General features: G+C 49.3%; 12 protein-coding genes across 19 annotated transcripts; 3 read left to right on the top strand and 9 right to left on the bottom strand.

Annotated features, from left to right (window-relative positions):
- Positions 1-38403: 38403 nt before the first annotated feature.
- LOC117855604 (THO complex subunit 7B-like) lies at positions 38404-43896 on the bottom strand. Its single transcript, XM_034737991.1, has 2 exons — positions 43744-43896; positions 38404-38724 (listed from the first exon to the last, which is right to left on the bottom strand). The coding sequence occupies exons 1-2, from the start codon at positions 43894-43896 to the stop codon at positions 38404-38406; spliced, it is 474 nt and encodes a 157-aa protein (XP_034593882.1).
- Positions 43897-51368: 7472 nt separating this feature from the next.
- Positions 51369-52190, bottom strand: LOC140221668 (uncharacterized). The gene is made up of 2 exons (XM_072291401.1): positions 51789-52190; positions 51369-51512 (listed from the first exon to the last, which is right to left on the bottom strand). The coding sequence occupies exons 1-2, from the start codon at positions 52188-52190 to the stop codon at positions 51369-51371; spliced, it is 546 nt and encodes a 181-aa protein (XP_072147502.1).
- A 4984-nt stretch (positions 52191-57174) lies between these two features.
- On the top strand, positions 57175-62369 carry LOC117860601 (uncharacterized). Of its 3 annotated transcripts, none has more exons than XM_034743943.2 (12): positions 57175-57491; positions 57584-57673; positions 58640-58694; positions 58782-58920; positions 59118-59236; positions 59359-59450; positions 59589-59708; positions 59801-59950; positions 60288-60347; positions 60440-60529; positions 60657-61691; positions 61808-62369. In XM_034743943.2, the coding sequence occupies exons 1-12, from the start codon at positions 57255-57257 to the stop codon at positions 62114-62116; spliced, it is 2496 nt and encodes an 831-aa protein (XP_034599834.1). In that variant the 5' UTR covers positions 57175-57254; the 3' UTR covers positions 62117-62369. The 3 variants fall into 3 exon arrangements, with proteins under 3 accessions (XP_034599834.1, XP_034599825.1, XP_034599841.1); XM_034743934.2 differs by having other exon boundaries at positions 59583-59708; XM_034743950.2 differs by having other exon boundaries at positions 57433-57491; positions 57584-58478; positions 59583-59708.
- A 1468-nt stretch (positions 62370-63837) lies between these two features.
- LOC117860643 (uncharacterized) lies at positions 63838-66761 on the top strand. Its single transcript, XM_034744013.2, has 2 exons — positions 63838-64888; positions 66300-66761. The coding sequence occupies exon 1, from the start codon at positions 63945-63947 to the stop codon at positions 64878-64880; it is 936 nt and encodes a 311-aa protein (XP_034599904.1). The 5' UTR covers positions 63838-63944; the 3' UTR covers positions 64881-64888; positions 66300-66761.
- A 192-nt stretch (positions 66762-66953) lies between these two features.
- On the bottom strand, positions 66954-70098 carry LOC117860636 (transcription termination factor MTERF5, chloroplastic). The gene is made up of 4 exons (XM_034744002.2): positions 69678-70098; positions 68700-68749; positions 68380-68601; positions 66954-68297 (listed from the first exon to the last, which is right to left on the bottom strand). The coding sequence occupies exons 1-4, from the start codon at positions 69785-69787 to the stop codon at positions 67225-67227; spliced, it is 1455 nt and encodes a 484-aa protein (XP_034599893.1). The 5' UTR covers positions 69788-70098; the 3' UTR covers positions 66954-67224.
- A 141-nt stretch (positions 70099-70239) lies between these two features.
- On the bottom strand, positions 70240-72887 carry LOC117860652 (protein phosphatase inhibitor 2). Of its 4 annotated transcripts, none has more exons than XM_034744024.2 (5): positions 72774-72887; positions 71902-71969; positions 71715-71830; positions 71429-71590; positions 70240-70788 (listed from the first exon to the last, which is right to left on the bottom strand). In XM_034744024.2, the coding sequence occupies exons 2-5, from the start codon at positions 71928-71930 to the stop codon at positions 70664-70666; spliced, it is 432 nt and encodes a 143-aa protein (XP_034599915.1). In that variant the 5' UTR covers positions 71931-71969; positions 72774-72887; the 3' UTR covers positions 70240-70663. The 4 variants fall into 4 exon arrangements, with proteins under 4 accessions (XP_034599915.1, XP_034599929.1, XP_034599937.1 ...); XM_034744038.2 differs by having other exon boundaries at positions 71902-71944; positions 72774-72878; XM_034744046.2 differs by lacking the exon at positions 72774-72887 and adding an exon at positions 72531-72767 and having other exon boundaries at positions 71902-71944.
- A 557-nt stretch (positions 72888-73444) lies between these two features.
- Positions 73445-80268, bottom strand: LOC117860621 (cyclin-dependent kinase G-1). Of its 3 annotated transcripts, XR_004641531.2 has the most exons (10): positions 78499-80268; positions 78283-78411; positions 78038-78173; positions 77863-77951; positions 77650-77761; positions 77449-77555; positions 77188-77355; positions 76717-76791; positions 75571-75691; positions 73445-75484 (listed from the first exon to the last, which is right to left on the bottom strand). XR_004641531.2 is itself a non-coding variant. In XM_034743979.2 (7 exons), exons 1-7 carry the CDS (start codon positions 79908-79910, stop codon positions 77262-77264), a joined length of 2079 nt encoding a protein of 692 aa, XP_034599870.1. In that variant the 5' UTR covers positions 79911-80268; the 3' UTR covers positions 76837-77261. The 3 variants fall into 3 exon arrangements, 1 of the variants encoding a protein (XP_034599870.1); XR_004641530.2 differs by having other exon boundaries at positions 75571-76791; XM_034743979.2 differs by lacking the exons at positions 73445-75484; positions 75571-75691; positions 76717-76791 and having other exon boundaries at positions 76837-77355.
- Positions 80269-81998: 1730 nt separating this feature from the next.
- Positions 81999-83992, bottom strand: LOC117845286 (uncharacterized). The gene is made up of 3 exons (XM_034726264.2): positions 82972-83992; positions 82710-82791; positions 81999-82581 (listed from the first exon to the last, which is right to left on the bottom strand). The coding sequence occupies exons 1-3, from the start codon at positions 83658-83660 to the stop codon at positions 82366-82368; spliced, it is 987 nt and encodes a 328-aa protein (XP_034582155.1). The 5' UTR covers positions 83661-83992; the 3' UTR covers positions 81999-82365.
- A 3811-nt stretch (positions 83993-87803) lies between these two features.
- On the top strand, positions 87804-92561 carry LOC117860579 (transcription factor GTE11). Its single transcript, XM_034743904.2, has 9 exons — positions 87804-89097; positions 89190-89327; positions 89845-89912; positions 90823-90892; positions 90985-91044; positions 91139-91251; positions 91341-91383; positions 91478-91599; positions 91679-92561. The coding sequence occupies exons 1-9, from the start codon at positions 87804-87806 to the stop codon at positions 91940-91942; spliced, it is 2172 nt and encodes a 723-aa protein (XP_034599795.1). The 3' UTR covers positions 91943-92561.
- Positions 92562-92734: 173 nt separating this feature from the next.
- LOC117860592 (uncharacterized) lies at positions 92735-97944 on the bottom strand. Its single transcript, XM_034743923.2, has 3 exons — positions 97464-97944; positions 96391-97226; positions 92735-94373 (listed from the first exon to the last, which is right to left on the bottom strand). The coding sequence occupies exons 2-3, from the start codon at positions 97114-97116 to the stop codon at positions 92943-92945; spliced, it is 2157 nt and encodes a 718-aa protein (XP_034599814.1). The 5' UTR covers positions 97117-97226; positions 97464-97944; the 3' UTR covers positions 92735-92942.
- A 3646-nt stretch (positions 97945-101590) lies between these two features.
- LOC117860561 (pentatricopeptide repeat-containing protein At3g04130, mitochondrial) lies at positions 101591-103614 on the bottom strand. The gene has a single exon (XM_034743881.2). The coding sequence runs from the start codon at positions 103436-103438 to the stop codon at positions 101921-101923; it is 1518 nt and encodes a 505-aa protein (XP_034599772.1). The 5' UTR covers positions 103439-103614; the 3' UTR covers positions 101591-101920.
- Positions 103615-104762: 1148 nt separating this feature from the next.
- Positions 104763-107826, bottom strand: LOC117860570 (glyceraldehyde-3-phosphate dehydrogenase 3, cytosolic). Its single transcript, XM_034743892.2, has 12 exons — positions 107690-107826; positions 107541-107564; positions 107351-107451; positions 106557-106672; positions 106377-106476; positions 106139-106285; positions 105991-106051; positions 105821-105918; positions 105513-105655; positions 105325-105408; positions 105124-105213; positions 104763-105024 (listed from the first exon to the last, which is right to left on the bottom strand). Exons 1-12 carry the CDS (start codon positions 107691-107693, stop codon positions 104979-104981), a joined length of 1014 nt encoding a protein of 337 aa, XP_034599783.1. The 5' UTR covers positions 107694-107826; the 3' UTR covers positions 104763-104978.
- Positions 107827-134912: the final 27086 nt, after the last annotated feature.

The raw sequence follows: 134912 nt of genomic DNA, 5'->3' as shown, positions 1-134912 counted from the left end.
AAAATGTGTATAGAGTAATTACTAAATTAAAGACAATCACACTTGGATAAGAATAAGTACATATATGTACGAGTATTGTGTTAGAATATTAAATAAATGAGTGAATAGTAGGTAGACAAATTTAATTATTAGAAAGGGATCTAATTTTTGAAAACTTTACAATACAACAGCTCTTAAATTATTGACCCGTGCTGGAGCACGGGTTGATGGACTAGTAACTTTAAACCTATTAGGCATCTAGCACTACCATTGTAGCGCATCAATCTTCCTCCATGAATATTATTCAACATTTTCTTACACTTGATTCAACAATCTGTTAACTATATGTTGTAACAACTCTGCCTTAATTAAATGTACTTAAACTAAAAGAAGTCATTAGTCACTAAGCAAAAGAGGTGAAATGTCCTTTTTGACCCTAAAAGAGCTCTTTTGGAGTTAAATATAAAACTTAAGTTTTTATATACAAACGCGTCGATCCACAGGAGCAAGCGATCCACTGGAACATCCGGGTGCTGGTGGAGACCACCGCCGTTTAGCAGGCGGGAAGCTCCGCGCCATGACAGCGCCATGCGGCTTCTTGCCCAACCGGAGCACTAGGGCCGCATCAGCCGAACCGCTCCATTCGTTTACCCTCGCAGCCTCATCGTGTAGGGCAGAGCGCCGCGGCCGCACCACAACCCGACCCAGTACCGGCTCCACGTCGTTAGCCTGTGCACGAGCGGATCAAGCCGAACCGTGACGTATGCAGCTTCATCCACGCACGACGCCTAGCTCGGCACGACGCCGACGTCCATCAGATGGCGGCGAGGGTGGCTAACGCAGACCGCGATCGGTCCAACGAGGAGCATGAAAAGGTGCACCCCAGGTGTGGTGGCCGACCGAGCGATCGGAGCAGCAAACGAAGCTCCAACCTGGAAGAACCAGGGCCTCGGGCTTTCGGTCGCCGCATCCGGAAGGTGCTCTTCCTGCAGCGTTTTTGACCGCTCACCAACATCTCCAAGTACACTGGGGAGACGAAGCTCGATGTATGGCTCGAGGACTTCCGGCTTGCCTGCCGAGCTGGAGGAGCAAACGATGATTACTTGATCATCCAGTACCTCCCCATCTGCGTAGGGGAGTTTGTTCGAGCGTGGCTCGAATTCCTTACGCCCAACAACATTCGTGACTGGGCGAAACTCAAGAAGGTCTTTGTCGGGAACTTCTAGGGGACCTAGGTCTACCCTGGGAACTCCTGGGACCTCAAGAGTTGCAAGCAAGAGTCGAACGAGTCCCTGCGGGATTACATCCGCAGATTCTCAAAGCAGTGCAAGTCCCTCCCTAACGTTGTTGGCGCGTTCATCTCAGGGACAACATGCAAGTCCCTAGTTCACAAGCTCGGCTATGTGAAGCCCAAGACCACCCGCGAGCTGCTCGATATCGCCACCAACCACGCCTTCGTCAAGGAGGCGGTCGGGGAAGTCTTCAACACCGGTTGGGACAAGGGCAAAGCCAAGTGCAAGGATCGGGATGAGGGCTCCTCCACCCAGTGGGGTAAGAAAAACAAGAAGGATCGACGCTGCCCAACTGACCCAGCCTTGGTCGCCGCGGCCGACCGATCGGGTAAGCAAGCCCAGCAGGGCTAGAGCGATCACTTCAAAAAGCTCATGGAGAGCCCCTGCACCAAGCACACCTTCCCCGTCAAGCACTTGTACAAGGACTACGAGCTTCTGAAGCATTTCATGCGGCAAGCCAGCAAGCCAGGGAAGGGAAAGGCAAGAAGGATGCAGCCAAGAAGGGAGGCGCCCCAAGCAATGAAGGAGAAGGCTTCCCCGACCCCGAAGCCTGCCTGATGATCTTCGAGGGGGTCCGACGTCGACCACTCCAAGTGTCAGCGCAAGGTGCGCTACCGACAGGTATGCACCGTCGACTCATCTGTCCCTACTTTCCTGCGCTGGTCGAACTACCCGATCACATTCGACTAGAAGGACCATCCGCCTTGCATCCCTCGACTGGGTTGGTACCGGCTCCACGTCGTTAGCCTGTGCACGAGCGGATCGGGCCGAACCGTGACGTACGCAGCTTCATCCACGCGTGAAGCGTCCCCACATAAGTAGAGACTAAATGTGATCCAATTATCAGTCCCAGGAAGCTGATAACACATTTATTCAACAGATAGTTCAGAAACCGTACAGCTCACGAAGGAGCGGGTGGGCAAGCCACACCCAAAGTAAAACTAAAGCGATAACAATACAAATCCAAGTTGCAGTCCAGTCGGACTCCGGGCTGCAATCGGAACTATGCGTTAGCGGAAGCATCCTGCAAAAGGGCCAACACCGCAGGCAGCGTTGGGTGCAGACGCAACCTCCTACTCGAAGTCCGGGTCCTCCTCTGAAGCAGCGAAATAGGGGTGAGTACAAGGTACTCAACAAGTCCAACCCCATCCATGGAGGGGGATACAACAAGAATATGCACAGGGTACAACAAGGATATGGTTAAGGTTCATTTGCAATAAAGCTAGATTTTGGACACATGCAGGGGTTTATTTCAAAGAATTTTCGCAAGGCATTTTGTTTAGTAACCGAAACATTAAGTGGGGTTGATCCTACACAAAGGATCCAAGTTTTATCGCTACCGGACTCCCCGTCCGCCGTAGTGCTCGGCACAACTGCTGGACACTTCCAAAATCCAACACACGCCATAAAAACCAACCATCTCCAAATGCTAGTTATGTGACCAAGCCGTAACTCGTCCAATGCCATGGACACGGCTACCCGGATAGGTTTTAACTCTGCAGAGGTTGTACACTTTTCCCACAAGTAGGGTACCGCAACACGATCACCTTAGTGACGGTGCAGATCCTAACAAAGCCATTACCCACCTTAGCCAAAACTGACTAGTCAACACAGGAGCACCCAAGGGGTTAACGGCCTATCCACGAGGCCGGAACCGGGACCTAAGTCACCAAGAGCTTACTCCTTTGCCATGGGCTCCCGTTGCTCACCAGCACACCTGAAGCCTAGCAATTTAGCTAGTGGGGTTTATGCTAAGCCGTTGCCCATACAACGGTCGAGTGGTTGCACGATGGTTGAATTAGGTAAGATGACACATCAACTCGGTCCTTAGCCATGACAAGATGGATATCTCCCGACCTTGCTCAACCACTAAGGTACGAGCCTAACAATCTGGCATTTCACACAAGAAACACCCATCCATCTCGCCCATACACCACTTCTCTTTACACCCAAAAACCCATCTCCTCAGTTGAACACACTCACACATTTATTTTTTGAATAAACAAGTGTGGTTATGATTGAATATGAGTAACGAGTTCCTAAGCATTCTAGCAGTATTTATCATCTAAATAGAGCAACTCATATTTAGAGACAAATATAGGTCAACAAGGAATAATCATAACAGTCAAGGGGTGGCTATCCAACCATGTCTTGCAATAAAACAATATGCATTTTATAAAACAGGCCAATAGGTTGTGTTTGAAAAACTAGGTATTAAATATGCATCAAAGCGTGAGATTGGACTTGCCGTTCTCAAAGCCCTCCGGGAGCTCCTGCTCGCGGTACTGGTCCTCGGGCTCGGGCTCGCGGTCGAACTCCTCCTCGTGCTCCTCCTCGGGTACTCCGCAATCTACGACACACACAAATGAGCACACAATAAATAAAAAGGAAATAAGATTTTACCCGTCGAGCTCCGAACAGAGAATGTGAACGGAAAATAGGTAATAGAGGTATTTTCATGAAATTTGGATGTGCCTCAGCGAAAATATATGAGAGGAGGCCGGGGTCAAATTTGGGATCAATTGGAGGAAGTTTGGCACATGAAATGACGAGCTAAAGGAGTGTTAGGGGCTTAAAACAAGGTTTTAGGACTAAACTGCGAGAACCAGGGACCTATTTGTAATTTTTTTGGAAGGTGGAAGGGCGTATTCGCGAAACTTCTTTGAGAGAGGTGGGAGGGCTGGTTTGTAATTAGAGGAAAGGAGGGGATTAGATCGAAATTGAAGGGGATTCTCCCCTTCTTCTTTTTCGAGCACGGGTACAGGGAGGTAGGAGGCAACCCGGCGGTGGGCTGGCCAGTCAAGCTCGCCGGCGGTGAGACCAAGCGGCGGGGGAGGTAGAGGAGACCGAGGGGACTCCGTTTTGACCCTCACCTTGGGGATTCAGCGATGGGAAGCGAGGGGGTCGGCGTTGGAAAAAAGGGCGGTGGGCGGAGCTCTGGTGGCGGCGCACGGGGTCGATGGAGAAGGGGGGGCGAGCTAGGAGGCGAGGTGAGGTGGTGGCAGGGGCGGTCGGCCTTGGCCCTCTTTTATAGGTGACGGGAGGGGCGGGCGGAGGTCGGAGGTGATGATGGCGGCCGGACTTCGGGCCAGTGGCGTGCCGGAGTGGACGTCCTCGTGGATGGCGTGGTGGCTCGGTTGACGAGGAGCACAGGGAGTCCATCGAGGTGATGGCCGGCGTGACGTGTGGTGGGACGGCGGCGATCGGCGGCCGGCGACGCGGCGCGTGCGGCTAGGTGCTAGGCGCCAAAGGCCGGGCGTGTGGTGCGCAGGCGGGCGCGGGCGAGCGGGCGGGCGCCGGAGCGAGCGCTGGCGCATGCGCTCGGGCGGGCGCGTGCGACGAGCAGCGGCCGGGCGCGGGGCGGCGAGCGGAGTGCGGGCGGTCTGGTGCGGGCAAGCGGCGTGCTATGGTGGAGCGGCGGCAAGAGCCTGCACGGGCGCTTGGGCGAGCGGGTGCGTGCGAGGGGCTAGGGGTGCGCTAGCGCTGGCGCGTGCGCTGGTAGGTCCGAGGTCAGGTGCCGGAGGTGACTGAGGGGGCAGGCGCACAGGTCCCGACGCCAGGTGCAGTGCTGGCCGCGGTAGAGGATAAGTGTTGTGCGTGTGGGAGTCAGGGAACGCTGCATGCAGTGACCAAACAGGGCCAGGTGCAGGCACGTGTGCCAAGGAGAAGCAAGCACTCGGCCAGTAAAAAGGAAAGAGAAGCCTGCATGCGGAGCTAAGCGGTGCATGCGGCCAGCACCAGGTTCCAAGGGAAAGAAAATAAAATAAAAAAAATGGTGCATGCATGCATGCATGCATGCGTAAGAAAAAATTGAGGTGCTGCTGGTGCGAGAAGCATGCATGCATGCGTAGGAAAAAAATAAGGTGCTGCTGGTGCGAGAAGGAAAAAGGAAGAAAAGAAAGAGAAGGAAAAAGAAAGAAAGAAAGAAGGAAAAGAAGGGAAAGAAGGAAAAAGAAATAGATGGCGGCCATTGCGGAAATGGTCGCGGGCACGCGCGGCGGTCTTCCGACCGGCACGCGGTGAAATTTGCGGGGAACGGAAAACGAGGGTTGACGACATCGGGTGCCGGGACGGCGGGTCCGACGGGAAGGAAAGGATTTTTCGGGAGCTCAACCGTCGGAAAATTTTGGAATACATTTTTAACGAGTGATTTAAATTGGTAATTTTTACGGGCGTTACAACGCGCGACGCCTAGCTCGAACAACGCCGACGTCCATCAGATGGCGGCGAGGGTGGCTGACGCAGACCGCGACCGGTCCGATGAGGAGCACGAGAAGGTGCACCCCAGGTGTGGTGGCCGACCGAGCGACCGGAGCAGCAAATGAAGCTCTAACCTGGAAGAACCAGGGCCTCCGGCTTTCGGTCGCCGCATCCAGAAGGTGCCCTTCCCGCAGCGTTTCCAACCGCCCACCAACATCGCCAAGTACACTGGGGAGACGAAGCTCGATGTATGGCTCGAGGACTTCCGACTTGCCTGCCGAGCTGGAGGAGCAGACCATGAATACTTCATCATCCAGTACCTCCCCATCTGCGTAGGGGAGTTTGTTCAAGCGTGGCTCGAATTCCTTCCGCCCAACAGCATTCGTGACATGGCGAAACTCAAGAAGGTCTTTGTCGGGAACTTCTAGGGGACCTAGGTCTGCCCTGGGAACTCCTGGGACCTCAAGAGTTGCAAGCAAGAGTCCAACGAGTCCCTGCGGGATTACATCCACAGATTCTTGAAGCAGTGCAACTCCCTCCCTGACGTTGTCGGCGCGTTCCTCCCAGGGATAATATGCAAGTCCCTAGTTCACAAGCTCCCACCATTGACTCATCTGTCCCTACTTTCCTACGCTGGTCGAACTACCCGATCACATTCGACTAGAGGGACCATCCGCCTTGCATCCCTCGATTGGGTTGGTACCCGCTGGTCGTCAACCCCATCGTCAACAAGAAGCGCCTCACCCGGGTGCTCATGGGCGGGGAGCAGCGGCCTCAACATCTTGTATGTTGAGACCCTGGACGCCATGCACATCCCACGGTCCGAGTTCCAACTGGTGAGCACGCCCTTCCACGGCATAATCCCGGGGATGTAGGCATACCTGCTCGGGTAGATCGACCTGTCCGTCACATTTGGTGACCGTGCCAACTTTCGCACGGAGGTCCTAACTTTCGAGGTGGTGGACTTCCCTAGGTGCTACCACGTCATCATGGGACGGCCATGTTACACCAGGTTCATGGCAATCCCCAACTACACCTACCACAAGCTGAAGATGCTGGGACCGCACGGCACAATCACAATGGGTAGCACCTTCTCGCACGCCTACACATGCAAACACGAGTGCTGCTGAGCTCCCAAAGCTTGGGAAGGAGCTAGCACCAGCGATGCCCGACTACAATGAGCCAACCTCCATGAGCGCCTTCAGTCCGATCGAAGAGACCAAGTGTGGCGGAACCACCTCGGGTTAGCCTGATTAAGCCGGGTTAAGCCGCCTAACATGCGACACCACTGCCTAAACCGAGTTAACACGAAGTGCCGTCGGATTTCATCCGATTTAACCACTTTAAACAGGATCAAGTTCAGCAGACCCACACGAAGGTGAGCGGTTACAGAGAATACAACAAGTCCACTGGGTTAAGCATTCTTACTTAATTAGTTCGGCCATGAAATTAACATCAGAGTTTCATAAAAAGAACAACAGAGGAAAACGCTAGCAGAAGACTTCGTCGGGGTCGGACGTCCGGGCGAGGCCAGCCAGAACATCACTGAATCCTCTCCTCGCCGTCCGAGGAGGGGTCCCACTCGACCGTCCAGCCTGGCGGAAGCTGGGGCGGCCAAGCACCAACAAGGGAGGGGTCGGAAGCTGCAACTTCACCTGAAAAACAGGAGCCACAACAAGGCTGAGCTACTAAGCTCAACAAGACTTAACCGGGGAGGAGCCAGCTACTCTTCCAACTAGACATGCACGGCTTCTTGGCTGAGGGGTTTGATTTGCCAAAAGCGCTAAGTAACCTACTTTCAAGTTTTAGCTCCGGTTCTATATTTATTTACCAGTCTAGGTTGTGCAACCTATAAACAAACATCGAGCCAAACAAGTGTATAGATAGAAACAACAACATTGCCATCATCAGATTCCTCATTTACTCAGGGTGACATAGCGATCAAGTAATCTCAAACTGTGAGAGGCAGACGAATCGATTCGAGTTCTTTAACCATGCATGGTGAACCTAGCCCCACGACATCCGCGCACCCGGAGGTCGCTTCCTGTGTCGGCCTTCCCCATCGATCCCCTAACCCGTGTCGGGCCCATTTCCTTTGGTGCAAGGTTCCACAGACCCGGCCTCTGCCGTTCTGTGACCACACATTGCCACCACGTGCAACAACCAGCAGGGGAAACTCCGTTCCAAGAACAATGGGGCGACCGCTCACGTCTAGGTTCAATCAGGTACTAGGCTTCCTCATCCCATACTAAGTATGAGGCTAGTACTTTCAAACACTTGATCACGAACACCACCACTGTCGGGCCTTAGCAAGTTTTCATAGACAGACGGGGCAACCATCCAACCACCAAAATGTTACCAAACCCTGCCCCGTCCATCGTCCTTATAGTTGTAACAGGAGAGTAAACATGCAACTCCTACAACTCGCGAGTGACAGGAGATCACTCGGCTTTTACCGTTTCCTATTTAAGCAATGCAGCTACTCGGTCCAACAGCTAGTGCTCATATCAAGGGTTACTAAATCATGCATCTAGGGTTTCACACAACTCCTAAACGTAAATGCACAAGCATGCTATTCGGAAGGCATGTGCAAGTCTGGCAAGACACGTAGGAATTTCATGCAACCGGGGCTTGCCTGCAAACAAGGAAGGCTGGAACTGCTCGGCTTCGGGGGCGTCTTCGACTTCAGCGGGCGGGAACTCGGCTACCGCTTCTTCTTCGGGCGCCGGGTGCAGCTCGTAGAAGCCGTCGGCGAGATGCAGCTCTACACGAATGCAATGCAAGGGTTAGCTTATCGTTTTGATTGACAGCAACACTGGCTCTCCTGAGCCCAGAAACTTGCGACAAAGAGCAGGAGTTGGAGACTGTTTGAGAGAGCTGATGATGATCAACAGGTAAGGGTAGGAAGAAACGAGTGGTCTGATCCTTGAACTAGAGGATGTGATAACTGGGATCCTCAGACGTAGGCGCTGAAGGGTTCCCACGTTTTACACATACACCCTCGAGTTGAAGAAAAAGATCACAGCCAAGCCCTCGGGCGAGGCGGACAAGGGTCGGCGAACAAACAGGGTCGGACGAGACGGAACTGGGGTCGGGCGGATAGGAGGGGTCGGGCGAAGCGGACTTAGGGTCGGCACTCACCTTCTTCCTGAAAGGAAAGCTTGGGGTCGGAAGAGGCTAACTTGGGCGCGGAACTAAAGCTTTGAGCGGGAACTAAGGCCGGCGGTGCTCCGGCGGCGATGCTTCTTGCAGATCGCAAGAGAGCTCTTGCGCAGCACAAGGGAGCAAGCTGCGGGGTGACTTGGATGAACTGAGAAGGAACTGGGAGAAGAACTTCTCAAGATTGGGCGGATGGTGCTAGGAGCTTGAGCAGGGAGCTAGAGGAAACTAAGGGCAACAAAGGCGGAGGGAACTCCGGCGACGGGGGCATTCCTTTTATAGCTGCGGGAGCAGAGGAACGGAAACGTCGCGGGGAGAGAGAAGGGAAGCGGCGCGAAGGCCGGGGAGAAGCAATGGAGTGCTCTGCCGTGGCGGCGATTGAGCAAACCGGGCGGTGCAACAGAACTCCGGGGGTGACGCCAGCGATCATTGCGCTACTCCGTCAGGGCGGCGTAGGCGCGGGTAGACCGGTAGTTGGGATTTGGCGGAAAGAGGGCGTCGCCGTGCGGAAGAGGTGATAGAAGCGACCGGTTAAACGGCGCTAGAATTGAGGGCGCACAGGTGGGAGAACAAGCGAACGTGGCGCGGGGGAGAGCGCGGAACAACAGATTGTCGGGCGGCGTCTGACAGGGCGGGGAAAGGAACTGTCGCGGCCGCGGTCGGGGTTGGTGGTGGGGGAATCGTCGTGTAGCGACGACCGGGCGGCGCAACTGTGGCTGGAAAGGACGGAAAAGACGGGCGACATCGGTCTCCGGGGCAGAGATCTGTTATCGTGATGATGGGCGCGGGGAGCGAGGATCTGCAGAAAGGGGTGCAGAGGGCTTCCGCTGCTATTGGGGAAAAAGGGCGCGGGAACCCACTCGGTCGCTTGCCAGAGACAAAACTGAGCGGTGGCGTCGGAGAAGGCGAGCCACGCGGCAGGAAGGCTCTGAGGCGGCCATGCAACTCGAGTGCGGCTGATGCGGGGGATCTGGAAAAGATCTCGCGGATCCACCGGGGAAAAGATCGGACGGTGAGGAAGATTTGACCGGATCCGACGGATGGCTGAACTCGCCAGGGTCGGGAAAAAGGAACGAAGCGGTAGGGGTCGGGTCTCAGGGGTCGGAACTGGTGGAAAACTGAGCACTTAAGTGCGATTAACAGAACAACTGACGGAGGTTAAGGGCTGAGATCAAACCTAACTGGGAAGATTAGGGGTCGGTCGTTACAACCTACCCCTCTTAAAAAGAATCTCGTCCCGAGATTCAAGATCAAGGGTGTGCTGTTCTTACCTCCTTGATGGGATAGAAAACCTGGAAAACGCTTGTTTAGATATTCTTCCGTTTCCCATGTTGCTTCATCTTCGGTGTGATTTCTCCAGAGGATCTTGTACATCTTTACCATTTGGCGTCGGGTGTGCCTCTCTTTATGGTCAAGAACTCGATCTGGGTACTCGGTGTATGTCAGGTCAGGTTCCACTTGAAGCTGTTCTTGTTCTAGGATTTCTGTTGGAACTCGGACACATTTCTTCAACTGAGACACATGGAAAACATTATGTATGGCTGACAGCTGCTCTGGAAGTTGGATCCTGTAAGCGACGGGTCCACATATCTCCACAATCTCATAAGGGCCGATGTAACGGGGAGCTAACTTGCCCTTTACTCCAAACCGTTGCACTCCTTTGGTCGGGGAGACTCTAAGGTACACATGGTCGCCAAGGTTGAACTGCAGGGGTCTTCTCCGTTGGTCGGAGTAACTCTTCTGCCGAGATTGGGCAGCCCTGAGATTTGCCTGAATTACTCTTACTTGCTCTTCAGCCTCTGCCACTAAGTCAGGGCCATAAACCTGTCTTTCTCCTGGTTGGGACCAGTTCAAGGGTGTTCGGCATCTTCGGCCGTACAGGGCCTCAAACGGTGCCATCTTCAAACTGGCCTGGTAGCTGTTATTGTAGGAGAACTCTGCTAAGGGCAGGCACTTATCCCAGTTCTTGTCATAGTGAATGACACAAGCTCTTAACATGTCTTCAAGGATCTGGTTGACTCTCTCGGTTTGGCCATCGGTTTGGGGATGGTATGTTGAGCTTCGAATGAGCTTGGTGCCCATAGATGCTTGTAGTTGCTCCCAAAATCGTGCCACAAACTGAACTCCTCTGTCTGAAACTATGGTCTTGGGTACACCGTGTAGAGAAACGATACGATCAAGGTATAACTCTGCATATTGCCTGACTGTGTAGGTGGTACGAACAGGCAAGAAGTGTGCGGTCTTGGTCAGACGGTCTACTATAACCCAGATAGAATCGTACCGTTGAGTTGTAAGGGGTAACCCAACTATGAAATCCATGCTGATGTCTTCCCATTTCCAAGAGGGAATAGGTAGCGGCTGCAAGGTTCCTGCTACCTTCAAGTGACTGGCCTTGACACGTCGACAAGTGTCGCATTCTGAAACATAACGAGCTATCTCCGGTTTCATCCCACTCCACCAAAAGGTTTGACGAAGATCATGGTACATCTTGTTGCTACCAGGGTGGATGGAGAACTTGGAAAGATGAGCTTCATCTAGGATCTGCTTTCTTAACTCGGGGTCGGCGGGCACTACTAGTCGATTTCCATAGTACACACCTCCCGTTTGGTCCTGCCGGAAAAGTTTATACCCTTCGTCTTTTACCGAGACCTTATTGATGATCCGTTTCACTTCTTCGTCCTTAGCTTGTGCTGACCGAATCCGGTCCTCCAAAACTGAGTCAAGGACGATGTGATCAAGGGTTCCAGGGGGAACAAACTCTAGACTTAGCTTTCCCATCTCGTGACACAAGGTGTCGGTGAAGGCTGCTGCCAACAAGCAGTTGCAACGAGGTTTTCGACTGAGGGCATCGGCCACCACATTGGCCTTGCCAGGATGATAGTGCACGTCCAAGTCATAATCCTTTATTAACTCCAGCCATCTTCTCTGACGCATATTGAGGTCGGCTTGCGTGAAGATGTACTTGAGGCTCTTGTGGTCGGTGTAGATGTTGCAGTGAGCTCCCATTAAGTAGTGCCTCCATATCTTCAAGGCATGTATTACTGCTGCCAACTCAAGGTCATGGGTCGGGTAGTTCAGCTCATGAGGTCGCAATGCACGTGAGGCATAGGCAATGACTCGGTTGTCTTGCATAAGAACACACCCGAGTCCAGTGCCGGAGGCGTCACAGTATACGTCATACGGCCTAGAGGGGTCGGGTTGAGCCAAAACTGGGGCGGTGGTTAACAAGTGCTTCAGGGTTTGGAAGGCTTCTTCACACTTGGTGTCCCACACAAACTTGATCTCTTTCTTCAGCAACTCGGTCATCGGCTTAGCTATCTTGGAGAAATCCGGTATGAAACGCCGATAGTAACCTGCAAGTCCAAGGAAACTCCTGATCTGGTGTACTGAGGTAGGAGACTTCCATTCCATGACTTCTTGTACCTTGCTGGGATCCACGGCAATACCGTCCTTGGAGATAGTGTGTCCCAAAAACTTGACACTATCCAACCAAAACTCATACTTGGAGAACTTTGCATACAGCTGGTGATCTCTCAGTCGCTGAAGAACTATGTGAAGATGGTTGGCATGCTCTTCTTTGTCCTTGGAGTACACTAGGATATCATCAATGAACACCACTACAAACTTGTCCAGTTCGGGCATGAACACCGAGTTCATAAGGTACATGAAGTAAGCGGGTGCATTGGTGAGTCCAAAGGACATGACTAGGTACTCATACAATCCATATCGGGTAGAGAAAGCTGTCTTGGGTACGTCGCAAGGTCGAATCTTGATTTGGTGATAGCCAGAACGAAGATCGATCTTGGAGAACACCTTTGCTCCGGCTAACTGGTCAAACAAGACATCAATGCGGGGCAGTGGGTACTTATTCTTGACTGTTACCGCATTGAGGGGTCGGTAATCCACACACATCCGTAAACTGCCGTCTTTCTTCTTCACGAACAGGGCGGGGCATCCCCAAGATGACGTACTGGGTCGAATGAAACCCTTTTCCAACAGATCATGCAGCTGGGTCTTCAACTCTGCTAACTCAGCGGGTGGCATCCGATAGGGTCTCTTAGATATCGGAGCTGTGCCAGGAACTAACTCTATAGAAAACTCCACTTCTCTGTCAGGTGGCATGCCTGGTAAGTCCTCTGGAAACACATCTGGGTACTCACAGATAACAGGGAGGTCTTCTATACGGGTTCCCAAGAGAGAAAAAGCACAAGGGTTCAAGGACTCAGGATGGGTCAAGGATAGGGTAGCACTGCCATGAGAGGGCGAGCTGACGAAAAGAGATCGGGCTGAGGTATCTAAAACAACATGATGTCGAGCCATCCAATCCATGCCAAGGATGACGTCTAGGCCTTCGAGGTCAAGGATGATAAGGTTTTCCTTGAAGAGGGTGGGGCCTAGCTGGAGAGGTACAAGAATAACGACCTGATCCGACGTTATCCTTCCTCCAGGAGTGGCGATCACATAGGGTTCCTTAGTGTGACCTACACTTAGCCCACATCTTTCCCTTGCCTTACTCCCGATAAAGCTATGGGAGGCTCCCGAATCAAACAACACCACAACAGCTTGATTTAAAACAAGAAAAGTACCCGTCATCACTGACGCACCTTCGGGAAGTTCAGCCAAGCTGGTGTAGTTGAGTCGGCCTTGTCGGACTTGTACCTTGGGCCTTCTTCCTCGGGCTGCCATGGGGTTCTGGCCTTGCTGCTGAGTCTTGCTCCTGGGGCAGTCCCTTGCAAAATGCCCCTCATTACCGCAGGTAAAACATCTGTTACTCGCTGCCGGACGAGGTGGCGTTGGTAGGGTCGGCCGGGGTACTTGTGGTTGGAAGCCTGGAGAACTGGGCATTGTTGCCGGCGGGGGTCGGGCGATCCATTTCCCTGACTGTTGGGGTCGGCCAGGGGCTTGTGGAGGGATCATCCGAAACCTTCGGGCTGGCGGACTCGGAAGAGCCACAGAGGCTTTCCTCTTCTGGTCGGCCCTGAGAGCTTGCATGCAATCCTCCTGGGAGATGGCCAGATTGACCAACTCGTTGTAGGTGTCCACCCGGATGGGGTTCAGCCTCTCCCTGAGCTCCAAGCTCAATCCTCGGCGGAATCTGTCCCGCTTCTTCTCATCGGTATCCGCATGATACCCCGCATAACGGCACAGGTCGTTGAACGCCTGGGCGTAGTGCAGCACATCCCTAGTTCCCTGGGTGAGGGCCAGAAACTCGTTGAGCTTTCGCTCCAGGAGACCTTCAGGAATGTGATGCGCCTTGAACGCCGTCTTAAACTCGCCCCAGCTGACTACGTGGTCAGCAGGTAGCATGGCGTGGTAGTGGTCCCACCAAAGCCGTGCGGAACCACGCAGCTGCTGAGCTGCGAACCGCGCCTTATTGTTGTCGGGGCATGGAGCGGTAAGGAGCTCGAACTTGGATTCGATCGTCCGAACCCATGCATCAGCGTCGAGCGGTTCCTGGGTCTTTTGGAACAGCGGGGGCTGTGTTCCCAAAAAGTCCTCATATCTTGCGACACGCTGCTGCTGTGCTCTGCCGCCATGTGGCTGTTGTTGTCCTTGTACCAAATGCCTGAGCAGCTCGGTTTGAGTTGCTAGGATTGCCTCCAAGGGCGATGGTGGCGGGGGCGGGGGAAGATCCTGGCGCTGGTCACTGCTGCTGGGCATAGTTCCAGACCTCGTGCGGTGCGCCATCTGCAAGAGTTAACGCCCCATTAATCTCATGACCTTAGGTGTATTCCAACGAATGGGAACGTATGAATTAAATCCTTTGATGCAACTCTTGCCAAAGGTGCATCACACGTCCTTATAGAGGAAGCACATTCCTCCCATTTCATCACAGATAGCCCCTACTTGCCCTGGTACTCCACCTCAGGTAACCACACCACATACAGACTCCTAGGGTCGGGTCCACTCGAACCAAGGGGTCGGATACGGTCCGCACTCTCAGAGGGTCGGACAAGGCGGTGACGGTCTTAAGGGTCGGCCAACTGAACAGGCTCCCCGAAAAACAACACAGGGTCGGCACCACTTACTTAACCTTGGCATTCACATCATACGAAAGGATAGAACTGTACACTGCACTGGATTGACTTTATACACAACGTCGTTTCAACTCAGGAAGTACTCAACTCAAGGCTAACCTATTACAACCTTTCCAAAACTAGGCTGCCGAGGAGTACAACAAAAGAAAGAAGGTTCCCTGAGAACCCTTAAACTACCACTGGACGCTATGAGTCGGAGAAGGGGCGCCATCTTCTTCTATGTCCATGCTGGACGCTCCCTCGTCTTCCTCAGGGTCCTCCTGAGCTTCAAGTTGCATGTTGAGGGCATGCATGTCTTCAAGCTCAGCTTGGTGTTCCTCTAGGTGGGCATTGGCAACGGCCAATTCCATTTCCACCTCCATTTTCTCCTCCGAGAGCTCGATCATACCGTCCACAAGGTCAGCAACTTCTCCTTCTAGCTCGGAGATCCGGTCTTGCATGTCGTGGATCTGGATTCCACGTTGGATCAGTTGGTAGGTTTGGCCTACCAGATCTCTTCTAGCTGCTTGGAGGTACACGTGGGTGTCCGTAGCAGTCCGAGCAAAGAGTGTCATGGCCCTTCCTTGGAGCTCGATCAGCCGGTAGAACGCAGCCATGCATCTGACGTTGGTGGAGATAGTGAGCATGGCGCAGGTAGCGGCCAACACCTCAAGATTGCCGATACGGTCCAGCCAGGCCGGGTCCATCCGACTTCTGACAGGAAAAAGACCGATCGGGTCCAGGGTGATCTCCACGGGGTGGAACTGACAGAACTGCGTGAGCAACTGGAGAGCGGCGGATTCCCACGTATCTTCCGGAGAAAGACCGTAGGCTATGATGCCCAGAGAGGTCCAGTCGGGCCGCACAAAAGGGGGTGGCACCAGTGCTTGCACCTGGCACGTCTGGATGCCCTGCTCCACATACAGCCGCCCAGAGTATAGGGGTGGGGACTGATATCCAAACCATCTCAACGTATCCCACAAGATCGCGGGAAACCCCTCGAAATGTAGGCAGGTTGATTGGAAGGTACCGTCCGCTCCAAACACCACATGTCCGGGAGCAGCCATCTGGAACCAGAAAACCGAAGCTATGTGAGATAACTCCAAAGATCAGGGGTCGGATAGAGAAGCAGAAGGGCTTAACCGAAAGCAACTAAGAGGAGCTAGAAATCCTTAGAAGGAACTCTGTCGGACAGGGTTGCTGTTGAGAAGGAACATTACCGATTTCTGTATGACGCATGCACGGCCTACCATATTCTTAACCAAAGACAACTGCCCGAACCTTGGGTCTTACGCGGTCAGCGCTGGTGACAAGGCAACAATACGTCTCTCCCTATATTATCTAGTCAGTTCTAGCAACGTCTTAACGAACGCGGTTAGCAACCTGCAGAAAGCACACACCCGAACCTTTCGTGCCAGCACCCACGAAAGCGTTCCCAAACATTACCGTCCACTATAGGAACGTCACCCATGCGTTTAAGGCTGCATGGACAGCACTCAACTGTGGAAATAGGTTCCTTCCGAATAGAACCATATAACCCTTCGCATACTCGCGATGCGGCATCGGCACACGTATAACAAACGTGGCGAAACAACCGTGCCAATAGGTTCGTTGGAATCGAACCATATCAACCCTCGTATGGATCACATACGGAACCTGCGCACGTATGATAGACGTGGGCGAAAACAACCGCGAAGATAGGGTCCCTTGAATGGAACTCCCTATCAACCCTCGCATGCTCGCGATGCGGAACTCGGCTCACGTATAACAGACGTGGCGAAGTGCTGGAGGAGTTAGCAACATAACCAGATACTTATTTAGTCACCTAAAACAACCCCAAAATCCCCTAGGGCCTCTCGCACTAAGTCATCCTTAACGTTTGTACGAGATTTTTGAAAAGTTCTTGCAACTTTTACATTTTCAAGAAGTGTTTAGGGCTCATTGGGTTCTCTGATATGCTGAACTCGGCTCTGGTACCAGCTGTGGCGGAACCACCTCGGGTTAGCCTGATTAAGCAGGGTTAAGCCGCCTAACATGCGACACCACTGCCTAAACCGAGTTAACATGAAGTACCGTCGGATTTCATCCGATTTAACCACTTTAAACAGGATCAAGTTCAGCAGACCCACACGAAGGTGAGCGGTTACAGAGAATACAACAAGTCCACTGGGTTAAGCATTCTTACTTAATTAGTTCGGCCATGAAATTAACATCAGAGTTTCATAAAAAGAACAACAGAGGAAAACGCTAGCGGAAGACTTCGTCGGGGTCGGACGTCCGGGCGAGGCCAGCCAGAACATCACTGAATCCTCTCCTCGCCGTCCGAGGAGGGGTCCCACTCGACCGTCCAGCCTGGCGGAAGCTGGGGCGGCCAAGCACCAACAAGGGAGGGGTCGGAAGCTGCAACTTCACCTGAAAAACAGGAGCCACAACAAGGCTGAGCTACTAAGCTCAACAAGACTTAACCGGGGAGGAGCCAGCTACTCTTCCAACTAGACATGCACGGCTTCTTGGCTGAGGGGTTTGATTTGCCAAAAGCGCTAAGTAACCTACTTTCAAGTTTTAGCTCCGGTTCTATATTTATTTACCAGTCTAGGTTGTGCAACCTATCATAAACAAACATCGAGCCAAACAAGTGTATAGATAGAAACAACAACATTGCCATCATCAGATTCCTCATTTACTCAGGGTGACATAGTGATCAAGTAATCTCAAACTGTGAGAGGAAGACGAATCGATTCGAGTTCTTTAACCATGCATGGTGAACCTAGCCCCACGACATCCGCGCACCCGGAGGTCGCTTCCTGTGTCGGCCTTCCCCATCGATCCCCTAACCCGTGTCGGGCCCATTTCCTTTGGTGCAAGGTTCCACAGACCCGGCCTCTGCCGTTCTGTGACCACACATTGCCACCACGTGCGACAACCAGCAGGGGAAACTCCGTTCCAAGAACAATGGGGCGACCGCTCACGTCTAGGTTCAATCAGGTACTAGGCTTCCTCATCCCATACTAAGTATGAGGCTAGTACTTTCAAACACTTGATCACGAACACCACCACTGTCGGGCCTTAGCAAGTTTTCATAGACAGACGGGGCAACCATCCAACCACCAAAATGTTACCAAACCCTGCCCCGTCCATCGTCCTTATAGTTGTAACAGGAGAGTAAACATGCAACTCCTACAACTCGCGAGTGACAGGAGATCACTCGGCTTTTACCATTTCCTATTTAAGCAATGCAGCTACTCGGTCCAACAGCTAGTGCTCATATCAAGGGTTACTAAATCATGCATCTAGGGTTTCACACAACTCCTAAACGTAAATGCACAAGCATGCTATTCGGAAGGCATGTGCAAGTCTGGCAAGACACGTAGGAATTTCATGCAACCGGGGCTTGCCTGCAAACAAGGAAGGCTGGAACTGCTCGGCTTCGGGGGCGTCTTCGACTTCAGCGGGCGGGAACTCGGCTACCGCTTCTTCTTCGGGCGCCGGGTGCAGCTCGTAGAAGCCGTCGGCGAGATGCAGCTCTACACGAATGCAATGCAAGGGTTAGCTTATCGTTTTGATTGACAGCAACACTGGCTCTCCTGAGCCCAGAAACTTGCGACAAAGAGCAGGAGTTGGAGACTGTTTGAGAGAGCTGATGATGATCAACAGGTAAGGGTAGGAAGAAACGAGTGGTCTGATCCTTGAACTAGAGGATGTGATAACTGGGATCCTCAGACGTAGGCGCTGAAGGGTTCCCACGTTTTACACATACACCCTCGAGTTGAAGAAAAAGATCACAGCAAGCCCTCGGGCGAGGCGGACAAGGGTCGGCGAACAAACAGGGTCGGACGAGACGGAACTGGGGTCGGGCGGATAGGAGGGGTCGGGCGAAGCGAACTTAGGGTCGGCACTCACCTTCTTCCTGAAAGGAAAGCTTGGGGTCGGAAGAGGCTAACTTGGGCGCGGAACTAAAGCTTTGAGCGGGAACTAAGGCCGGCGGTGCTCCGGCGGCGATGCTTCTTGCAGATCGCAAGAGAGCTCTTGCGCAGCACAAGGGAGCAAGCTGCGGGGTGACTTGGATGAATTGAGAAGGAACTGGGAGAAGAACTTCTCAAGATTGGGCGGATGGTGCTAGGAGCTTGAGCAGGGAGCTAGAGGAAACTAAGGGCAACAAAGGCGGAGCGAACTCCGGCGACGGGGGCATTCCTTTTATAGCTGCGGGAGCAGAGGAACGGAAACGTCGCGGGGAGAGAGAAGGGAAGCGGCGCGAAGGCCGGGGAGAAGCAATGGAGTGCTCTGCTGTGGCGGCGATTGAGCAAACCGGGCGGTGCAACAGAACTCCGGGGGTGACGCCAGCGATCATTGCGCTACTCCGTCAGGGCGGCGTAGGCGCGGGTAGACCGGTAGTTGGGATTTGGCGGAAAGCGGGCGTCGCCGTGCGGAAGAGGTGATAGAAGGGACCGGTTAAACGGCGCTAGAATCGAGGGCGCACAGGTGGGAGAACAAGCGAACGCGGCGCGGGGGAGAGCGCGGAACAACAGATTGTCGGGCGGCGTCTGACAGGGCGGGGAAAGGAACTGTCGCGGCCGCGGTCGGGGTTGGCGGTGGGGGAATCGTCGTGTAGCGACGACCGGGCGGCGCAACTGTGGCTGGAAAGGACGGAAAAGACGGGCGACATCGGTCTCTGGGGCAGAGATCTGTTATCGTGATGATGGGCGCGGGGAGCGAGGATCTGCAGAAAGGGGTGCAGAGGGCTTCCGCTGCTATTGGGGAAAAAGGGCGCGGGAACCCACTCGGTCGCTTGCCAGAGACAAAACTGAGCGGTGGCGTCGGAGATGGCGAGCCACGCGGCAGGAAGGCTCTGAGGCGGCCATGCAACTCGAGTGCGGCTGATGCGGGGGATCTGGAAAAGATCTCGCGGATCCACCGGGGAAAAGATCGGACGGTGAGGAAGATTTGACCGGATCCGACGGATGGTTGAACTCGCCAGGGTCGGGAAAAAGGAACGAAGCGGTAGGGGTCGGGTCTCAGGGGTCGGAACTGGCGGAAAACTGAGCACTTAAGTGCGATTAACAGAACAACTGACGGAGGTTAAGGGCTGAGATCAAACCTAACTGGGAAGATTAGGGGTCGGTCGTTACACCAAGGCGGTGGAGATTGACCCCAGTGATGCGACCAAGACAGTGCGGGTTCGGACAAAGCTCTCGGCTAAATAGGAAAGCGAGCTCGTTGACTTCCTGCGTGCCAACCGGGACGTCTTCATATGAAAGCCTGCTGACATGCCGAACATCCCGAGGGAGGTCATCGAGCACGCACTACGCATTGCACCGGGCTCGAAGCTCGTCAAGCAACGCCTGCGCTGCTTTGACAATGAAAAGCATAGGGCTATAGGCGAGGAGATCACCAAACTCCTAGCGGCCGGTTTCATCAAGGAGGTGTACTGTGGCGGAATCGCCCAACTTAAACTGGTTTAAATGCGCCTAATCGCTGTTGGAAAAGCAATTATCCGAAACACACTTAAAACAGCATAAGTCCGGTAGTCCGTCGAGTGTCCCTAGGACTCCTCGAAGGATCCATGATGTCTCTCATAGCCATACACCGGGATCACTTCCACGATGGGAAAGCACCAACAAACATTACATTTTTATATACATACCGGGGTAAAAATTATTACAGACCATAGTTTGAAGCAAACTTAATAGTGCAGGTTAGAGCGGTTCTAAGAGTTTAAAACATAAACCGGTCTAGGAGAAAGATACACATCTAATTTTTATTTCTAGGGTATTACGAGACTCTTAAAAATACCCTAGTGCTTTGGGGCTTCTTCTTCGGCGGACTCCTGTTGTGGCTCTGAAATGGCAACGTGGGAAAAACCGTGAGTACAGGGTACTCAGCAAGACTAACCCGACTAACCCATATAATAGCTTTTTTTGTTGGAACTGCATGAAAGCTGTTTAGTGTACTGGCTAACTCACATTTTTGCCAAAAGAGCTTACTAAAAGTGAAACCTTAACTTTGTCTTTTAGTTCAATTGAGTTATTACCTAACCAGTCTAGATGATGAAAAAGAAATACTATTGCAAACAGTAGGAAATTAAGTCACACAACAAATTAATTTTGACAGACATTGCATTCATGAGATTACACTACGATGCTTAACAGTGATCAAGTGCATTCATAACCGAGAATTGCGGCGATACGGATCAATTTACATCCTGCAGGAGAGCACCCTGATCACCAGCTATGTACGACTGTCCGGGTCATACATAACGACCTTTCGATTAGCATACCCAAAGATTGGGAATAAGACTACTCGAACCTAGGGATGCACCCCCACATGGGACCCCACGTCTGGCCCGATCTCCATGTGAGTTTTAGGCTACGCCCTGCCAATCTCTAGCACGTCAAGCACGGGTACGAAATATTCCGATCAAAGAGTCTACTAACCTACCGGGCTTTGCTAGTCCCATAGCCAGTAAGCAACCAGGTGACATTCACTTGATCAAAGGTTAAGACAACGATCGGGCCTTAACCAACTTAATCTAGCAGCTAGAACTAACATCTCTAGCTTCTGTCGGCTTTCCAAATTTCCAAGCTAACTTTCCATATCTAGCATGTATGACCCAACAATTTACCTTAAGGTTCGGTAACCAAGTTACTTTAAATATCTAAGCATTGCTAAGCATGGGTTAATTACTAATTATTGAACAAGTGGCAAAGATGTCCTTAAAACAAGGCAGGATCATGCACAAGAATAGGTTTCAATCAATTCCTAGACTTAATGCATTCATCTGAAAAATAACCAGTAATTGGACCCATGAAATAATACTTTCAAATAGATAGGTATAGATGCACCGGGGCTTGCCTTCATCTGTAAAAATGTTAGCGTTGTCCGACGGACTGGCTTCACAGGGGATCAATTCAACGATCTCCTCAAGTTTTGAAGGTCCTTCTGATAATTCCAAGAATTCCCCTTCAGGTGCTTCGGTGTCTATGAGATAGTACATGCAGGGGTTAGTGATGCAATTTTTGAATACAAGACTATACAACTTTCTTTCATGATAAAGTTGCAAGCCAACAAGTGACTACACAATTTATCATGATAAAGTTGCAAGCCAACACACAAAATACCCGAAAAGATTAACCCACCATTTTTATTTCCTTTACTAATCCTACCGTAAGCCCTTTCTTTTATTTTTAGAAAAAAATTACAAATATTTTCTAATCTCAAATCTATTTCCTATGGATTAGTAATAATTTGTGAATATGAAAACATTACTCCATATTTCATGCATTTAATAAAGGTTAAGTATTTATTTGAATACCTTAATGAAAAGGCATTAAACAAATACCTAAATTTTATTATTTTCCTATGGTATAAGAACTTTAATGCATAAAGGAAAATAAAACAATCCTAACAAAATTGGTTTCACTAATTTTGGATACTCCTAGAAATTTCTGTGATTTAAATAGTGAAAAATGAATTTACAATAATTATCTAATAAAAGGAAAACCTAAGATTTATCCTAAAATCCTGGCCTAACTTTTCTCACCCGCTCCCTCTCTACCCTCTCTCACTCGCGTTGGGCCCACGGCACTGGTCCATTTTCTCCCCCCTTCCCTTCTTATTCTTCTGCCGGCCCACCGGCCCACCTGCTCCTCTTCTTTTTCTTCCTCCGGCGCCCGGCCTGCTAAACCGGCCCAACCTCCCTCTCCTTCTACTGACACGCGGGCCCCTCAGCGCCTGCACCTTCTTCTTCCTCACACCAAAATAGAGCGCGGCAGGAGGCGGCGCGGCTCGACATTGCACGATGCTGAGGAGGTGGTCCGCAGGTGTTAGGGGTGCCAGTTCTATGCTCGATAGACTCACGTGCCAGCGCAGGAGCTACAAACTATCCCCATCACCTGGCCATTCACGATTTGGGGCCTCGACATGGTCGGGGCCCTCAAAAAGGCCCCAGGCAGTTTCACCGGCTCAAGTCATGCATCTTTGACCGGCTCAAGAAGCACGCCGGCCGATGAATTGCGGAGCTCCCAGTGGTCCTCTGGAGCCTGAGGACCACCTCGAGCCGGTCCACAAGGTTCACTCCCTTCTTCTTGATGTACGGAGCTGAAGCGGTGTTGCCATCCGACCTCGACTATGACACCCCAAGGGTAAAAGCTTTCGACCTGGACTGAGCCGCGGAAGCTCAACAGGACGCGATCGACCTACTCGAGGAGGCATGAGAGACTGTCCTCATCCGCTCCGCTCGTTACAAGCAAACCCTCTGCAGATACCACAACAGAAAGATTCAAGGAAGAACTCTCGAAGATTCAAGGAAGATACCTCTTGCACTACTTTTCTCTGAATCTTACTCCAAACATAGCCACTTACTGCTGTTTTCTAACTTAAGAAAAATGCAGTTTCCGTAGGTGGGCCGAAAATGGCCAGAGTGCTAACTTTGAGCCTCAATTTAAATTTGATCCCTTTACTATTCCTGATCAACAACACCCTACTAATCTTGTCCATAGATCATATTTCATTGTTGTTCAGATACCTTTGTCCATTTACCTTGAAAATTTGGCAGAAATCAATTTCCAAGTTGCATACTGGTATTGTTTTATGAAGTTCCTGTTTTCGGACAGTGAATAGTACTCACTTGATTTTGATTTTCAATGACATTTCTTGAGGAGTTTAGGGCTTGATTTAATGTCCAATTTCATTCCCTTGAGTTCTAAACTTCCTCAAGCCTCAACTTCATATTTTTGCTACATTTTTTCCAAATTTAAATCTCCAAATTGCAAATTTTGGCTAAATTCGACTCAAATTTGACTTTGAGTCAAATTTCTTTCTTTTTTCTCCAAACATCATTACCACTTCTCATTGGTATCTTTAGGGTGTTATTAACACGAGGTGTTACAGCCTCTTCCCCTTAGCAGAATCTCGTCCCGAGATTCGAGATGTTAAACTCTCAATTTGGAGAATGGAAAGGAAACTGCGTCAGACCAACAATTTTTCTCTTTTCTGTATAAAGGAAGTGAGGTGGTTGTTCAGTGCTTAACTGTTTATCTAATCTCAACAATTTCAAATAACTCGGGATACTTGGATTCTAATTCTTCTGCCTGTTCCCAAGTAGCTTCATCTGGAGTATGATTTTTCCATTGCACCTTGTAAAACGTGATACTTCGGGTTCGCGTATCTCTTGTCTTTTGATCTAGAATTTTAATAGGCCTCTCCTCATAGGTCAGGTCTGGTTCTAGCTCAACTTCCGGGTCTTCTAAAATTTCTTCTGGAACTCTCAGGCATTTCTTCAGCTATGATACATGAAATACATCATGTATAGAGGCAAGTTGGTCTAGCAATGAAAGCTTGTACGCTACCGGACCCTTTCGTTCCAGAATCTCATAAGGACCAATATACCTTGGAGCTAGTTTACCCTTTACTCCAAAACGTTGCACTCCTTTCATCGGAGATACCTTCAGATACACGAAGTCCCCAACATGAAACTCTAAAGACCGTCTTCTTTTATCTGAATAACTTTTTTGTCGGGTCTGGGCTATTTCAAGGTGTTTGCAAATTTTTCAGACCTTTTCTTTAGTTTCCATAACCAAATCCGACCCCAAATGTGTCCTTTCTCCTACTTCTAACCAATTCAAGGGTGTTCGGCACCTTCGACCATACAAAGCTTTGAAAGGTGCCATCTTAATACTAGCTTGATAGCTATTATTATAGGAGAACTCAGCTAGGGGCAAGCATTCGTCCCATAGCTTTGAGAAAGTAAGGACACAAGCTCTTAACATGTCTTCCAAGATTTGGTTGACTCTTTCTATTTGTCCCCCAGTTTGAGGATGATAGGCAGAGCTTCTAATTAGAGTAGTTCCCGTATCTTTATGCAGTTGTTCCCAAAACCTGGAAACAAACTGAGAGACTCGATCGGAAATAAGTGTCTTTGGTACCCCATGCAGGGATACAATCCGAGCCATATAGATCTTTGCATAGGTTGATACTGGATATGTAGTCTTGATGGGAACAAAATGGGCTGACTTAGTAAGTCGGTCAACAATAACCCATAGGAATCATGCCCTTTTGAAGTAGTAGGCAACCTGACTACGAAGTCCATGGAAATATCTTCCCACTTCCAAACAGGAATTGCCGAAGGCTGAAGCAAACCAGCAGATTTTTGAAGGATCGGTTTAACTCTTCAGCAGGTATCGCATTCGGCTACATATCTTGCAATCTCTAGCTTCATCATGGCCCACCAAAATCTCTGCTTCAAATCTTGATACATTTTGTTGCTTCCGGGATGAATAGCGAACTTGGACAGGTGTGCTTCATCCAGAATCATCTTCCTTAAATTTTCATCCTTGGGAACTACAATCCTCTTCTTGAAATACAGTCCTCCATCCTTTTCTTGAGTGAATCCAGAAATTTTTCCTTCTGTTTTCTATTTTTGAAGCATCTTTACCCATGGATCCTCCTTCTGGGCTATTATAATTCTTTCTTTTAGAGTGTCTTGTAAGATAATGTTCTGGAGAGTACCTTGCATCACTATTTCCAAACATAAATCTTCTAACTCTTCACGCAAGGTTTTAAAGCTAGATTGATTAGTGGTGCGGTGGCATTAGGCCTTCCTGCTTAAAGCATCGGCCACCACATTAGCCTTACCTGGATGGTAATGGATTTCTAACTTATAATCTTTAATTAGTTCCAGCCACTATCTCTGCCTCATATTCAAGTCCATTTGAGTGAAGATGTACTTTAAGCTCTTGTGGTCTGTAAATATACAACAGTCACTACCTAGAAGGTAGTGTCGCCATATCTTTAATGCATGAACTACAGCGGCAAGCTCCAAATCATGGGTAGGGTAATGTTCTTCATGTCGCTTTAGTTGTCGAGAAGCATAGGCAATAACTCTACCATCTTGCATAAGAACACATCCTATCCCGATTCCTGAGGCATCACAGTACACGTCAAAGGATTTCTCCAAATCAGGTTGAGCCAGTACTGGTGTTGTAGTTAGTAGCTTCTTCAATATTTGGAATGATTCTTCGCATTCGGAGCTCCATTCAAATTTCACTTCTTTCTTTAATAATTCAGTGATTGGCTTGGAGATTTTTGAGAAGTTGGGAATGAACCTACGGTAATACCCAGCCATCCCTAGGAAACTTCTCACTTCATGCATAGATGTTGGTGGCTTCCAATCCAATATGTCCTTGACCTTTCCGGGATCCACTTCAATTCCTTTTTCGGACAAAATGTGCCCAAGGAATGGAACTTTCTTCAACCAAAATTCACATTTACTAAATTTGGCATATAACTGGTATTCCCGGAGTCTATTTAGAACAATACGCAGATCCTGCGCATGTTCCTCCTCATTTTTAGAAAAGACTAGGATATCATCAATAAAGACTACCACAAATTTGTCTAACTCTGGCATGAATACTGAATTCATGAGGTACATAAAATGCGCTAGGGCATTTGTCAATCCGAAGGACATCACCAAATATTCATACAACCCATATCTGGTTGAAAAGGCTGTCTTAGGTATGTCTTCGGGTTTTATTTTAATCTGATGATATCCTGACCGAAGGTCAATTTTAGAAAAGACCTTGGCTCCAGCTAACTGGTCGAACAACAAGTCAATCCGTGGCAACGGATACTTGTTCTTAATGGTTACCGCATTCAAAGGATGGTAATCCACACATAACCTCAATGTACCATCTTTATTTTTAACAAAAAGTGCTGGGCAGCCCCACGGCGAAGTACTAGGCTGAACAAAACCTTTATCTAGTAATTCTTGGAGTTGAACTTTTAATTCTGCTAACTCCTTAGGTGGCATTCGGTATGGTCTTCTGGAAATGGGGGCAGTGCCAGGTTCTAGCTCAATAGTAAACTCTACCGCTCTATCAGGCGGTAACCCAGGAAGATCTTCAGGAAATACGTCTACAAACTCATTAACCACAGGAATAGATTCTAGAGTCACTGCTCTAGTATTTTTAACCATCTGGTCTAGACAAGGACGAGCGGGTAATTGGAGTTTAAAAGGGTGTCCTCGGGTATCCCTTATACTAACGATTCGGTTATCCACATCAATTTCAACTTTATGTTCTTTCATCCAATTTACCCCCAAAATGATATCTATTCCTTGATCTTCCAAAATTAAAGATAAGCACCCACCTTATTTCCTTCTAAATTCAGAATCACATCGCGAGCTACTTGATTTGTATTTTGAGTAGCTCCAGTGGCTTGGATAGCATATTTGGTGTCTAAGGTGTGTACTTCTAGTTGGTGCTGCTTAACAAATTCTCTACTTATGAAAGTATGTGATGCACCCGAATCAAATAGAACCATGGCAGGGTAGTCATTTACAAGGAACGTACCTGCCAGAATAGGCTCGCCCTCTGGAATCTCTTCTACATTCATATAATGTGCTTGCCCAGTCTTGGTGTTCAGAAACTTGCGCCGAACAAATTTTTGTCCAACGCCTTGGCCAGAGGTTTGAGCTTTCATGTTCACATTTCCCCCAACCTTGGGAAAACGACAATCCCGGGCAAAGTGTCCCGGCTTCCCATAGTTAAAACTAACTTGCGTGTTCCCTAGGGAAGTAGGACTGCGAAACCCAGAAGGCGAAGCACTTACAGGGTGAGGAATATTTGTAGGATTTCTTACATTCCAGGGCTGAAGTGGTCTCTGTTGGAAAGAAGGTCGATATGCAGGTCGAGGAGGACCTCGATATACAACCTTCATTCTTTGAGGGGCATTCCCGAATGTCCCAAAGGAAGTATTATTTCTTTTCAAGGATTCTTCTTTCTTCAAGGCTTCATCTAGCATTTTCATCTTCTCCTCCGCGGTAATGGCCACGTTTACCGCAGAACTATAGTCGGCAAAGGTGCAGGTAGACAGCTTCTCCTGCATCCGTGCGTTGAGTCCCCGGAGGTAACAGTCCCTCTTCTTGGACTCCGTGTTAACGTGTTCTGGAGCATACTGAGCTAAGTGATCAAATTCATTTGTATATTCCAGAATACTACGACTCCCCTGCTGAAGCCTCAGAAACTGCTGCAGCTTCATTCGCAGAATCCCCTCCGGTACCAACTGCGTACGAAATGCTTCCTTAAACTTTTCCCAAGTGATCTCCCTTCCAACAGGTTGTCTTGCCAAGTAACTAGTCCACCAGGTTCCGGCAGGACCCTGGAGTTGGAGTCCGGCAAATTCGCCCTGAGCTCGAGGCCCGTCAAGCAACGCCTGCGCTGCATTGACAATGAAAGGCGTAGGGCTATAGGCGAGGAGATCACCAAACTCCTAGCGGTCGGTTTCATCAAGGAGGTGTACTATGGCGGAACCGTCCAACTTAAACTAGTTTAAATGCGCCTAATCGCTGTCAGAACAGCAATTATCCGAAACGCACTTAAAACAGCATAAGTCCGGTAGTCCATCGAGTGTCCCTAGGACTCCTCGAAGGATCCATGACATGTCTCATAGCCATACACCGGGATCGCTTCCACGATGGGAAAGCACCAACAAACATTACATTTTTACATACATACTGGGGTACGAATTATTACAGACCATAGTTTGAAGCAAACTTAATAGTGCAGGTTAGAGCGGTTCTAAGAGTTTAAAACATAAACTGGTCCAGGAGAAAGATACACATCTAAGTTTTTTTTCTAGGGTATTACGAGACTCTTAAAAAATACCCTAGTGCTTCGGGGCTTCTTCTTCGGCGGACACCTGTTGTGGCTCTGAAATAGCAACGAGGGAAAAACCCTGAGTACAGGGTACTCAGCAAGACTAACCCGACTAACCCATATAATACCTTTTTTGTTGGAACTGCATGAAAGTTGTTTAGTGTATTGGCTGACTCACATTTTTGCCAAAAGAGCTTACTAAAAGTGAAACCTTAACTTTGTCTTTTAATTCAATTGAGTTATCACGTAACCAGTCTAGATGATGAAAAAGAAATACTATTGCAAATAGTAGGAAATTAAGTCATACAACAAATTAATTTGGACAGACATTGCATTCATGAGATTACACTACGATGCTTAATAGTGATCAAGTGCATTCATAACCAAGAATTGCAGTGATCCGGATCAATTTACATCCTGCAAGAGAGCACCCTGATCACCAGCTATGTACGACTGTCCGGGTCATACATAACGACCTTTCGATTAGCATACCCAAAGATTGGGAATAAGACTACCCGAACCCAGGGACGCACCCCCACATGGGACCCCACATCTGGCCCGATCTCCATATGAGTTTCAGGATACGCTCCTGCCAATCTCCAGCACGTCAAGCACGGGTACGAAATATTCCCGATCAGAGAGTCTACTAACCTACCGGGCTTTGTTGGTCCCATACCCAGTAATCAACCAGGTGACATTCACTTGATCAAAGGTTAAGACAACGATCAGGCCTTAACCAACTTAATCTAGCAGATAGAATTAACATCTCTAGCTTCTGTCGGCTTCCCAAATTTCCAAGCTAACTTTCCATATCTAGCATGTATGACCCAACAATTTACCTTAAGGTTCGGTAACCAAGTTACTTTAAATATCTAAGCATTGCTAAGCATGGGTTAATTACTAATTATTGAACAAGTGGCAAAGATGTCCTTAAAACAAGGCAGGATCATGCACAAGAATAGGTTTCAATCAATTCCTAGACTTAATGCATTCATCTGAAAAATAACCAGTAATTGGACCCATGAAATAATACTTTCAAATAGATAGGTATAGATGCACCGGGGCTTGCCTTCATCTGTAAAAATGTTAGCGTTGTCCAACGGACTGGCTTCACAGGAGATCAATTCAACGATCTCCTCAAATTCCGAAGGTCCTTCAGATAATTCCAAGAATTTCCCTCCAGGTGCTTCGGTGTCTATGATATAGTACATGCAGGGGTTAGTGATGCAATTTTTGAATACAAGACTATACAACTTTCTTTCATGATAAAGTTGCAAGCCAACAAGTGACTACACAATTTATCATGATAAAGTTGCAAGCCAACACACAAAATACCCGAAAATATTAACCCACCATTTTTATTTCCTTTACTAATCCTACCTTAAGCCCTTTCTTTTATTTTAGAAAACATTATAAATATTTTCTAATCTCAAATCTAATTCCTATGGATTAGTAATAATTTGTGAATATGAAAACATTATTCCATATTTCATGCATTTAATAAAGGTTAAGTATTTATTTAAATACCTTAATGAAAAGGAATTAAACAAATACCTAAATTTTATTATTTTTTCTAAGGTATAAGAATTTTAATGCATAAAGGAAAATAAAAAAATCCTAACAAAATTGGTTTCACTAATTTTGGACACTCATAGAAATTTCTGTGATTTAAATAATGAAAAATGAATTTACACTAATTAACGAGAACGGGCGGGACTAGTTCCCCAACACGATTACAAATAAACTTAAAATTGTTCAGTCGGGGCTCACAGAAAAACTAACTACTTATATTCTATTGCTCCCCCTCGGTCGGGTCGGTTGGCAGCGCGGGTGGCAAGGACGAAGACTCCATAGCTGTAGTCGGGTCGACCCTCGGATCAGTCGCGGTCAGGTCAGCGCCCTGCTCCATCCCAGTCTCCACCGCTACAATAGGGCTGACGATGCTCTCCCAACTCGTGCGTGTGGCCACCCACACGTGATGGGCCTCCATTACCCACTGCGCGGTGATGTTTGCGGCGACAACCCGCGCGCACAAGGCCAAGTTCTGACCTAGCATCTGGATTCCCTCCGTGCTCCAACCGTCGGCATACCCTCTACAGACCGCATCGAAGTCCAGAGTGGGGTAGTGCGTCGCCACCAACATCAGCACCCCCGATGCCCCGTGGAACACACTGTCGGAGATGAGTGTCTGGACCATGTCTGGAATACTTGTGAGCAGAATGGTAGGTGTGCTGGTACTCAGGACCGACCCGAACACCTTGGTGACCACCACCTATGCCACGTCGCGAAGTTGGTTCAGCTTACCCTCGATGGTGGCGTGCTCCTCCAGGGACCGGGCCAACGCCTCCGCGTTTCGACTGACCGCCGCCTAGGTCATCCTCAACTCCGCCTCCAGGATTGCACAAGAGACCAATTCAGCAAAAGGTCAAAAGAAAATAGGTACGACCCCGGCTTGAACTCACGAGACAACGGGACTTACTCCTTCACAGCAACGACTGCGACGTGGCCCTCCTCCGACTGCTGCAGCTCTTGACGCAGAAGGGCAATGCTCTCACCCAGCTCTTGACTGACGCTCTCAAGGATAGCGAGCCCCTCATCCTACTGGTTCACCCTCTCCTACAGCCGAACAGCCTCCTGCTTGGCATGCGCTCGAGACGCTTGCTTTGTCCCCGACCTGCCGTGATGCCGCCGCATCTCACTCCTGCCGAACATGTTCTTCCTAGAGGAACTGGGATTTGCGAGCCGACAGCGCTGCCAAGTTCTGCAGGATAAGAGTGCGCGCGTTAAGGCGACCTCGCAACGCCAAGAAATAAGAAATGAAGCCAGGATCAGCCTAACTTGGTGGCACAGGGCAAGTCAATTGACACGACCTCGTGAGCAGCCTTAGACCTTGCCAGGATCTCCTCCAGCCTCTCCACGACATGGGCGAGGTCAGACTGCACCGGCAGTCCATTCCGCTCGAGCAGGCCTCAGAGCCCATCCTGTTCCTTGTCGCTGTAACATCCCTAGTTTTGGTAGACTTTTAAAAAGGCTAATTAGAGTGCTTAAGAATACAAATTTGCACTTAAGTTTTAAACTTGTCATTTGGTTGAATTACAATTGCACTCAACTCATGAAATGTTACCAAGGGGGCAAATTTGAACCAAACCAAGCCAAACAAAGGGCTAAGTATGAAAAACACTCAAACTAGGTTGGAAATGTGGCAAACATATCCAAAAATTCAAAAAGGCAAATTTGAATTAAAATTGCAAACACTTAAATGACCAAAAATGCCCTAAAAAGCACTAATTAGGGGGTAGTAGATAAATTCAAATTTCATATAACAACGTGACTTTTTTCCAATATAAAAGTTGTAGAAATTTTCAAAACAAACAACTTTTGTTATTTGAGTTTTTCCTGGTTTGAAGTGGAAAAGGTTGAAAATGGGGATAAAGTTCAGAGAATTTTCAAACTTAACTCAAATTCTAGCTAACTCTTTTGAACCGGCGTTCTGTCAAACTCTTCAAGCTTTTATCTCTTTGTCCAGCAAAGTTTTGGGTGTGAGGCCTTTGTATTTTTTTTTTGTTTAAACTTAGGAAAATAACTTTTGTTTTTGGGTTTTGCCAAGTTTGAATTCAAAAATGTGAGAAACTTCACCCAAAACCAGCACCAGCGCAGCCCTACACGCACGCCATGCGCGCCAATGCGCGGTGACCACGCACGGCGTGCTCACCGGCGCCACGCCGCGCCATCGCGTTCACGCAGGTGCGAATGCCAATGATGGCCACCAATGGGACAACACGGTCCGACCGCTCGCCCAACCCCCAGTGCGCACCATCTTTTCCTCTGGCCGCGCATCTTTCCCGACCAATGGCCGCACTGCGCCCACGCGCGTGCCCCCGCCACACTGCGCACGCCACCGCCACGTCGCCACGCCTCACCAGCTCCGCTGCTTTGTAGTGCCCGACAGCGACAAGACGTCTCGCGCGCCCCTCGCCCAGTCGTTGCACGCGACAAAGAGGATCCCAGCTTCACCGGATCATCACCCGCCAGTCATCAAAGCTTTCCCAAGTACGCTAGCACCATTGCCGGCCAACCACCGAGCCGCAAGCTCTACGCCAGTCACCGGCCACCCTGAAGTGCTCCCCCAGTCGCTAGCCAGCACCAGAGCGTCCTTAGCCTCACCCCTTCGCCCCCCCACCGGCTATAAAATGCTTCACTCCCTCCCCTCGTCGGCGCACACGCAAGCCTTCCCCACACCAGAGCCCCGTCGCGCACCTCGCCATGGAGTGTTGCCCTCCGACCATCCCCGCCGCCCGCTGAGCCCACCAGTGCACCACCCGCGAGGCCCTGCAGCCTTCAGAGCCTGCCTCCGGCCTTCTTCACCATCACCGGCGCCGGACGCCGCTCCCCACCGCCACGCTCGGAGCACCATCGTGGACCGCTGCCGTCGAGCCACCTCCGCCCGAGCTCCTTTCGGCAAAAACCCTCACAGTGAGCCCCTAAAATATGAAACCAACTTTGTTAGACTCTGGATTTTAAATAGTTTCACAGAAAAATAGTTTTGGACATGTCACTGTTGTAGATTTTCCTCTAGGATTTATTTTGTGTTTAAGCCTTTAAATACCCTATGAATCACATAAAAATGCTAAAAATGCAAATCCACCTTTGTTAGTTCACTTATGATGTGCTTGTTCTAGATATGAATTTTGTAGTACTAGACTAGATGATAAACATACTGATTTGAGTCACACATTGAAATGCTAGGTTTGATCTTGTCTTTTGCTTTATAAATGGAAGAAAATGTGAAACCACTTTTGTTGAGTTCCTGACACCAGTGCTTCCCTAGGAAAAATATTAATCTCTGTTTGAAACATGATGAAGCTTGCTTAAACTTTTCTGCAAAGCTAAATACAACTAATATATGGAAAATAGATAAATCATGGAAAATAGATGTCGGTGTCCTCCTCTATGCTATACACCGGTGGTTATAGATAGAAGATGGATTGTGAGGACTCTGACTCGGTGGGAACATCATCCTAGCCCAGGAGAGCTCCCGTCGATCAGCACTCGGTTCGGAATCGAATCGAGTAGACGACGACCAGGAATCGGAGTCGCCTGCTGCTACAAGGATCGGAGTCGGAGTATCCAGATGGATCGGTGATGTGTTCCTTTTCCGATCCGATCCGGTCCTCAATCACCGCCTCCGATCCGGCCTCCGCCGGCAGCCTATGTATAGTAGTGGTAAGCAAATCAAAGGGATACATTCGCAGATCGATCGATCGCATTGCTTTGCTTTCTGCTCCACTCCAGCGATAGACCCGTCCGACCGGGCGTCTTCAGTTCTTCTCTCCCCCGATCCTCGCCGATGGACATTGCGCAAGGCCAAGGTTACCCGCTGGAGATAATAATTATTACTGATGATAGTAGCCCGATGCCCACCGACGACGACATTCCCGCATGGGTGCATTGGCCGGAATTTTATCCCCGGAGGGCGAGCTCGGAAGCCCCCCGCAGCAGCAAGCGCGCTCGCGTCGCCGCCACCGAGGATGCCATCCTGGGCCTGCAGGAGGTGACGGGTCGCTCGGGGGACGAGTGCGCCGTCTGCCTGCAGGACTTCCGCGCCGAGGAGACGCTCAGGGCGATGCCCTGCTCCCACGCCTTCCACCAACACTGCATCTCCCAGTGGCTCCGCCGCAACGCCGTCTGCCCTCTCTGCCGCCACGAGCTGACCGCTACTCCCACGCCGGAGGAGAAAGAGGAGGACGGCGGCGGCGGCACTCCGACGCCCGAGGAGGACAGGGAGGAGGAGCGGGAGCGCGACGGGAGACCTTTCGCTATTTTTTCTGCCTTCTAGAGAAGACAGGAGAGGAGAGATGAATGTTGTATAATCGAAAGATCATCTTTCTGTTGAAAGCCTGAAATTCGTGCTTGTACGAGTATCATATTCTCTTCAATTAACATTCTTCTCCATGCTGGATCTTCTTGTTGCTAAAAATACATAACCATTTGATATATTTGTCATCCGATTGTAATGCTATACTGATCTGCAGTTTGCAATGCTAGCAAGTTCTGAACGGCAAATGTTTAGGATGCCAGATGCCGATGCCTTTTCCTTCTTTTATAATCAGAAAAGGGGCTCACTGGATCACAGGCGAAGTTGCAACTGTCTCCAGATTGCTGCAAGCACAAAAACTGGTTTCGTCCGGCACAAAACGCCAGGCACCCATGCCCGAGAATACAGACAGTTTCAAATCCAAACACTAAAACGAAGCCTCGCAGCTACCACCAACTGCCCGACCTCCCACGGGTAATACAGAGAAAATCAGACAAAATAGTAAAGAGAAACAACTATATGTTGCTTCAGATTTTGAGTGTTTTAGACTTGGCTCGTATCTCTCAAGTTAAATGCGGATGCTGCTTGCTCATCAGCCGCGATGGAGCCCTAGAGGACGGCAGTGGAGGCGGCGACGAGACGAAGGGGCTCTCTAAGTCAACTCATATCTAATTGTCCACATGATACCACATAGAATCCTAGGTGAACATTCTAGAATTTTTTTAAAATTCTTTCAGAAAAGCTAAACATCTAGCAATCAATTTGGCAATCGCATCATCATAGCCATTGGATCTATTATATTTTCAAAAAAATACCTACTCTGCCATTACGAAAGTAGCCTAACGTAACCCCCTAAATTTATATCTAAATATTTCCACCTCTACCATTATACAAAACAAACTAAATTAACATCCTAGTATTCACTTATGCCATTATAAAAATTAATTAAAATAACTCTATAAACTACATCTACATTGCCTACCACTAACATTATAACTAAAATCTTTACCTATTATTAAAACGACCAGCAATTTTCGTCCGTCGTGGTTATTTTTCAAAAAAGTCCCTCAACTTTCAAGGAATCAACCCGCAGTCCATATTCTAAAGAGAGGAATGACTCGGGTGGAAAAAGGAGGGAAGGGAGGGGGTTAAAGAGAAAAATGCTTCTCTTTCTCCAAAACAGAGAGGCGTAGGAGGGGATCGGGCGCGAGCGGCGGCTGGAGCGGGGCGCCCCGCCACTGCTCTTGCGCGCAGCCTCGGCGGCATTGCCGGCGCGTGCGCGGCGTCCAGGAAGAGGTCGCCGCCGCGGAGCTGTAAGCCGGCGAGCTCCCCGTCCGTCGTCGGTGATGCCGGCGCCGGTGATGCCGGCGCCGATGAAGATGCAGGGGCTGTAGAGGACGAAGGCGTCGATGCCGGATGCCGGAGTGGGGCGCCGCGACCTCCGCTCCACGGCCACGACGGCGCCGCCGTCGCTTCCAGGAGGTCCTCCGCCTCCATCTCCGGGAAGCCTGCGCGGCGGCGGGAAACCGAGGGGGTCCCGCACGAGGAAGCCGGCTGAAAAGCTGAAATGGCTGATTTGTTGTGAGAGGAAAACACTGTTCGGTGGCTGATAAGCTGGCTGAATAAGCAGCGAACAGGGCGATATTCTCTTCAATTAACATTCTTCTCCATGCTGGATCTTCTTGTTGCTAAAAATACATAACCATTTGATATATTTGTCATCCGATTGTAATGCTATACTGATCTGCAGTTTGCAATGCTAGCAAGTTCTGAACGACAAATGTTTAGGATGCCAGATGCCGATGCCTTTTCCTTCTTTTATAATCAGAAAAGGGGCTCACTGGATCACAGGCGAAGTTGCAACTGTCTCCAGATTGCTGCAGGCACAAAAACTGGTTTCGTCCGGCACAAAACGCCAGGCACCCATGCCTGAGAATACAGACAGTTTCAAATCCAAACACTAAAATGAAGCCTCGCAGCTACCACCAACTGCCCGACCTCCCACGGGTAATACAGAGAAAATCAGACAAAATAGTAAAGAGAAACAACCATATGTTGCTTCCGATTTTGAGTGTTTTAGACTTGGCTCGGATCTCTCAAGTTAAATGCGGATGCTACTTGCTCATCAGCCGCGATGGAGCCCTAGAGGACGGCAGTGGAGGCGGCGACGAGACGAAGGGGCTCCTGTGCAGCTTCTGCAAACTAAGTCAACTCATATCTAATTGTCCACGTGATACCACATAGAATCCTAGGTGAACATTTTATAAAAGTTTTTTAAAAATTCTTTCAGAAAAGCTAAACATCTAGCAATCAATTTGGCAATCACATCATCATAGCCATTGGATCTATTATATTTTCAAAAAAATACCTACTCTGCCATTACGAAAGCAGCCTGACGTAACCCCCTAAATTTATATCTAAATATTTCCACCTCTGCCATTATACAAAACAAACTAAATTAATATCCTAGTATTCACTTATGCCATTATAAAAATTAATTAAAATAACTCTATAAACTACATCTACATTGCCTACCACTAGCATTATAACTAAAATTAAAGTAAACCTTGAAATTTGTATCTAAATTACCCACATATGTAATTATTAAAAATAACATGAGGTAAGCTTAAACTTGAATTCAAATAACCCTTCATAAAAATATACCACAAGATACACCAATATATGATTCTAAATTGTCTATTTCTTACATTGATAGTATAGAAAATAATAATTAAGGTATATACGCGTGATGTGTGTCATTGTTTATAAATATACAGAGGAAATGATAAGAACATAGATTTTCATATTAAAAATATAGCTCAAATTTAGATCCATTAAACATATTCAAGCGCATATATGCAATGCAAAGTGGAAAAAAAATAAAGATTATAAATATGGATAAAGTATTATAGACTAATTACTAACTAATGTCTATCACAATTGGGTGAAGATACTAAATATATATCTATTTAAGTATTTTTGTTAGAATATTTAACAAATGGGAGAGATATCAAGCTAACATTTTTTATTGTTAGCAATGTACCCTCATTTTTTCAATTTAAGAATCCGCAATAATTCTCACGAGACACGCTAGGAAAAAAATAAACCTTCAAGATTCAAACAAAAATAAAAAATATCCATAAATCAATCCTATAGACTTTAATAATTACATCCATTAGCCTATTGAGTTTCCTAAAAAATAGACAACACGATCATTATTAAAATATTTTCAAGAAAACCCACTAAAATTATATCTAAATTATTAACCTTTGCAATTATAAAAAGAATCTAAAGTAACCCCGTAATATTCAACTAAATTATCCATACATGTCATTATAAAAATAATTTAAAATATTCTTCTAGATACACCAATATATGATTCTAAATTGTCTATTTCTTACATTGGTAGTATGGAAAATAATAATTAAGGTATATACGCGTGATGTGTGTCATTGTTTATATATATACAGAGGAAATGATAAGAACATAGATTTTCATATTAAAAATACTAGGAAATATGCCCGTGCGTTGCACGGGAGGAAAAAAACACTATACACCCTAATACACATGGCACAAAACTTGGGTTTTAAATTGATGGTGCTGTTTGTCAATTTTCAATTAGGTCTTTGCCAAATTGAATTACTAAATTATTGAATATAATTTTTTCTCCCCGCATGGTGCATGGTCATGTCCCATGTCAAGCGAGCCTTGCTGCTTCACGGTGGCCTGCGCATGCGCTGTTGAGTCGACACGCTCACCACACCGGGTGAATATTACCGAAGGACCCACCACCAGCGACGGGTGGAAGACATGGGTCGAGCAGCTGTAGCGCCTGCTCGATCCACTGCCCTTGGGAGTGTTTGTTTTCCATTCTAGCTGATTTCTGCCAAAATAATCGAGCAAACTCCACCAAAATGGTCAGACGACGTCAACTATATTTGTCAATTATTAGTAAATATATGCTATATGAATATGTAAAGGAGGTTTCCAACAAGAGAACTGCACGAGAATTATGATTTAAAAGGAAAATAATTGTACATTTTCTATTTTTATAAGACACATGACTGATGCCAGTCCAATGAGAGAGAGGCAAGTAGATAATCAAATGTTCACGCGGAATTAGGTGATCACTCATGTAAAACACAAAAATCAATCATATAATCCTAAAATTCACTAATCTTCATACTTGTGATACTATATTAATTGAGTTGTATTTCTATGTGACGCTATTAGTCTATTATATATAGAGAGAAAACAGAACCTGAAAGAAAAAAAAGACATTAGGCATAAACTCACCACATGTAGACGAAGGGCAAATTGCTTCTTACTTGCAAGATCTGTCGCTCAATCTCAACCTGCAACTCATTAAAGCTCTCCTTCTCCCTAATGTTTGCATCAACAACAGCCTTGCTTTTCAGAAGAGGCAGTTCAAAGGTGTTAATTTCCTGTAGGAAGGCTTTGTACAGTCTCTCGCAGTCACTTGTGTTATCTGCATCCTTCTCAATCTCAGTGGCAAAGGACATGAACTTCTTCTGAAGCTTCTTTAGTGGTGGTTCACCCCTGGTAGTAGTTGTCCTAGTCAGAAGCCTGTGCTTAATGATCGCATCGTCCTCCTGTGGTCCAAATGCAAAATGTGCAGACATTTATTCACCCCTTCCAGCAACCTTCCTCCCTTTGGCAAGCATTTCACAATGCGGGATCCAATAACTGAAACCAGCATATAGGTTGTTTTATTCACGAATCACGATATAACAAACTATATACAACTACAAATTTGAAAGCCTACATAGATACATGCATTACCCATAAAACTGACAATACAGCCTATACATGAATATTTGTTCTGCTAAGCTGTAGTATAAATGCAACAGAGGGAGGGGGAGAGTGTGAATCAAAGCAGAGCCTAATCAAAAGAAGCAGGGTCATCATAATTAACGGAATGGATCAAATGACTACTAACAGTAAAAGAGCAAGTTTCTACAGCAAACTGCCATATATAATCTAACAGTACAGGCTATTCACTGTATTTTTCTATTTGCCTATGCAAAATTTTCAGTAACAAAGAAATAACATTTTCTTAACAATTAAATTTTAGCACATCAGGCTCAGAAATGGTTAATTAAGGTGAGACAAATGTTATCCAAATACATAATGTGGAGAAGTTACATGGGTATGGATGCACACAACTCAGTCAGAAACAACGAAATATAAACTGTATAGCAAGAACTACTCGCTAAAGCTTCTGTCACTTCTTGTTGTTACGAGATTACCAGTGTCTACAGATCACACGATGGCACAACAACACAAGATGCAAAAACATTGAGCAGCCTAAAATTCTCCAAATATAAACTGTATAGCAAGAACTACTCGCTAAAGCTTCTGTCACTTCTTGTTGCTACGAGATTACCAGTGTCTACAGATCACACGATGGCACAACAGCACAAGATGCAAAAACATTGAGCAAACTAAAATTCACCATTATGACCAGCTCAAACAACACCAGATAAACAACCATAAAGGAGGAATCTCTGCTAAATAATGCAACTCGTCTAACAGAAGAATCACTGCAAAACAAGTACCTTGTACTTATACCACAGATAAACCAAGAAATGTATCACATTCAGTATCGCATAGAATTATCACATTCAGTGTCGATAATTTTTGCAGACCAAATCGAAGCTATTGGAAGAATCTAACTGGGTGGGATCCGAATGCAAATAGCTTATATTAGGGTTTGGGGTGCTCCGTTTCGCACAGCAGGAAAGGAAGTGAAGGGGAGGGCATACCTGGGGGGTGGTCATCGCCGGAAAAGGGCCCTGCGAAGACCGAATAGCACCGCCGCTCACCCAGTAGTCGCCGCCAGGAAAAGAAGACTAAGATAGGAGAGAGACTGAGAGAAGGGAACAGGGGAGAGAAAAAGAGATGAGGGGGGAAGAGTGAACCGTGAACGCACAGCTGTCGGTGTTTTAGACCGGCAACCCACCTAGGGGGTACCCTAGGTGGTCTTTTGTACGGTAAGGATCGTCGAGAATCAAGGAATCAATGGTGACGCAAGAAACACGATTTAAACAGGTTCGGGCCGCTAAATCACGTAATACCCTACGTCCTGTGTGTTGGTTTGTATTTGATGAACTGGAGCTTCTTTGAAGCTGTGAAGACTTGTTGTATGGGACTAGGTGCTTGAGTAGTCGCAGCAATTTCCACGGCTTTCGTGTCACATTCGTAGGATCGCCGTAGATCTCCTCGTAGCGTGAGTTCTCCCTTGGGGCCTGGCATTTTGAGTACCAGGTAAACATAATGTGTATGGCCATGAACTTGGCGAGTGCTGGCCGTCCGAGTATAGCATGGTAAGATGTCTCGAAGTCTGCGACTTCGAATCTGATATACTCGGTACGGTAATGTTCTTTAGTTCCGAAGGTGACTGGAAAGACAACTTGTCCTAGTGGTATAGCCGCGTTTCCAGGCACGATGCCGTAGAAAGGTGAATCCGTTGGAGTAAGCATTTCAGTAACGTCGAGGCACATCTTCCTCAATGTCTTGGTGAAAATAATGTTGAGGCCGCTTCCGCCATCGATGAGTACTTTGGTTAACTTTGAGCCTGCCACAACTGGATCTAGGACTAGTGGGAAACGGCCTGGTTCTAAGAATTTGGTCCATTGATCTTTTCTGCTGAAAGAAATTGGAACTTCTGACCATTTTAACAGTGTAGGATCCGTTGGTTTGATGGCCATGATCTCCCTGAGTACGAGTTTGTTCGCTCGCTTGGATGCAGTGCCTGGGATACCGCCGAAAATGACGTTGACAGTTTTTGAGGCTGTCTGGAAGTCGCCTTCGTCGTTTTCGTCATTGCGGGTTTTGTTCTTGCCCTTATCTCTTCTCTTGGTGCATTCTTCAGGCAGTGGTGGTGCGGGTAAGTCTTGCATGACTTGGCACATGCTGTAGCAGTCTATCGCCGAGTGCTTGCTAGTCGGGTGCCATAGGCACTGCTTTTTGAGTAGTTCAGTGAAAGTTGGCCCTTCATCGTTTCTGCGGGGTTCCTTTTTCCCGGAGTTGGTCATGGCGGCAACAGTGTTGTCGAGCTTCCTTTTGCGATTGTGATTACTCGAATAAGTGTTCCGATTGTCATTATGCCGAGTTCGGTCTGGGTCATTGTTGTGGTTGTTGTCACGTCCACGGTTACTGTGGGAGCCGAACCATTTTCGCTCTTTGTCTTCTTCATCCGCCCACTGTTGCACCATGACTTTGAGTTCTTTGACATCAGCTGGTCGTCAACGACCGAAGTCTTGGTATGTTCTTCAATCGTAGAGTCCATTCTGGAAGTACTCAATGACGTCTATTTTGGAGATGTCAACTATGGTAGCCTTCTTTTCGAAGAACCGTCGCAGATAGTCGCGTAGGGTCTCGCCTTCTTTTTGCTTAATTTGACTTAAGTTGCTCTTGTTGCCTGGTCTAGCCATGGAGCCGGCGAAGTTGTTGGTGAAAGCCTTTGTCAAGTCTGCCCAAGAGTCAATGGACTTGGGTTTGAGTGACTCAAGCCAGGTCAGTGGCGCAGATTCCATGCATATGGGGAAGTGGATAACTTTGGTGTCGTTATTGCCCCCGGCTGCTTGGACGGCTAGCGAGTAGCATCGTAGCCATTGAATTGGGTCTTGCTTGCCATCATACTTGGTGATTCCGGTTGGCTTGAACTTATCGGGTAATTTTGTTTTCATTACCCGGTTTGTGAAAGCAGGAAAATGGTTGTAGCTGTCAACTTCTCGTTCGCGCCGACTATTGAGAATTTCTCGCAGATCGCTGAAGTTGGACATTTCGTGGTTCTTCCGAGTAGGGAGGATGCTTTTAACCGAGTTGGTGCAGCTGACCTCACCAACATCCTTATGTCGAGCAGGGGCCTTATGCTTGCTTGGACCTTGGCTGTGTTGTCGAGGTTGGTTGACTGCATTGTCATTTCTTGGGGCGGTGTTATTGTCTGCGGCTCCCCTGCTACCTTCTTGATGAGCTGTGATGCGAGGAACAGATGGGATTGGTGATTCTTTGTCGAGTATCTTGTAAGCTTGCACCGCGAGTTGTGCGATCAGTCCGTTGCTGCGCTGCACGAGTTGAGCTGTGGCTGCGTTATCCTTATCCTGAGGCATCAATGTTGTTAAAAAGTTGATTGAGGCGATAGCCGCGAGTGGAGTATTGTGCTCCTGGGCCTGGACTGCGTTCAAAGCCCTTTCAAGATTTGTAATGGGAATGTTTGTAGCCATTGACTGTCGTTGCTCAGCTCGAGTAGCGTTGCGCGTCCTTCTTTGGTTGCGCTGCTTGGAGATTTCATCGTGAGGGGCGTCAGCTGTAGACTCATCTTCGGAGATGTTGTCGATTTGTGCTAATCGCCTAGGGGTTTTGTTCTAGCTGGTACCCAGGTTGTTATTCTGAGTAATAACAAGTATCTCTCTGTCCGGGTAGTAGCTTCCAGAGCTTGATGTTTGCAATTTCTGTGGAACTTTCCTCGCGGTTGGAAGTAAGCGGAACGCCTTCTTGATATGGGAGGTTGTCTATATGGCCGACAAGGCGCGAGTCATAGTCATGGTCAAGGAGAGACGGTCGTAGTCCCGGCCAATGGACGAATCTGCCTTGTGATGTTGAAGTTATTACCAATCCTTGGGCTAGACCAGATAATGGTATCTCTAGCAGATAGGATGAGTCGGAGTCGACGTCTTCATCATGCCCGAGTTTGAATCGGGTTCGAGTAAGAAAGCCTTGGTGAACTTTGGTTGCGTTGCGGAGTCCGTGCGGGAACCGCTCTGAAATCAAAACCGACTCGGGCACTGGCTGGAATCGACTAATCCGATGCGAGTCCGATTCCAACTTCTAGGGTCGGTTGAGCCCGACCCTTTGGAGCGTGAACTCCGCCTTGCCTAACCCCGAGCCTTGGGGTCGAGTGTGCCTGACCCTTGAGCAGAGGGTTGGAGTAGTCTGAGGCGAAGTTGAGTCCGACGCGTAGTCGAACTTGATTTCGTCAATTTTGAAATCTTGATTTTTTTCTAATCAGATTTTCTGGTTTCTTCACCTGAGCGTCGACGATCTGGCGCTGGAACAAACCCGAGCCGTCGGCGATGCAAAACCAGGATCCGAAAATGAAGGTGGCGCCAGCTTCGATGAAGAAAACGGGCCTGATGATGATCTTTGCCATTGAGTTCGCGCTGAGAAACTCGACGAGTGCCCCTACCTGGCGCGCCAACTGTCGGTGTTTTAGACCGGCAACCCGCCTAGGGGGTACCCTAGGTGGTCTTTTGTGCAGTAAGGATCGTCGAGAATCAAGGAATCAATGGTGACGCAACGAACACGATTTAAACAGGTTCGGGCCGCTAAATCGCGTAATACCCTACGTCCTGTGTGTTGGTTTGTATTTGATGAACTGGAGTTGTTCTTGTGTCCTTGAGGGGGGTCCCTGCCCGCCCTTATATACACGGGAGGGCAGGGTTACAAGTCTGAGTCCTAGTCGTGTACTATTATAGAGTTCTACTCGGTAATGGCTCGAGTAGTTTTCCATAAATATACTTGACTAGTCCGAGTAGGATACGCCCATCCTTGTTCTGATCTTGTCCGAGTACGTCCCTTAGTGGGCTGTCCAAGGCCTACTCGTGTACCTGGGGTGTATGCCCGACACCAGCAGGCACGCGCTTCACCGTGCGGGTGGCCGCGGTGCTGATGCCGGCGCCCGGCGAGGGGATGCCCTTGCAGAAGCGGTTGCCGCAGGAGAGGGCGCCCTTGTGGAGGCAGGAGTAGGTGTCGACGGCCATCGTCTAGCCCCGAAGCTCCTCCACCTTGATGGGCACCATGATCGACTTCAGCTGTGGAAGCAACCCCTGGATCCCCATTGCGCCGCCGCCGCCACCGCCTCCCCCTCCCTCAGTCCCTCCCCTTCGCCTCTCTCTCGCCCTCACCGCACCGACGCCGCTTGGTCAGTTGACTTCCTTGGACCTCGCCCTCGTCGCCGCCGAGTCGCCCCTTGCACTCGCCCTAGCCAGCGCCCTAGCCCTCGCCGTGCACAGGGGCAGCGCGGGGCAGCGGCAGGGCACCCCGCTTCGGCCGCCGCCTACGCCCAATCCCCTCCTGCGCCTCTCTGTTGTGGAGAAAGGGGAAGTCTTTTCTCCTTGACCCCCTCCCTTCCCTCTTTTTTCCACCCGAGCCCCCAATCTGTTAGCATTTGGACTGCGGGTTTATTACTGAAAAATTGAGGGGATTTTTCAAAAAATGACCATGGCGGTTGAAGGATTGAAAGAAACATCCTCTCTTTAATATTAGGTATAGATATAGATATAGATAGCTTAAATTTAGATCCATAAAACATATTCAATCGCATATATGCAATGCAAAGTGGAAAAAATAAAGATTATAAATGTGGATAAAGCATTATAGACTAATTACTAACTAATGTCTATCACAATCGGGTGAAGATACTAAATATATATCTATTTAAGTATTTTACTAGAATATTTAACAAATGAGAGATATCAAGCTAATATTTTTTATAGTTAGCTATGTACCCTCATTTTTTCAATTGAAGAATCCGCAATAATTCTCACGAGACACGCTAGGAAAAAAATAAACCTTCAAGATTCAAACAAAAATAAAAAATATCCATAAATCAATCCTATAGACTTTAATAATTACATCGATTAGCCTATTAAGTTTCCTAAAAAATAGACAACACGATCATTAAAAATATTTTCAAGAAAACCCACTAAAATTATATCTAAATTATCAACCTTTGCAATTATAAAAACAAATCTAAAGTAACCCCGTAATATTCAACTAAAGTATCCATTCATGTCATTATAAAAATAATTTAAAGTATTCTTCTAGATTTGTACTAAATTATCCCCGTGTGTCGTTATTAAAACTAACCTAAATTAACAACTAAATCTTAATCAAATTATATGCATATTTCATCATATAGAAATATCGAAAAGTAAATCAATATATGATTCTAAATTATCTATTTTTATCATTATTAGTATAGAAATACTATGTTAAGTTTACGCATGATGGGTGCCATCATATACACCCTTTATACATGTACAGGAGCAAGCAATGGAAAATATTGATTTTTATGTTAAACACAATATATGGAGTTGCAATGCAAAGTGAAAAGGTACTAACGTTGATGAAAATGTGTATAGAGTAATTACCAAATTAAAGACAATCACACTTGGATAAGAATAAGTACATATTTGTACGAGTATTGTGTTAGAATATTAAATAAATGAGTGAATCGTAGGTAGACAAATTTAATTATTAGAAAGGGATCTAATTTTTAAAAACTTTATAATACAACAGCTCTTAAATTATTGACCCGTGCTGGAGCACGGGTTGATGGACTAGTAACTTTAAACCGATTAGGCATCTAGCACAACCATTGCAGCGCATCAATATTCCTCCATGAATACTATTCAACATTTTCTTACACTTGATTCAGCAATCTATTAACTATATGTCAACATTTCAAATAGGCTAACTCAACATTGCACGGAGATCGGATATTTTTTTGGGCTCTTTTTTTTAAGTATCCCCCTCCCCCCACCTCACCCTGATTTTCCCACGTGCGATACATGCTTCAACATTTTCTTATAACTACTTTCAACAATCTGCGAATCCTAATTCAACATTTCTAATAGGCTAATTCAATGTTTCACGAGGGTCGGGTATTTATTTCCGATTAGCTTTTTCAAGGATGAGGTGTTTATTTTATGGTATGATTGCTCCCCCACCTTATCTTAGCCATCAATCTACTATAGCATAGATCTCAAATACTGGAAATCATGTAACAAAAAAAATTATGAAAGTTATATAGGTTTCAAGGGCAAAGCTTCCCGCCTGTGTGCGAAGTGGGCTTCATCTCATGTAGGAAGAGAAAATTAAAGGATCGAACTCAGTAATGATCAAACTCGAATGCTATATGTTTTTTTTCTAATAATAGATAGGACTTAATAATAGATAGGACTGAGTTGAATTGTGAATGAAATATGAGGATCATAATCCATTACCATCCTTAGCAGCTAGTCAATTTGAAAAAAAGAGTGCAATGTAATAGCTACTCCCTCTATTATAAATTCTAGGTCGTTTTGGTTTTTATATGTTCATAGATATTATTATGCATCTAGACATATACTATATTTAGCTGCATAAAAATATCTATGCACCTAGAATGTCAAAACGACCTACAATTTGGAATGGAGAGAGTAATGATTTAGCTCAGTTACCTAGCGCACCACACATACTGTGGTTTGGGGTCATGCACCTGGCGTGTGTCAAGGAAAATGATTGTACTGTCGGGGATAGATCCCAGTACCCGCAAGGAAGAAGAAGACAGACTCCTACTAGGATTCCTCTGTAATCCTACTAGGACTCATACTTTGTAATCTGACTAGGACTCCTTATAACTGACTTGTAATCCTGCCCCCTGAGTATATAAAGGAGGGTAGGGGACCTAGATCAGCAGCTTAGACCAACAGAGCTTAGCTCAGAACCATCATCAATAGCTAACAACCATGCTACACAACACCCAAGCGCAGGGCGCAATATACAACACCCCAAATAGAACTTAGGATATTTATCTACTTTAGAGGTTTGAACCTGTATAAATTTGTGTCTTGTGTCTTCACTTTTACCATCGAGTTTCAAGTCCAACGATTTCCCCACCAACCAATCTACTACCTCGGTGTCAGATTTATAAGCCCGGCAGTCCAACAGGGGGTTAACCAAATGGTTGATTTGTAGATGGAGGGGATTGTGAAACCAAGAACTCGAAGGTGATAGCCAGAACACAAGGGACTCAAGGGTTTTGGACAGATTTGGACCTCCGAAAAGTAATACCCTACATCTTGTATGTTGGTGCTTGTATTGCTCGAGAGTTGATGTGGGATTGTTGGGATACCCTCGGGGGTTGCCCTTGGCCACCTTATATAGGCTGACAACCTAGGGTTACAAGTCGGTTTGAATCTAATCTACTCCATAGTTACATGGAAGGTAATCTGAGTCGGACTACAATACGTGTCCAACAATATCCGGGCTGATTTGAATCGTCCAGCCTCCTTGACTTGTGCTCCAAGTATCTTCATATCCTCGGCCCGCACACCCTGGTCGGGCGGGCCCACTTGTCAATTCTGGCCAGTATCCTGGTCAGTGGGGACCCATGGGGTACCCATATCCCTCAAGCCCCTGAGCGATGTGTAGGCGAACAAGAACTTGAGGTTATCACAGCGAAGCTTAAAATGTGGTCGGTTGAAGCTGCGATGGCATCATGGTGACAGAGAGGCTGCACAATCCTCAAAGAAGAAAATCCGAGCGAATGCAGAGCCATCGCACAGAGCGAAGTTGAGTGCCGAGTTGATGGATGTTGGGCATCCAACAGGTCAAAGCGAAGGATATAGAGATCGCCACAAGATGCACTCCATAGGAGTAGCCCCCGAGCATTGAAGCGATTAGTATAATCAGTCCAATGGTCCAAAAAGAAGAAAAAATTGATCCCAATAGTAGGTCCAAGTGCCTGAACAAAAGGATTAGCAAAGCTACGGAGGCATAACGACCAGAAGTAGGCGACCAACCCCCAAAAATGAGGACTAGCGGAGCCACGGAGGCACGCCGACCTAAAATAGGTGCCTAGCCCCTTAGGACGAGGACCGACAGAGCCGCGAACGCACGCCAACCTAAAATAGGTGCCCATCCCCCGACAATGAGGACTGGTGGACCGCAAAGGCATGCCGACCTTAAATAGGTGCCCAGCCCCTAAGGACGTGGATTGACGGAGCCACGTTGACCTCAAATAGGTGCCATGCCCCCAAGGACGAGGAGGACGAGGACTGACGAAGCCGCAGAGGACACCGTTGAAAGCACAACGGAAAACCCACAGACACCGTCCCGCGTGTGCCGTGGTAATGGAAAACCCGCAGATTACGTCCGATGTGTGTGCCGCAATAACGGGAAGCCCGCAAATTCCGTTACTAGGTTATGCCGTCACGCCCCTCAAAAGCGCAAGGGGAACAGAGCCGTTTCATTTCCATCTGTAACACTCACAGCATCACTGCCACAGTCCACTAAGTGCATCGCTACCGTGCTCGCAAACCCTAGGCCGCACCTCCGCGATTCCCAGTCTGCTCACACGTACTTCGCTGCCGCCGCCGAGCCATCACGCCACCATATGCGCATCAAAACCCTAGCGTCCATCAGATCGAAATCGCAAAGCTTAGAAACTGAAGAAATGGTGCAAGTGAACATTCCAGATCCCTCATTGAAGTCAGTGATGACAGAGGAGCATATCCAGGTGATCGTCGACCGGGGTCTCCTCGGGTCCAAGGCTCTGCTAGACTAGAAGCCAACCGCCAGCCAAGATTTCCTGATGGAGAACAAGACAGAGACGGTGGTCTTCGCATCGTTCTTCAAGCGCGGATTTTGGATCCCATGTGGAGACTTATTCAGGGGTCTGCCGCATTACTACAAGATCAAGCTGGTACATCTAAACCCCAACTCCATTCTTGACATTGCAGTTTTTATCCATCTGTGCGAGGCATATTTGGGCATCCCCCCGCACTTCGATCTCTGGAGGTACTTGCATCAGTTGAAACTCGTGTCAACCAAGGGAAAGACATCATGAGTGATTGGGGTTTGTGGTTTTTCTCTGCGGCTGAAAAAAGTCCAGGAGTACTTCGACCTCCAGTTGAAGGATTCCAACAAGGGCTGGCACAAAGAGTGGTTCACAGTCGCCAACCAGCAGCCTGAGCTGCCGCCGCATACTAGATACAGGCCAGTGGTCATGCTCGAGTGGTCGAACTAGCCGACCTCGAAAGAGCAGGTGCAGGTGCAAGTGAATCAGTTGCTGGTGAAGATCGCCGACTTGAAGGCGCGTGGTTGACAGCCGGAGTGGTCAGCATAAACTTTCGTCGAAGACTAACGCAACCAATCAAGCACCGAGTGCACCCCGCGTATGAGTACACAGGGCCGCAGGACCCAACCTGGGAGGTCCAACGTAAGGTGCCCAAGGATGAAATCGTCAATCGGGTGTTCGAGTTCTTTGGGGGCATTATCAAAAACAAGAGCTGATTTCAATGTTGATTTACTTCCAAAGCTGGCCGACCAGTATCAAGATGTGGTCGAGACAATGACTTGGATCTGTAAGATAAAAACTATGTGGTGTATTAAACCATAAGACAGGATATGTGATGCAATTGACTTAATCGTATGCGGAGAGAAAAAGAGGCTCCATCCCTCCCTTGGTGTATACGGTAGGACAATGTGTACCCAAGGCCTGTAGCCGCTAAGCACCTAGCCTTGCCTCACCACCGTCCTGCTGAGAGAGGATCTCGAGCCTGTAGGAGGGGTGAATTTAAGGTTTTCTACGTTTCGCGAGGTAGAACGTTAACCACAGGAGTTAGTCGTATTGCCTTGAGAGGGGGAGGAGAAGGATGTGAGTGAATTTAAGGTTGTCTACGTTTCGCGAGCTAGAACGTCAACCACACGAGTTAGTCATATTGCCTTGAGAGGGAGAGGAGAAGGATGTGAGACCCGGAGTCGGTGTCTGGGGAAAGCCCCCGAGCTTAAGAGCAAGTGGTCTATCGAACAGGTCAGACAACCCCCGAGCGTCAGGAATAGCTCCGACATAGGAACAATAAGGCAGTAGGTACGCAAAGAACCTTAGAGATTTTATTTACCCAATAAATAAGGGAAAATAGAGTACATAGCTTTTAGATCTAAGGGTACAAACACCATAGATACTCGATGTTCCACGGATTGGGGACGCCTGAGCCGTACGCCCATTGGAGTCGATAGGTGCCTGGCTGGATGACTTCTTTGATGATGAAGGGGCCTCCCAGGGGGCAGCTAGCTTGTGCATGTCCTTGGTAGACTGAATCCAGCGAAGCACCAAATCACCAATGTTGAAGGAGAGTTCTTTGACATTCTGATCATGGTAGCGTCGTATCTGCTGCTCGTGGCACGCATGCTAGATGAGGGCTGCCATGCGATGCTCTTGGAGGTTGTCGATGTCGACCTGCCGACTTGTTTCTGCCTTGCCCTCCTCGTAGTACTGGATGCATGGGGCGCCAAAAGCCACGTCGGATGGCAGGACGACTTTCGAGCCATATACCATGAAGAAAGGGGTGTAGCCAGTAGCCCGGCTCTTTTGTGTTCGTAGGTCCCAGATGACATGGGGTAGCTCACGTAGCCACTTGGTGGCGTACTTGGACGCGTTGTTGAACATGCGGACTTGAGGGACTGGAGAACCATCCCATTTGCACATTCGACCTGACCGTTGCAACGCAGGTGCGCTACTGAGGAGTAGTACACATCGATGAGGTTGTCTTGGCAAAAGTCCCAGAACTCGGAGCTTGTGAACTGCTTGCCAAGGTCAGTGATGATCCTGTTTGGCACTCCAAAGCGGTGTGTGATTTCCTCCATGAATTGAGCAGCTTTAGACGACTCAATGCTAGTGACAGCCTTGACCTCAATCCACTTGGTGAATTTGTCAACTGCCACGAAGATATGGGTGTAGCCGCCCGGAGCAGCCTTGAAGGATCTGACCATATCCAACCTCCAGCATGCGAAGGGCCATGATGGTGGGATGGTGCGTAGGGTCTGGGCTGGTAGATGTTGCTGCTTGGTGAAAAATTGGCACCCTTTGCACATTTGTACGAGCTCCTTTGCATCGGCTACTGCTATTGGCCAATAGAAACCAGAGCAGAATGCCTTGGCAACCAAAGTGCCCGAGGCGGTGTGGTTCTTGCATGTTCTCGAGTGGATCTCATGTAGGAGGTCGAGGCCCTCACTGCACAGAATGCACTTCATCAAGATGCCTGTGGATGCGACTTTCCTATAGAGCTCCTTAACAATGACGACATAGTTTGCACTTTGTCGAGCTAATTTTTCATGTTCTATCTTATCCTCTGGCGCCATCTGATCAGTGATCAAGGCAATAAATAGGGCGCGCCATTCTTCTTCTGCCTCAATCATCATGACGTCAATAGGAGTCGAGGCCTCAACGCTGCCATTGACTTATTCCGAGTCCAGAACATTGATGGATGGTTTCCGAAGATCTTGTACAAAGACGCTGGCTGGAACCTGTGCACACTTGGAGCCGAGCTTGGACAGGCATCGGCGGCGACATTGTGGTCTCTGGGGACATGGTGGAACTCAAGACCATCAAAGCGGGCCTCAGGTTGTGGATTTCCATGCAGTAAGCATCCATGGACTTCTTGGTGCAGTCCCAGTTCTTGTTGACCTACTCGATGACGACCTTGGAGTCGCTGTACGCAAGGATACGCTTGATCCTGAGGGAGACGTCAATGCGGAGGACGTGGATGAGAGCTTTGTACTTGGCACCATTGTTGGTGACCTTGTAGTAGATCTGGAGCACGTACTTGAGCTGCTCACCTTCGGGGGATATGAAGAGGACCCCCGCACCAGCTCCTTCGAGGTTGAGGGTACCATCAAAGTACATAGTCCAGTGTTTTGGCCTCTCTAGGGAGGGTGACTTCTGGATCTCTATCCACTCAGCCATGAAGTCAGCCAGGATCTGCAACTTGATCACATGACGCGGGCAAAAAATGAGGTCGAACTTGTCGAGCGCCACGGACCACTTGACAACTCGGCCGTTGACATCCCTGTTGTGGAGGATTTCAACGATAGGGTACGAGGATACCATGCAGATTTTGTGCACCTGGAAATAGTGGCGCAGCTTTTTTGATGAGAACAAAACTGCGTAGAGCAATTTCTGAACCTGTGTGTATCGGATCTTGGAGTCGTTGAGGACCTCACTAACGTAGTACACCGGTTGCTGCACCATGTGGGCATAGCCGGGATCTTCACGCTCGACAACTAGCACGGTGCTGACAACATGCGTCGTTGCAGAGATGTAGAGGTAAAGCGTTTCTTGGTCGGCCGGGGCCGTCATGACGGGTGGAGTGGTGAGGAAAGCTTTGAGCTGTTCGAGTTCCTTGCTGGTCTCGTCATCCCACTCAAATTTGTCCACCTTTTTGAGCAGCTTGAAGAAGGCCAGACCCTTTTCTCTGAGTTTGTTGATGAAGCGGCTGAGGACCGCCATTATGCCTATAAGCTTCATGACGTCTTTCTTGTTGGATGGTTTTGCCATGTTTTTTATCATGTCCACCTTGATGGGATTGGCTTCAATGCTGCAATGTCTGACCATGAAGCCCAGGAGCTTTCCAGCTGGGACACCGAAGACACACTTGCCCGGGTTGAGTTTACAGCGATACGCCCGGAGGCTGTTGAAGGTTTCTGCGAGGTCAGCTATGAACCTCTCCTCATATTTTGTCTTGAAAACCACAGCGTCAACATAGGCCTCAACGTTCTTGTGTAGCTGTGTCGCGAGGCAACCCTGGATTGCCTTCTGGTTGGTGGCGCCAGTTTTTTTCAACCTGAAGGTCATGGTGTTGTAGCAGTAGATACCGAAGGGTGTTATGAATGTTGTCCTGTCCTGGTCCGCAGGACTAAGGGCAATCTGACGATAGCCTGAGTAGCCGTCAAGGAAGTAGAGCAAGATGCTCCCAGCCGTAGAGTCTACGACCTGGTCGATGCGCTAAAGAGGGAAGGGGTCCTTAGGGTAGTGTTTGTTCAAGTTTGAGTAATTGATACACATTCTCCATTCACTGGTTTTCTTTTTTACAAGGATTGGATTTGCTAACCAGCTGAGATGCTTACATTCACGGATGAATCTGGTGGCTAAGAGCTTATTTAATTCTACCCTAATGGCCTCCTTGTGATCTTGGGCGAAGCTTTTGCTTGACCGGTCGTGTAGTCTTGCTCAAGTCCAAGGAGTGCTTAGTCAGCTCCCACAGGACACCGGGCATATCGGATGGCTTCCATGTAAATATGTCTGAGTTTTCCCGAAAAAACTGGTGAGTGCAAGTTCCTGTTTCTCAAAGAGGTCGAACCCTATGAGGGTCGTCTTGGTCCGGTCTTCTAGGTTGAGGCAGATCTTCTTGACCTTGGAATCGGACTGCAGCGCCGTGGTCGTCAGCTCAGTCTCTGGGATCGTGAGCTGGTCTCTGTCCACTTTCTGTGCCTCGGCGAGCATGGCGGTGGCCTTGGCCGAGTAGTCTAGCGCTTCAGCGAGCTACACCACCTCCTTGAGCAGAACACGTCTCAATTGGTGATAGCCTCGGATCTTCTATCACGCAGCACGCATGCACAAGATAAAAAGATCTCAAACGTGCAAACAGTAGTGCCAATACGCATACACGAGACACAAAGATCTCACACTCGCAATGGCAATGGCTAAATAGGGACTAAGAGCCTAAACATAACATGCTAACTATTCGTGAAAAATATAGCCGAAACAAAAGCATGACACACAATATTTATATTTATCACTAAATAAATTTCAGTAGTTTCACATTCTACAAATATGCTACATAATGTATGCATCTCTTTTCTTTCAGGTCAAGCTTTAACGACGACTCTCTAGGATGCTCAGCGTACCTCCAGTGGCTCAGCTAGTTCTCAAACTCAGGAGCTAAGTGCCAATTGCTACTCGGAATATCTCCATTGGGTCATCTAGCTTCCAAGCTCGAGGGTTAAAGTTCCAATTACTCCTCAGAATACCTCTGGTAGCTCCACTAGCTCTCAAACTCGGGGGGGAGGAGTTAAGCACCAATAACTACTCGATGTGGCTCCTACGGCTCACCTGGCGCATAAGCTCGGGGGTTGGACACCGCAAAACTACTCGGATGATGACTTGCACCCTTGGATTGATTATTTAATCATTACAAGGCTGATAAGATATATCCAACAGATTTTTTCAAGATGAAAGAAAAAGATTCAAGATTTTATTCACCCTCAACCTGATTCTTTGATTCAACCTAAGGCTCGGGGCTACTCCATATGGAGTGCGACTTCCGCCGCACTCTATATCAGCAAAGATGAAATCAAGACTATAAAGGGCTTGAGCACACCATAGCCTTATGACAGCTTTGAGGAACTTTGAAGATTCAGCCAGACAAGTACTCGAAGAGCAACAAAACTACTCGGCGAGGATCTGAAAAGTACTCGAAGGCTACTGCATTCGACTATGAAGCACTTGTCGGGGATAGATTCTCAGTACCCGCAAGGAATAAAGAAGACGGACTACTACTAAGATTCCTCTGTAATCCTACTAGGACTCATACATTGTAATCCTATTAGGACTCCTCCTTATAACCAACTAGTAATCCTACCCCCTGAGTATATAAAGGAGGGCAGGGGTACCTAGATCAGCAGTTTAGACCAATAGAACTAAGCTCAGAACCATCGTCAATAGCCAACAACTAGGCTACACAACACCCAAGCATAGGGTGCAATATACAACACCCCAAACGGGACGTAGGGTATTACGCTACTTTGGCGTCCCAAACCTGTATAAATTCGTGTCTTGTGTCTTCGCTTTTACCTTCGAGTTACAAGTCCGGCGATCCCCCACCAACCAATCTACTACCTTTGGGATACCCCTCAGTAGGTTGCTAGGTATAAACACCAACATGTACATCTGTGTTGATATGTGTTGCCTAGTTAATAGAAAACAAATCATGATCCACGTAAATAGATTTGATCGTATATTGTGTTCCTCATCTACCTGTCATAGATCGGCGTTGGGTGTACCGGCCATCCGGGAACCTGCTGGGATGTTTTCTTGAAGGCCTCGGGCACCGGTCACTAGGCAGCAGGCAGCAGCGTCCGTGTGTGCCGAAGGGACGGCCACCGGCCACCGGCCAGTGTCCTGTGTGGTCGTGCGAATGCGAGGACGTGTGGCGCGCGTGTACCGGTCCGGCCACAAAAGGTTCAAGACCAGTTGAGGTAAACTGGTTTGAGGCGCGGGAAACCTAGCTTGTTTGGTTTGAGGTGCGGGAATCTAGCTTGTTTGGTGTTTGGTTTGAGGAGCGGCTCCGTCCAAGACTAGTTGCTTCTTCACAAAGATCATTTTCCCTAGGTTCGGAGGGTCCCAGACGAGGTCATTCGATAGAATTTGAGGAGACATTGTTTTTGGCACTAAAATTGGACCAACAGACGAAAACACTCGAATGTGCGGTGTGCAGAGGGGTTCCTTGCTGCTCCTCTACACAGGCTGGTCAGACCGGTATGATGGCCAATCAGACCGGTTTCGCCAGTGAGCTCGGCGAAGGAACCAACAAACATCCGCCCAGGAGGGACCTTATCGGGGCAGGCGCACCCTGGATTGCCTAGACTCGGCAGACCAGCTAGAGCGCCTCCTTATGCCATGGGGATGGAAGAAGAACAGCACGTGGGGTTGGAAAAGGAGGGGAAAGATGAAAAGCAATGGATTGATTTGTGATCGATTGGATACCCTCAATCAGCCGTGGCCCTTTGTATTTATAGGATGGGGAGGTCTTGCCCTGTTAGGAGTCGAAACCCTAACAAATTCCATGTCAAAATACATCTCCTAACTTGGACTACACAGACCAAACCGGTCTGACCACCCAAACCGGTCTGACCGGTTTTCCTAGGTGCAGATCTTCTAGAGGTCATAACTCTCTCATCCAAATTCCAAATCGGACTTTTACGTATGCATTTTGATCTACTCAATGAGAATTACGCAATGGTAAAGTTCAATTTGCATTTTCAAAACCGGTGGGGAGATCGGTTCAGAGACCTGACCAGTCAATTTTAACCATCAACAACTTTATTGCATATTACTGCCTGCGGCATGGATAGCTTGGTGACGGATTGGTCGATACCATGCCACAAACCAAACGACGTGATTAGGCTCGGAGTTTGGATCGGATGGTTCCGGATGGTACGACGATGCAAACAAACATGATGCTAAGTTCATCATCTACGACTAATGAGAAAATCAAAGGTACCACGTGGCACGGGCCAGCCGGACACATGGAGCGCTAACAAGCGCCAGTTGCGTGAGAAATCAAAGATTCCATCTCCTTTTACAGAAGTTCAAAATCATTTTAAATCGATGAATGAACCTAGATCTTTTAATGCAAAGTTTATTTTACATTTCGTATGCTAGCTACACGCAGAGCAGCTCTCGCCTTGGAGTCTCCTACAGCAGCTCACTCATCAATAGGCCGAGGATAAAATATGTGAACGTTGAATTCACAAAGTTTTTTTTCTACGATGGAGAAAATTTAATATAGGCATATAGCCAAATAAATTGGTTGCAAATTTTCTCGACAATTTAGTTGGCCGTGAATATTCCTAGTATATCTCCCACACTATGCAATCGTACATTATGCAACAATCAAATTATATAACCTATGATATATTTCTTTAATTCATAAAGCAATATTTTCTTTTCGTATAATTCCAAATTCTTTATAATTACTTCTAACAAATTATATAAAAATATAAAACCATGCTAAAATTAAAACTAAAATGTGACACAAAGTCCTTGTATTTATGGATGGAATTTTTCAAGTAGCTCTAGCTTGATGAACGTGCATGATGCATGGATATATTTTTCAGATTAGAGTGCTGAACTGCTGATAGATGCTTGAGTATCAGTAGATACAATTTACAGAGTATATGTACTCCTAATACTATGTCTGTATAGATAGACTATTATATGAGTAGGCTATTTGTTGACTACTCACTCCATCTCAAAACATAGCTCCGTTTAGGTTTGCACTCAATCAAATATTTTCAACCTTGATCAACAATATTTCTAAAAATGATTTATTCATACAGAAAAGGTTACATATTATTGTAGTTGTTTCCACTATGAATTTAGTAACATCAATTCTACGTTGTCAATCTTTATGAAATTTCCGCTTATATGGGGTTATTGACTGTTCTCATCTCATGTCATATTGCTCCGCAGAATGCTAGACATTCGCCGCAAGGGTGATTTTGTAGCTACTGCATTATTTTACTGTCTTGAAAGTGCTAAACACACTTAGTTCAAAAAAAAAAGCGCTAAACACAACACAACAAGATACTCCCCCACTTTGGGCCCACGTTGAACGGAACCGCCCAAGTTTTGGGCCCACCCCGCGGCCAGTAAAACACTTCCTTCCCCCTCCAACTTCGTCCATTTCTCAATTTCCTTTCGAAAAAAAAAAACCACGTCGGCTCGGCTTCTTTGCCTTTTCCGGAAAGCGCAAGTGCGCAACGAACCCCGGGCCCCGCCCGCCCGCCCGCCATGCCGGCGACTCGCCGGAGCGCCACCGCCGCGGGGATGCCGGGCGGCGATGGAAGCGACGGAGGGAAATGCGGTGGGGAGGAAGGCTCCGGCAGGAGCAAGGGCCCGCCGGCCTCGCCGAACAAGCGCGGGAAGGTGTCCCTCGGCGGCAATGGAAGCGACGGGGGGGATGATAGCCCCGGCAGGATCAAGCGGCCTTCGGCCTCCCCTCTGGCCTCGCCGAACAAGCGCGGGAAGGTGAGCTCGAGCTCCTCATCCTCCTCCGCCCGCAGCGGGATTCCTGTTTTTGAACGCGATTGGGCCTGATGTTGATTTGTTGGATGATGGAGGCGGAGGCGTCCGAGCCGAAGGAGAACGCTCTAGCCGCGGCGAAGAGGAACAGTTCGGGGCGCTCAGAGGGGAAGGAGATGGGGAAGTCGGTGGGTGGCTCGGTTTATTGATGGTTCTTCCTGGTGGCTGGGTTTATTGATGGTTCTTGGGGTTGCGCTTTCTCCAGTTTCTTCAATGTTTCTGGCGTTCGGTTCTTAGGAACTCCTCCCTGTTTGAGGGAAATTAGGATGTACAAGTACAATACAGTACCTGTAATAGTTCTTGGGGATTAAGAATTTGTACTTGGGAATTGGGGCTGCTCTGATGTTTGCATGTCTATTCGGTTACAAGTGGAATTCCTTGACGTTCAGCAATTTTTGCAGTAGCAATTACTTCTTTGGTAGCAATAGGTGTTTTGTAAGCATGCCACTTTTGGTTGATGGTTTGCTTTAACCGGTTTTTGTAGTTTAAAGATGCAACTCTCGGCTGAAAATACTGATAGTGTAAATGCAGATTACTCTTTGTTCTCGATGCTTGCGGTTTACTTTGCGTCTGTTCATTGATAGTTTCTCCCGCGCACCACTTAAGGATTTTGATTTTGTTTATGTCTGTTCATGATCGCTTTTGTGCAACCATAATGGTTCTTAGATCATGGCCTGACACAGTTCTTTAAATCATCAGTTATGATTCATCATGAGGCACCCAGTCGAAAGGAAGTGTTGGTAGCTCAAGATTTCTTGGTGTCCAGATCACAAGCTTTTTCTTGTAATAAACTAATAATATTGGACACAACATTTTCATGGCACTTCTGTGTATATCCAGTGTGAATGAACCTGTAAGTTGGTTGGTAGTCATGGTTCAGACTTCAGACACCTCATGTTCCTATTCATGGCGATGAAATTTCTGTTGGCAGAGGTGAGAACTGTCACATATGTTTGAATGACCAAGCTGTTAGTGGAGATTTATGCCTGTTGCGGCATCTTGAGGTCTTTTAATGCTTCTGCATTGTTAGAACTTAGTTGCATTGTTATGTTTTTTGGCTTCTATCATAAACAGTGTGTTGTTTCTTATTCCAGGGAGGAACACATTTTAAATATGCTGACAAAGATAACCAAGGAGTAAAAGAATCTGGTAAGTTTACAATTTATAAGGTAACTTCAGTTCTGATATTGTAGGGTCAATTTTATCTGAGATTGGCTTGGCTGGTGAATTTTGAAGCTCTTGGAAATCAGTGCGATCCTATTAAAGGCAGTATACCTCTGAGCGTTTGGCAAGCCTTTAAGGATGGGCTGAAACAAGGCATTCTTAACCCTGATGATATTGAAGTAACCCTTGATAGTTCCCCATATTATGTCAGGTAATATGCTAGTTATGGATAATGATATGGATTTGCTTTAAGATATATCTTATTATCTCGATATTTCTCCCAAAATACTAGGTGCAAGCAATCTGTACTTTTTTGTAGCTTTGGTGCTAAAGTAACCCTTGCATTATATTTTTTCTTTTTGTTATATATCACCTTCTTTCATATCAATCTGTGCTCATCTCTTGCAGTGGCACTGCAAACGAAATACTTTTATCATCTGCTCTCATGCATATGGAAAAGGAGTTCCGGAATCGCTTTGAAAAAATCTCATCCCTAAATCGGCGAATTCTAATATCCGGTCCATCAGGTTTTTCTATCATTTTTTTGTTTTGTTTTATATTACTGTGATAAAGTAATGTCCTGGAGTTGTGTTGAACTGTTATGCCTGCCTTCTGTATATCTAACTATTTTGCACAAACATGCTTCTAGGTTCCGAACTGTATCAGGAAGCATTGGTGAAGGCACTTGCAAAGCATTTTGATGCTAGACTTCTCATACTTGACTCTCTTGTGCTTGGTGGTGTAAGTTATACATTAGTTCCCTCACTGATATGCACAATCAGAAATTTTACCATACTTTTCCATGGTTCAATGTGTTAGCAGAAATATGTAAAAAATTTACTAAAAGATAATTCTATGCGTATGTCTTCAAAGTTTCAGGATTCCCTAAAGGAGTTAAGGAAGGATGATGCACCGACAGGAGCTGACATTGTTGGACTATCCAACAAAAACACTTTCGGAGAAGTTTTTTATGCTGCTTTAGGAAACCTGATTATTGAGGTAATTGCTGTTATAGTAGGTGATCAGCATCACTATGGTTTATATTCTTTCTGCCTTAAGCAATCTTGTTTTTTGGATTCATTGCCTTTCAGGTCATTTCAGAAGAAAGCTGCTGCAGTAAATTGATTGTATTACTCAAGGACGCACATATGTTGTTGACAGAGTATAGAGAATGGCTGAGAAGAGAACTTCCAATTTGTGTTCTGATTATTGGATGCCAAACTCAGGGAGACAAAGATCAGGTATACTTGCACTCCTTTGACGAAACAAAATGAAATGTCAAACACTACTTGTTAAGACTTAAGACAATGGATAACAAAGAATACTCGAGGCAGAGTTGGAGAAAATTATTATTTAGTTGTGCTCTGAAAGGTTATTTTTCCTTGGATGATTCTTTCTGTTAAAGATGTTAATATAGTGCTCTGGACTTCTTTGTAGTCACATCCTGTTTTTGTGGGTTCATAAAGTTTCATAACACGCACCAACTAGGGATTTTAGGGCTGTTGTAGTCTTATCGATCAGTGGTACTGTTAATATCACTTTATATTTGATCCATGCTTGATGTTTCCAAAAATGCAGGAAGCATCTGGAAGTCAGCCTAAACTTTTCCCTCACAAAATTTGCATCGAACTTCCACAGGTAATGTGATCCCAATGCAGGTAGTATACTTTGTCTAATCTGGAGGGTTCTTTTTTTCCCCCACTTCGTAATGTATGTTTTGTTTTTGGCAGAACAAAGAGCAGCTATCAGATGTAAGGAAACAACTAGAACATGATATTCAAATCCTCAAAACTAAAGCCATTGTTGCTAATATCGATGAGGTGAGCTGCAATTAGAGCATTTCCTAAAACAACATATCGTAGATAGGAAAAACATTAATCTTATACTGTATATTGGAAGTGTATGTAAACTAGTATGTGGCTCTAATATAGAATGCCTTGCTTGCAGGGTTGCTCGGCGGAGCGTATGCGTGCCATCCAGGCTGTCTTCCCAGCAGCCCCGGACGTGATGGTCCTTTACCCTAATCAATTCCTGGACCTATGGGCGTGCGGGCAAGCCGTGGAGGAGCCGTGGGCTGAGGTGTGGAGGCGGCTCCCGCTGGTGCTGCACGACGTGCAGCTGTCAGAGGCCGTGCAGATAAATCTGCAGGCGGAGCACTACGACGACATCGTCATCAAGCGGCATGACTTCAGCGAGACCATCAGCAAGGTGCTCAGGAAGCACCCAGGCCCAATCAAGTGCGTCCGCCTTGATAGCACCGCCTGCCCCGGGCCTGGCCTCCTAAGCGAGTGGGTGGATATGCTGTCAGCAAAGGCTGTGCAAGAGCTGGTGCTGGTCAACCTGACCTGGCCCATGGAGCAGCTGGAGTTCCCACTACACCGCCTTTGCAGCCAGAGACTGGTGACCCTGGCGCTTGGGTTCTTCGGGTTGACGGTGCTCGGCCTCGACTTGTGCTATACCCTCTTATCTCTGGAGCAGCTAATCTTGGTGGGATGCCGCTTCTCAGGACAAGCTCTCTCCGCAGTACTCTACTATCTGACACGCCTGAGCAGCCTCACCATCGGGAGCTGCGACATCACGGCCGGATGCGGCCATCAAGGCCTGGAGATCGAGTCCCGGACTTTGACTAGGCTGCACCTGTGCAAGTGCACTGCAAGTGCCGTCACCATCGTCAACGCCCCAGCGCTGCAAGTGCTCATCACGGGGGTTACCTCAGCCCCAGCACCTGGAAGAAGGGAGACCCTGGTGCTCATTAACCTGAGGTCCGCTGACGAGCTGCAGACACTTGAACACCTTGGTCTCCACCTCCATAGACTCCAGATTACCAGCGACGCCACTGTCAAGTTGAAGCACCGGCCGGTCGTCTCACTGCCCGCTCTCAAGACTCTCAGCATTGGGATACAGGTCTGCATGCCACACCACGCATCCATCCTGGTGGATTTGCTCGGTAGCCTGCCCCGCCTCCAAAAGCTGACTCTCTGGGTAATCGACCTTCCCGCCATCTTTGATTTCTTTCTGATTTACCGATTTGTATCTATCTACTGATCGATCATCTCTGACAACCACGGGCGATTGATTTGATTTGATTTGATCTGCAGCGGGTCGATGATCTCCCTACCAGTGGTGATGACGAAACCTGCAGAAAAGCGTGGTCCCTCGACTGTGCGCCGCCCTGCATCACCCACTGCCTGGAGAACCTCGTCGTTCAAGAGTACAGAGGAGGCGGCGGGGAGGTTGCTTTCGTCCGGCGTGTGCTGTCGATCGGCTGCAGCCTCGTGTCGGTCACGCTCTGCCTGCACCAGACAGTCCCACTGGAGGTCGCCACCACACCATTCGGCGGATGCCTGGTCGCCTCAAACGGCTGTAAGATAGTAGTCAGGCGCGCCACACATGGGGTGTACGAGTAAACAACTGCTTTGTCTCATCTTGTTTTTGATTTGGTTGCTGATGCCCTTGGTGTTCTACTGGACAAAGCATCTGTAAGGGGGAATCTAAGAGTTCTTAGTGAGCTGATTCCATGGGGGCATCCAAAACGCTGATGAGCGATGACACAGTAATCATGTTAGATGGTTCTGATCGCTCAATCTGAAATTGATCCTATGTTGTTTTGCATGGTTGTCAGGATTAGAAATCATTTTCCATAGGAGTGGAGCTTCTGCCTGCACCTATATTTTTGAGAAAATGAGGAAAAGGCTAGAACCATGGTAGGGCAAGCACCTCTCCTCAGGAGGGAAGTCAACTCTATTAAATAGTTGTTTCAGTAGCCTTCCTATATACAGCATGGGTTTTATCTTCTTACTGGAGGAGCTCACAATAAAATGAGCACCATTAGAGGATACTTTTTCTTGGAAAGGGGCTGAAGGTAAGTTCAAATATCATATGGCCGAATGGGAGATGATAGCCTGTCCTAAAGACCAGGGAGGTCTTGGCATTAACAGTACCAAGGTGATGAATAACTGCTTGCTGGTGAAGTGGATATGGGAAATAACAAAAGGTGTTTCACAGTTTTGGCAGGGGCTACATGGTGAAACACCCCTTCAAGTGGGGAGCAACTGTTTTGGGAGGATAATTCGATTGGTGACATCCCTCTGAAATATCAATTCAACTCTTTGTACAGGGTGTCCTCCAATCCAAAAGTTGTGGTTGCAGATTGTTTTGACATGGAGAATGGCATATTGATTTCAGAAGAACATTTAATGAGGCTGATTTGCATGAATGGAATATCCTGCCTGATCTGCTGCAAGGGGTGCAGCTAGATCCTTGGCGTAATTGATTGGGATGCTGTAGGAATATGGAAATGCAAACTGCCACTTAAGATTAGAATCTTCCTCTGGCAGATGTACCACAACAAACAACCTACAGTCGCAGTCCTGAAGAAGAGGGAGCCATCTCTGATCTCTGCTGTCTCTGTGGCCGGACAGACTGAAGAAAATTTGGCTTCCGATGAAGATCAACTCATGGAAAAGCTTTGGCACGTTCATGTTTGCAGGTATGGCATGGGCACTTTGGACGACACGGAACAAGATAGCGATGGACAAAAAGTTTGTGAATAAGCCTGCTGAAGTTTTGTTTCTTGGCATGTCGTTTCTGCAGAAATGGAGGCCGTTGCTCAAAAAACTTTGAATTTTACCAGCAAACCAAGCAGGCTCGATGGACCAGGCCATGGGGAAGATGTCGGATTGGATGAACAAGCTCTCCCTGCTTCAGACGTCTGTGTGCTCTAGGCCTCTGTTTGGTGTAATACCTAGCCTGAGCTAGTTGTTCTGGAATTTTTGGATCGGCTAGCTGTTCGCTTCAGCCGTTTAATTCTGTATAAAAACTTCACATGCTTTCAATATAAGCAGAGAGTTTCTCCTTAAAAAAAAGTGTTGCCTCATGATTGTGCTCAAATTTTGACGAAGATTTCGAGTTTTCGACGACGAGGACTCCAATTTGAGTTCCTCCATAATAGTCCATGCTTCATACTCCCATCTCCATGGATCGTGGAGGGCTCAAATTTCTCAGCTCGATCGATGTATCCGTACTCCGTACCTATCCATCGATCTGGACCGTTGGATCCCCATCGGACGACGGTTCACCCAAGCCGCTCGTAAAACAGGCTCTCTTTCGCTCCCTCGTCGAGCCCAATCCCCCAAATCCCAATCGAACCCGCCCTCCCCTCGCCCCAAACCCTCGCCCAGCTCGCCGCCGCCGCCGCCGCCGCCGCCGGCCGCCGTCTCCGCCCGACCGGCCGCCATGGCTCGTAACGAGGAGAAGGCGCAGTCCATGCTTAACCGCTTCATCACGATGAAGCAGGAGGAGAAGCGCAAGCCCCGGGAGCGGCGGCCCTACCTCGCCTCCGAGTGCCGCGACCTCGCCGACGCCGAGCGCTGGCGCTCCGAGATCCTCCGCGAGATCGGCGCCAAGGTCGCCGAGATCCAGAACGAGGGCCTCGGGGAGCACCGCCTCCGCGACCTCAACGACGAGATCAACAAGCTCCTCCGCGAGCGCGGCCACTGGGAGCGCCGCATCGTCGAGCTCGGCGGCCGCGACTACTCCCGCAGCTCCAACGCGCCGCTCATGACCGACCTCGACGGCAACATCGTCGCCGTCCCCAACCCCTCCGGCCGTGGGCCCGGGTACCGCTACTTCGGCGCCGCCAGGAAGCTCCCCGGCGTGCGGGAGCTCTTCGACAAGCCGCCTGAGACGCGAAAGCGCCGCACCCGATACGAGATCCACAAGCGCATCAACGCCGGGTACTACGGGTACTATGACGACGAGGACGGCGTGCTGGAGCGGCTTGAGGCCCCTGCCGAGAAGCGCATGCGGGAGGAGGTCGTTTCAGAGTGGCACCGCGTGGAGCGTGTGCGACGCGAGGCTATGAAGGGGGTTGTGAGCGGCGAGGTGGCTGCTGCAGGTGGGCGCAGTGGGGAGGCTGCTAGGGAGGTGCTGTTTGAGGGGGTGGAGGAAGAGGTTGAAGAGGAGAGGAAGCGTGAGGAAGAACAGAGGGAGAGGGAGAAAGGGGAAGAGGCTGGGAGGGAATTTGTCGCACATGTGCCACTACCTGATGAGAAGGAGATTGAGCGCATGGTCGTAGAGAGGAAGAAGAAGGAGCTGCTTAGCAAGTATGCAAGCGATACCCTTCAGGTCGAGCAAGAGGAGGCCAAGGAGATGCTCAATGTGCGACGCTAGAAAAGATGGTCTGTTCTTGATTTCCATATCCCCATTGAAAATTTTTACCTGCTGTAGTGATCTTGACTTTAAGTACTGTAGGCATGTGTTCAGTATGCTTTAGAATTAAGAGGATGAGTGTTCTTGTTTTTGCTACCCATTAAATTATTTGTGCCATTACTGTCGGTGTTGTCTTGCTGCAAAGAATTCATATGATGACGCATTGCCACTCCTTACATTTTTTTTAAATCCATTGCTTGCATTGCATTAGTAATATTTTCTGGGTGTTAAAAGAAGTTCAGCTACATATCACCCCTACTTCACTAACCCAGCCAGCTGTACCCATACCCAATACTCCAATACTCCAATGCTTCCTCTGTATGACGTCGTGTATTGTCGTACCCATATCCTGTATTGGTGATGAGTAGGGGTGTTCAGTATTGCAGTATAACAATGTGTTTCTGGATGTTATGTTGTGTTCACTTTTGCAGTATAGTCACAAGGTGTTTCTGGATTAAACGATGCGTTCAGGATTGCAGTATAGATGTCGGAAGCCCTCAACCTTTACTGCTTGAGTAGAAATTTGATGCATTGTTTTGGTCATTGCTGTCTGTGTTGCTCAATCTGTGATGCTGCCACTAATTTGTTGTGTTCATGTAACTTCCTGAGATCAGGTGAAATTTGGTGTCAGGGCTCCATACAAGCTGTTAAATAAGCTGTTTTTTTTTGTGTGCTTGTGGGGTAGCAACAGCATCTAAAACTCTAAATCATATACCTTTGACCAAATTAGCAATTAAGAAGTTATGTTTTTCATGTTACTGTACCTAATGTTCTTTTGTATTTTGATTAGTTCTGTAAGCATTGCGAAGCACTTGCCCTTCATGCAAAAAATGGTTAATTCCATGTATGTTTTGTGCTGACTCTTGAAATAATAAAACACCATTCAATCAGAAATTAAACATGGCTGGCTGGGTGAGCGGCCCTGCAAGTATTTTTCTTTCCTGATAAATCAGTGTATCTGCCTTGTGCTCTGGTTCATTGAATAGATTGTGTTTGCTCAAGCAAGTGAGATTTGTGAAATGGTGTAAGACCGCATTTAAAGCAATCTGAACAATTTTCTGTGAGATCTGCGTATCTGTCCTGATTAATTGTATCATCTGCAGTCGTGTGAACTAATTAGCTCCTAAACAGTGTATATTTAAAATCAGAGGGAATATGAGATACTGTTCTGATTTGTTTCTACTATGAAACTGAAACACCTTTCCATGGTGTGTTATGGAGTGCGATCTTGCTTGCATGTCTGCTTCTCTAGTTAGCTCCTTTTCTAGTTTCTTTATGATGCATCAGTGAAACTGTTTGATCTTTACTGCCTTTTATATTTGTGTATTTAGTATAAAGAGTCACTGCCTCACAGCCTCAAACCCGGTTCCTTTTAACCAGGTTGGCCCATTGCCTCATTGGTGGATTCTTCATGGTTTGAAGCTGAGCACTGAAGTGCACTAAGGAACAACGTTTCAGTGGCTTGGCATCGATGCTAACCTGGAAGATATCTGGTGTAAAAGGAAAGAGGTTTGCTTGAATTTGCATCGGTCTGTTTAATCAGCCTGGGTGACGACTGGTGCCTGGTGGCAAGTTGATGAAGGCTAAACACCGGTGGTAGGAGCGCCGTTGATGTGAGGCTGTGAGCACAGTGCGGTGTAACTGTTATTATCATGTACTTAAACCAGTGGCTGCGCTGATTGATCTTTAGAATTTCCGTGTACAAGCGAATCGGATGCTATCATCTACAGTAACTGTTTTCGCCCGGTTGTGCACATCGTATGCAGATGCACTCTCTGGAAGCATCATAGAAAAATTCAGTGAAACAAGGGAATCTGATGTTATCATATTATTTCAGTCTCATCTCGTGTATCAGGCTAATCAGCTCCGGCATTAATACATAGCCCATTGTGTGGCAGTACTGCTCAAGTGCTCGTGCAACTGTGTTTTGGCCTTTGGGAGGTACGCTGGTACGGTTGAATGCTAACGGGCAAATTCAGGAACAACATGTAAAACAAGCTACAATGCCACGACGAGCGCTATTAATTACATAACTGAGCATCAATTAGTCTGATTGAATTGAATCATAACGACCGCAACTGGCATTTCTTAGTTCACCCCCTTGCAAACTAGGATCCTAAATCACCCTACAGACTACAGTCATACATAAAAAATTTCAATTTCAAATTTTGAGCATCCATCAAGACCACACAAAGAAGCTACTTCCCTGAAAAACTAATGCCACGCTCATCCAATAAAACATGCTGCAGTGGCGATAGTTATCGAATGAGATCTAAAATTGTGCTCATATGAAATTATCGGCTTTTCAAACTCTAGTCTTCTTCTTTTCTAGAATTTCCTCAAACCTGGTGTCTGAGACTGACAGCATCTGGTTCAAGATCAACCTCACCCCAGAACCAGTCATCTGAGCATATCGTGGCTTTATCCGTTGCTCCAAGCTGTATCCAAAGTATTGTGGAAATTTCACGAGCTCACTCCTCGGGTACTCCATCGTTAGGAAGAACTCATATTTTGGGAGTAAGTTTTGCTCCAAGCTTAATGTGTGAATAATTCCAAATCTGTTCGCCATAATGCCAATTTCCTCTATGCTGAACTCCCTCTCAAGGAAGAATTCCGTGATTGGCTTCAGCTTTGCCTCGACATTCAGACCAAAAGCCTGTGGGCTCTTCTGAATAAGAGATGCAGCATCTGCACCAATCGACCGGAAATACTCAGCAGTAGGCCTGAGATTGTCATCGACACTGTAGCTCATGATATGAGGGCATCGTGTCAGGATCTTGCCAATGTTTTTCTTGGAAACTCCTAGCTCAGTAAGGAAGCTCACAGTTGTCTCCACCTTGTTCCTGCTATACGTGAGAACAGCAGGGAACCGGGTAATAACCTTGCTCCATTGAGCTCTGTTGACACCAATGTTTTCCAAATAAACCATCATCGGTTTAAGATTATCTGACATGCTGATCCCACAGAGCTGAGGCCTCTTCTTTATGATTCCCGGTATGCTAGACCTTGGCACACCAAGGTCTAGCAAAAGCTCCACCAGGGGTTTTATCTTGCGTTCCACATTGTAATATGCAAATGCTGGGAACTTGCGCACGATATTCTTGATCTCCTCATGATCCATACCAAGGTCTAGTAGGTAGAGCACTAGCTCAGGGAGGGCTCCCCCCGAGGTTGGTGTGCTTATTCTAGCAACTGCCTTCTGTTTATTTGAGCTCGTGGGTGTAAGTACCATAGAAGAAGACAAGGCTTCCCTTTCCATAGAAAAAGGATCAGCGAAGTTCTCCACCACCTCGACCAAACTATCGCCATGTTCTCTATCAAGAGCTTCTAGATATGGAAGGAGGGCATCTCTGATCTCAGGTGTGCTCAGCTCTCTTCCTGAAAAATAAATATGCTGTCAAAAGTTCAGAACCAATAAGAAGACATATGTATACAGAAAAGTGTAACAAAAAGTTGCAACCTTCAGCATATCGAGATCTGTAAGCAATCTGGAGCTTTGACACCAGGTGCTCAATGAAACCATCTGACTTGTTGACGATCCGTGCAGCTAACGTACTTCTCAAACCCTTCTGTCTCAAGAACAATGACAGAACAGCTTTTGCCTCCTCTCTTTCTGCAGCAAGCAACCTTGACCGAACCGATGCAGGGCTTTGAGGAGCAGCTACCCATAGTTCATCAGTATCTGCATCGCAGAGTAATTGTGTATGCTACAAAGTTAAATTGTGTGTACCGCATACTTATATGTAGAAGAATCATTAAAGGGTGAAGAGGAAATCTCACATGACTGTGCATTGCAAATTGGAAGCTGTCGACACACTAGAGTCCAAGCCCTGAATGAACAGAACGCAGAAATCAGTACAATTGAGCCAACAATTAGTGGAGCACATGATAGAGTGTAGGAAGATTATTGAGGAAAATAAAACAATGCTGTTCTCTTCCAAAGGCCTTGCTTATATTTAGGGGCGGAGCTAGGGCTGAAACCATGGTGGTGCACACGATTTATATAGACATAGAATACAGGTAAAATTTTATATGGTGGAAAACTGAAAATTCCTGGTAAAATTTTTCATCATGGTGTTGCCTGTGAACCACCAACCACCCTGGGGCGGTACTACTTTGCCCCATAGGCCAGACACCAAGCAGTACATTCAGAAGCAAACAATGCCAGGTGATTTATCACAACCAATTTTGATCCCCCAGAGAATTACCACAGCGTCGATGTGACCATATCTCATGGGTTTCAGAAAATTCATGGTGTATCCTAAGATGAGTGCTTTTGGAATGGCCACTAGAAATTTGACTCTAAACCTGTTTGGTTTCAGGAGGCAAAAAAAACGGGGGGGGGGGGGGGGGGGGGGGGGGGGGGGGGGGGGGGAGCGGAAATTCAGCTGCAACTATCCATTCTCCAAAATAGAACACAGAGTAGCAGACCATGGCGTAGCTAGGATAGGAGTTCAGGAGATACGGAGTGAATATTAAGCTTTGCATAACTCGTAAGTTGCAGTCAGGTTTGGAATTAGGGGTTAATTTCTGTTGCCGTACTTTTAGATGATGACTATACTAATTCAACTTCGTATGAGCTATAACTATAGGGATCCCATAACTATAAGCCTGCGAAATTCTTGGAACATCGAAATGCTGGGGAAAAATCGGCGAAATGGCACATGCCAAAGGTGTAGATGCTCAGCCCCTACACTAGCAGCCTAGTACACTCTACGGGGTACGGAGGACGAAGTTGAAAACGGTAGAGGAGCCTACTTGCATGAGGAGGAGCTCAGCAGGCTGAGCCGCCATGGCTGAAGCTTCCGGCCGCGGAGGCCCGTGGCCGGGCGGAGATCGAGGGGAGGGGGCGCCTCCAAGCAGGCCATCGCCCGGACTGGGACGACGAAGCACCGCAGCCGCGGGAGTGAAGCAGAGGTTGGATGAGGGTGACGTTGCTTTCCGCCCCGTTCTATCCTGTTGTTTCCCAGATAGACCCCTCAACTGCCACCAATTTAACACTTGCCCCCTTCTAGACGCTACGATGATCGATGATGGTTCCGAAAGATGCTTTATATTCTTAGATTAGAATCTTATAAGGAAAGATGAATTCCACGTGAATCGGTACAGAATCGTTAGAATTTCCGCCGTCCCAAGTGTGTCTAGAATTTTGTCATTGCGGGTGAGTGAATTGTTTCGCTCCCAGCAACCAGAATCTGCTCAAGTTGACACGCCAAGAGACGACAGGCCACGGCTCAACAAACGGACTTGCTTGATGCTCGTCTACGGCCCGTTTGTGTTCAGCATGCAGATTGTAGATCTGCAAGGTGAAACAAACAAGTCCCAAATTGTAATCAGATTGTAACAACAATCCATAGTTCGAATTATTACAATCTAACAATCTACCAGCTGCAACTCTGAATTTTTGCAAGCTAAAACAATGACCGCCTACATCTGACCGGTCATTCGTCACAAAAATTCGCATGCAGCTTACCACGTTCCAGCTTGCGGTCCGTAAGACCGACTACAGAAATACTCTCAAAGTCTTAGCTGCAAAGATTGAGTCATGGCTTACACTTCCGAACTAGTGCCAAGGAAGAGAACAGTATAGCTCTGTGCAGGAAACGGTGAAAACAGTTGTGCATGGTTAATACATCTAGTAGTCCTGAAGTACTCGAAACCTCAAACTTTTCCAAGCTTCCAACTGTCTCATGATGCTGAAGATCTTCTAATCACAGTTCCGCGTTCGGACCGGGACAGAACTGTCACTCCTTCCTGTTGTCTGGTTCACTTTCATCTTCATCTGCATCATCAGTCATGGTTCCCTTCTGAAGCAGCTCCTTCATCTTATGGTATTCATCGTAGTGAACCTTCCGGTGCTCCTCAAAAGCTACAAAGGGACATGAGTTGTTAGTTCTACCTTGCTCCGAACACAAAATAGTCAAAAGGAAAAATATATGGGACAAATTTCTCCATTTGTGATAATCAAAGTTAGCCGAACCATTGTTAGTTACCCACAAAAAGCGCTAATTTGTCATGTTAAACCAAACTGGCTTCACATCTTCTCACCATGCAGTTAATTGTTGAAAATCAGTGGTTTAGAAGAAGTCATGACTGAAGTGAAGAGAAAACCGAGCATGCTGAAAAGAATTTGATATACCATACACAGCAAGTAGATCATGATAGGTGATGTTTCTATGTACTAATACCTTCTGAATCCAAATGTAAATAAGTCGAAGAACTGCACTACAGCCTACAGGTAGGTAAAACTGATTCACAGATAAAAAATCGTCACAGGAGATTTAAGAACCTATGTTATCTCCTTTAGTGTGTCACTTTGTTGGATTTATGGCAAAATAAAAGGGAGGTTAGAAGATAAACTGTATCATGCCAATGGAACCATAAGGAGTTAGCACAAGCAGTGGATGATAGTAAGAAGAGCAATTAATTATCCATGAGCAATTAGTTGTCCATTTTTGCATTAGAGTGGATAACAGAATTTCGTCAAAGAGAGATGTCAGATTAACAACCTGTGCTTTGTTTTATGGCTTCTTCATTGTCACATGATTCCCAACTATTTCTGTCGAAAATCTTTCCACTGGAAACAGCTTCAGCTAGAGCAGTCTTGATGGCATCAGCATGAGCAGATTTATCCACTGGCTCTTCACTTAGTTGTAATGGTGACACAGGCCCTGCCCATCAGAGTGGATAATCAAATTCATGTTATCTGAGAATCGTTGGTGGCTGTATTTACAGAAAAGCAGGAATCTGGATTCGGTGTGCACTGTGCAAGGCCAAGATGACCAGATTACATACCTTCATCCTCATCAATCATAGGGTGGTAAGGTGTCTTGGGCTCGGTGATCTTCTCTCTTTCTGGTTTGTTTGACTCGATGTCATTCAAGTTCTCTTCATCCCATTTGACACGACCCCTGAAACAGAACGATTATGGCACTTTGCTGGGCAAATATTTACATTGAACAGAAATCGAGATGGCACTAACCCTGCCTTCTTGGGTTCTTTAGCTTTCATTGCGTGCCAACAAACTGCAAGTCAACTCAAGAAAACAGCCTGAGAATTTGCAATAGGTCACCAGGTAAGCATCCACAAAGAGAAGTCAATCTAATATCCTCGGTATCATGGGATGGTCAAGGTTCCCCATGAAACATCATCCTGAACATCACTATTTGCCAAAAGCTACGTAACTCCACATCAACCAAAAGATAAATCATAAAATAGAAAATTATAATATAGGATGGGGTCGAACTGTGAACTCCTAACTGAAGGAGTCACAGTTAAATCGGCATAAGACATCAACCATACCAAACAGTGTTCGGTCAAGGGCACATCTGATTTCCATACTAAATACTGCCATCGATAAAACATGAACACAACAATTAGGCACCGATTTTTTTTATACTGTTAAATATTATGCAGCAATTAAGCACGCTTTAGGGTATAATTGATGCAAACAAAAGTAACAAAAAAGGCAACAGCAGGAAGGAAGAATATCCCCAATACACCACGGACAAAGGGGATCGCACCCCATCTGCCCCGCTTGCAGAAATAGCTACTCAAATCGGACCAAACCCCACTGAAACGCGAATGAGGATCAAAGCCGCGGAGACGCACCGTGAGACACGCCGCCCGCCGCGTGACGGGTGACCTAGCTAGGATGGACAATAAGGATGAAACGCATGGCAGCACCGAATTCCAAGGAGAAGAGCATCAACCCCGCCACGCAACGCCCCCTAAATTCGTCCGGCGGAGGACGACGACCGCAAGAGGGATCGATCCGCCTATGCGCGCGCCCCGATTGGGAGGACACCCCGTGAGGGGAAAGAGTGGGAAGGTCGGGAGGAGGTGGAAGAGTACCTTGCCAGCCCGCGCTAGTGGAGGAATGGGCGGAATCGCCGAGCACCAGGCAATACCGGTGGGTGTAGGCGAGACGGTGGCCGGGGCTGTTTCTGGAAAGCGCTGTACCCGGGAAGTGGGCCCGGTCAAATCATGCGCCGGTGCTGGGCCCACATGGGTCCGTTGTCTGCGAGACCAATGCATACAAGAGAGAAGATCAGGAGGCCATGGAATATTGGAGATCACGCTTTCTGGTTCTGGCACTGCTGACTGGGAGGTTTGCATTTCGAATATCCAAAGAAACCCTAGGCAACAATTAATCAATCGTATACACATATCATATCGTGGACTCTGAGAAGTCTTAACACGTCCGTTTCTCGCCGTAAAGCGGATATGTTGAATTACAGCACTATACCGCATAACGTCGGCAATATTTAAAGAATCATACGCTGTTTACAAACTGCGGAAATTCTCCATGCATGCTTCAACGTATGGTTTCAAAACTCAGCTATATTCAATGCCCAGCACGTCCACTGCAGGAGGTTCTCCGGGCAAAATCGTAGTGTCAACTCGCATAAAAGAGAAATATTCTACCTCCTTTTCAAATCCACATCCGTTTCAAATTGTAGGTCGTTGCTTTTCAAATTGTAGGTCGTTGCTTTTCTAGAACATAAATTATATTTAGATGCATCTAGAGACAAAAAAACACCTTACAACCATCGTGGTTTGAAAATCTTTACACAGCATTAATCATAATAATTAGCTCGACCAGAAATATCTACAGAGATCTCTCCGCCAAGGTTTATTCCTAGACAAATCCAAGAGAGGCTAATAAACTCCAGCATCTGTTAAACCAAGCTCGACCCGTCGGATGGATGTATCATGAGGTTCCTGGGTCAGCGCACAAAGGACTTGCCTCTCCAGACTCTGATCGTTGGCTTTTAAGCATTTGCACTCCCACAAAACAAATGAGCAACATACAAGGGTTAAAACAAGTTCATGAGCCACAAATAATACCAAAACGAGAACAATTCGCTTAAGACAGAATTTATTAAGCTCCCACAGGAGTAGTATTCAAAGAGATACAACAAAACCTTTAGAAATCACGTCTTCTGTTAGGAAAATTTTTAAGACTTAAGCACAAATCATAATACAGTTGAAAGTATACTTAAAGGACATACAAGGGGACGAACTTAAGGACAACATGAGGACTAGGTTGAATTACCCGATGATGATATGCCACCATGATATAGGAGTGGCCTTTAACAATTTAATGAACAGCTTACATCTCATGGTAAGTATCTTTTCAATAAATCAAATATAAGATTCTAAATTGAAATAGTGATTAGTAATCAACGTAGCTATCTATTATTAGCCCTCTCTGCCAGTCCTTGATCTGACCTGAATGTGCCTTCACCATGTGTGGTAAGGAAATGGAGATGGCAATTGGCCACCATGGAACATTGGAGATCTATACCATTTATTTGAAGTTTTAAACAAGCTTGATGGACACAATGGACTGCCACAAATAAAGCTTCTTAAACATTCTGCGGTTCAGACATTAGATCTTGCTAATTACATTATAATTCCCGACAACTACAATGCACTTAATAATAATTGCAACTGCAATGCACTGAACTATTAACGATAGAAAAATGGTAGTATCACAGAGTCCTAAGTTTTCAGGCAACCAAGAAGTTGGGTTTCAGGCAAACATGATCTCACAGAACATCACAAAAGCTAGTAACAGAGATTGGTAACTTGTTATAATCATTACCACAATTATATAGGAGTATCATCTTTGTTGGTGCTTATTGAATTTTATCTCCACTTTACTCCAACCTGCTTGAGACTAATAAGCTTTGTTGTTTTTTTACTGTCATTATTGTTGCCGGTAGAGGAAACTCAAAGTTGGTTGTCATGTTCATGCATACGGGAAGTAATTTTTTTTCAGTCCTGGATCTAGTTTATCCTGTGTACAAGTAGAACTACCAGGACAAAATTTTAGATGTCACCAACTCACAACGCAAGATTCAGCCACAGTAAGCAATTACGCAAGGGCAGCAGATTATTTAACAAACCCCGATAAAGAAACAGAAAAATTAGGATGGTATATCAAGAGTAACAAAGACCTGTACATTTTCAACAATGGCATGCAGCTCACTAAGGTCAGTAAAAAACATTCATGTACTTCACAGGCTATTCAATTATAGCATTGACTCAACTGAGAAACATTAACAAAGCACTAGCCAAAAAAACAAGACAGTGATCATGCATTAGTAGCAAATATACCTATACAACAGTAAACCCACATTAGGAAGGTCAAACAACCTTGCAAGAGAAAATCTTAAGCAATCAACATTCCACTACAGAATCAACCTAGGAAAATAAAACATTACCCTACAACTGGAAAAGTTATTTATGATCAAAATGTAAGGCAAAAACATATTTCTCCTTTTTTTTGAACTACCTCCATAACTATTCCAAGCAATAATAAGAATAGAAGCATGACTGAAAACCGTGGACAAGTGCAAAGTGTTGAGATGGTGAGCATAGTCTTAATGCAGAGTATGTCCTTGGCTCCTTGTGAATAAAAGTACCAAACCAATAACATTCATCATGCCACAAATCACAGAATAATAGAAGGGTGATGATGAGCACAAAACAAAACTGGAGTGGAAGGATGCAGAGATCACGGGTTACCAAAGTAGTCAAAATAGCTGACCTGAACTCTGCCAAGCAAAGAACAGGAGAAGATTAACAAATAATTTAGCATATAAAGCACGAATGTACATATAAGATAGGATAGTAGACTGACCCCACAGATTCACAAAGACAGATGAGACCTTTGAAGGCCCAGACACAAAGATAAGTCAGTTTAGGTATACCAGTCTGACATCAACGAGAGCTTCCTGTCTTGATACAGCCACAGCTTTAAGCTGCAGACGTGTCACATAATGTTTAAAGTGAGTTAAGTAAACTCTCTACCTTGGAAACAGAAAATCTTCAGGATCAGGTCTAACAGAACAAATATCCTATTCCCAAACAATGGCTAGATCTAGTTTGACAAATTCAAGCAAAGATGCCAACCACATATGCAGTAGTGTCTCACAAGAGATGGCTTAAGCTGAAGCAATAATAGGTTACAATAGATAAACTCGCTGAAACGAATATATTAGCACATGTGCAAGGATTATCAGGCCAAGATACAATGTTAAGAAGAACTCAGCGTCTTCAATTATCCAGCACCTAAGAAACTGAGAAGGCTTATCTAACACCAAATGCATAGCTGAAAATCACAGCATGGACCATCACTAAGAAAAATTCTGCAATTTTTTATTGTAATAGTGTAGATAAGCTTTTAGAACTGAACATTAGAAAACTATGGCATATTTAGAAGAATGTTCCAAGTCAAAAAATATAAAACAAAGAATGTCTGTTTTTTTTAGGAGCCAGTAGCTCCAAACATCGTAGTTACATCACTGTGTGTTCAACAAAGCAACCAACAAAAGATATAGATCTATGTTTCCACATTCTGAAGCCATTTAGGCTACTGCATAAGGCTGAAGGAACTCATACATTTAAAACCAAGGTTCTCCATTGCCATTCCCAGACAATGCTACATACATAGAAATCTTTCTACAGTGATCCAAACTGTCTGATGTCATTATTAATTTGTGAAACAGGAAATTCCCCTCTAAGCTAAACATTTGCACCCTTGAAAATGAAGAACCTAACAGGAAATTCCCCTCTAAGGTAAACAGTTACATGACCAGGCGCGCCAGGAACCAAGCTAACAACTTAAAAGCAGTACCAGAGGACATCATAGCAGTCATTAATCATTACTCTATTCAGTACAAAGCAGTCTTCAATAAAATTAAAATAGGAAATGAAAGAGGCAGATCCATCGCATTTATTACACAATAGCACGTCAGTAGGAGAAATAGGCTCCTTAGCATTTTACCTTACAAGTTGCAATAAGAGTGCACCAATTTCCTTGCAAAATCAAAAGGCACCCTCCCGATCACTTCGTTCAACTCTTGCAAACAAAATGGAAAGATCAAAAGAAATTGAACTACTTGAATAGAGCAAAAATTAAATAGGATCTCATTAATATCTCATTGATTACTGATTACAAGGAAACAATTGATAATACTTTACAAAGAAGTTTCAAAGGTGAAACTGGTGCACCCAATAGGCCAGACCTATAGATGAAACTGAAACTCAAGTGAACTGGATCTGTGGCAATTATAATGATGGTGGATTAGAATGTGACCAGATTTCTGTGAGAGAGCTAACCCTGCCATTTGAACAATAGCTGCATGGAACTTAAGGAAATATCTTATTCCCCCTTGAAACTGTGCCTGCTATAGAACAGAATCAACTTTCACACACACCAAGTAGACTGGTTACTTCATGTCCAGTGAGACCTCACCTTGGAACATGTTTACTCACAATTATTCACAGTGAAAACTGGTTTTCTGCAGCAAGCCAAAATCTGGTGTCAGATCAGCCAAAAAGGCCACGATCTCCTGTGCTCCCTTGTTCTTTCATCTGTTGCTCCACCAGGGGATCAGGGCTCTTCTTGTATTTCTTGATCCTCCTGCACACCAAGTATGCGATACATAGCCACATTAGTCAAAATTCAGTTTATGCGGTTAGTATTAGAAATCCAAATGAGCAAGTAGATCAGTACCTGTCTTGTTCATTCAGAGCAGGAAATGTTGGCATGAAATCCTTTGTTTTGGGCAGAGGAACCTCACGGAACCACTCATGGTTCAAGGCATCGTCTGCAGATATGCGCTGTATAAAAGAAACAAGTACATTAAGCTGCATGCAAAATGAGCATAGAAAAGTCAGGTAGTGCAATAGAGAACATATATTGATATATATTTACCTTCTCAGGGTCATATGTCAGCAACCTAGTTAGCAGTTCAAATCCAGCTTCTGACAATGTCAGCCCTCCTGTGAAGGATACAGGTGGAAACCTCTCCCTCAATCTATTGTACCTGAGGTGGCATATCAAAAGTAAGACACTAAGACTTTACATGATATGAACGTGCATTTCAGAACACAAAAACAGCAGCAGTAAGAAATGGTAGAGACTTACGGTTGCTTTACAAATTTGCCTTTGGCACCGGGCAATTTGGAATAACCAGGCCATCGCTCCTCATTGGGTGTGCCAAGTATTCTAAATATCTACAATATAAGTTAATTTGCCATTAGATTTCACAAACGCAGCTATAAAAACAAAATAGAGTAGACCTATTTTATAAATGATATACCTTATCAAGTTGACCTATCTCATTTTTCCCAGTGAAGAGTGGCTCTTTTGACAAGAGTTCTGCCATTATGCAACCCAATGACCACATATCAATAGCAGTAGAATACTCCTTTGCTCCTAAAAGTAGTTCTGGAGCCCTGCAATCATAAGGAGTAAATAATGAGACAACATTGGACTAGTGGTAACGTAAATTATCCTCGTGATATGAAAACACTTAGAGAAATTTTATGCTGGCTGATAACTTACCTGTACCACAAAGTTACAACTGGTTGAGTGTAAGGCTTTAGCGGGCTGCCATATTGACGGGAGAGTCCAAAATCACATATTTTCACCTCACCACGGTTATTCAAGAGGATATTTGATGTCTTGAGATCCCTACAAAGCAACATGACATTATTATATGAAAAGGCATTCACAATTGTGCAAGATGAGGAAGAAAAAGAATCAGTAGTTTGTCACTACCTGTGAAGTACCCAATTGTCATGAAGATACTTCACGCCCTCTAGCAGCTGAAGCATCAAACATTTTACCTCACTTTGGGTATATGGTTGCTTCATCGTCTCCATGACACCCTTCAGGTCATGCTCCATGTACTCCATCACCATGAAAGTATCATCATCATGACCACCAACAACTACTTCCTTGACATCCACAATTGATGGGTGGTCAAAAGATAAAAGGATATTTATTTCCCTAAGAGAAGTCAATGGAAAACCTTCCCGTTCCTTATCCATCTTTACCTTCTTCAATGCAACAATCTCACCAGTTTTCTTGTCCCTCACCCTAAATACAACTCCATATGTACCCTCATTGATTGTGTTGAGCCTCTCGAACTCATCAATACTCCTACAGCTCTGAAGCATGTTAAAGCACCTGCGTGGCGGCTGTACAGCCTCAGGTGTTCTAGACCTGCGTGCATCACTCCCAGAATCAACATCCAGTGAACAACCAGCAGAAGCATCAATACCATCCTCCTCAACATCCATGCAGTCACCCCCATCAACCTCAATATTCCAGTTTTCACTGCAGACAGAGTTAGACGAACATGAGGAACTCCCTCTTGTTTTAACCCGCAGTGCTTCTCCAAGCTCTGGGCTTGTAACTTTCTTTGTAGATCTCAGCGCAGACAAGTTACCAGGAGACACACTTCTCTTCTTTTTGGGCACAGTCGCCTCTTCCTCGTCCTGATCAGCGTCTGCCCATCTTGAAGTCAAAATGTTTCTCGTTGTTGGGCAGTCCTCTTCCCCCTCCATAACCCCATTCTTCTCATGTTCATGAGACCATTCGGCCTCATGTGTAACCACTGAAACACCCAAATTCATTGTTGGGCACCTACCAACCGCGTCCATAGGACTCTCATCTGATAAAGGAGGCGGCGAAGGCAGAGGGAGCTCCGCCACTGAGGTGTCTATCCCTCTCCTGCTCCTGAAACCATCTATTGCCTGCAGCTCAGAAACATTCTCATCCGGGATTACAGGTGAGTGCTTCCTCTTCTTACTTGGTAGCACCACACTGCCGTCTTTGCAGACTCCCAGAACACCATCCTCCCTCGGCGCCCTGGCCTTCAGTGGGCGCCCACCGGACTCCTCCGAGCCGCTGCCGCTCGAGACCTCGCCAGGCTCCCTATCCTCCTCCCTTCTTGACGGTCGGCTCCTCGGTGGCGGATACGGCGAGTGGTGGTGGCGGTGCCGGTTGGAGACCTCGCGGCCCCCGCTGCGGCCAGCGTCACGGCGACGGTCAGAGTCACGGTCGCGGCTCGGGTGGCGGTGGTGGTGGTGGTGATACTCCTTGCTCCTTCTGGAGCGCTCCAGGTCGAGCTCCCGCCCCCTCGCCACTTCGTGGCTCCTGTAGCCTGCGTGTCGCGCCGCGGCCATGGGCGCAGGCGCAAGCAGGGATCCCTCAAAACCGAGCGAATCAAGTGGATCGCCAAAATTGACGGCGAAATTGGCAGCCGAACCCTAGATCCCCGAACTACAACCGCGAACCCTAGAAAAAAAATTCGGGCGCGCTAGGGTAGAATTGGCGGTAGGACAAGACCTCACAACGATCAGATCGGAGAATTGGGAGAACCGGGGCTCGGATTTGAGCGATTTTGCCTGCGCCGCGCGAAAGCTTTATCGGAAAGGCGGCGACGCGCGGACGCGGAGAGGAATCAGGTGGGTTGGACTTGGGGCGATGGAGGCGGCTCGGTGACGCGAATAATGGAGAGGGGGGAACTGGGAAGGCAAAGCTTGAGTTGTCCACTCCTTCGTGCGGCTTCGTGGAGATACCGCGTCGAACTCGGGCGGGGCGCGGAGCAGCGATGCCGATGACAGGTGGGGTCTGATGTACGTACTGAGGCGGATCCAAGTTGTCAGTGGGTTTTGGGCAGGTCACGGTAACGTCCGACGCCTTTGGCGGGAGCGCGTGGTCAGAAGCTTCCTCGCCGACTTGAGGGTGGGGCACGGTGTCAGTGGCTACCGGTTTGACAAGAATAATGGCATGTCGGTTTTAAGCAGATTTTCCTTACCCGAATGCATGGAATGGCAACGACCTCTCGGAAGAAATTGTATGGAATAGGAACTATGACAAGGCATAGCACAGTGGCTTTGCATCAAGTCTGTCGATCACATATATGAATGCATATTGTCGTATGGCTTCACAAGAAAATAAATAGTTTCATCATTTCAGCTTATTTCGTTTACAAAATAGAAGTATAAGTAGCCCAAGATTGAGGTGCAAAACAATTTGTATTGAGATGCCCACCCGGCCACCCCTACGCGATGTAGTTAGGTGTGAAGAGCTTGGCAAGGAAAGAAATCCGGACGGTAAGAGACAAATGTGGCAACGCAAACATGCAACACTAGTTCGATGTCGGCTGTAACTATTCAAGCATGAGGTTATGAGGTCTCAAGCAAAAAAAATGATGCTATAATGAATAAAAAATGCAATTGTAAAAGTGAAGAAAAGCGCTATCGATGTCACGGAGGTGAAGGGTAAGATGAGACGTATGTGGCAATTTGGCAAACGACTAACAACAATAGCTTAAGGCACACTCTAACTATATTGATAAAAATACCAAGGTATCAAGAAGAAATTTAGCCGGGGGGCGCCAAACATGACTTTCTAAGAGGAATGGAGTGCCCCTAGTGGAAGGATGCAACCCTTTAGAAAAAAGAAAGGAAGAAAGAAAGAAAAAAAAGAGGTGTAGAATGCAAGCACCATAGATATAGCCATGCATTGAATTTGAAAGCAATTGTCAGAGGAAAAATGCAAACAATGATCTAAAGCGTGTGACATTTAATAAATGTACAAGTACCAAAATCACATTTAAGTTATTGGTTGCATCCAAATGAGGCCAACAAGGTCTCCAGCCAAACACCGGTGTATATCGACTTAGCAATTTTTCATGGTTGAAGTTTTGCACGATGTAAGCCAACCCCGGTTTGAGTGAAGGAGAGATCGAGACTTAACAGTTATGGCTTGAGCAAAGTGATATATAATTAGTGGTTGGAAGTTGAACTTTCTTAATCAAGGATCTCATGGAGATATGAAAAGAGAGAATATTGGAGAATATGAGAACAACAGTACACGCACTACCATTTTCTTGAAAAAGGAATTAAAACAAATCCCTCGTCCGGTGGATAATTCCATCAAACCTGATGCGCTCAGTACCTGCTCGTCATTACTCGTGGAAGATTCGTAGGAAAAGCCCAGCACATAGTTTTATGTCTAAGAACCTTTCCACCATAGTCATTCCGTTGAAACTTTGCTGATGATTTGAGAAGTATCAAAATACTAATTAAGGGAAAGAAATGAAGCGTGGCAGAAAACAAAAGGTAAACATTTTACGACTAAGAGCATTTACGTCTATCACTCCTTTTTCAGTCAGCTGAAAGAAGAGCTGAGAGGTAAACATCTGTTTGAATGCGTTAAGAGTACTAACAATTACCGCTCCTTCCAGTCAAAATGAAACCGTGAAGAAGATTTAAAATGCATCTTTTTTTTTCTTTATTGACTTTTGCAGATAAAATACCGCCTTCAACTCTGTGCCGTGCATCACAACCCGCACGGTCGAAACAGGACGCGAGTAAACGCCCCGACCATGTCGTCGACTCTCTGAACACCACCCGTATCGACACTGCCACACCCCACGCCGCACGCACCCTCCAGTCTGTAGTCATAGCCACCACCAGACAACAAAAACACACACGTGCATCCACCACTGCTCGGCCACGTATCAACAACGCCCGGATCCGGAAATATACCGCGCACGAGCGATGTCCCAAGTCCCAAACCCGCAAGCGACCCCGGCGCCCCCGGCACGTGCCCGGCCTCGCGCGTTCAGGTTCAGCTGCACAGCAGCGGCAGCTTGAGCGAGAACCCGGAGGAGGACGGCAGGTGCCCGGTCCGCCGCAGCACGTCCGCCCTGTCCCCGACCCGCGCGGCGCGCCGGCTCAGCTTGGCCTCCGCCGCCGCGCGCTTCTCCCTGGCCGCCGCCTGCGCCGAGGCCAGCTTGCTCGCCGTCTTCTCCCGCGCCCGCAGCTTCATCCTCTCCGCCTTGGCCTGCCACAGCAAAACCAAGCCAGCCATTCTCATTGTCCGAAGTTCAACGTTTAGGGCTGCTTCTCTGGTGTTCGGCAGGTCCAATGGTTATCTGCAGGATGATTGATGGAGCTGAAACGTGGTCGTACCTCGGCCATCTTCATCTCCAGCTCGGCCTTCTGCCGCCGCCGGTTCTCCCAGGCCTGTATCTTCATCTCCTCGCGCCGGTACCTGTGAAAAGGAAGTGACGTCGTCAGCACGCACAGTACTACAAGCTCCGAAAAGGTCTTCCTGGCGTGTCGGCGCGATGACTCGGTGGTGAGTACACATGGCTCGGCAACGTGCGGAGGAGAAAGAGAAAGCACCGCATTGCTAGTAGTAGCGGACAAGGAGGGATGGGCCGGCGGTCACCTTGCCATGTGCTTGGCGCGCTCGGCCGCGTCCCACGCCGTGGCCGGCGACACGGCCGCCGGCGCGCCGGCCGCCGCAGCTTCCTTCCGCTCCTCGGCGCCGGCGCCGGCGCCATCGCAGGCCGCGGCCGCCGCTTGGCCCGGTGGCGATCCGCCGCTCGTCGCGTCCGGCCGGCGCCGCGACGCGTGGGATTCGCTCGAGCGCCTTGTCGTGGACGGCGCCGGTGACGGCTCGGCCGCCAGGGTGGCGCGAGGCGTGTTGGCCCTGGACGCCTCCTTGCTCCCGGCCGGCGTCATCTCCGTGCCGATGTCCCGCAGCGAGAGGCTCCTTGGCGGCTGCTGCCCGTACGCCAGCACGGAGTCCATCCTCTTGGTCTCCGCCCCGGCCTCCGCCTCCCCGTCCTCCCGCGCCGCCGCGGGCACGGCAGCGGCGGCGGCGTCCGAGGTGCTCCACGAGTGCCTCCCCTTCTGCGACGCGGACGGCAGCAGCAGCCGGTCGTCGGCGCAGGAGCTCCGGCGCCGGTCGTCGTCGGGCGCCTGGGAGGAGGAGGAGGAGGCGGAGAGCCACCGCTGCGCGTCGTCCCACTTGGACGGCCTCGGCTTTGCCCTCACGTAGCAGGCCAGCAGCCCCCTTCCCCCGCTGCCCGCGTCGTAGCTTCGGTTCATCATCCCCGGAGACGATCTCCTCATCTCCAAGAACTGCACACGACGAACAAGGACACAGAGAACGGCGATCCACTGGATGGCAGAGACAGGAAGTGGTCTGAACTGGAAGGACAGCAAAAGATGGCAGCAAGCTGAGGTAAGCTCGGAGATGCAGGGACCAGGGGGGCGGGAATAAGAAGAGGTTGCCAAGACGTACGACACGAGATAGCTGGATGACACGAGAGAGCGAGGGGTGCACTGAATGGAGCGATGGCGACGGCGTGCAGTGACTGCGCGTCACGTCTGCTCTGCGGCGGGACGGGGAGCCAGAGCCACCAGAAAATGCCCGGAGGCCGGAGGCGGGGGCTCATGATTGGCCTCGGCACTGTGCCACGCGCGGCGCACAGCGGCACACCGTGCTCCCTCCGGCCAGCTCGGCGACGCGCGGCTGGCCGGACGGGCACCCCGGCACATGACCGCTTCTCGGGGGGTCAAAGCGGCCTCGCCCCCCAAATCCGGGCGACCAAGCACGCACGCACGGCATCACCATCGCCATCAGCGTCAGCGAGCTGCGAGCTGCAGGGGCACAGAAAAGGTTGGCGTCCAGAAAACATGCCACCGCCGGACCTGGGACCCCTGTTTCGCGGCGCGCTGCGCGGTGGCGCACGAGCGGAGCTGAGCCTCCCCCGGCACTTTGAGATTCGGGGCGGCGCCTGCAGCGGTTTTGTTCGTAGCCGGGCGTCATGGGGCTCTCGAGATAGAACCGCGTGCGCGTAAGGAGCGAGCACGTGGTTTTGTTCCCCTCCGGCGTGCTAGGATCCAAGGCGACGGCCATGTGCGCGGGGAGCGGTAGGTCGCGGATCCGCCGTGCCCCGGCCTGCCGGCATGCCTAGATTTGTTCGGTTGTTTGATCATTGATGGTCCATCGGCTTTGCATTTCCGTTTTAGGAGATGGTATTATGTCATTCTCAGTGCATGATTTTATCGCACAATTACTAAGAGTGCTATGTCAGATTTTCAATGAAATGTAACACTCTCAACGCATAATTTCATTGCACAGTTTCAAATAGACTAAGGGTCTGTTTGGATACCTTGTGTTAAAGTTTAATAAGTGTTAAAGTTTTAATAGTCTCAAATGGAGTGATTGGGATATTTGGATGGTGTTAAACTTTAACACTTTTGGTGGGAAATGACTCCATTGCCCCCTCATTTATGGCCGGCGGAGAGAGAGGGAGAGAGAAAGGGGGGCAATGGTGGAAAAAAGTGGAGAGGGGACCACTTTTAACAAGTTTAACAACTTTTAACACCCCCTTGAGGTGTTTATGAAATTGGGGTGTTAAACTTTAACACATCCCTTTTAACACATGTGTTTGGGAGGCAATGTGATAAAAATGTGTTAAAAGTGGGATGTTACTATCCAACAGGGCTTAAATCATTTAATTTTTACGTTGTTCTATAATCAAATGTGTCTTGTCATGAAACCATAACATGCTCAGTACAAGTTTTATTGAATTTCATAGGACTTGGTAACTGTGACAAGTAGGTTTCATGGGGATGAAACTCCCGTCTCTTCTCTCCTCATAATTAGCCTATCACGTCAGCAGTTTTGCTGATGTGGCATGAAATTAAATGCCCACAAAAGCCCCGTGACACTGACCGGCCTTAGCTTGTTGAGGACTTGTGGCATGTGTCTATGCAAGTCGATTTATTAACAATCCATTTCACAGCAGCAGTGGTCGGATGAAGGATTGGGAGTTTGGGTGGGCTTTATTTCTTCTTCCAAGTCCATCTCCACTCTTTCTTCTTTTTTCCCTCTCTTCTCATCTTCCTCCATTGATTTCAATGGTGTTCTTGGCAAAGGGGGGGCTATAGCCCCTAGCCCCCCTGCACAGCAGCGAATATGAGCGGGACGCGTGTTTGCAGTCGCACAGGTCTCATAAGCATTCCTGATTGTAGGCACTGTTTTGGATGGAAAAGAGAATCGAACGTGCATTGTGAGGTTCACTAGCGATGAGCCGATGACCCACTGGCATTGCAGGGTCTTGTTCTGGCACGGCAAAAACAAAGTTTTTTTTATCTTACCCATACTCCGAAATGCAATTGTATTTTTACCATTGATTTTTCAACTTTATGATTTTGCCCTCAGCCATTTACAATTCAATATGATTTTGCTCTTGATCTTTGCGTATTTACTCCTGTTTTGACCATTGACTAGGAACAAAATCGCATTGGCTTGTGAATAATTGAGGGCAAAATCACAAAGTTGGAGAAACGAGGGTAAAATCACAATTACACTTTAAAGAAGGGCAAGAACACAAATAAAAAAACAATAGGATTCACATAAAAAGGAATTTTTTTTACACGCTCCTTGTGCCCATATACCTTGTCAGACTACTCATTTTTGCGATGGAAGTCGTGATAAGAGCAGGCGAAACAATTGCAACATTTCAATATTTTGGATATGCCATTTCAACATTTTTGGAGGATCGAATACACATATGATTGGCTAGCTAACCTAGTTCGCTCACCTTATCCGTATTGCCTTCAACATTATAAACGTGATTAACTGATTCAATAATTTGGGAATATTAACGTAACATTTCAAATATACTGACAATTATGAGGTCACATATATATTTGGTCGACTTGTTCACCCATATAGTTGTAGTCATCCATATATTACAGCAAACATCTTAAATATTAGAAGGTGTGTAAAGCGTAAACCAAAACTTTAGCCAAAGATAATTCGTCCTGAATCTGTTCCTCAAGCGTGGTATTAATTTCTTTGGTGGCCGCTGACACATTTGTCGGCCTCTAGTTAACTGAATTTCGAAAAGTCCTTTGCAAAAAAGGAAAATCGAAGTTCTCGAAAGCAACCAGATTAAGCCCACGAGACTTTGAAAAGTTTGAAACCGCCAGCACCCCATGTGCAAAAGTACGGCCCAAAAAAGCACATTCCGTAACCGTACTGGGCTAATAACGGGTATTATACAACAGCAAAGCGATAAGTTTTTGGTCCATAACACAAGTGGACCTAAAGCTGTAAGACCCGGCCCAAGCCGACCCGGCACACCTATGCTTCCAGATGTACCGGGACCCAAAACCCCAAACCCGTTACATACTCTCGCCCGACACCTCAGCAGGGGACCCAGCCACGCAGCTGCTTCCACGTGTCATGTATCCTTCTCCACCAAGTCACCCCCGCGCCCAAACCGTACCCAGATCCCGCGTGCTCGACAAAAGACGGCCGATCCCCAACGCCTACTCCTCCCCTCCGACGCACTCTCCATGATGTGTGGACCCAGACAACCACCCTACCCCACCGGTCATGGGCACATCAGGCGACAAACCCCGCGTCCGGTAGGAAACCATCTCGAAGAAAGTCAAAGCGCCCCCGGCCTCCACGTCACGTCGTGCCCCACCCGTTCACCACGGGCCCACCCCCGGATCTGACTCCTGGTCCGTCCGATCCCCGCGAGCCGACGGCTCGGATCCGACTTGCACCGCCCCGGCGCCCCTCCCAGGCCTATAAATACGCACCCCGAGCCCGCTCGCCACCCCGCGCGTCACAGTCGCATTGCTCGCACCGCACCGCTTCGAGTTCGGGTGCGCGGGAGCCAGTAGCGGGTCTCCACACTTCGGGTTCGCTCGCTCTCTAGGCCCGGTCTCTTCGAGAAGGAAAAGGAAAGAAAAAAAGGATAAGCAAGCAGCACGGAGACGACTCGACTCGAGCGGCGAGGAGGCGGAAAATAAAAAAGAGGATAAGGCGAGGCGCGACCGGGCGGCCACCGCGCTCCCAGATCCGTTCTTCTCCAGCGCAGATCCAGCTCGCCGGCGCGCCCTCGCCTGGACGCTGTCCCCTCGCGCCCGGATCCCGTCCTTGGGGTCCCAGCTCCTTCAGATCCAGCGTTACCAGGTCAGGGCTCGTATCCCTTCTTGCTTCGAATTTGGGGGTAGCTTCGGATTTCGGGGGTTTTCTTCGATTGGTGCGGCTAGGTTTCTGGTTCGGGCGCGAATTTGAGGATTTGAGCGGTGTGGCGTTGTATTAGTGCGCAGTTGGTGGGTTCGGGTTGGGATTAGGTTCCCGTTTCGGATAAGGGTTTTGGAGAGGATATTGTTAGTTGTGGTCTGTACATGCTTTGTATTGTTGCTTGTGAAGTTTGAATCTGGTGTCTGTTGTCGCTGAAGATGGTTGTAAATGGTGAACAGATCCGTGTCCCGCTGGCGCCTGGGCATATGACACCGACGGTCCTAATGGAGTTTGGGCAGCAGAGGCCCATAAAACGGGGCTATGAGGAAATGGCCTTCCGGGGCGTGGCGGCAGCCGCGCCTCGGGGCTACTCAGAGACTGTTGGGGAGTCGGAAGGTGCAGCTGGCAGCCCTGTTTGTGTTGATTCCGAGGTCTCGGCAGCGCCCAAGCGCAAGTGCATCAGCCTGAACAGCGATGGCTTTGACGTGAAGCGGGAGATCTTTGTGCCGTCCAAGATGTCCTCGTCTGAGCGTCGGTATCTTCGGAAGAGATTCCGGGCAGAGCTTGATTCCGTGCGAGATCTCCTCAAGAAGCCAGCGTTTGCAGCCCCTGCTCCTGTGAGTCGGGCACCTGCGTTGTCTTCCTCGGCTGCCCCTCGAGCCAAGAAGCTGCACCGCGGGACCAATGTCATCCGTGGTGCAAAGGGACGGTTCTTGCCTACGAAACCCCGGCCTGAACCTTCTGTGGAGTTATCTGAAGCTGCAGTGTTTAAGCAGTGTGAAGCTATTTTGAAGAAGCTCATGACTCAGAAATATAGTCATATATTCAATATCCCAGTTGATGTCGTGAAGCTGCAAATTCCTGATTACTTTGACATTATCAAGACCCCAATGGATCTTGGTACTGTCCAAAAGAAGCTCGAATCTGGCTCATACACAAGTCCATCAGATTTTGCTGCTGATGTTAGGCTGACCTTCAACAACGCAATGACTTACAATCCTCGTGGCCATGCTGTGCATGACATGGCCATCCAGCTGAACAAGATGTTTGAAAATAGATGGAGAACAGTTGAGAAGAAGTTGGCTTCTGCAGCCATTGAGAAGCATGTTGATGTTGACAAGGCTGACTCAAAGAGGAGGAAAACTCCTCCCGTGGACCGCAGTGATGTGTCAGTGGAGGGTCTACGGCAAACAGAGCCTGTAAAGCCGAAGATGACAGCTGCTGAGAGAGAAGCCTTTGGGAATTCATTGGCAGAAATAGCCGATGATTTACCTGCTCACATCGTTGAACTGCTGCAGCAATGCATGGACAGCAATACGGATACTGCTGGTGATGGAGAGATAGAGATTGATATCCAGGCAGTCAGTGATGACCTGCTATTCGAGCTGAAGAAACAGGTTGACAAGTATTTGCAGGAGCGAGAGCAGAATCAGCAGGTGAAATCTGAGCCTTCTGAGAACGAAGCTGTGAATGTTTCTGGCCTTAGCCACTCGTCTACAAATCCTTGCAAAGGTTTATTTCCTTCTACCTTGAAATTCTCACTGGATTTAAATTACATGCCTTTTGTGCAGTAGTCAAAATTTGGTTTTTTGGTTTGCATGCAGGTGGCGAGCCTATCGAGGAGGATGTGGATATCTGTGGCAATGCCTCCCCAATCATGTTAGACAAAGATGCACAACTCAGGAGTAACAAGTGCGTTAGTCCAAGTAGTTCCAGCAGCGAATCTGAATCATCTTCTAGCGGTCTGTGTCTCACAGTGTTTATCTGCATTTATTACTATTATTATAGACATTCTTGTATAATGAAAATGCTGCTTTCCTTCCCAACTCTATGTAAATCCTTTGAAAACATGGTTATTATCACTTCACGTTTTTCTTTTTTAATATGTTAGTATCATATTTCTATGTTAGTTAAAAACTCTGAGAAGGGAGTGGCAAATTTGGCATGGAACTAAAAGTAGAGGAGCGAACTTGGCACTTAACAAGTGTCGTGCGTGTCATGATTTCCCCCTTTGGTAATTTTTAGCGGGATTCAAAGAAGAAATGGGCTGTTAAGGATTCAATTCAGCAGGACACCATGCTGCACTTCCCTCATCCGTACTAGTTAATAGCTAACTAACATCATAGATTAAGCTCCTGGAAACTTTTGATTGTTTGGGCAATGCGCAGAACAGTCATATAGTAAAATCTGTCTTGAAACTTCTCCAGTTTTGAGATATCAAAAAGTCCCAAGATTTTTACAATGGTGTTGGTAATGCAGATTCTGACTCAGGCAGCGACTCTGAAAGCGAATCTGAAAAAGTGGGCAGCCCAGCAAAGCTTGCAAAGGTACTTGGGTGATTATAATTGGGTGCTTTAGAAATAATAATAGACCTTTGAACCTTATTAGTGAATGGATTATTTGAGTGATCAGTAGTCTAAATATATTACTTCATCCGGTCACAAATAAGTGATGTTTTGGGGTTGTCTTCAATAAATGATTCAAATTTCGGTTACATGTTATGTTAATTGTTTGGACAAGGCAGCCCAGCAAAGCTTGCAAAGGTACTTGGGTGATTATAATTGGGTGCTTTAGAAATAATAATAGACCTTTGAACCTTATTAGTGAATGGATTATTTGAGTGATCAGTAGTCTAAATATATTACTTCATCCGGTCACAAATAAGTGATGTTTTGGGGTTGTCTTCAATAAATGATTCAAATTTCGGTTACATGTTATGTTAATTGTTTGGACAAGCGAATTTGTTAATTTTTGAACTACCTAAATGTTGTATATATTTATAAAAAAGTATGGAGTATGGATAGATGTCAGGAAATGTTAAAGTATAGTTTTGCTATGTTTCACAAATGGTTCGTAAAAGAAGTGTTAAGTCAAATCCATGTTTCGGAGACTATCAATGTCCAAGACATCATTTGTTTGTGACTGGAGGCAGTTTTGGTGTTTGTTTCCTCTCTTCTGATGTTTGCTTACTCCCACCATAGTCACTGGCACTTTTTACCAACAATCTCCTGTTTTCTTGCTGCTCCTGCTGACAGCAGCATTCGTGTCTCTTTGGCAAATACCTTTGTTCTTATGATAGGTTAACTTCTGTAAAACTGCATTCAAATTGTCCTGCCATTCTGTTGATAGGTTAACCTTTATATATTCTGATGTAGATTTCTTGTGGCAACATGTGGATTTCCTTTCAATTTAGTTAACTGATCTGTACTGAAATGATCTTTTTTTCCTTAATTTTAGGGGCCTAAGAAACCTGATCAGCTGGTGGAGCAAGAAAAGAGTGACGTTATTAGTCCAGCTGATGTCAACTGTATGGTTTCTTCCTGTGACTGTTAGCTATTCTGCTGCAAACTGTATTTTGAATTATTTCTATTTGTGGGCTAACGGGTCCTTAAACCACAGGTCCTGCTGATATTGTGGGACTCCGTGAAGAGGATAGTGAATCAAAGCCTGCACCAGAGGGTAAGCATGAATTTGTAGGCATATGAGACTGTTGAGCAGTCTCAGCGCACTAAGATGATCGGATCATCTGATCCTTTCCCAATGAAACATTTAGGGGAAAACTCAAAACCCGATACGCAAGTTTCACCGGACAGGCTCTTGCGAGCAGCCGTTTTGAGGAGCCGTTACGCTGATGTGATTGTCAAAGCTCGTGGCATTCTGAGCCAGGTAATAGGACCTTGTTCATTGAGCATCTTCCATTACTGATTCAGTTCATAATGTGACTCATCCCTGACCTTTATTGATCTATTGTTCAGGGTGGGGACAAGCAGGAGGAACTGGAAAAGCTCCAGAAGGAAGGTAAAAGGCATATCCACCTGAATTGTTGCTGCTAGTTGTTCCCTCCCTCCCTCCCTCCCTCAAGCGTTGTTTTTTTCATTATTTGTGGATGCAGAGAAAGCACGGCTGTTGGCTGAAGGCAATGCAGCCATGGAGGCTCGTAGAGCTGAAGCCGAAGCCGAAGCGAAGCGGAAACGGGACTTCGAGAGGGAAAAGGCTCGCCAGGCCCTACAGGAGGTAAGTGGAAACCTCATCTACAAGTAATCGTGATTTCCTGTTTTTGCCATTTTGCTGAAAAATTAAATCCAATATGCAGATGGAGAGAACTGTAGAAATTAATGATAACCTCCATCTCAAGGACTTGGAAATGCTTGGAACAGCCACAGCAGAACATATTGTGAGCTCTGTTGATGAGACTAGTCCAGAGCACTCCCAAGATTGCATGCCTGGTTTTCTTCCGGGATCTGTCAATCCGTTGGAACAACTTGGATTGTTCATGAAGGCAGATGAGGAGGAGGATGACGAAGAGCCGAGCAGTGTTCCCAGTGTTAAAGAAGCAGAGGAAGGAGAGATCAATTGATGGTGCTGTGTTGGCTTCCGTGCCCTTTCAAGGGCAAGAGGCTGTTGCCAACCTATTGATCCAACAAAGCGATCGCCTCTCGGGGCTAAATGTTTGCCTGGTGATGGCTGGACAGTTGCACACGGTGGATGCTCAATTGCTTCTAAACTGGTGTGTGAGAGCCATCAGTTTTGGTGCTGCTGATGTGAGTCGAGCCTGGAGGATGAAAATCACCTTGAACATTTGTAAAAACAGAGAGATCTTGTGCTTGAAGGAGGAGCACTGGAGGTCGAGGTCACCGTGGACAGCTCCAAAGTGAACATATTTATGTGCCTAGAGGAAGGTAATTTTTTGACGCCACCGCAGAAGAGTGATGGCAACATGATAATACAAAAATGATGCCGAACTGGTGAGGTTCAAATGGCACATTGTTTGCTGCAACACCTCTATTTCAAGTGGGTTTGCTCAGCGGCTTATAGCAGTTCTCATCTTCTGTTGTTTATTTTTTTCTTATTTTAGATTGTGTAGTTGCTTCCTGCTGTAAATCCGAATTTTGATGTAGTGAAGGAAGTTCTAGTTTGTTGGGCATGAGCGAAATGAACTGCTCTTGCTTAGCATTTACAGGAAATGTTGTTTTGCAGATGCACGTCCAGTTTTTTTGCTTCTATCTTCTGTAACTACGTTTCCGCAGTTTGTCGTCGTCGTCGTGAAGGCGCCATTTCTTTTGCCTGCCAGCGAGAAATCTCTTCCCTGTTTGATATTGCTGTACTGGATTACCCAAAAGCCTCCTAAAGTTTTAATCAAGGACGTCTCTGAATTAGAAATGAGCTGTGAATTCGTCACCAGCATCAGTTTAACACAAGAACAAATACATTGGATCGCCACTAGTAATGCAAGGCGGCACAGCCAGAAAATCAATCACGCCTTGCTACACGCGAGAGATACCAAACCAATCACAGTTCACACCACGCTATGATACACGCATCAGTTAACCATGGAGCTCAACGAAGCACCACACCAATCATGACACCCTGAGGCACTGCTGCTTGAACATCTTGCTCGTCGGCTGCCCGCTCACCGAGTCCTCCACGGTGAGGCCCTGCGCGCCGAAGCAGATGTTGATCAGCCTCCCGTTGCCGCACCCGTGCTTCCGGGCCGCGCTCTCTCCCGTGTCGCCGCCGCTGCCATCGTCCATGGACGAGTTGGAGCACGAGGGCTCCTCCGCGGCGTCGTCGCTGTCCAGGATGATGTCCTTCAGCCTCCCGACGGGGGGCGGCGTCACCATGGAGATCTCGTCGTCCAGGCAGATGTCCTTCAGCTTCGCCAGCGTCGGTGGCGGCGCGGTGGACGACATGGACGACCTCGGGAGGGTGTCGCTCGTGGCCCGGGACCGCGCCGCGGACGACGGCGCCGCCAGCTGCGGCATCGCCTCCATGATGCCGTGGATCAGCTTCGTGTTGAGTTTCTTCTTGGTGGCCGACGAGGAGCTCGGGGTGGAGCTCTTCACCGCAAGCGTCCGCTTTCCGTTGAGCGCCGTCGTCTTGGTGAACTTCTGCCTCAGGGGAGCCGGGGTCTCGACGCCGTGCTCGCCCAGCCTCTTGATGGAGTCCAGCGGGCTGCTCTCCTCCGATTTCTTCGGCGTCTTGGACATCTTCTCCTTGTGCCGGGGCCATCTCAGCATCATCTTCAGACGGTCCTTGGCACGGCTCGCAGAGCTCAGCCTCTTCTCCGACGATCTATGGTTTTCCGCGCCGCTTGCATCTGCGTGAGCAGGGTCATCCTTGCCATTGCTGGAGCAAGAGCTTGGCCTTTGAGACTCTGCAGCTCCGATACCCGAGAATAGGAAGATCTCTGCATCTGATACCTTGAAAGTGGTTCCGGGACTGCTTGCGAACCCCCCCTGCATCTTAATCTGGGACGCGATGGCTGACCGGGTTCTCAGAATGCTGGAATTCAATATTCCTCCGGCAGAGACTATCTGCTTGATGAGGCGGTCGGACGTTGCTGAACGCAGCTGCTGCTTCAGCAGTGCCAGTGCGGTCATGCCATTGGCGTCTTCAGCATTGAGGTCGATTGACGGGGTGGTCGTCAAGAGCTCCACGAGGTCTGGGTGCGCGCAGCCAACCACAGCTAGGTGAAGGGCGGTAAGTCCGGCGTCGTTTTTCAGGTTGATGATCTTCTGGATATCTGTCGTTCTTTCGCGTATGAGATATCTCATCAAGTCCAATTGGTGGTCAAGCCGTCGGAATCCTGGGGTCCTGAATCCTGCAACTGCTGAATGGAGAAACGTATCACCAGCATTGTTGATAGCTGACAAGGTTGATGGCGATGCAGTAACCAATGCTTCGACAACAGGTTGGTGCCCTCGATAGGCTGCTACATGTAATGCTGTATTCCCGTGATTATCAGTTGAATTGATTATGTCGAAAGAGGCCAGAAGGTACTTGACAACCTGCATAAGGTATGTTTACAACATGAGTACAACATGAGGTGCAGAAAGACGAAACTTCTACTTTGCAATTCACAGCTACATACAACTGAAAGTAGACAAGGATATGGTTGCATAGCAACATCAAGGAACAGGAACAGAGTTGTCTGGATATCAGCAGCAGGATATAAAGCTTGGCTGCATAGCATCAAGAAGTTTGTGGATCTAAAAAGTAGTTCTTTCCGGTGATCTTATTTCAGCTAAACTGGAACAGCAGGAAGTTTATACACTCTGGTGTCAAATCTCTATCTCTACCTAATATTAAAGTGCGGTTGTTTCTTCCAACCGTCGTGGTTGTTTTGCAAAAAAGTCCCTCAACCAGTCCTTGGAATAGTTCTTGATAATTTTACAAAAAGGTTCCCAAACTTTATTGCAATTGACCTCAAGTCCAGCCTTTCCTTCACAAGTACAGAACAAATCCTTCACGAGTGCTGCCCTTTAATTCTTTGGTTTTTGGTTCGTCTGTCTGTTTTTTGGTTTCCTCTTTTTTTGACCGTCGTCTCTATCTGAGTTCATCACGGTTCCGCTCGACAGGTCTCCGTCTCAGCTTCTACGTGCTACTGCCATCCTTGATCCTCCATCTGAACAAGCTGGCAAAGTTCGGCGTTGCCTGATGCCTATAGCCCTGCGGCTCCTGCCGAGCGCCTCTACTGTACCATGACGAGCCTGCCGAGCCGCCCAGCTGCACCGCTCACCTCCTCCCCTTTCGTTGTTTCTCTCCACGAAAGCATGGCTCCATCAATCTCCTTCTCCAAGCAACAATCAATCAAGGTTAGGCCCTAGCAAGCTTCTCCTCCACCAACTCCCTCTTCCCAGCCACTTCATCTTTCCTCTACAGTACGCCATGTCCTCACGAGCTCCAGAACAACAGCAATAATGGTCATTCTTGGTCGGCTTTCCTCCACACTTTAATAATCATTGTCTGAAACCACCAAAATGAAATCTACATAATCTCCTCTCTCTCCTGGTACCCTCATATATGAAATTGGTGGCTGGAATCTTTGTCCCGGCGAGGCTCTAGCAAGGAACCACTGCAATGCACGCACGACGGCGGTGGCGGCGTGAGGAACCACCACAACACCCTGCCGATGAGGTCAAGTTACCGGTCTTGTTTATTTTCTCTTTGGATTGGGTCTGTATATGCAACTAATTTGGGCTTTAGGGTTTAACAGCCCAAATAACAAATAGACCACGTTTGTTCCCTCATGCTACATAGCAAGGCATGTAATATATATATATATTTTTCATTTATGCTAATCACATGAATTTTAGATCAATATCTTTTTCACATCGGAACGAATTCTCCCATTGCAACCCACGGGCATAATTGCTAGTAATTAGAAAGGGACATATTGACTAATTTAATCAGAAAGGAAGCTAGCTTTATATCTAACTAAACATCCTACACATTCTGATCATGAACTGTACGAGTTGATAACTATGTTTAGTATCATACCAAGAAAGGAAATAAAAAGGCCTGTCAACAAGTATATAGCGACTCCCTACCTTAATAGTTATACTGTTGTGCAAGGTAAACTCTAACCAGTGACTAAAATCACACAAGGAACATTTGCCATCTGGATGTGATATCACTGTCACATTAAACTATTAAGATTGTTGAAGGAATTTGGTGAACTAACACATTGATCTTAGATGACACTCAGCGTTTCTGTATGAACAATATCATCCAGCTAAGTGAGAAACATATAAGCCTCAGCAAAATCTGTTATGAAGTAACTCAACCACAATTTCAAAGAAATCCATCTTCAGTAAATCCACGTTGCACCGAGCATTCAAGATGAAGAGCCAGAAGCAAATCGAACTCCTAAGCATGCAAACACCCTAGAACATTCATCCATGGAAGATACCATTGCACAAACTAACAACTGATCCACCCAAGATTCCATGTTTGAAGCAAAAAACATCTAAAGCATCTGGAAAAAGATGCCTGCAAGCAATGGCAACGAAGCAGATGCCTCACCTGCAGCTGGCCCCTCCCAGCAGCGGCATGCAGCACGGTGGATCCACGGACGTCGAGGTACACGGAAACGCCGGAGCGCCGCTCCTCGAGCAGCTCTCTCAGCATCTCCACGCTCCCGCCTCTCGCCGCGGCGTGGACGGCCCGGCTCATCATCTCCAGCCGGAACACGGAGCCGCGCCCGGAGCCACCTTCGCCGTCGCGGCAATTCGTCGAGCACCTCGGCGACATGGCGTGGTCGAGCAGCAGCCTGAACACGTCGGCGCTCCCTCCCCTCGCCGCCGCGTAGAACATGTCCGTGACGCCGTACTCGCCCTCGCCGAAGACGAGCAGCGGGTCCCTCTCCAGCAGCTCCTGCACGAACGCCACGTCCCCGGCGGACGCCGCCGTGTACAGCACCCACCCGCCGTACCCGGCCCGGAGCAGCGTGTTCTCGCCGCCGCCGGCGGGGTGGTGGTTCCTGCACTCGCACTCGAGCAGCAGGCTCCGCGCGACGGACGCGCGGTGCCTGGCCGCGTCGGCGAAGCGGGCGTCGTCGTCCCACAGTGCCTCGAGGCGGCGGATCCGGCGGAGCGAGGTGAGCTTGATGAGCAGGTTGGGGTCGAGGTGCAGCAGCTGGCGCACGATGTCGTAGTGGCCGTCGGCCGCCGCCCAGTCGATCGGCGACGCGTACCACCACTGGTCGCCGGTGCTCTCCCACCGCAGAGGGAAGTAGCAGGACTGCTCCATCGCCGAATCCCTGGGAGATCTAGCGGTGGTTTGCCGCTGCTGGTGTGGTGCTTAAGAGTGAGCTATGGTCAGCTACTCACATGGCATGTGATGCAATGCTATGCCAAGAACTGCGGCAAGGTGGAAGAAGGAGAAGAGAATGTGTGCATCAGCAAGGAACCATGTGAGCTGACCGAATCAAATGACAAAAAAAAAATGACTTCTTTATTGCTTTGTCGTTGGATTGGAATAGTAAGATGCAAGCATTTGGAAACTGTAAGATTGAACTCACGCAAATGGAGATTAAAAGACCCAAAGCAGGTGAGAAAACAACCGGATTGCAACTCAGACAGGCCTGAAGACATTACCTTGTGCAAGAGAAGTTGGTTTGTGCAGCTCAACTGCTGAGGAACAAGGACCAACCCAAACCATGCAGTGCCTGTGAGCTGCAAATGCAAAGCTCAGGGCACTGGATTAGGCCACCAAAGTTGCTCAAGAGGTACTGGGCTACTAGTAGTGTGGTGCAATGCAAAGGTGCCATGTCGTTATGAGTGAGAGAGGGAGAGGAGGGTCCAAGCACAGTACAGTGAGAGTCAGTGATGCAGCCGTCCGGACCAGACTCCAGTGGTCCTCTTTGGGAAAGAAAGCGAGACGACGGGGAATCTTTTCAGAGGGATCGGCACGGGGAAGACGGGGAAGGGAAAGGTGAAACACGGCCATTGATGGCGGCTTCCCAGTGCAGCCTTTGCAACAGAATCATCAGGCCCAGAGGGAGAGAGAGAAAGGGGCCAGGGCCAGCCGGCCAGGGCATGTTGATGCATGGAGAAAGGAGCACAGGAAGGTTGGTTTGGGGTTGGCAATGATTCAAAAGCGTGGTAGTGCTAGTAGTGGTACGTCCTGTGCCTGTGCAGTTTGGTGGGAGAGATTTCTTCGTGCAGCTCTGGAGATTTGGCTGGCTGGCTGGACATGCTTGTCCCCGCGTGCACGACGATGCCTCTTGCAGTCTTGCTGTGCTTCCAATGTTCCATGGATGGCTGCGGATGGTCTGAACCCTGAAAAGTTGTTCTCTGAATTGTAATGCGTGCCTGTAACTTTGTATACAGCTTAAGCTTTCCACTGCTCTACAGATTTAAATCTGTAATGGATTCCAAATGGAGGCACACAAGTCTCATTCTACACCTGATTGCCATTTACCCTTTAATCGAAAACGTGTTTTGCAACCGAATCAAACGGGTCACCTACTGTGTTGCTGGTTTGGTTCGGCAAGCACTGAAGATCGGCACCGGACTGTGGAGACGACAGCCTGTCACGCTGTCGGATTTCACATGACGGTTGCGCTGAGTTCCGCCGATGGTATGGTGTAACCTCTTCCAGTAGCTCGCCTGTTGAATCAATCCGCTTCGAACAAGGATTTCTCATCCAGTTTGGTTGGACGATGCTGGACGAATAAGCTATGGTACGGTGTTTCTTGGAACAGGTCTGACCAAAACTTTAGCCAGAAGCCAACCATGACTAGTTTACGCCTAGTTTTTTGACCGATCAACTTTGCAACATTTCTCAAAAACCGAATACCGATGCACAGTGACAAAACCAGTTTACGCACGAGATTTTTTTTGTTGATGTCCTGTCGGCGCGAGTGCTTGAATCCCAAGCAACAACCCCTCTGAGCTGCCCGGGTGAATGATCGATACCATGATCCATGATTGATTTGATTTGAGTTCACGCTCATTCACTCGTGAACAGCGCGAGCTAGCGTCGTCGACCTCTTATAGCTCGGACGACGTTGATGTCCCAGCGAGAGCGAGTAATGAAGCGTGCCATGCCATGTGTGCTCGCGACCAAACTCTTCAATCCCCTCCCCATCGATCCATCCATCGGTGATCCGCCTCCCTCCACATGCACGCATATGCCCGCGCTACCCACCAATTGGTTGGCCTCCACGACGTCCATTCATGGCACGCTATCTCTAGCAGATTGCTCATCTTCCACCGCTAAAATGCTTTCTTTCTCCATCTCCAATAGCTACTTTTGCATTTTTTGATCACTCACACAGCAGACTATCAAAAGCTAATCCCCAATACCTCCACCAACACGTGGGGCCCACACATCAGAGGCTTTACTCTTTTTTTTCTTTTTTCTCCTCCCCTCGTTTCTTCCAGTTTTCCTCTTCCTCCTGGCTCCCCGCCACCCTCGCATCCGCCGATCGCCACTCCTCCTCCTCACGCCAGCGCCCGGCCGTCTCCCCTTTGCTGGCGGTGCTCCATGCGCGCTTCCACAGCTCGCCTGTGGTGGCCTCCAAGCTTTGCCCCGCTCGTAATCAGGCTGTGGTCGCCTTGGCCCCTACACCGTCCTCCCTGCGACCAGCTCGAGGTGGTAGAAGGAAGCATCGGACCTCACCAGCTCACCAGCGGCGGCGGAGATGGGGGGAGCAACGGGCATGGAAGCCTCGACGCCACAGGCCAGGAGGCGACTGACCTCACTACCGTCAGTGGAGCCCTTGGTGCTGTGGGGCTCGCTAGCACTAGCAGCTCCCCGCCACGCGGCTCATCCATGGCGGCGCAAGGGAGCATCTCCTCCTCTTCCTCCCTCTCTCTAGCTCTCCTCCTCCTCCATGTTCTCTTGTGAAATGTCCTGAGCGTCAAGGATAACGGTGGATTTTGTAACGACGATGAATCACCTCTATTTGGAAGAGAGAGGGACTTGTTTTTATGATTGCAAAAAAAAAAATGGTATTGGGAAAGTGATTGGTAATCTGCTGGAGCACTCCATTACCAAATTTGCTGGAGATGCTTTAATTGATGGTGAATTTGATGCTAATGTGGTGTGCTCGATCCCTTGGCGCGTACGTACGTACGTGGCAGGGAGATATGGTGTGGTGCGTCCTTTAGGACTGGATTTTTACGACGGGACGGCATGATCCGGCAATGATTTCCAGTACACTCTCACATGCCGGTGTAACGCGACGCGGTGTGGATGGAATTGGTTGTTTGGGTTAGCTTGGGAGCTGCGAAGTGGACAGGGGGCGCCTTTGCTCCGTCTGAATAATGCTCCTCCAAGAAGAACTGAAAGGGAAGAAGCATCACGGTGTCAGAGAGCTGTGGCTCCCTCGAAGCAGCTTTCCCCTGGCCGGTTGGCCCGGCCGGATCGCGTCTCGGAGTCAGCTAGCTGGCCGATGCCGATGCGGATCGGCGCGGGCCACGGCCACGTGTTCCTGCCGCGAACCACCGAAAGGCACCCGCTGCAACAGGAGAGGCGACGCGGCCCCCGTTGATCTCTCCCCCACGGCCCGGCGGACAGGCAGGCAGCGCGTGCCCCTTCCCTCCCGATCGCGTTCGGCGTCGGGCACGGGCGCACGGCGGCAGGGTGTGGTGGGTGGTGCCCTCGTGCCCCCCCCCCCCCCCCCCCCCCCCCCCCCCCCCCCCCCCCCCCCCCCCCCGCAGCTCCCACGGCCCGGCCTCGGCACGTTGCTTTGCCAAAAAGGTAGCCCATCTCCTCACGTTCTCACCCTCACCAACCGGTCCGGCCGTTCGTCCCCACGCGGTCGCGGTCGCGATCGCCGCCACCACCACGTGAGGCCCGGCCCCCCGCGCCGTCCGGCTCCGATCGCGTCGCCGCCGTGGGCGTAGGCCGCCGGCCCACATGCGAATCGAATCGACCCGTCGTCGCATTATTATTGAGGCGCCATGGATAAAGATGAACCCGGAACGGGGCTTCCTCGCAGCAATTAGCGATAACGACACCCGTCAATGCGTGCACCGGCTGGAACATGGCCACATACACACAGTAGCCTGTTTGGAGGATGGAGTGGCGACTGACGACTGGCCCCGCCTGGAACTCTTCCACCATATCGCTGAACGGAGGAAATCACTAGATCCAGGGAGGTCCTCGTTACTTTCTGTTCAATACTGCCTGTCTGGAAGGCTCTGCAGTGCAGATGAAGGCTTCATACGCTTGGATCGACCGATCCACATTAAAGAAACCAGCAGATATAGCCATCAGATGCCTGAACTGCCATTTTGCGTCGGGCAGACAGCTTTGCAAGCTGGCATTCCACTCCTCTCTAAAAGAAAGTGGCCATTGCACCGCAATCTTTTGATCTTGAAGCCCAGCTTACCAAACAGAGACCAGTGCTCTTAAGGGAGCAAGATGCGGCGGAGCTTCTCTCACTGCTGCATGGTTACAGCCAACAGCACGCACAACGCAACAGAAACAAACAGATCAGCAATCTGAAAAAGATTGCTCTCCACAGCAGTATATGAAGAAGTTGCAGTACGTTTGTAACCGGGCTGCTGGGTTCAGTAGGCTTCTATTTGAACCAGACTTATGAATTCTCCAATTTAAACAGCAAGCATATTGTTTTCTCGAATACACAAGAAGTGAATCAACATGTACAATGCAGAAAATATTTTTGTGCCTGCACAGTTTGACATGATATACAGGTATGTACAACATTAATATCATATTACATAATATGACGACACAATACAACTAGGTGTCACAATTAAATCCAGCTCACTACTATCCATTAAAAAGCCAATGCCAATTGTAATAGCATAGCATGTGCACCATGTCTTTGTACAAGGATTATCAACTGAAATTCTGAAGTCAAATGATGATTTCAATCTTGCTATAATATGCTGATAAAAGTATAAGATAATCTTGCAACTTATTCTTGCAGTAAAACAGTAGACGATGGGCAATCTTCTGTTGTCTGAAGATGCTTCCTGACTTCTAGTCTATGCTAAGTTACAGATTGTTCAGTAGTATTAACTGGTCACTAGCAATTAACAAATCAATCACATAGAAGAGGGTAATTCTCTCAAAGTTATGGACAAAGACCAAAGGAAATTGTATCATTCCTGATTCTTTCCACATACGCCTCCATGTTTTGTCTTTGTGTTTCACTCAAAAGCAATTCACATGTTTTACGCCTAGGTACGATTTCACTACCTACCATCTGATCATACAGTCGATAAGCCCAGTCAGTTTCACCGACCCTACAAAGACCATGGATCAGAAGGGTGTATGTATCAAGATCTAAACCTAGACCACTCTTATTCACAAGCTCACTCAATAGGTGGTCAACAGCATCACCATGCCCTCTTCTACTCAAAAATAGCCTAAGAAGCGGTTGATATGTCTGAAGATCAGGCTTGCAAGATTGTGCCTCCATTTCTTTCAACAAAGCAAGAGCATCATCATCTCGCCCATACTGGCACAGAATTGATATCATGGTGTTATACGTGGCCAGGTTACGGGGCACACCATTTCTTGGCATCTCCACACGAAACACTTGGGAAGCTTCGAACAAATGACCCGCTTTACCAAGAATGTTGATCAGAGAGTTGTAGAACAGGGTATCAGGCTCACAACCTGAGGATCTCATTCTATCGGACACACTCAAAGCTTCTTCAAATCTTTCACATTTCGCCAAGGAGGTCATGATCATGGTGTAAGTGATCACATTGGGATGGCAGCCCTGAGAACCCATCGAATCAAGGAGTTCATAGACCCTCCTGAACTTGCGCTGCTTACAGTAAGCCTCAATAACAGCAGTATACGTGATGACCGTAGGAGGGAACCCCTTGTTTTTCATCTCCTCAATCGTCCACATTGCCTCATCAATCCTGCGCATACTGCACCACCCATGGACAAAGATGTTGAAAGTGTATGCATCTGGTGTGATGTGCGGGCTGAGCACCACAAAGACCTCACGCGCCAATTCGATTTTCTTCTCCTTGCAGAGAGCGTCGAGCAGCACATTCATCGTCTCCGTGTTCCTCTCCAGCCCCATGTCCTCCAACTGATCAAACAACACAATGGCATCCTTCCACCTCCTCGCAGCGGCAAGCCTCCTGATGCTCTTGGAGACAATGTCCACCGTGACCAGCCCCCTGCAATGCATTTCAGACAGCAGATCCCACATCCGGTCGATCTGCCTCATTTTCCCGAGCAGGTCGACCATCCGGCTGCAGGCGTACGGCGTGTGCGCGTAGCCGTCGCCCCGCGACTGCGCCCACTGGAAGAAACCCAGCGCGGACTTCCAGTCGTCCCCGAACCTGCGCAGCAGGCTGTCCGCGACGCCGGTCGTGAGCCGGATCTCAGAACACTCCGCCCCGAGGGACCGGACAAGGTCCTCGACGCTCCCCTTGCGCACCTTGAAGAGCGAGCTCTTGATCCGCTCGGCCGCCGCCTCTTCCTCCGCCGTGAGTGCGGTGCCACTGGAATCCTGGCTCGGGCGTGTGGAGGACGATGATGACGAAGATCTGCGGAGGGGGAGCGGTAGCAGGGACCTCCCGGCATCGCAGCACCGGCGCAGACGCCGGAGACCGCGCAGAGGCATCGGGGTTCGCGGCTTCTTCCTCCCTGCGGTTGCTGCTTCTAGCGAGACATCAGGGTCTGTCCCCGCGACAATGGCGGCAGCGGTGGCGGTGGTGGCGGCGGCGGAGGGAGAGGAAGAGCGAGGCAGCGAGCGTTCGGGAGCACCGGAGCAGGGCCGACGTAAAATTGAACACGCGATCAAAAGGCCCCCATATCGGATAGAGGCCCAAAGTACTCTCCCGCTCATAGGCCCATAGCACACAGCTGTTGGCTGAGTTGCACGTGCACATTTCATGTTCGCCCACGAGCAACATCCTCGTTTTAGTTCTTCTAAGAAAACAGGCTCGGCTCAGATTTAGCTTTTTTTAGTGCATATAAATATTTACGAACCTAAAAAAATTAAAACGATCTACAACTTAAAACGGAAGGAATATTAAGTAGCATATATTTGATCTTTGATTTGTACAAAAGCTACAGAAGTACATTGCTCAAGTTGCTTATTGGATTTTGCCTTTCCTGCTGTAAGGAATAGATGAGTCGGCGTTGAACAACACTGAATTTAGAGCATTAGCAGTGTGATGCGTAAAAAGCAATGCTTGGAATGTCTTGTAAAAAATGATGCTCAGTTTCATCTTTTGCAAAGCATTGGTTGTGGATCCCATAAGGTACATAAACAAAAAGAAATGAATTGATCATTGGGTCTGTTGTTGAGGGTCAGTGCTATAAATTGTTTACCAAGCATCAAAGGCTGCAGTGGCAAAACCTTTATCTCCAGTTTGAAGCATCGATTTCCCCCCACCCTATGGGTGCCCAGAGGGCGTAGCATCTGGAACAATCATACCTTCAATATATTATGCATCATCTTCTATCTAGTAAAATGGTACTCCGGCACTCTTTCTCGATGGAATGACTGACATAGCATAAATATGAAAACTAAAACCAAAGTTATACTAAGAAATTTAAAATTCGGTACATCCATAGTTCATGCCATACTTTGTCGCAAAAGATTCATACTCAAATTATTTCAGGTGAAGTTACTCAAAAGATTCATATTCAAACTATAGCTATAATCATTATGAATCTTGTATGGACTAACAACAGATGATTTTTTATATCCTTTGGCATGTTCACGAGATAGTGTAAGGCAAACGAAACCATACATCTACTTGTCACCCGTAAGGCCTGGGCATCCTGCACGCAACGACTGTCTATTTCTGAAATTGGCAAGCACCATCAGGTTCCTCAAGAACCATTCTCACCCAGGACATACTAGGTCAACAACTAAACAGCCAGTGAACGAAGCAGAGTAATTTTTTGCAGTCAATTAGAGTCGTGCACAAGCACAATGCGAAAATGAAATAGATATTGATTTAAAGTTTAACGAAGGTACATAGACCTGACAAAATATGAGCCATTACAGCTCAACCAACCACTAGGATACACCCGATATAGTTTCAGACATAATTCCATACAAAAAATTTATTCTCGGTAGAGGGCTCTCTACACTTTCTTCTGGGAAGAAACACCAGCTCCCCTGTATCACCATGCCTCAGCTCGCTCATCTAGTTGGTGCTGTGCATGTGGCGGATCAGGTCGATCACACGGGAGCTGAAAAGAACAATGGAAAATGAGACAGGATTCAGGAATTTAAGTGCTCAGAAGTGCATTTCATAGTGAGATCACACTCGGTAAAGGCAGTTGTCGTACCTGTAACCCCACTCGTTGTCGTACCAGGACACAAGCTTCACGAAGTTGCCGTTCAAAGCAATGCCAGCCTTAGCGTCAAAGATGCTGGACCTGCGATTGAGAAAAACAATCGCAATATTGGTAAGGAGACTTCTGAGGGTCCTGTATATAGACCATGAATCGGAAAATTTCACCACAAACAGTAGATATCTGAATGTATACCTGTTGTCACCCTGGAAGTCGGTGGAAACAAGGTCCTCGTCAACGTAACCCAAAATGCCCTTGAGGTTACCCTCTGCCTCAGCCCTGCGATGGTGTTTTTGAACATCAATTACTAAGCACTAAGCACAGGTCACAGAAACCATTCAACAATGCACCAAGCTAAAGCCCTACTAGATGGGAAAACTCACTTGATGGCAGCCTTGATCTCATCATAGGTAGCAGACTTCTCAAGCCTAACAGTCAGATCAACAACAGAAACATCAACAGTGGGGACACGGAAAGCCATTCCGGTCAACTTTCCATTGAGGGCAGGAAGCACCTTGCCAACAGCCTGTGGGAAAACATGAAGTTACAACAAGACAAATACAGAATTAAGGAAGCAATGAGAAATTTTGTAACTTCGAGTTTATAGTTACTACTTTCTTTCTGTGAAGCATGCAAAGAGTAGCATTTAGAGCAGTGCTCGACTAAAAGAAATAAGTGTTCAGTTCCTAACCTTAGCAGCTCCAGTGCTGCTGGGAATGATGTTGAAGCTAGCAGCCCTTCCACCCCTCCAGTCCTTAGCTGAGGGCCCATCAACAGTCTTCTGGGTAGCTGCAAGATTCACATTTAGCTGATAAGAAACACCAAACATAATTTTCCACTAAACCAATTTGCAAAACTTACCAGTGATGGCGTGAACAGTGGTCATCAGACCCTCAACAATGCCAAACTTGTCATTGATGACCTGCAGCAAAAATAAATAACCAGTGTAAGATAATAGGATCCCAATGAGCAATTTATATCAGCAGCTAAACACCATAATGAAAAGCACCTTAGCAAGAGGAGCAAGGCAGTTGGTGGTGCAGCTAGCATTGGAGACAATGTTAATGTCAGACTTGTATTCCTTCTCGTTGACACCACAAACAAACATGGGGGCATCCTTGCTAGGAGCAGAAATGACAACCTTCTTGGCACCACCCTGTAAAAGCAAGCAGAGAAACCATTAGATGCTTTCAACAACTAAATGGTATATGGTACCTTGGAATCACAAAAGATTTAAGTAAATGTACCTTCAAGTGAGCCGCAGCCTTCTCCTGGTCAGTGAAAACACCAGTAGACTCAACAACATACTCAGCTCCAGCTGCACCCCACGGGATCTCCTCAGGGTTCCTAAATACTAGATCATTAGCCCACAACAGTTGAATTGGGTATGAATTATGAAAGTTACTATGAAAGGAATGTTAACAAACCTGCAGCCAAACACAGCAACCTCCTTCTCCCCAAAGAGAAGGGTCTTGGAGTCCTTGACCTTGACCTCATGGTGCTTCCACTGTCCGTGGACAGTGTCATACTTGAACATGTAGGTCTGCAAGAACAAAACCACACCCAGGAACTAAACTCAATTGGTGTACCTACAGTATCAACTCATTGAAAGCAATGAATAGAAATTCCCACACAGACTAATCAAGGAGAGACTCAGAGAAGCCAGGTTATTTATAAAATACACCAGATTTGGGTCCTACAGTCCCTATTACACCTACAACAATGAAATAAAATCTCATCCAAACCATAGATTTGCAGTAATCTGTTATACTAATATATCTGCGGAGCTGCAATTCATAAAATATGCTGATCCCGATCACATGGCAGGCAGAAGTAGGAACAGATAGGTGCATCCACATATCAACGACCATATAACAACTTCAAAACTCCTATACAGTGTAACAGCCATCGCTGTCAGGTCAATATCACCAACAGACCACATAAAAAATGGCATCTACATCAGATCTACGCATCCCTTTATCCTTTTAAATAATAAATAACTCCATATAATGCAACTGTTGCACATCCAACAAGGTGTTACATTACTAATTCACGATCGTATATTGAAAAATTCCACAAGTAACAGACCAACAACGACCAAATCGTATAAACCGTACAGATCTACTAGCATGGAACAATCACATTCAGTCACTCCCTACATCACTCCCATGATAAGTATCAGATCAAGCGATAAGCATATGAGCAGGGCAGGAGGCTATACCATGTAGTCAGTGGTGATGAAGGGGTCGTTGACGGCGACGAGCTCGACATCGTCGCTCTGCAGGGCCACCCTGGCCACCAGCCTGCCGATCCTGCCGAACCCTGCACCACCAACCCAAACGCACATCAAAACCCACACAATCTGCATAACTCAACCAGATCAGAACTCAGATCGGAGCCCGCGAACTCACCGTTGATCCCGATCTTGATCTTCGCTGCACAACAAACCAAACCAAACCAACGAAAACATCAGTGGAACGTCAGATTTACATTTACACCCCAAAAAAACAAATCCAAATGGAACACAGCAACAACAACGCTAGCAGAACGACGGTATTACCCATGGGGATGAGAGGCTGCGTCGACGGAGAAAACGAGGTGGAATGGCTGGGCTTGAAACGGGATCGAGATGGGGTTCGTTTCAAAAGTGCGATGCGGCCAATAGATCGGAGGGGGCGATATATATAAGAGAGGGGGCTATAGGGTTCGGCGGCCACCGCTGCTGGTTTTTTTTAGACGGCCGGGCCCAGCCGGCACCGCGGGATGCGGATCACCGGGGCCTTGGTTTTGGCTACCGGGAAAAATGCCGGACCACGGGTCGCTGACAGGTGGGGCGCTCAGGGGATGGTTTCGAGAAGCTTCCCGTGGGTCGGAACGTTGGACCTTGGAAACCCTGGACCGTTGCTGGGTTTGGGCCCACCGGAAGTGGGAGAAAAGCGTACGGTGGAGAGGGCTGCGCTTCTTTCTTGCACAAGAAGAAGAAACGACCGGCCGGGCTGGTTTTCTGCGGCCGCCGGATGGCAAAAGATTCTGTGGACGTTGTTGGGGTGCCTGAGATTTCAGATTTGCGCCTGGTGTGGCTAATCATTGCGTGTCATGACGTGATTGGGAAGAAATTCCGTTTTCTTGCAGAAAAAAACTACAGCAAGGTCGACGCTATGTACATAACTGGATCGACTTTTTTATGTTTTTATTACGCAGGTTTATACGGCCATGGCTTGAACTCTTTTATACATGAAGAAAATGAATAGTTTCCAAGCCTCTGCAGCTTTGTGGTTTGCACTTCAACACGTATTTCTTTCATTAAATCAAGACTTTAACTGCCGAAAATATAATCATGTGTGAGGGTGTTCAAAATACTAAATTAGTCAAACCAGCCCAAACGAAGAAAAATAGAAAATACACTAATTATAAACTTCAACTATAGAAGAAGCAAAACACGAGACGTGTATGGTTTGTGTGGTTTAGCCAATTTAGAGTTTTGAACTCACATAACAAAAAGTATATAGTATGGAGGAAGATTTTTTTTAACATGGAACTAGTCACGTCAATTATCATATAAATGTATGGAATAATAAAGTAATTATGGGTCAAAACCTTGTCGTAAGGGTTTATAGAGGGTTCAAATTGTATACATGGGTATTGTGACATGAGCAAGAGTATCCTAAAAAATTCTTCCCCAAAACTATGTATTAAGAGTTCTCCCAAAAAAAATCTCCCCCAAAAACATATCAGTTCACAGCAGATCGCTAATAAATAGCCTCCAATATTTCAAACACAGGTCACGTCATCGTATTGGGCCCATCAGAAGGGACGCGCGGGAATCAGGATTGGGGGAGGAATGCCAACGCTAAAATATACGTGGTGGCAGGCTATTTTTTAGCGGCGCTAAAAAATTGGGGAAGGTTTAGGTGGATTGTTGGAGTTCATTTTTTTCTCTCTTTTTTCTTTAAAAAAAGTATTAGGGGTAAGATTAGCAGCCTTTTGGAGTTGCTCTAAGACCTAACTACTTTATAACAAACATGTCCATCCTAATTTGAGTCTCGCTTCAAATTTCTAGCTAATTATTGTTTCACATGGTAGATTGTCGCATGTTGTGACTTTTTCATTCCAATCTTTCGAATACATTCATTAAAAGGGTATGTGTACACGTATGCCCTGTGTTGCACTCTGCTTCGTAAAAAAAAAAGATAAAAATACAATACAATGGTTGAGAAGTCATCTGTGGGACATGTTAGTGTTTTGATGATTTTTAAGTAATCGAGAAGAGCTTCGTCTGGCATATATCAATAGAGAAGGACTCTTACAGTAAATTAGAAAGAACAACAACATGTGTTCATTGAGATTGAGATATATCAACTGGGAATGGCCTTAGAAACTGAGGCTGCTGGATTTCATTGCATCAATTAACTAAAAGTAATAAGAGGCAATTTTGAAGAAAGTTCATTAGAGATATTAGTTTTAGTAATATCTTTAGGATGATATATACTCTCTCCCATATATCGCCAATGCCTCCATGTATCGTTACGTTGACATTTAAGACATGCTTCTTGTTGCGAACTGAGCATAGCTCAGTTGGTAAGGTTCCTTATAGTGAAACCTACCCACCAGGGTTCAAGTTCTCGATTCGGCACTAGTACCGGCGCTATTCTTTTAGTGGTAGGCGACGTGCCCCTCGACAGTGAGGCGCCAGTGGTGACTTTGTCAGTCTCGAGGATTTGCTGCCTCAGTCTTTCGGAGGTACTCATAGTGGTAGGGTTGCGTGCGTGTGTTCGTAGGGGTGAGTGTGCGTATGTGTATGTGACCATCTGCGTTTGTATCGTGTGATTCGTAAAAAAAAGACATGCTCCATGTTAGCGATAGGTCTATCTTTTTGTTTTTTTTGAACGGGCGATAGGTCTATCTTTGACTGACTTAAGGTGTGTTTGGATAGCAGGTGCTAAATTTTAGCACCTGTCACATTAGATGTTTGGACACTAATTAGGAGTATTAAACATAGTCTAATTACAAAACTAATTGCACAACCCCTAGGCTAAATCGCGAGACGAATCTATTAAGCCTAATTAATCCATCATTAGCGAATGGTTACTGTAGCACCACATTGTCAAATCATGGACTAATTAGGCTTAATAGATTCGTCTCGCGATTTAGCCTAGGGGTTGTGCAATTAGTTTTGTAATTAGATTATGTTTAATACTCCTAATTAGTGTCCAAACATCCGATGTGACATGTGCTAAAATTTAGCACATGCCTCCCAAACACCCCCTTAGGTTGGTTTAACTCGTCAGCCTTCAGGCCTGCATCGATCTCGGGCGGCACGCGGGTTTTGGTGGATTGGATGGGCTTCGTGCAGATGGTTTCATGGACGCAAACGACGACGTCCATGGGCCATCTCGCGAACGAGAAACCGAACGAAACCAAACGCAGGCTTAGGATTAAATTTCATGCATAAAGTGACTTCATGCATATATCATTATAAAGTGTTAATATTACAAAATGATATGAGGGTCTAAATAGAAAATTACACATCATTGGACTAATCGCAGTGGAGGGCTCCATCTTTCGTCGATCGGGGGCACGCCAGTCTAGAACTCTAAGTCTCCTGTGCAGCTCCTTCTACTTCTATCTGAACATCATTTAAGGGGGAGGGAGAAACACAACAGGGGTTGAAGGGAAAAACGGTGAGTACATCAAAATGTACTCTGCAAGTGTGGGAGGTAAGGGTACGAGGGGCTTAGATCAAAAGGCTGACACAACTGGCTGCAAGCACAAGTTTTAGTTGGCCATAATTTATTAAACAACCTAGTTACTACGGTGAGAGTCTTCCCATCCCAAACCAAACTTAAAAGTAGAGCATCTATAATATATAACCAAGCAACCCATCCAAACCAGCCATTCCACCTACTAAACATATGAGGGTTCGGACCGCTCTTGACCATGAGCACGGCTGTTATAACAGTTTGTAACACTCTACAGAGGTTGTACATCTTTACCCACGAGTCATGTCACCATTCGCTCTACTAACCCCCCCCCCCCCCACACACATATTTCCGAGATGTGTGTGCTACGTGGTGCACTACGAGGCCTTTACATAGATTCACCGGTAGTGCATTAACCCACTCAAGGTTCGAGTACCCATTGTTGCGCCAGCAGACTGTTGGGTGGTCAAAGCCACCCTCACTGCAACCAACAGCCTAACGCGGGCTGCTGGATTTCCTGATTTACCCTACTTAATTGGCCAAGACCATTGCCCATCCGGTTCTCGTGGTTGTATTGTTCATCATGGGTGGTCGCTCCACATATCAATCCTTGAAGTGGCTCGAGCAAGGCAAGCATCAACCCAAAACACCATCCCCCGATCAAACACTTGCTTGAGCCCCTAGGTTCCACTTTCTAAAAAATCACCAAACCATGTGGTTATATAGTTAATTAGTCAATATTAAGATTAAACCCAACCCATATGTAGAGCACAACTAAGCAATTTACTACCCAAAACCCACAACTCTCTAAGGGCTTCAAGGATGTCATAAACAGTACTAGTAAACCCTACATAGAATTCCCATCATATTGACTCAATGCATGCATAAAGCGTAAATAAAAAGTGATTTTATTGTAAATGCAGGTAACAAGGAGTATGCATCAAGGACAATTGCCTGATTTCCCAAGACCACTGCTCCGAAATGTTCCCCAATGCAAAGCAATTAACTGAAACAATACAATTAAGCAACTAAAAACAATACACCAATCAGTAATAAAATTATTTTGAAAAATGTACTATTAGCTAACACTAGTTACTACGGATGCAGGAGCGCAAGAAACGCTGAAAATGGAGCTACGGTTGGAAACATAGGATTGGCTAGTGGGGTGGGGGTTTTGTTTGGGTGCAGTTGTCATTTGATGGTTAGTAGATGGTTACTGTTGGAAAGGCAAGGATTTGGGAACGGAGGCGAGGCTATAGAAAGATTTTGGAAAAAGGGTATGCTCTTTTAGTTGTCGTACATGATGAGGCAAGAGTGTTGCATATGGTGGGAACGGCCAGAACATGCCGAGGACGATGTGATCACCGGGGCAAGGAAGGGAGTGTTTCGAGCATGTTTTCTTGTGTTCTAGTTATTGCATTGAGATACGAGGGAATTCTCTTGTGGGTGTGCAAAGGATGGAAGTGAACATGATGTGACTGGGTGGTGCAGCGAGAGAGACTCTAGATCAATGGGAAACATGGGCAAGATCTCTGGTGCACGTGCTAGAGATGTAAACAGTTGAGCAGTGAGCGCCATGAGAAGGGAAAAGCTTGTCTCTGGTTTACTTATGGCCGAGCCATTTTGTGGTATTGTGCCCAACTACTAAAGACACCTGCTCGTCGAAGGGCTTGTCGATCCGCAACCTGGTTTGATGGGGAACACGAATGGCACTGGGTGCCACTGCTGCTAGGACCTCAGGAGCAGTGAGCACCACGACCTTGATTCCTTGGACATCGCAACTCCTATAGACGAACTGATGGGTAGGACGCTGTGCAACTATAAGGGACACTCGGTGGTAAAAGGATATGGTGATCAGGCTAACGGTGTGCTGGGGAACATGAAGGGAAGACAGGGTGGCACGGCTGTGAACAGCAGCGGTGGTGAGCACGACGAGATCAATATTTCAAGAACCGTGACAGATATGGCTGAGCCGATTTGCTGGGTCATGCGCAGGTACATGATATGTGACTCTGTCAAAGGGTTTGGCAACTGACACGTGCATCTCTGGGGAACGCAGAGGAAAGGTAGGATGGCACAGCTGAGAACAGCAGGGACGGTCAGCACTATGAGATCCATATCTCAGGAATTGCTGTAGATATGGCTAGCCATTGTGCATGGACATGTGCAGGTATAAGGTACATGTGGTGGTAAAGGGTTTGATGTTTAGACAACTGGATCAGCGGGGAAAGCGAGAACAAAACGTGATCATGTGGTTGTGTAAACAGAACGGGCAGCAAGCGTAGCAAGATTAACATATGGCAGATCCTTTGTGCAGAGGTATATGAGGCAGGTTGTGGTCAAAGGATTTATCAAACCGTGTACTATGTCAACGGGAACGCGAGCGACAAACGGAAGCCTGGCGGCTGGCCGTGAAGGACAGGAACATGGCATGCGGGAAAACTCGCCAGGGTTTCAACGGGATTGGCACTATGGGTATGAATCACATCACAAGCCTCACATTGGGGTTTATGGTGAACGGAGGCAGACAGGACTATGTCTGGTGGCCATGATGGGGCAAGATCGCTGGCAGCTGGTGCGGATCAGCAGGGCTACGGTATCATCTCGGCGTCTGTGATGAATGATTCGGAGGATGTCTTCAAGGGCCTGCAATGCAAGGGGATGAAAGAGGGGCGCCAATAGGTGAAAAACAAGATAGGGCAGCGGCTCACCAAACAAGGACGACGACAAGGAGGGAGGGGTCGGCTTGTCACGGGTTCAGCAGGGATGTGGCTTCACCTTGGCGTCGATGCTGATTGGGAGGGCATCTGTAGGGGGCCTGCAACGTGATGAGATGAGAGAGGGTAGGTACTGCATGATAGAGGAGAGGGGCACGACCTCACCATGGCGCATGAATCACGATGGTCATGGGTAACTCTTCCTCGCTCGTGGTTCAGGAAGAAGACGACGACCTCCATCTCCAATCCACTGCTCAAGTGTGCGAGGAGAGCGATGCAGCGGCAAAACGGAATAATGGCAACAAGGGCACTCAATTTTGGCGGTTAGGAAGGCATAAATTTACGTTTGACCATTTTACGTTTGACCAAAATGGTCAAATTTATAGGGAGGATCAAATTAATTTATGAACCGAATAGATATCATATTTAGTGAAGAAATTAATGGTACTTATTTGGTATCATGAATGTTAGTATTGAAATGTTTTGATTCTAAAAAAATTGGAATGACTTACAATTTGAAATGGAGGGAGTATATGTTAACTCTGCACACGAAGAAAAAATACATAATCAAAAGTGTCTCCTACAAGTTGAGGACCCAACTTTTAGAACGCATTTCTTCTTGTGTTTGCCACCATCCAGAGCCAGTAGAAAAATTAGCACCAGCAAAGCAACGATCAACAGTGGCCATCCGATTGATGACCTGCCGTTTTCTTTTCAGAGTCATCGCATGCATATGCCGGGCCAGCCAGTGAGCAAGGCAGCAGTCAACGGGCGAGTCTAAAGGGTATTTGGTTCCACGACTAAAATTCAATCCCTGTCGCATCGAATATTTAGATAATAATTAGGAGTGTTAAATATAGACTAATTACAAAATCAATTGCACAGATGGAGGCTAATTCGTGAGATGAATTTATTAAGCTTAATTAATTCATGATTAACACATATTTACTGTAGCATTATATTGTCAAATCATGAACTAATTAGGCTTAATAGATTCGTCTCGCGAATTAGCTTCTATCTATACAATTGGTTTTATAATTAACTCACGTTTACTCTTTGTAATTAGTATCTAAATATTCTAAACATTCCATATAGCAGGGACTAAACTTTAGTCCGTGATCAAACAGGTGTTTTGGACGGGCTCTGCGCTCGACTCTCCCTCACTCCCTGCCGTGCCGTGAGGAACCTTCGCGGCAGCTTCCGCAACTCCGCGGGAAAGGAGGAGGGGGGCACTGATGAGCCAGTGATCCGCCGCATCAGCCTCGCAGCGAAGAAGAGCGTCGTGATGGTGAGAACTGAGAAGCAAAGGGAACGGTTTCAAGGGAAATTTAGGTGACGACGACGACGGATAGATTTTATTTTAGGGGGTCGACGACGGATAGATAAGGTTGCGTCGCGTGCAAGCTTTCCGTCGAGCGCCCCCCGCCAGTGCCACTGCCTGCCTGCCAAAATGAGACGAGATGCAGGAGGTAGCTAGGGCTGGAAGCTGCCATGAAGTTTCCTTGCGGGTTTGCAATCGGAGATGTTCAGATGAGAGGAGGACGACGACTTCCATCCAGTTCCAGCCCTCGGACCTCTATTAATAGCGGAGTCGTCGGGACGGACACGATAAGACGCGAAACAACTGAGCCCTCCTTGTCTTCTCCAGCCAGCCGCCGCCGTCCGCCGGCGATACATCGTCCTTTATTTTCCCTATCCGATGGCCGCGCGGGAAGACGGCGCCAAGAAAGACCCGGCGGCGAGGCGGCTTACATTTGAGGTTGGTGACGGCGACCTCACCGGAGGGCATCCCGTCGGGCAGGACAGCGTTGACTTCGGTGGGCAAGGCTCCATGTCCACGGGGCCTGGCGGCGGTAGCCGTGATCATGCCTTCTTCTTCGACGCCCCGGCCCCGCCTGGCGGTGGCCTTGATCATGCCTTCGCCTTCGACGCCCCACCAGGACCCGGCGGCGGCGGCGGCGGTGAAGGCCTCAGATCTCCTGCTGGCCGACTCACGCGTCCACTGCTCGGCGCCGAACACATCGGCGGTGCCGACCCAGCATCGGCCGGCCGCCATGGTGATCACCATGACCAGGAGCGGGACCCACTTCGCGTCGCTGTACGAGACTTTCAGCGCGCCGGCGGCGACCGCGGTGGGATGCTGCGCCATCTCGCGCTCCTATTCTTGCTTCTGGGCGCGAGCGCGATGGCGCTCGCTGGCGAGCCCGACGCGCCGTGGCCCAACCAGGTCGCTGCTCTCCTGGCCTGGCTCGCCGGGTGCATCCTGCTCTTCCTGTCACTGCAGTAGTGACGCCGGCGGCTGTGCGAGAGCGCCCGCTCCTACGGTCCTACCCGCAGTTCTTCACCCTCCTACCTGTCGACTTCGACAGCGATGGTGATCAGTCCTGCACAAAGAAAAACCTTACTATATAAAACCTAGACACTAAAGGAAAATAAGAAAACTAAAAAATAGCCGTCTGGGCTCGTAGCTCACGTACGGACGTACGGTGGCGCTTGCATGCATGCGCCCTATCTACCTAACCCGCACGTACACGGTTGCGTGCAAATTATGATGAGAACTCCAAATTTTAGAGTCCTAGTTGCTTCCGTTCCAAATTGTAGATTGTTTTAATTTTTTATTCATATATATTCTTATACACCTAGATATATATTTAAGTGCATAAGAATATCTATGAAGCTTAAAAAGCTAAAATAACTTACAATTCTCGAAACAGAGGGAGTAGATTCGATTCTATCGACAAGACAAGTACAGTACATGGCAATTTGGAAATCGGACTCAAGAGTATACGGGTCAAAGATTTAAAAGGGAAAAGAACTGCCCAGAATATTCATGACAGTTGCATCGCTTGGTCATGTCATGTCACGTGGGTCCCATCCCCTATATAATGGATGTGTGTGTGGTTGTTCTTGTAATCCCGTCATGAGTGGTCATGTTTCTATCGGTTCTATACTTCTACTAGAATTAACTATTGCAATTGCAAGTGTGTATAGAATACGGTTAATTTAGTTTGATATATCAATGTCTATGCAATGGTTTAACTTAGCTTTAGTACTATGGCCATGGGAAAATTCTTATTGTGATGGTGGCGGGAGTTGAGGGGATGTACTGTTCTTCCTGTGAAAGGAAGAATTTTGAGATGAAGAGTGAATGAGTGCTCGAGATTTGAGTTTGTAACGAGCGATTGTATTTTTTTATAACTATTTTATTTTAGTGGTAGGTGTCGTGAACGTCGATATTGTGGCATAGTGCGCGCGCGGGTGTTTATTACGAAGTTGAGTGTGCATGTGTGTGTATGCCTTCGTGTTTACAGTGTGTTTTGGGAAAAAAAAGTTTAAGATGACCAAGCTGAGCCCTAATTCGCTTCAACTTAGGCTTGATCGGAGTTTTGGCTCTCGTCAAGATAAGCTAGCGAGAGAGTGTAAGTATCTCCAGGGGAAAAAAGAGGGGCAGGGGCGCAGGGCACTCTCCATTCTTCATTCGAAACTCATGAATGTCGGGAACAAGGTTTAGCAAAAACAAAGTTATTTAGGACATTCGGTTACACCTGCTTCAAAGGCTTACTCAGATTACTTGAGCCGGTCTCATGTCTCAAGCCCAGTTCCAAGCTCAAATCCTAGTTTAATCCATGTCTTAAGCCAATTCCTTTGCCTGCGGCCACTAGTAGAGAACGGATTCGAACCCACAACCTCCAGCCTCGCGCGTAGCTTCCTTGCCATCTCACCTACACACCACATCTGACTATGTAGGGGATACTATCCTTTTGTATTAACTCGTGGGGGACCCTTTTATCCCGGTTGGAAACACCAACCGGGATAAAAGACCCCCTTTTATCCCGGTTGGTGTTTCCAACTGTTAGGGGGGAATATTAACGATCCCCTAAGCAACATTTAGGGAATCAAACACAGAAGGCCCAGGCCCACCAAGACGTGATCAAAACTCCGCCTCGCCCGATCAAGACGCCAGGGTCGGAAACGGCCGACCCCCCTCCGCAAGGTCTCCGCCTCGCCCGACCCCGAGCGAAGGAGTCGGGCACGCTGGGGCCCACGGGGTCAGAACCCCCCTCAGATACGATCCGCATGAGCAAGACAGACAAAAACCAGTGGGTCCCCCCCGTCGCCCTCGCCGTAAATGCGCCGCAGGTCTGGCAGAGGGCAGGGTGACCGCGCCCCTCACGCAACCCGGCGCAAGTACCCGTGCACGACCGTCCTGTGCGGGCTACAGTGCCGGCGGCCGGCTCCCATTCGCCGCAGGGTACTCATGACCTGCGGCGACCGGAGCAAAGGAGGGAGCGGCCCGTCCTCGGGTCCCACACGCCCTCGGGTCCCGCGCGAACAGCAGTACAGATGTAAAGCTCCTCCTCTCAACAGCCGTCACCGGAGCAGCGGCATCCACCGTCCACCCTAACGGACGCTGGGGTAACGACGAAGCCGCCTCATCATGATCTGGCCTGGTACCTACGAGCATCGAAGTAGCTATCTACGGGGAGCAGCGACACTTGGCGTCCGGCGACCTCCCCCTCCGACATGCACACCGGCACGCGTTTAGGGTCGGCAGGACATCGGGCGCCTAGGATCTCTCTCCTCCTTCCGGCCATACCTTTTACCGTTCTGCTCTTTACTCTTTACAGGCCTTTTTACCCGATCCCAATTGTAACTCCGGCCGTCCCCTTGCGATATAAAAGGAGGAACCCAGAACCGGAGAGGGGGGGGGGGATCAAGGAGCTTCTTCTCCCGTACACCATAGTACACTACCACTCTTCCTAAGAGCACAAAAACCGAAGAGACTTGGGACCAGTCCCTCTCTCGCCAATCTGTAACCCCCTACTACAGAACCCCCGCACGGGCAACACGAGCATCCTCGATACTGGACGTAGGGCTTCCTTTGCCCGAACCAGTCTAATCCGTGTCTCCCGCGCAACCACCTGAGGCTCACGCTCATAAAAGAAATTTACTAGTCTAAGTCTTGATCCGCTGATCTTGACAACGACAGTTGGCGCGCCAGGTAGGGGACCTTTGCGCGTGCATCTCCAGCCTCAGATGGCCAATCGCGATAGCGGTTTCGCTCCGGGCTCCCTAATCCGTTTCGGGAGCCTGGACTTCCTGGCCACCGGGGAAGGGATCGAGCTGATCCCTGTCCTCGTCCTGCCCGCTCGTCCCGCTGCCCTCGGCCCCGCCGCCAGGACGGTGGCGAGCGGCCGGTCGCCCACCAGAAGGACCTCACCAGAAGGATGGCTCTTCGGGCTACGCAACGCCACGGGGGCTCACGGTCGCCTCCTAGCGCGATCCTTCACCACATCGCCCGCGAGCAACGAGCTCGTGGGCGTGGCAAGGACAATCTCCGACACTGGCTCCAGTAACGAGAATCCCCGCCCCTCGCGCGAGTGCTTCATGGCTGACGCGCACTCCGAGGGGTCCAATGGCGATGGTGCTGAGGGGAGGCAACGGGCTCCCCCCTCGCACGCCGCAGCTACAACTGGGGCCCTACCCAGGGCCCCAGAGTGCTCTCAGCAACCGGAAGCGCACGTGGGCGCTCGCCAAGAAGTAGAGCACCCCCACCACGAGGGGGGAGCATGACAACGGGCGCGCGACGTCCAGGAACGCATCTGTGCGGATGGAGAGCGTCCGCCGTTCTTTGCCCACGCTAGCCAGAACGTCGCCGCCGCGGCGGTGTTGCTCCGACAGCTCCCCGAGCCAGCGACGCCCGAAGAGCGACGGGCACGCCAAGAAATGCGCAACCTGCTTGAATGCGCCACCGTCCAGCAGGCGGAAAGTTCAGCGTCTCGGCGACGCGGGCAGAACGCCAGCCGGGCAATGCATGGCGCACCCCAGGAACGGCGGGGGGAATCGGTCCATCAGCCCCTCCGGGGGAAAATCAGGCCGCGTCCGCCCGACGAACTCCGCCACCCGCAGCAGGCGAGGCTCGATCCGTCCATCAACGCGTCGGTCTCGTCCGCGACGCCCGCGACACCCTGAACGCGCGGAGACGCTCCCGCGTGGACAGGGAGGACGGGGCAGATCGAGGCTACCACGTCCACCGAGGCGGGCGCTACGACAGCGGGGAGGACCGCAGTCCGAGCCCCGGAGCGGCTGGGCCTCGGGCCTTCTCCACGCGCATCCTAAATGCGCCCTTTCCACCGCGCTTCAGGCAGCCCACGAGTGTAGCCAAATACTCGGGGGAGACGAATCCTGGAGTATGGCTCAGCGATTACCGGCTTGCATGCCAAGCTGGCGGGACGGACGACGACCTGTTCATCATCCGCAACCTACCCCTTTTTCTGGCAGACTCCACGCGAGCCTGGTTGGAACACATCCCTTCAGGGCGCATCCGCAACTGGAACGACCTGAAGGAGGTCTTCGTAGGAAACTTCCAAGGGACGTACACACGCCCTGGCAACTCCTGGGATCTTCGGAGCTGCCGCCAAGGGGCGGACGAGTCCCTCCGGGACTACATCCGGCGCTTCTCCAGAAAGCGCACCGAGCTCTCCAATGTCGCCGACGCTGACGTTATAGGGGCCTTCCTAGCAGGGACCTCTTGCCGGCCCCTCGTCCACGAGCTAGGGCGCCGAGGCCCGCGAACCACGGAAGAGCTCCTCAACATCACCACTAGCTACGCCTCTGGCGAGGAGGCTGTCGGAGCGATCTTCGATCGTTCCAAGGGTAAGGTGAAACGGGAGGAGGACGCCGACGAAGGCACCTCCAACCGCCAGCAGCAGAAGAAGAAGGGCAAGCAGCGATGCGAGGCCCCCCTCGTGGCCGCGGTCGAACGCAAGCGAGGGCAGCCGCCCCCCGAAGGCGCTCCCGGCTTCTTCGACAAGCTGCTCGAGGGACCGTGCCCGAACCACGAGTTCCCCGTCAAGCACGCCTACAAAGACTGTAACCTCATGAAGATGTTCTTCGTGGGCAATCCGGTGAGGGGCGACCGGAAGCGGAAACCCGACGAGGAGAAGAAAGGCGACGAAGAGAAGGAAGACGGCTTCCCTAAAGTGGACGGCTGCTTCATGATCTTCGGGGGCTCCGCAGCGTATGACACCAAGCGCCAGCAGAAGCTGGAGCGCCGGGAGGTCTACGCGGCCGAGCCTGCGACTCCGGCCTTCCTCGATTGGTCCGGGACGGCCATCACCTTCGACAGGTCCGAACACCCTGGACGCGTCCGGCATCCAGGGCGCTACCCTCTTGTCGTCGACCCCATCGTCGGCACGACGCGTCTCACTAAGGTACTCATGGATGGGGGCAGCGGCCTCAACCTCCTCTACGCTGAGACCCTCGACGCCATGGGGAACGATCACTCCCGTCTCCGTCCTAGCAAGGCACCCTTTCATGGCGTCGTGCCAGGGAAGCAGGCGACGCCTCTCGGGCAGATCGACCTGCCCGTCACGTTTGGGACCCCTTCTAACTAGTGGAAGGAGGTCCTCACCTTCGAGGTGGTAGGGTTTCGCGGAACCTACCACGCCATCTTGGGACGGCCATGCTACGCGAAGTTCATGGCAATCCCCAACTACACCTACCTCAAGCTCAAGCTGCCAGGGCCTAACGGAGTCATCACCGTCGGCACAACCTTCCAGAAGGCATACGAGTGCGACGTCGAGTGCTGCGAGTACGCCGCGGCCATCACCGCCTCGGGCGACATGGCGGCCCAGCTTGAGGAGACGATCGAGGACCAGCCCGACGCCAAGCAGTCAGGTACCTCCTTTGAGCCCACCGAAGGCATCAAGGAAGTCCCTCTCGACCCCGGCAGTTCCGGTGGTGGGGTCGTGCGGATCAGTGCAGCCCTATCCCCCAAATAGGAAAGCGCGCTCGTCGACTTCCTCCGCGCAAACAGCGACGTCTTTGCGTGGAAGCCCTCGGATATGCCAGGCATCCCGAGAGAAGTCGCCGAGCATTCCTTGAACATCAGGGCCGGCTCTAAACCAGTGAAGCAAGGCTTGCGCCGTTTCGACGAAGAAAGGCACAGGGCCATTGGTGAAGAGCTCCAGAAGCTCCTGGCGGCCGGGTTCATCAAGGAAGTACACCACCCCGAGTGGTTGGCTAATCCTGTTCTTGTACCAAAAAAGAACGGGAAATGGAGGATGTGTGTCGATTATACCAGTCTCAACAAAGCGTGTCCGAAGGATCCGTTCCCTTTGCCACGCATAGATCAAATAGTCGACTCAACCGCCGGGTGCGAAACACTCAGCTTCCTTGACGCATACTCCGGCTATCACCAAATCGCGATGAAAGAAGCCGACCAGCTCGCTACCTCCTTCATCACCCCCTTTGGCCCCTACTGCTATGTTAAGATGCCGTTCGGTCTCAAAAACGCGTGGGTTACCTTCCAGCGATGTATGCTTAAGTGCTTCGGAGATCTCATCGGGCAGACCGTTGAGGCCTACGTCGACGACATCGTAGTCAAATCCAGGAAGGGCGATCGGCTCGTTCCCGACCTGGAGCTAGCCTTCGAAAGGCTAAGGGATAAGCGTATCAAGCTTAACCCTGAGAAATGCGTGTTCGGTGTCCCAAGGGGCATGCTGCTAGGCTTCATCGTCTCCGTGCGCGGCATCGAGGCGAACCCGGAGAAGATAGCGGCCATCAACGACATAGGGCCGATCCGGAACATGAAGGGAGTACAGCGCGTCATGGGGTGCTTAGCATCCCTAAGCCGCTTCATCTCGCGCCTCGGCGAGCGAGGACTTCCTCTCTATCGGCTCCTGAAAAAATCCGACCGCTTTGAGTGGACCAGCGAGGCGCAGGAAGCACTTGACAGGCTCAAGGATCTCCTGACGAAAGCCCCAATTCTAGTTCCGCCGGCCGACGGCGAGACCCTTCTACTCTACGTCGCGGCGACCACCCAGGTGGTCAGCGCGGCCCTAGTAGTGGAGCGGGAGGAGGAGGGGCACGCTCTTAAGGTGCAACGCCCGGTGTACTTCATCAGCGAAGTATTGTCCGAGTCCAAGTCGCGATATCCGCAGATCCAGAAGCTCGTCTACGCCGTCCTCATCACGAAGAGGAAGCTGCGTCACTACTTCACCTCCCATCCGGTAACGGTCGTCTCTTCATTCCTGCTTGGTGAAGTAATCTGGAACCCAAATGCAACAGGAAGGATCGCGAAGTGGGCGCTTGAGCTTATGGATCAGGGTATCACCTACGTCCCCCGCACCGCCATCAAATCCCAGGTACTTGCCGATTTCGTGGCCGAGTGGACAGAGGTACAAACACCGTCGGCGACAGAGGAGCAGGAGTATTGGACGATGTACTTCGACGGGTCACTGATGAGGGCCCGCGCCGGAGCAGGCCTCGTTTTCGTCTCTCCGTTGGGCATACGCATAAGGTACATGATCCGCCTCCATTTTCCTGCATCCAATAATGTCGCTGAGTATGAAGCCCTGCTCAACGGGCTCCGCATCGCCATCGAGCTTGGCATCCGTCGACTAGACGTCCGAGGCGATTCCCAGTTGGTCGTCGAGCAAGTCATGAAAGAATGGAGCTGCCATGACCCCAAAATGGCCGCCTACTGCAGCGAGGTACGTAAGCTCGAGGACAAGTTCGACGGGTTGGAGCTCAACCACGTCGCAAGGCGCTTCAACGAAGCCGCTGACGAGCTCGCAAAGGCGGCGTCCGGCCGGATGCCCGCCCCCGACGGCGTTTTCGTTAGCGACCAGCTGAAGCCTTCGATCCGTTACCTGGAGCCAGCAGGGGTCGGCAGGGCATGCCCAGCCTTGGGGTCGGGATCCGAGCCAGGGGAGGTCGGCAGCACGCCACCTGTCCTGGACCCGAGCACCGATCCCGAGGGAATCAAGGCTGCCCCACCCGACCCGGCCCCGGAAGCCAAGCCTTCCGACCCCGTGGTTATGGAAATCGAGGCGGGCCCCGCGGCGGGGGCTGACCCCACGCCCGACTGGAGAACCCCGTACTTCGACTACCTTGTCCACGACGCGCTCCCGACAGACAAAACCGAAGCCCGCAGGATCGTGCGCCGTGCAAAATCCTTCGCCATCATCAACCGGGAGCTCTACAAGCGAAGTCACACGGGGATCCTACAGCGCTGCATCCCGATCGAGCAGGGAAAGGCGCTGATCCAGGATATCCATGCCGGAGCTTGTGATCACCACGCTGCGCCAAGGACGCTTGTGGGCAACGCCTTCCTACAAGGTTTCTACTGGCCAACCGCGGTCGCGGATGCTACCCAGGTAGTCCGCACCTGCGAGGGATGCCAGTTCTTTGCTCGCCAAACCCACCTACCCGCGCAGGCGTTACAAACCATCCCTATCACGTGGCCGTTCGCGGTCTGGGGGCTAGATCTCGTCGGACCCTTCAAAAGGGCGTTTGGGGGCTTCACCCATCTACTCGTCGCTGTCGACAAGTTTTCCAAATGGATCGAAGCAAGGCCTGTGGCGCAAATCAGGTCCGAGCAGGCGGTGCAGTTCTTCACCGACATCATCCACCGCTTCGGGATCCCAAACTCCATCATCACTGACAACGGCACGCAGTTCACCGGAAAGAGATTCCTCCAGTTTTGCGACAACCACCACATTCGAGTGGATTGGGCGGCAGTTGCGTACCCCCACACGAACGGTCAAGTCGAGCGAGCCAATGGCATGATACTTCAGGGTCTCAAGCCACGGATCTTCGACCGCCTTAAAAAGTTCGGCGGACGATGGGTTGCGGAGCTCCCAGCAGTCCTCTGGAGCCTGAGGACGACCCCCAGCCGGGCGACAGGGTTGACCCCGTTCTTCATGGTTTACGGGTCCGAGGCCATCTTGCCCACCGACTTGGAGTATGGGTCGCCGAGGGTCAAAGCATACGACGAACAGGGAAACCAGGCGTCGCTCGAGGACGCACAAGACCAACTCGACGAGGCGCGAGATGTAGCCCTGCTACACTCAGCTAAGTACCAGCACGCCCTACGGCGTTACCACAGCCGCAGGATACAAGGCCGCGCCTTCAACGTCGGAGATCTAGTGCTCCACCTCGTCCAAGATAACAGGGGTCGGCACAAGTTGACTCCCCCATGGGAAGGCCCGTTCATCGTCGCACAGGTGCTACGGCCAGGCACCTACAAGCTGGCAACTCCCGACGGGCAAATCTTCAGCAATGCCTGGAACATAGAACAGCTAAGGCGCTTCTACCCATAGCTCTCATTTCCAAGTTATGTATAGTCTTGCCGTCTTTTCCGTTCTTTCGTTTAAGCTCAGGGGTATCCGACCCTGGCCTCGTTCCAGGATCGCACACCCCTCGGGGGCTACCAGTTTTGTTCTTCTGCGTAAAAAGAAACCCTGAGCCACCTTGGCTCAGGTCCTTTCGTTTAAAGCTCAGGGGTATCCGACCCTGGCCTCGTTCCAGGATCGCACACCCCTCGGGGGCTACCAGTTTTGTTTTTCTGTGAAAAAAGAAACCCTGAGCCAAGGTGGCTCAGGTCCTTTCGTTTAAGCTCAAGGGTATCCGACCCTGGCCTCGCTCCAGGGTCGCATACCCCTCGGGGGCTACCAGTTTTGATCTTCTACGAAAAAAGAGGGCCTTTTCTTTTTTAGCTCAGGGGTATCCGACGCTGGCCTGGCTCCAGGGCCGCATACCCCTCGGGGGCTATCAGGGGTCCCGACCCCAGCCGCTGGGCGCCGTCTAAAAAGAAAAACGTTCTTTCTTTTTTCAAAACCGAACACTCCCTTTCGAAAACCTTTGGACGCAAAAAGATAAGGGTGCGTGAACGGTACTCAGGCAAGTTGCGATCGGACTGCGAAAAAGCCTACGCCCCAGCGGCTACAGTACCTTCGCTCATCAAAAACTTACTGACGCACCCGGCAACGCATCCTAAAGCTTTCAAGACCAAAGGAATAACGAAGGGAAACGGTTTCCTTTGCGCAAATAAAAAGTCATAAGAACAGGCCCGTATGGCCAACGCAAACGAGTTCAAAACGACTGACATAGGTACAAATTTTTTTCGGGCGCAAGCCCGGTACAGCTAATCGACAGGAGGGTCGGCTAGAGCAGTGGTTCCGAGGTCGGCTGAAGCAGCGGCTTCGGAGTCGACAAGAGCGGCGGCTTCAGGATCGGCGGCGGCGGCAGCGACCTCAGGGTCGGCAGGAGCGGCCTCAGGGTCGGCAGGGGGGACGGCTTCATCCTCCAGGAGCTTCGCGAGGGCCTCCGCCGGCGCGGTTACCACGGCGTCGATCTCATCCAGCTCGGCGTCGGTGTAGCCGGCGCAGTACCCCTCATTCATCCCGACAAAATTAATGTCGGCATAGTGAGAGCCAAAAACCCCGAAGGCGCGCCGCACACCAAGGCGAAGCGCGTCCACGGCGATCTCACGACGGCGACGGCGCACCTCGAGGACACGAGCCGGCAGCGAGCTCGACCCCTCCTCCAGAGCAACGCCGAAGTCCTCGCAGATGACGCGGACCGCATCCCGCAGGGCGCTATGCTCGCCGCGCTCCTCGTCGAGCAGAGCCCGCAACCTGGCGATGTCACCTGCAGGAGCCACTCGAGAAATCCCACCAAGTCAGAAGAAGCAAAACACCAACGACATAAAAACGCAGGAGCAGAAAGAGCCTCACCGTCGGCCTCGGCCTTCAGCTCGCGCTCCCGGTCGACGCTGCGGGACAAGGCGGACTGGAGCCCCTGCACCTGCAAACGGAGTTGCTCATGCTCCGCGCGGAGGGCTCCACTCTCCCCCCTCAGCCGCGCCAGCTCCTCGGCGTCTCGGCGGGCCCGCTCAGCAGCAGCGGCTTTTAGCCCCTCAGTATCGCGGCGGGCCCTGTCCATGGCGGCCTGGAACTCCTCGAGGTCGAGGCGGGCCTTCTCGGCGACGGCCTGGAGCCTGGCCTCGGCACGCCGCGCCCCCTCTAGCGCCGCCTGCTCACGCCCCTCCAGGTCGCGAACGGCCCCCTGGGCGGCGCCAAGCTGCAGGGTCAGATCCCTGGTGCGCTCCCTCTCGGTGTTGTAGTGCTCCCAGAGGTTCCGCTGCCGCCGGAGGAAGTCAGACTTCTCCCGGCTGCCCTCTTGGAGAGCCTGCAAAGCAACATGCCGTTAAAGCAAAAAAAAAACAAGGGGGAGGTGCTCGTCGCCAAGCGGCAGGAATAACATACCTGGCTGCCAGGGACCACGGCGTTGGCCAAAACTCCCAGCGCCGAGGTCAGAGCCGCCTGAACTTGGGCGACGCCGCCGTGCATCGCCTGCCACCTATGCCACTCGGCAGCATCATCCAGCGCGTAGAGGCGCCTCGGCGGGTCGTCGCGGGATGTCCAGTGGAGGACGGGCCCTCTCCACGCCCCCGGGACGGAGGAAGCCGAGGGTGGAACAAGGGCCGACTCTGACGTCGCCGTCGAGGACGACATCACGACGCCAGAAACAGCCGGATCCGCCAACGGCTCCGGCGACTGCACGATCGTCGCCGCCAAGCCCGCCAACGGTACCCCTGTGGGCACCTCCGTCTCAGCCGTCAGGGTTACTCCCGCGGGAGCGACTGGGGCGGAGACCCCGGTCTCCGGCACTACTGCCTTCGCCGCCGCCGCGTCCTCGGGAGCAAGCGCCCCCTCTGCCTCCGACCCCGCCATGGCAGCGTGGGCATCCGCCCTGCCCTCCGTCGTCTCCGCCTCCACCGCCTCGTCGGCGTCAAGGTCGATCACCTCCCCGGCTTGAGGGCCCGGGGGGATCACGACCCGAGCCGGAGGGGCAATCGGTGGGGCCGCAGGCGGAGTGGAGTCCGCTCCCCCTCCTGCGGCTGTCTCCGCCGCTGTTCCGCCAACCGACTCCGCAGCGGCCACCTCCGCAGGGGGACCTGTGGCCACACCAGGAACCCCGCCAATCGCCGCTGGCAGGGCTGCGGCCCGCCCCCCGGAGGAGGACGACGTCAGCAGCGCCTTCTTGGGCGCCAGCCGCAGGGTGACGCCGCGAGGAGAAGTACTGCACGTCGACGGTCAGGCGTCAGCAGAAACAAACGGAAAAGGAAAGGAAGGATGACACGTAGGAAGAGTCAACTTACGCCCTCGAAGCACAGGGGCGGCGCGCGCGCTTCGACTCGGAGCCGGACGCCGACCCCGGGGCATCTGGCAGTGGCCGCTTGTCGCCACCCCGTTGCCCTCCGCCAACAGGCACGGCGGCGGAGGCAGTCCCCACGGATCCCCGAGGAGCCCCCCGAGCGGACTCCTAGGGAGCGCCCCGCGCCGGACCCAAGGTGGCGGCAGGGGCGGACTCTGAAGGCCCCTGAGGGGCGCTCCGTGTCAACACCGGGGCGGCATCCCTTGCCGGCCCCGAGGAAGCATCCTGCGCCCGCTCCTGGGGGACGCCCCGTGCCGACCCCAGGGGAGCGGCCCGCACCTGCTCCTGGGGGACGCCCTGGGACGACCCCGAGGGGGCGCCCCGCGCCCCTTCCTGGGGGAGGCCCTGCGCCGACCCCCGGGGAATGTCCTGCGCCGCCCCCTGAGGAGCAGTCCGCACCGGCTCCTGAGGCGCGCGCTGCGCCGACCCCTGAGGGGCGGTCCGCGCCGGCTCCTGGAGCACGCGCTGCGCTGGCCCCTGGGGCACAGCCCCAGGACCCGGGGGAGCCGGATCCCGGGCGGACGCTCCCGCCGCCGCACCCCCTGCAGTCGTCTGCGGGGGTGCGTCACGAATCACCAAAGCCCCCGAACGGGGGGCAAACAGCTCTTCCTCCTCCTCCTCCTCCTCCTCTTCTTCTTCTTCTTCTTCTTCTTCTTCTTCTTCCTCGTCGTCGTCGTCGTCAGACACGACCGCCCCTCTCCGCCGCCGTTGGAACTCCTTGGCGGCCTTCTTCCGCCGCATCTCCGTCTCCTTGTCCTTGCGGCGCTTCTGCTCCTCGGCCCGGAGACGATTGCGAGCCCTCTGCTCGGCATCCTCCGGCACCGGCGGGAGGGAGTCCGCAACCCGGGTCAGCATGCCCTGCAAAACGTAAAAGAGGATCCGCATCAGAACAACAAAACAACGGGACATCAGGAGGGAGAAGCGGTGACCTAAACGCCTTACCAGGTCTACGAAGCCCGGCTCCGGGCGCATCGGCGGATGCCCGGGGATCGGGTAGTCGACGTCCTTGTCCTCCAGCGCCTCCCGGAGCTGTTGCCGGATCTCGGAGGCAGCGAGCGCGCCTGTCGCCAGGACGGTGCCCTCGGGCGGCATGTCGGGGGACATGACGCCAAGCGGCCGGGCCCGGAGCATTAGCGGCGCCACCCGCCGGGCGTGGTACGCGCCGATGACGCCGGCGCCGGTGAGCCCCTCCCGCTTCAGCTGCCCAATGGCCTGCAGCAAGTCGGAGATCTTCTTCTTCTCCTTCTCCACCGGCCCGTACGCCCACACCTCGGGTGCCGCATCGATGGTGCGGCCGGAGAACGCCGGCAGGGGGGAGTTCGGGTAGTTCTTCACGTAGAACCACTGGTTGTGCCACCCCTTGTGGGACACCGAGGCCTTCACCGTCATATACTCCTTGGAGCGAGTATGACGGAGATGGATCCTGGCGCACCCGATCGGCACCGGAGGCGACCGCTGTTGGCTCCCGGCCTTCCCCGCCTTCTGGTACAGGCTCACGGTGAAGAAATACTTCCATAGCTCGAAGTGGGGCTCGATACCCAGGAATCCTTCGCACAGCGCGACGAACGCCGCGATGTGCTGGATCCCGTTGGGATTGAGGTACTGGAGCTCGAGCCCGTAGTAGTAGAGGAGCCCGCGGAAGAAGCGGCTTGGAGGGGAGGCGAATCCCCGCTCGTGGAAGTGGGCGAAGGAGACGACGTAGCCGACGGGCGGCGACGGAACCTGTTCCGGCCCCGGCAGCATCCACTCGTCCGCCGCCGTCTTCTCGCAGAGGAGCCCCTTTCGCACCAGGCCCTCGGCGCGGTTGGCGGTGAAGTGGGAAACTCCCCAGGAGGCCATCGCCAAGGAAGGAAGGGGACCGACGGAGGCGAAGACGAAAGCACGCGGCGCGAAGCAACGGGAACAAGGCGAGCGAGGCGAGCGCAAGTGAACTAGGAAGGCAAGGAGGCTCGAGTGCGAAAGGAGAGGAACCGGCACGGCGTGCTTCTGCTTTTATAGGAAAGGTACCGGGGAAGCCAAATCGACGCCCCGGCCGCCATAAATGCGGTGCCAGGTACGCCCCTGCCACGCCCGTTTCCTTTTCGAAAACCGCGCGCACGATCGGCCGCGAAAAAACATCCTATCTTCCTCGATCCGCGGGACGGCGCTTCCATAACTCCGCTTCCCAGGAACCGCGCCCACGACGCCCCCCACGTTCGGCCCAGGAACACCAACCGCTCCGCTCCGGTCTAAGACCCAAAGGGAGGTAAGAAAGGGATACGGGGCTGAAAACGCCCCTACGGCCCAGTATGGTCCAGGGGTTCGAAAGCTGGCCCAACACGGGTTCGACAGCTGCCTCAGGACATCCCCCGAGCAAGGGGTGAGAAGGGACGGGCCCGCTAGCGGCCAACACCCAGGCGAGCAAACGCCAAGGGCGTCCCAACCTCACGTTCGAGTCTCGCTCGGTACAAAGTTCATGGTTTTTCCACGGGGAAAGGCAACGAGCCCTCAGATCCGGTCGAACGGATCCGGGAACTATATGAACTGACTGGCGGGAAATTGGAGTACGCCACCAGCTTGGCCCAAGCCGGACCCCCCCGAACGGGGACCGGGACTCCACTCGAACTTACCCGTTTGTAGCTCAAACAAGCACCACGGTTCGTCCTACGTGGATAACGTGGCACGGCTCAACCCCTCCGTCCAAGCGAACGGACGCTTGAGGGGCAACGATCAAAAAAGTCGACCTAGCCTCCCGATTAGTTTCCTGCAACGAGCAGGAGCTCGGGGGCTAGCCTCGCAACCAACTGCCACGCGCGTGGTCACAACTTGCGGGTCCTCAAACAAAGCGTAGCTGAAATAAAACAAAGCACCCCGCGGCAAAAACAGCGAAAAAAGCCTCCGGAGGAGCACTCCTGCTCCACCACAGGCTCGGGGGCTACTGTTAGGGGGGAATATTAACGATCCCCTAAGCAACATTTAGGGAATCAAACACAGAAGGCCCAGGCCCACCAAGACGTGATCAAAACTCCGCCTCGCCCGATCAAGACGCCAGGGTCGGAAACGGCCGACCCCCCTCCGCAAGGTCTCCGCCTCGCCCGACCGTAACCCCAGGGTCGGGGGCGCCCGACCCTGTGCCACGAAAGTTCCGCCTCGCCCGACCCCGAGCGAAGGAGTCGGGCACGCTGGGGCCCACGGGGTCAGAACCCCCCTCAGATACGATCCGCATGAGCAAGACAGACAAAAACCAGTGGGTCCCCCCCGTCGCCCTCGCCGTAAATGCGCCGCAGGTCTGGCAGAGGGCAGGGCGACCGCGCCCCTCACGCAACCCGGCGCAAGTACCCGTGCACGACCGTCCTGTGCGGGCTACAGTGCCGGCGGCCGGCTCCCATTCGCCGCAGGGTACTCATGACCTGCGGTGACCGGAGCAAAGGAGGGAGCGGCCCGTCCTCGGGTCCCGCACGCCCTCGGGTCCCGCGCGAACAGCAGTACAGATGTAAAGCTCCTCCTCTCAACAGCCGTCACCGGAGCAGCGGCATCCACCGTCCACCCTAACGGACGTTGGGGTAACGACGAAGCCGCCTCATCATGATCTGGCCTGGTACCTACGAGCATCGAAGTAGCTATCTACGGGGAGCAGCGACACTTGGCGTCCGGCGACCTCCCCCTCCGACATGCACACCGGCACGCGTTTAGGGTCGGCAGGACATCGGGCGCCTAGGATCTCTCTCCTCCTTCCGGCCATACCTTTTACCGTTCTGCTCTTTACTCTTTACAGGCCTTTTTACCCGATCCCAATTGTAACTCCGGCCGTCCCCTTGCGATATAAAAGGAGGAACCCAGAACCGGAGAGGGGGGGGGATCAAGGAGCTTCTTCTCCCGTACACCATAGTACACTACCACTCTTCCTAAGAGCACAAAAACCGAAGAGACTTGGGACCAGTCCCTCTCTCGCCAATCTGTAACCCCCTACTACAGAACCCCCGCGCGGGCAACACGAGCATCCTCGATACTGGACGTAGGGCTTCCTTTGCCCGAACCAGTCTAATCCGTGTCTCCCGCGCAACCACCTGAGGCTCACGCGCATAAAAGAAATTTACTAGTCTAAGTCTTGATCCGCTGATCTTGACAACGACACCAACCGGGATAAAAGGGTTCGAGGATTTAATCCCCTTCCAGCCACCTTCCAGTGACCTCGTTGGGGGACCCTTTTATCCCGATTTGAAACACCAACCGGGATAAAAGACCCCCCTTTTATCCCGGTTGGCACTATCCCGGTTGGTGTTTCAAACCGGGATAAAATGCCTCTCAGAGTCTTTTTTTTCCCACTAGCCTTTGCAACCGGGATAAAAGGTCCCGGTTGGTGAGCCCCCCACCAGTGACCGAGTTTTAGTCCCGGTTGGTGAACCTTTTGTCCCGGGCCAACTTTAAACCGGGACAAAAGGGAGCGGATGGAAAGTCGTTTTTCTACTAGTGGGCATTTGTGGCCACTGTGGTAAGACACTTTAGGAGACTTATTGGACGTTGGAATACAACACGCGAGATGACATATGAGCTTGATTTCCACCGATTCAGAGGGAACGAGTTTTGAATTGTAGGACTCATCCTTGTAGCTATCTTCCATTCAGAAACGCATCACAAAGAATCAAACTCTTATGCGGGTGTTTGTCACATCAAGTTCGTGCATCCACATCGGGAAACGAACAACAACGAACGTACAGTATATTAAATGCCAGTTTACAATTCCAGGCAAGAATTAGTGTCCCCACCAATAGCATCCACTTGACGTTTTGATTACCGGTTTCGTCCATCCCTGCAATGATGCAATCAGCTGCAGTTTTACCGTACTGTCCCGATCGAATCGCTGCAGGTGTGGCCCTGACAGTCGCTAATTCAGATTGCACTGGAGGCTGAAGCTTCGGAATCTGCTCTGTCTTTGTATGCCAGAAAAGTCCGAAATCCAATCCAGGAAGAAAAAGCTAGCTCTATCTGACGCCCACGGCGCACTCTAAAAAAAAGAAACTTCGAATGGACCCGACGGACAGATACCGAACAACAGACCTGCGAGGCTGCGACTCCATGATGACAACTTGTCGATCAACTCTTATATATCGTTGAAGTAGTCGTTCCGAATTGTAAATCGTACATCTAGATATAATATAGGTTTAGAAAAGTTAGAAGGATCTATAATTTGAAACGGAGGGAGCAGCATCTATCATCTACGATTCGATCTGGCACATGTACTCACGATATCGGTCCTCAATTTTCGCCGCGTGTGCCTGTACATGTAGCATACAGCAGACTGTATAGCGACGGCCAAAGGGCGCTGTGGATTAAGAGTGTAGGCGCTGCAGCAGCTACGTGAACCGCTCGGGAACTTCGTGGCAGCTTCGCGCGCGGACGGGACTACGGGAGGCGACGCCGACCCGCGTCGTCGTACTCGCGGCGGTGTGAGGCCGTGGCCTGGGGCGACAGCATGTCGCAAAAGCGAAGGGGTAGTGGCACGCGGCTGTAGCTGTAGCGAGGCTGCGTCGCGCGTGCGAGTGCAACCCATGGCATCGCTTCTGCGCGTAGCTTGCTTGCCCCGTCGTCGGGTCGGCTCTCGGGCGCCCAACGCGATACCAAACATGATCGGGGCGAGACGAAGCTGCCAGGAAGCTAGCTGGTTGCATCTATACATAAGGGACGACCAACGCGATACCAAACATGATCGGGGCGATGGACGCACGGGAAGACGTCGTCAAGGGAGATCAGGCGGTGGAGGAGGAGGCTTCCTTCGGGGCTAGCGGCGGCGAGCTCGCGGGACTCCAGTCCGTTGGACAGGGCGGCCGCGTTGACTTCGGTGTACAAGGCTCTACGGAGCTCGTAGGCGCCGATCTCCTCCCACAAGGTCTCCTTCGACCGGCCGGCGGCTCGACAGGCTTCGATTCATCACCTGACCTGGGGGGAGTAAGCTCGACGGAGCTCCGCCCGCGCGCAAGAGCTCGCCGGATCCGCGCCGGTGGTGTCTATGATCATGCCGTCGGTGCCCCGGTGCCGGTCGGCGGCGTCGGCGTCGGAGAACTCGGCTCACCTGACCAGCCCGAGAGACCATTAGTGGGCATGGAAGACGTCGTCGGGGTCCCCGGCGCTGACCAGCGGGCACCGCTTCCCGCGCCGCCGGCAGGGCGCCGCGCTGACCGCCACGGCCTGGAAAATGACCTTCAGTTCCGGCACGTCGACGCCGTCGGCGTTATGGCGATGCGTTCGGCTGCGCTCCTAGCCATGTTTGGCGCCGCGATGGCGCTCATCGGCGAGCAGGATGCGTCGTGGCGCAACCAGTTCAGGACCATCATGTTCTGGCTCGCCGGGTGCGTAGGGCTCTTCCGGTGGATCCTGTTCCTGTCACGGCGCTGACGCCGCCCGGGACGTCGACCACTCCTGAACATCGTTTCTCTAAAATTATTTAAAAAGGAAAAAGAAAACAGTTATCCGATAAACAAGTCTTCTTTAAAATAAACACTACTACGATCTCTGCGGAGCGTCAATTTTTTTCATTAAAAAGCATAGTAGTCTGTCATTTTTTAGTGAAATCGGCAATTCTACAGCTTAGTTTTCAAGTCCGACGGCGAATTGGATTTGATCGAAAGACATGAAAAGTTCTTGCGGATTTAGCCTCACAGTACACATACGGTCAAGGACATCAAAGGACGAACATGTACAACACAGACAACGACAACTGAATCAGTTGGCTCGACAGGTCCTATTTGAATGTTTGTACAAAAAGTCACGAGTGCTGTTGTTCGTCGTTGCCTTTGGCTATGAACTTGGGATCAACGAACCTTTTCTTCTTTACAAATGCGCATAGCACATGTCTGTGCCTGTGCCTCTTGTTGCTTAATCAGGTCTCGGGTGTAGTACTACTTCTCTATGCAATTGACGAAATAATGCTGCTGAGGCTCACTTGGCATGTACAATTTCTTCTCTGTCAGAGTTCAGAGGTGCAAGTATACCTCGGTTTGTGAAAACAAGTTGGAGATGAACAAGCTGACCCAATTAATCATCGGCGAATCCTTTGCTCGATAGAACTTGGATCTCGTCCCCGATGAGGCTTGAGCAAGACTCGTTACTCCAGTCGCTCTCAATTTTGCTTGACAACTTTGGAATGGCACATGCGAGATGAGCTCGACTTTAAACGATTCAGAAGGAGCACGTTCCAAATCGTAGGATGCATATGCCAATTCCGATTGTAATTCCGAAGGGGTCCAAAGTCCAGACAGCGGATAAAAAATCCAACTACCCAGTTCAACTCCAATTCCACAAAGCCGCACAGGGAAATGTGTTATTCGGTAAAGGACGATCCGTAGAGAAACGATTTTCGATCCGGGAAAAAAACCTTGGAAGG

This window comes from Setaria viridis, chromosome 1 (assembly GCF_005286985.2).
Source record: "Setaria viridis chromosome 1, Setaria_viridis_v4.0, whole genome shotgun sequence".
Taxonomy (NCBI): domain Eukaryota; kingdom Viridiplantae; phylum Streptophyta; class Magnoliopsida; order Poales; family Poaceae; genus Setaria; species Setaria viridis.
The sequence above is the reverse complement of the archived record's forward strand: the minus strand, read 5'-3'. Positions and strand labels throughout refer to the sequence as shown.

What these genes read in the sequence shown, in the direction of transcription:
- LOC117860561 (XM_034743881.2), bottom strand. Translation starts at nt 103,438, where the DNA reads ATGCCTCTGCGCGGTCTCCGGCGTCTGCGCCGGTGCTGCGATGCCGGG.
- LOC117845286 (XM_034726264.2), bottom strand. Translation starts at nt 83,660, where the DNA reads ATGAGGAGATCGTCTCCGGGGATGATGAACCGAAGCTACGACGCGGGC. An exon ending in CGCGCCAAGCACATGGCAAG is followed by an intron (nt 82,792 to 82,971) that starts GTGACCGCCGGC and finishes TCCTTTTCACAG; the next exon opens with GTACCGGCGCGAGGAGATGA. An exon ending in TGGAGATGAAGATGGCCGAG is followed by an intron (nt 82,582 to 82,709) that starts GTACGACCACGT and finishes TTGCTGTGGCAG; the next exon opens with GCCAAGGCGGAGAGGATGAA.
- LOC117860601 (XM_034743934.2), top strand. Translation starts at nt 57,255, where the DNA reads ATGCCGGCGACTCGCCGGAGCGCCACCGCCGCGGGGATGCCGGGCGGC. An exon ending in AGTTCCCCATATTATGTCAG is followed by an intron (nt 58,921 to 59,117) that starts GTAATATGCTAG and finishes CATCTCTTGCAG; the next exon opens with TGGCACTGCAAACGAAATAC. An exon ending in ACTCTCTTGTGCTTGGTGGT is followed by an intron (nt 59,451 to 59,582) that starts GTAAGTTATACA and finishes ATGTCTTCAAAG; the next exon opens with TTTCAGGATTCCCTAAAGGA.
- LOC117860579 (XM_034743904.2), top strand. Translation starts at nt 87,804, where the DNA reads ATGGTTGTAAATGGTGAACAGATCCGTGTCCCGCTGGCGCCTGGGCAT. An exon ending in CTCGTGGCATTCTGAGCCAG is followed by an intron (nt 91,252 to 91,340) that starts GTAATAGGACCT and finishes TCTATTGTTCAG; the next exon opens with GGTGGGGACAAGCAGGAGGA. An exon ending in GGAAAAGCTCCAGAAGGAAG is followed by an intron (nt 91,384 to 91,477) that starts GTAAAAGGCATA and finishes TTGTGGATGCAG; the next exon opens with AGAAAGCACGGCTGTTGGCT.
- LOC117855604 (XM_034737991.1), bottom strand. Translation starts at nt 43,896, where the DNA reads ATGGCCGTCGACACCTACTCCTGCCTCCACAAGGGCGCCCTCTCCTGC. An exon ending in GTGTCGGGCATACACCCCAG is followed by an intron (nt 38,725 to 43,743) that starts GTACACGAGTAG and finishes TTTGGACCACAG; the next exon opens with GAGGACGATGCGATCATTAA.
- LOC117860621 (XM_034743979.2), bottom strand. Translation starts at nt 79,910, where the DNA reads ATGGCCGCGGCGCGACACGCAGGCTACAGGAGCCACGAAGTGGCGAGG. An exon ending in AGATAGGTCAACTTGATAAG is followed by an intron (nt 77,952 to 78,037) that starts GTATATCATTTA and finishes CTTATATTGTAG; the next exon opens with ATATTTAGAATACTTGGCAC. An exon ending in GGCAAATTTGTAAAGCAACC is followed by an intron (nt 77,762 to 77,862) that starts GTAAGTCTCTAC and finishes ATGCCACCTCAG; the next exon opens with GTACAATAGATTGAGGGAGA.
- LOC117860652 (XM_034744024.2), bottom strand. Translation starts at nt 71,930, where the DNA reads ATGAAAGCTAAAGAACCCAAGAAGGCAGG. An exon ending in AAAGAACCCAAGAAGGCAGG is followed by an intron (nt 71,831 to 71,901) that starts GTTAGTGCCATC and finishes GTTCTGTTTCAG; the next exon opens with GGGTCGTGTCAAATGGGATG. An exon ending in AGCCATAAAACAAAGCACAG is followed by an intron (nt 70,789 to 71,428) that starts GTTGTTAATCTG and finishes GTCCCTTTGTAG; the next exon opens with CTTTTGAGGAGCACCGGAAG.
- LOC117860643 (XM_034744013.2), top strand. Translation starts at nt 63,945, where the DNA reads ATGGCTCGTAACGAGGAGAAGGCGCAGTCCATGCTTAACCGCTTCATC.
- LOC140221668 (XM_072291401.1), bottom strand. Translation starts at nt 52,190, where the DNA reads ATGGCGGTCCTCAGCCGCTTCATCAACAAACTCAGAGAAAAGGGTCTG. An exon ending in AGGTGCACAAAATCTGCATG is followed by an intron (nt 51,513 to 51,788) that starts GTATCCTCGTAC and finishes GAAGGTGAGCAG; the next exon opens with CTCAAGTACGTGCTCCAGAT.
- LOC117860636 (XM_034744002.2), bottom strand. Translation starts at nt 69,787, where the DNA reads ATGGCCTGCTTGGAGGCGCCCCCTCCCCTCGATCTCCGCCCGGCCACG. An exon ending in AATTTGCAATGCACAGTCAT is followed by an intron (nt 68,602 to 68,699) that starts GTGAGATTTCCT and finishes TCTGCGATGCAG; the next exon opens with ATACTGATGAACTATGGGTA. An exon ending in CAGATCTCGATATGCTGAAG is followed by an intron (nt 68,298 to 68,379) that starts GTTGCAACTTTT and finishes TTTATTTTTCAG; the next exon opens with GAAGAGAGCTGAGCACACCT.
- LOC117860570 (XM_034743892.2), bottom strand. An exon ending in AGGCTGCGGCTCACTTGAAG is followed by an intron (nt 106,286 to 106,376) that starts GTACATTTACTT and finishes TTGCTTTTACAG; the next exon opens with GGTGGTGCCAAGAAGGTTGT. An exon ending in GACAACGAGTGGGGTTACAG is followed by an intron (nt 105,025 to 105,123) that starts GTACGACAACTG and finishes TGTTCTTTTCAG; the next exon opens with CTCCCGTGTGATCGACCTGA.
- LOC117860592 (XM_034743923.2), bottom strand. Translation starts at nt 97,116, where the DNA reads ATGGAGCAGTCCTGCTACTTCCCTCTGCGGTGGGAGAGCACCGGCGAC. An exon ending in CTGGGAGGGGCCAGCTGCAG is followed by an intron (nt 94,374 to 96,390) that starts GTGAGGCATCTG and finishes TACCTTATGCAG; the next exon opens with GTTGTCAAGTACCTTCTGGC.